The following is a 144,179-nucleotide window of genomic DNA, read 5'->3' as shown; positions in this document are numbered from 1 at the left end:
TTAAATATTTCCTTGTATACGAAACCATAAGTTTCACAAACAATATAGCTTTTAGAAAATCATGATATTATTTCCTGTAGATAGTGCATAGATTAACAGGACAACAGTTTAAATCTACGAAGGTTTAAAATCTTCCTTTCGTTTTAGATTGACATCAAGTTATAATAGGCTGGAAATTGCTTTGATGGTTCAGTAGCACAATAAATAACAATTTCAGATGAAACTGCATATACCAATCAAACTATCTATAATTAAAGTGAAAGGAGTTGAGTATGATGTTTTCTGAATATTCCAAAAGGATCCTGTATTATTAAAAAACTCATATTAATCAACCAAAATCACAACAGAAAGTAAACATTTATTTTAAAGAAAAACAAATTGTACTAAATACAATTTAACAAACAAGAGAATATAATTATATGACATGACCGACCATTGATTTATGTAAACGTCTCATTATTTACACAAACATTTTAGAAGAGGGACGAAAGATACCAAAGGCACAGTCAAACTGACTTTGACAGCATTAACAATTATGAGAGAATTTTTTTGTTTTTTTTTTTGTTTGTTTGTTTAAATATAATTAACAAATGAACTATATTTCATTTCTGATAGTTGAATCAAAGTGAGATTTTAGATTTTCATTATAACAAAAAGATGTGGAGCTCACTCCATGGATGCAGCAACAACACGACACAAATGCCTAGTAGATTTATAAAGGTCAAAATACAGTCCAACTAGTTATCAAAGGTACCTGGATTATAATTCAGTACGCCAGACGCGCGTTTCGTTTACATGAGACTCATCAGTGACGCTCAGATCAAAATAGTTAGAAAGCCAAACAAGTTCAAAGTTGAAGAGCATAGATGACCCCAAATTCAAAAAAGTTCTGCCAAATACGGCTAAGGTAATAAAATTAACGGTACCAATTTTCTTGCACCAGATAGCTATTCCTGGGATAAGAAAATCCTTAGTTTTTCGAATAAATCAAGTTTTTGTAACAGGAAATTTATAAAAATGACCATATAATTGATATTCGTGTCACCACCGAAGTGCTGACTACTGGGCTGATGATACTCTCGGGGACAAAACGTCCACCAGCAGTGGCATCGACCCAGTAGTGTAAATAAATATGCCATGCTACAATTCATTCTCGATTGTTATAGGGTTGAAAATAATACTGTTTGTATGACATATGGCATAGATATATAACATTAACATTCTAATTTGTTCTGTACCAGATAAACATTCCGACAATAAATGTCTATTCGGTGATACTCGAGGCAAAATATTTAAAATCAAAAACTTCTTGAATAAGGTGAAGAGTTTATAAACAAAAACAAATTGTATATCCAAGGTCGGACATGGAATAAGAACTTTGCATTCGGGAGTTATATCTCTTAATTAAACTTAATTTTCAAAGTTTTGTTACTGCATATCTCTTTAAAACAATGTTAAAATGATAATGCCAGTCCGGAATAAAAAAAAAGGGGGGGACCAAAAGTCCAGCAATAAAGGTTTCGACAATTGGTGGTTAAAACGTGGATGATGCCAATTTTTCTGCACAGGATGTGCATCATGAGAAGAAATATCTCATCAGTAATAATCGAGGCCGACATATTTGAAAATCCTTATCTTATGAACCATCATGAAGCTCTTAAACCAAAAAGACCAGATAAAGAATAACAAGGAATCACAGTTCTGCTTGGGGTGATTTATTACTGAATTAAAACTAATTTTCAAAGTTTTGTTACAACAAATTAGATAACACAGTACCCGTATGTGTATACTAGTGTCGATGTACTGGCAACTAGGCTGTTGTTACACCCTTGGGATTTACAGTCTACCAGCAGAGGTATCAATAATATACTAATAATCATGATATTACTAAATGACCAAACATCGAAAGGAAAGCAGAAAGCTCATATGACATATCTATATTCCAATTACTAATGTACTGTCCAATGAAAAAAATTGTAGGCTACAAGAACTTTGTATTTCTATTCAAACGTAAACTATTATTCATTATTGATGACCGATGTTGGACTTTCTGTTAAACTTTAGAATTATTACAATTTGATTAGACACCTATCTATTATAGAATACTGTATGTTTACCGCAAGGTGTATTTATGTCCTATGATTGTTGTTTCATTGCAACATACATGTGCCTGAATACATTTGTTTTACATAATTATATAGATAAAACAAATAAATAATTTCAATCTTACTACTTTGATTTCATTAAATATCATAGCATAAATTCAAAATATGAAACAATATAATATTAACAACTTTGTGTTGTTTTCTCCAAAATGTTCATTTTCGATTTCAGTTTCATTCAATCTTTAGTCTTCTCTGTAAAATATTCTGTAGACAATTTTTTCTTGCATAAGTATGTATTTTCCCCATCTGTTTTGGTCTTCCTGATTTTATTAATAATACTTTATTGCAATATAAACATAGGATTGTTGGTGACAAGCATTAAAAACTTAATATAATATGGAAATAACTTTTCAATTGATATTTACACATGACAAGTTGTCAGAATTCTCTTAAAACTTTGTAATTTTACTTTGCCTTTAAATTATTTAGATTCGAGAGCTACTAGTGAGTCCTGTGAATGGCGTCTAAAATACTCAGCCTTGAATTGCTTGTTGTTTTATTTTAATGTGTAGATTTGCTTTACTAGGTACAATGCATTTTTCAGAAAGAAAATCGTCACTAGATATATGTTTTCAAGGTGTTTCATCTGACTAGATGTACCAGATGGCTTTCTTCTTGACAACATACCATTTTTTATTTAGTCTTCTTTGATAACTATGATGTTCAACAGTATAACATGCGTTCCAGTTCTTGGTCTCTGATTTATAAGATTGAAAATGCTGTAGTCTCTTGTTTAAAATTATTTAGTATTGACTGCTGAATCAAGAAATCATTTCGAAATTAAATCAATAGACAAAATATTAAGAATTTTTTGTAATGACTTTTTCATAAGGAACATATTCGTTGCCGAGTATACTACAATTAATGTATAATTCAATTTGGGCTAACACTAAACAATTTACGAATGAAAGAGCCTATTTTACAAATTGCTGTTCCAGACTATGTGTTTTGTTGAGTATCTAATTTTCATGACACTTCGTTAATTTGTTTCAATCGTATTCATTATTATGGACACGAATCTTTAAAAGCTCTGTGTTGATCTTGTTAAGTGTAAATATTTTTATTATGCGGGTTAACAAACAAAAGCGTTTTGAAAGGAACAAATTCATAAAATATATTCTGTCAATTTTTTTTTAATTCATTATTCTTTCGTGAAATATTTAAATAACATGTTTTAGATTGTTATAAACCTTTGACAAAATGACAAAAAAAATGACGAAAAAAGATAAGGAACACAGCTCTGTATTATTCCAAATATTTTTTTTAAATTTATAACGGACAATTACTACATTGAAAATTACTCACACGTACGGCCGTCATTTATTTTTCGATTCATAACGTACACAAGATGTCAAACAAGTTAAACAAAAATCAAATATAGCCTGATACAGCAAATACTGATTTATAGATTCTTGACTTTTACCAGCATAGAATATGGTAGTGGTCAACATATTTGAAATCGTCCAGCCCTCCCTACAACTACGTAATAACGACAACGTAAGAGCCAATCATAATAAATACAACCTGATAAGATCAAAGCAACTATTTAGGCAACAATGTCTGGTCAAAAGTATTAGTGGATCATTTTCTGCAGCAGTCCTATGATGTTAAAATTTCTTCAATATCTATTAAATACCCTTTTGGAACTGGGATTGCACCAATTGTAAATGAATATTCAAACTTAAGGGAACGATAGACGTGAATATTTCAAGGCAATGTTATACGAATGTTAACAAATAAGCTTATGGGTTCGATATTTAAAATGACAATTCGGTGTTTAAGATGACGTTGCTATACTGAAAGTACCAAGCACTAAATGTATATTGCAGGATAGATAATAAGAGATAAGAAGATAAGTATCAAACCTGATGATATTGAACTGTGGCAAGGGGATTAGACACTTACCTTGATGTTGATTCGAGAATGAATAATATTAAGGGCATGTTAAAGATTTATCAAAACTCGGGACTTTATTAAAATTTAGCACTTTTGCAATAATGCTCAGTTTAGATGTCTTCGGTGAATACGACTAAGAGTAGACACGAAAGGACTGAATCTGAACTAAGAGACCTTAAGGCAACAAACATAACAAAATTTAATGTTGATAAAAATCTGGCATGTCAGTGTTACAAACTGATCATTAACCTATGGCTTTCATTATCATGATTATATAACGAAGTAACAAGACCTTTTGTTTATTCCTAATACGACTGGTTGATGTGTATGACCTTTGTAAAACGAAGTCAAGTATAAGATCAAACAATATTAATGTTAGATAGTAGCTAAAACAAACAATTGTATATTCGATAAAAGGAGAGGATTTAATATTTAGGGATTGATTTCTCAACATATCCTCCCTAGTTTGTAAATTATCACTGCTTCAGTGTGCTTATAAATAGCAAAAACACGTAGAAATTATTGCGAGGTTTTTATTATTGCGAAAAATGCGACAGAGTTGTACACGCAATAATTTAAACTCGCATTTTAAAATATTTTATATGAATCAACAGAATTTTTCTCAAAATTGCATTTAAGTCTAAAATGTATTCAGCATTATGTGATATAACATTATGACGTATTCAACATTGTTTAATATACCATTATGACGTATTCAGCATTATGTATTATAACATTGTGACGTATTCAGCATTATTTTATATAACATTAAGACGTATTTTACATTATGTATTATAACATTATTACGTATTCAGCATTATGTTATACAACATTCTACGTCACACATATTAAACAGATGAGAGTCTCAATTTGAATAAGGGAAATGATTAATAAAGTTAACAAGCTGTTTCCAGATAAAATTAGTTATTCAAATGTATTAATATGTTCGTGACAAATTGTATAATATATTATTTAACATGAAAATAATTTAGATATGTGTTTACACTAAATTCAAATCTGACTTTCTCTATCAACATGATCAAACTCTTTACTACAATTACCAAATGATACCGTTGCGTTTAGATGGCAATAGACTTCCAGTTACTTTTGGTAATTTTATTTAATTTCACGTATTGACAATATTTAGAAAAACAACAAAGAAACACAAAAATTCAAATTCAATCATAAATGATAATGTTTTTTCTTAGCTTGCATTTTTCTTATTGTATGCCTGTACTAGGTTTTTAGCGTATTTTATTGTAGCAAGTACTAGTTATTTTAGACAGTTCTATAGTAACATGTGCAAATTGTAATAACTGAATGTAGTCTGTCGACATTATCGTAAATGCATGTGCTTGAATCTCAACAAGAAATGTAACATTAAGCTGATAGAACTTTAACCTTGTTTACATTACGATACAAGAATAAAAGATTAAACAAGTCGTGTGAAATCTTATATTTACCTTTAATTTGTTGTTTTAAGACATGAATTTCAATGAAATACTTGATTAAATTAAAACTTTCGAAAAGATGAATGTTAGACATTTTGGGGAGCTCCGCTGCAGTCTGGAAATAATAATTCTTTACCACTACCACTTAATGTTTATTGTTTTACTGTATACATAAAGTCGTTAGCAATAATTGAAATGCACGACGACGACATGTATTTAATATTAAGTTTGAAGGTCAATGTCTTCGTTTCATTGTGAATAGATATCTTTAATATATACATGATATACAATGTTAACAAAACGCAAAATAGTTTATATTCTTTGAATTATGTTTGTTATTCCTTAGTCATTTGCTTTCAGTCTTTTACGATATACCGGAACCCTACTCTGAGAAAAACAAAGGCTGTAAAACTTATGACACGCCATCAACGTGTATATGATATTACAGATTATTAGCACTTTGTAATAAAGAACAGATTCGTCTCCCGATCAAAAGTACTTTAGTTATAAGTTATGTCCCCTGAAGATAAAATAAAGAGACTGTTCCGAGGATCAGAAAGAAAGGAAAGATTTATTAAATTTATTATCGAACACACACGAAATGGTTCCAGATCGAAATAGATTCCGTGTGGTTCATCTTCCTGATATTTGTGTTTGATTTGCTAACACATTATTGATGTAAGAAGTGTAAAAATAAGTCATATAAGTGCGAGGTTAAGCAATCTATCAAACATGTTCACTCTACCGTTTCCTGCATAATGAAATATTTGTATCAAGTCAGGAATATGATGATGTTTTGAAATTGCCATTGGATAAGAATCTTTCGTTTTGAGTTTTCTTTGGAGATTTGTAGGTTGTTGTTTTACTTTTTTTCGCCATTCAGAATCTATAACAACCTTTCTGTTCAATATCCTATATTAAGTTGCCAGTTTCAGCGCCAACTAAATGTATTTTCAACTCGGTCGTTTTTTTTTTTTTTTGTGTTCAACCTCAGGGCATTCAATTCAATTTTGTTATTACATAAACCCTGTATCGTGATAAGATTTAAATATTATTTTATCTAAGGCACAACTTTGAATCGTGTCCAGGAATTAGTTTTGTTTTCGGTGTATATCTTACCTCCTATACATTTCCAGGAATATGATTGGTTAAAAGCGTCCGCGTGCAAACCGTGTATATTTGATATTAGGTTAGTAGGGAGGCGGGGCTTATCTCATACACGGTTAGTAGTGGAGTTACGTCCCTTTATATTCCTTATTAGGTAAGAAGGGGGCGGGGCTTATTTCATACACGGTTAGTAATGGTGTTATGTCCCTTTGTAAAAACAAAACGGTACTGAGAAAAATTCTTAAAAGTTCCAACAGACGAAGAAATTGGTGATTAAGATTGAAACAAATTCATAAAACACATTTAAACCTTACAAGTCGTGTTTTTCACGGTAGTATCAATGGAAGTATTTTCTTAGCGCTAACAGTATTGAAGACATTGAAGACATGCTCATTTTGAGAATCACTAATCTTAATTTCACACGTTAAGATAGTCGGTAAGATAAATTCGTTACATAGTGTGCTAGTGACGTAAATAGTTATCAAAAGTACCAGGATTATAATTTTATACGCCAGACGCGCGTTTCGTCTACATAAGACTCATCAGTGACGCTCATATCAAAATAGTTAAAAAAGCCAAATAAATACAAAGTTGAAGAGCATTGAGGACCTAAAATTCCAAAAAGTTGTGCCAAATACGGCTAAGGTAATCTACTCCTGGGGTAAGAAAATCCTTAGTTTTTCGAAAAATTCAAAGTTTTTTAAACAGAAAATTTATAAAAATGACCATATAATTGATATTCATGTCAACACCGAAGTGCTGACTACTGGGCTGGTGATACCCTCGGGGACGAAACGTCCACCAGCAGTGGCATCGACCCAGTGGTGTAAATAGTTATCAAAAGTACCAGGATTATAATTTTATACGCCAGACGCGCGTTTCGTCTACATAAGACTCATCAGTGACGCTCATATCAAAATAGTTAAAAAAGCCAAATAAATACAAAGTTGAAGAGCATTGAGGACCTAAAATTCCAAAAAGTTGTGCCAAATACGGCTAAGGTAATCTACTCCTGGGGTAAGAAAATCCTTAGTTTTTCGAAAAATTCAAAGTTTTTTAAACAGAAAATTTATAAAAATGACCATATAATTGATATTCATGTCAACACCGAAGTGCTGACTACTGGGCTGGTGATACCCTCGGGGACGAAACGTCCACCAGCAGTGGCATCGACCCAGTGGTGTAAATAGTTATCAAAAGTACCAGGATTATAATTTTATACGCCAGACGCGCGTTTCGTCTACATAAGACTCATCAGTGACGCTCATATCAAAATAGTTAAAAAAGCCAAATAAATACAAAGTTGAAGAGCATTGAGGACCTAAAATTCCAAAAAGTTGTGCCAAATACGGCTAAGGTAATCTACTCCTGGGGTAAGAAAATCCTTAGTTTTTCGAAAAATTCAAAGTTTTTTAAACAGAAAATTTATAAAAATGACCATATAATTGATATTCATGTCAACACCGAAGTGCTGACTACTGGGCTGGTGATACCCTCGGGGACGAAACGTCCACCAGCAGTGGCATCGACCCAGTGGTGTAAATAGTTATCAAAAGTACCAGGATTATAATTTTATACGCCAGACGCGCGTTTCGTCTACATAAGACTCATCAGTGACGCTCATATCAAAATAGTTAAAAAAGCCAAATAAATACAAAGTTGAAGAGCATTGAGGACCTAAAATTCCAAAAAGTTGTGCCAAATACGGCTAAGGTAATCTACTCCTGGGGTAAGAAAATCCTTAGTTTTTCGAAAAATTCAAAGTTTTTTAAAACAGAAAATTTATAAAAATGACCATATAATTGATATTCATGTCAACACCGAAGTGCTGACTACTGGGCTGGTGATACCCTCGGGGACGAAACGTCCACCAGCAGTGGCATCGACCCAGTGGTGTAAATAGTTATCAAAAGTACCAGGATTATAATTTTATACGCCAGACGCGCGTTTCGTCTACATAAGACTCATCAGTGACGCTCATATCAAAATAGTTAAAAAAGCCAAATAAATACAAAGTTGAAGAGCATTGAGGACCTAAAATTCCAAAAAGTTGTGCCAAATACGGCTAAGGTAATCTACTCCTGGGGTAAGAAAATCCTTAGTTTTTCGAAAAATTCAAAGTTTTTTAAACAGAAAATTTATAAAAATGACCATATAATTGATATTCATGTCAACACCGAAGTGCTGACTACTGGGCTGGTGATACCCTCGGGGACGAAACGTCCACCAGCAGTGGCATCGACCCAGTGGTGTAAATAGTTATCAAAAGTACCAGGATTATAATTTTATACATTCGAGCTTCGCTCTCACCCCATATGGAATTTACTGACCCCATATATACCGTATTAGGTCACTAGCACACTATGTAACTAATAATATTTTACAGATGATTAATTACAATAATGCTAAGATATAGATTCACCATAGTTTAATCAATGTTAAATAAAGTTTTTTTAAAGTTCAGTTGTATGTATGATTTAATAAAAAGTAATTTGTTTTCTACATGCCAATGTGTATTATCCATCATGATTATTCTGTATCTCAATCGGTCTCAATCATGTCAAACGTCTTAATTGAAACTATAAACCTAAGTGCCAACGTATAAAACATATCTTAATTCTGTCTTCGTATGCGTATGCACGCCTTGTCAATACATAATAGTTATGTCACACTGATTAAAACAAAATTACTTTGTAGACGAAAAAAGTTAGACAATGAATGTACCAATTCAGGAATATGACAGTGTTTTTTAATTCTCTCCATTGGTGGATACAGTCATTCGTTGTATTTCCCCGTTTGATTATATGTATGAATTCGGCTTTTTGGCAAAGACTGGTTCTTATATGTATATATATGCTTACCCCTACCAGAAAAATAATTTGTCTGGTTCGTTTATTATCTTGTTTCGAATACAAGACTTTACTTTCAAAGAGCTGGATCGATATTGTCTATTAGTTATGATTAGCATATCAACTCAATAGATCTTGTATATCAGTTCTTACTCAACAAGATTATAAAAAACAACCGTTATTATCCATTGTTACTGTTGCCTATAATTGCTTGCATTCACTTCATTTTAAAAGATACCAGAAGGACGGTCAAACTTAAGTTTTGCAAATAAACTGACAACACCATGACTTAAAAAATACAAAGACAAACGAACAAATCATAGTACACAAGATACAACATAGAATACTTTAGTCTAAAAGAGGGACGAAAGATACCAAAGGGAGAGTCAAACTCATAAATCTAAAACAAACTGACAACGCCATGGCTAAAAATGAAAAAGACAAACAAACAACAGCACACTTGACACAACATGGAAAACTAAAGAATAAACAACACGAATCCCACCAAAAAACTAGGTGTGATCTCTGTTTCTCCGGAAGGGTAAGTCTAAGAAACACGAACTCCAAGAACCTTGGTGCATAGTGGTTTCATTGGCAATCAAATCTCATCTCCTTATTTTCATAATGAATATTAGGGCAATTATTCCGAACCTTTTAATTGAGCATATTCAACTCCTGGAGCAGACAAAGATCCATATTAACATAGAAGAACGAATCATTGATACACACTTATAATGTAGACAAAGCTACTGACAGTTTAATGTTAGAATACTTTATAATTATCAATAAATAGATATTAAATCGAGGGTATCACAAGCCCAGTAGTCAGCTTTTATTGTTTTTGTGCTGACATGAAATTGTCATTGAAATGGTTATAATTATAAATTTACTGTATACAAATTTTTGAAATTTTTGAAAAACTAAGGCTTTTCTACCTCAGGCATAGATTACCTAACTGTATTTGGCAAAACTTTTAGGAATTTTGGTCCTCAATGCTCTTCAACTTCGTACTTTATTTTGCCTTTTTAACTTTTTTGGATTCAAGTGTCACTGATGAGTCTTTTGCAGACGAAATGCGCGTCTGGCGTATATATTCAATTTAGTCCTGGTATCTATGATAAGTGTATTTACTGACCAGTGAATGTTTAAATGAATATTTGGGCTAAAAGTGACATTAGTTTTCGAATGTGAAGTAATAAATGTAACAAAACAAATTAAAATTTTATTCAATGAGATGTACATGTACATGTATCAAGCAAAAATTTTACGGTAAGGTCTTACCGTTGGTTTTCACATTTTGTTGTATTAGAAGTAGTGTGAATGCCGCTAAACATCTAAAGGACAGTGTGGAAACAACATGTCACAAACAGAACACTAGATTTAAAAAAAGTATCAATGCAAACAAGAAAACGAAAAGTCCTTATTTCAGTTAAAAACGTTAATCGAAACAAAACAAATTTGTTACACAGGAACCATCGTCAATCACTTGACTATAGACTCCTGGATTGGTACAAAAAGAAAGAACTTTAAACCACTTTTATATAGGACAAAGATCAAAGAACAAACTCTATAAACAAGTTTAAAATGGTTTCATTTTTTACTTTTTGGGATTCGAGCGACACTGATGAGTCTTTTGTAGACGAAACGCGCGTCTGGCGTATATACAAAATTTAGTCCTGGTATCTATGATGAGTTTATTTACTAATCGGAAATAAGAATACAAAACACCAAGTAAACATTAACTGAAGAGACAAAATCAGGTCAAATAAAATCACCTTCAAAAATTTAATAACAAAACGTATAGCGTAGATCTTTGGAAAGTCGCAACTTTAAATTGACTGAAAAATGCAAAAACTAAAACCAGAAAATTACTGAAATAAATATTTATAAGTTTTTATTTTCTGTTAAAGAAAGACAAAAGATTACAAAGGGACTTGCATAAGTGAAAATGAATTGACAACACGGTAATAGATGAAAAAGAATAAGACAAACAAACAAAAAAACTCAACACAGACCATAAACACCCCCTTCTAAAATTTGGTAAGATCTCAGCTGCTCTTCTAATTGTGATGTGGAATATTAAAAATCAAAAATCGGTGATTGTGGACATTTTATTCATTGTCATATGTGTCACCAAACCATAAAGAAGAATTGTAATTCGTTGAGTCACTCCTCGTGATACCCTTATCAAGAGTAATCCATGAAAAGAGAGGCGGCATATACCAATATGGATATCAAACTCTTTAGTCGATAACATGAAATAAACTAACGTGTAAAAGAACAAACGAAAAAATTTCAAAAGATACACATCAATATAACAAACACAGCATAACTGAAGACCACGTACCCAATCACAAAACCGGGGTTGTTCTTATGTGCAGAGATAAAATATAAGCAGGTCCTACTCCATATTTGGTACACGTAGTATTAGTTCCTTATCATATCAAACTCATGAATTTATTTTTTAGTCATTTATTCTTTTGATTTCCAAAGAAGACATTAGATAATGTTTACAAATACATAAGTTACGTGAACAAATACCCTCTAGGTGTACAAGTTAATAAAGAAATCAGGAAGGATACCGAAATATCCAGCGAAAACCAGGATGTTGTTGCCTTTTTATAGTTTAAAATTGAGAATGGAAATGGGGAATGTGTCAAAGAAACAACAACCTGACCATAGAGCAGACAACAGCAGAAGGTCACCAACAGGTGAACAGATTTGAATGTTTAAAAAAGTACAAAGGTGCAATTAAAGATCAGTGAATTCATTGAAAAAAAAAATGAATTAAGTTGAATTTAAGGAGAATAAATTGTATCATATGACTTACATTGTTACCTATATGATTTCTCTTTTTGGATGTTCAAAACGCTGTTTACTGATAATTTTAAAGAAGTTACACGATGTTGACTTTAATCAATCCTAATTCTATCTTACTTTTGAGATATAGTTTTTCATATGTGACGTAATTTTTCTGCTGTTTCAGAAATTTCATATATTCAAATGTGACGTAATTTTTAATGCCTTTTCACCATCGTATGTGACGTAATTTTTAATGCCTTTTCACCATCTTATGTGACGTAATTTTTAATGCCTTTTCACCATCGTATGTGACGTCATTTTTATAATTTACTGCGTTGAAGCCTGGACTGAGTCGGGTGTGTCTATTCTGTGTTGGTCATTCATTATGTATTCGTGTTTGTTTTATGTAATGAGTTAATACTTCAACTTCATCATGTATATCTGTTATATTCATTTGATAAAATTTACTGTTTGCAATAGCATTAATTGTTCTAGATAATAAGGATGTTCTTATCCCAAGCATAAAAACTTAGCCGTATTTGACACGACCTTTTTCGACTTTCGATCTTCAGTGCTGTACAACTTTGTACTTTTTTTCGCTTTCGATCTTTTATATCTGGGCGTCACTGGTGAGTCTTGTGTGGACGAGGCGCGTTTTTGGCGTATTAAATTTTAAATCTGATGCTTTTTGTTATTCATTAATCATGTTTCTTTGTCTAATACGTTTTCCTATTTATTTGTATTGTAGTCCTGTAATATTATGTTGTCATTTCTATGTTATATTTAACATTGCCATTAAAGTGCGAGGTTTGGCATGCCACAAAACCAGGTTCAACCCACCATTTTTTCCTTTAAAAATGTCCTGTACCAAGTCAGGAATATGGCCATTGTTATATTATAGTTCGTTTCTGTGTGTGTTACAATTTAACGTTGCGTCGTTTGTTTTCTCTTATTTTTTAGTGTAAATTGACATTGCGATAAGACGTGTCATGGTACTTGTCTATCCTAAATTCATGTATTTGGTTTTGATGTTATATTTGTTATTCTCGTGGGATTTTGTCTGATGCTTGGTCCGTTTCTGTGTGTGTTAGTTACATTGTAGTGTTGTGTCGTTGTTCTCCTCTTATATTTATGCCTTTCCCTCAGTTTTAGTTTGTTACCCCGATTTTGTTTTTTGTCCATGGATTTAAGAGTTTGAACAGCGGTATACTACTGTTGCCTTTATTTGTAACTTTTTTTTTTAACATTTTACCTATTTAGGTCTGTTTGTTTTGTTTACATATTGTTGACAATATAATGAAATTTTATTCAATTGTCATACAAGTGTGAGGTTTACCAATTTATTAAACCATTCTTAAGTTACCATTTTCTACATAAGGAAATGTCTGTACTGAGTAAAAAATATGACAGTTATTTCCTTTCGTATGATGTGTTTAAATTTGCCATTTTCTAAGTGACTTTCCGATTTGAATTTTCCTTAGAGTTCGTTATTTTTGGAGTTCGGTAATACTTAAATAATAATAAAATAGTAAAACCTCTTGGAATTGAGCTATCTTTTCCACATATTTAATCTTTAAATTTTACTTTGTACACGTCGTATTTATATAAACAGGACACAATTGCCATTCAAAATACGGTTTTTATACAACAAGTGAAAGAAACATCTCCTCACAGATATATGCACACATTTCTGCATAAAAATGGGAGGACAAAGTGTCTGAAACAGATTGTTAAGATATAAAAATGAAATTAAGAAACCAAAAATTGCTGTAACTGAAGTCAAAAAAGATAGTCAACTTTTTTAAAAATTGAATCCTTTTACTTGTTATGACACTTGCAAGACAATCCGATGCACTCGGTATCGTGTGTTTAGGATTTTATACAATATTATATGTTTTGTTTGCTACCTTAATTTGTCTCTTACTAATCAATGTACGAGATTTGAATTTTGTAAACTACTGTCGTGTTTTATTAAGACATTGTTATCAGTTAACAAAAAGAGGGTCTTTGGGTTTTGTTTTTTTTTTTTTTTGTTTTGTTTTGTTTTTTTACATGTGGGGCCTCTTCGGAAGGGTGTGTTTGCATTTATGAGTTAATTTTTAAAGACTTAAATATTTACAATATCACGGAGTTTTGGCATCTAAGATAAACACAATACGTATACGTCAAAGTGTTAAATTCATTTCATTACAGATTTTATATTTGAAATTCTATAAAAGAGATGCAGAATGAAAAAATGACATTATGCCGCATAAATTCAAAAAAAAAAAACTGCCCACACCATGGCAAAGTTACGAACGATGACCAAAAGACAAACAACAGTCAACAAAACACAATATCGTTAAGTTCAAAGACAACATTAAACATCAGGGTGATATCAGATGCTCATGTAGGGTTACCAGATCCTGCTTCAAATGCGGAACCAGTCGTTTAATTACTGTAAACGTTCATAATAGTTATCAAAGGTACCAGGATTATAATTTAGTACGCCAGACTCATCAGTTACGCTCATATCAAAATATTTATAAAGCCAAACAAGTACAAAGTTGAAGAACATTGATAAGTTACTACAAGTAATCAGATACAAACAATTGCGGATTGGTTAATGACTTTAACATCACGACATTCGTAAACCACTGTACATGTATATTTTTTAACCATGTAGACCAAACTTGAAATATTAAATTAATCACGCTCTTCCTGTTAAAAGTAAGGCTGTTACTGGTAAATTTAAAATGGGTAAAGAAAATGACTGTAATTTAATGCATGACCGACATGCAACCCATAAAACAAAACTTGTGATGATCTCGAGTAGTCCGAAAGGTTAACCGATTGCGATCCATATGCAAAATTGTCTTTTTAGCCAAACAAAGGGTCGTCTTTTGTCCAGGACAATTATGTACCAGTTAGTATATTGGAGCAGCAGATTATGCACTCTGAAGTACCTTTTCTGATTTATTATGGTATGCTTTGAATCAGCAGTTTCAGTATTTAAAATGGCTTCGAATATTATTCAGACATGATACTGTAAGTTTATGTTTTGTTAGTCGTGGTTTGTTTTCTTTGTAATATCTGCAATCAATATTGTAGACAGGAATTGAGTTTCCCGTTTGGCTATAATATAAAAACAATGTTTTAATGTCACTTGTAACACTCATCATGTTATTATAAAGGGGAAGGTTTTAGATTGGAAAATAATACAGTTTGGCCTAGTCACATATGTTATTGACTTCATCAAATGTATTTTGTTTGATCGTATTTATTAGATAACAAATGCTAAATTAAATTATGTTCTTTGTGATTATTTTCAATCACAAGTTTTTTAGACAGAGAGAGTTTTTTCCACAGTTTGGTATTATGAGACTGTGATGACGAGAAAAAGTGCAATCTCGTAGAAGCTTTAGAAAATAGCGATATACAGATTATGTCAATCTATTACCTTTAAAAATCGAGGACGTTTCTTATATATATTGATATAAGGGTCGTCAATGTTGAGTGATATTGTAACTCTTGTTTTCAGATTCCTGTATACTACTGAACAATTAAAGAATAGTCGTCTGATCAGTAAATTTACTGATTGATTTCTGTTCCGGTGACATGACAAGTAAGGGCTGATTCGCATTGCGTGTGATACAGGTATAGAAGGAGACGCTTATCCCAAACCTTTTTTTCTGATTTTAGGGCATGCCCATTCTAGCACTCAGTTAGCTTATTTGATCCCTTGCTTGCTATCTTCTTCTTCAATTATCTTAGTTTGAACATTGGTATGCTTCTGTTGCCTAAATGTATGCTTTTTTATTTAATATTTGGTAGAGTATGTAAAGTTTTAATTCAATTTATTCAGTTTACATAAAGGTACATACTATAAATACACACGTTTATACGCAATAGTGATCTGTGAATGCCCTTTAGTGTCCTTGTCTTGTTCGTGATTTTTCAATATTTTGAACTCAGTCATCACTGAAGATAATTATTGAAAAATATCCTGTCATTAGTGGAATTGGTATCTATTTTGCTATGATGTAAGCATTGGTTTATTACAATACGTTTAACATGACTTATTTTGAAGCAAGCTCAAGAGTTGAAGTCGCATCAAATAAATGATATCCAGCTTATCTTTATAGTAAAGCTTTAAAGAAAAAAGAATCATACAGGAAATTTGGTTCGATTTTTTTGTCAAGTAAACCCTACACTTACATGAACAAGTGTTTTATTTAGGTATTAATACACCACATCAGCACCTGAATCTGTCAATATGATTTTCAATTGGTAAGTGTTTTCTATGATTACTCCTATTCTCTATTGAACAAATCGTCTACTCGTCAAACACATGGTTAGGATCATTTCTATACAGCTGCTTTATAAAACAGCCAATTTGATAAAATACGTAAAGCAATTTCATAAATGAAATAGAAACTGTTCAAATAGTCAATGAGAAAAGCTACTTAACAAAACTTGTGAAATAGGAAACAACTATCATACTTCAAATGATTGAGAGAACAAGTTTTAAGTTTTCTTGATAATTTTACATATTAAGCAATTTAAATATGATCAAATAAAAGATAAAACGATAATGTTGTTTAATAACAAAACTATCTAACTTGACTTCATGCTACTGTAATTTATCAACGACAGCCGAAGCACTTAATATTGTGAAACTTCCTTATCTTGTTTGATCTAGATAAATGTACGATGATGTTAATTTGTAGTGAAAATAAAGTTATTTGAAAAGACATCATATATGTTTATCTCAAATGGTAAATAATGCGTGCTACATATATCCGAATAGATATTCCACCGGATTTGTTAATAGTAGAGAGTATATTTTAAAAAAAGTAAACTATGTTTAAGGGCAATTTATTAAACTATTATGATGATGGTGATTCTTTGACCTATGATTTAAAGGTTAAAACAATATAAGTAGTTGCATGTGTAAATTCTGTTTCAAATAAATGTGACTGTTAAAATACATGTGATTTTAAAACAACTCTGTATACTAATACGGACACAAGCAGAGCCTCTTCTGTCTCACACAAAAAAAATAGAAAAAAGAAATCTTGACATGAATGATTGGTTTTATATGTGTTGATGGTTTACGAAGGACGATTTGTTTTGTTAAAACCAAAGTCAACGAAAGGTTATCCGTTAATAAACAAATTGATGTAAATAACAATACATTTCATGCAGGTTCAAGGTTAATTCAAACCATTAGTCTTTATATTTGAATGAAAGGGTGGGTGCACGTCAACAATATGTTAACTTAAAGATTTGGCAATGCATTTAAATAATCTTCAAACTTTACGACAATGACGTCTACATAACGAAATTTATCTTTTATAATCGTTATTTGAGTATATTTATAAAGTGAATTATTTCTCGTGTAGAATGCAGACACACTTCATTGCGACATTATCATTCAAATAAACCAATGGTCAAAACGCGTTAATCAACTATAATGTAAAAAATATAATTAAATCATAAGAACACAAAAGAGACAGAGAATGAATTAATCGACAGAAAAAATATGTACTACATATAGTAATAGAGGCATATTTTAATTTTAGAGAGTATTATCAAAAACGAACGGAAACGTAGATATAAAATACATTTCGGTTTATTTCTTCTGTGCATTATTTTCAAGATTATGTTAATATCATAATTAGAATCGTTTCAAATGTAGTTCAATATATTTATAATGCATAATGCTATAACAATCAGTATTTTCTGTATATACTATTATTTGATATACATAGACAAGGTCATTAGTAATTTATTTATGATACAGACACAATTTACTAATAGGAGTTGTATTAGTTAACTAGCGATAACATGTATAAGAAGATATGAGTTCAGTAAATTATTATTTAGAAGATTATAATTGTATTAACATAATTTCACATTTATAAATTCAAGACGACGGTTTATAATTATTAATTTTGAAATTTACTTTATATGGCATAAATTGCTAAATTACTTTCCTTAAAACATTGCGTAATCAAATGTTAGAATTATCAAAATAAAGAGAAAACTCTTGTTATGATACATATATCCCAAATGGTACCTTCTATGTGAAGAATTGTGTAGAATACATATATCCCCAGTGGAACCTCATACACCGATAAGATCATTAAATATGTTTACTTAGCTTATTACACCCATGTACTATATCAAGAATGTTGTATTAAATGAGTCATCGTTCCACACATGTATGTAATTAAATACCAGACTTAATGTGTATTTTGCGTTTATAAAGAAAAGTTGCCGAAATCAAGAAGTCTTTGTTTACATTTATTTTATAGACGCATATCAAATGTTCTTAATATTTTTTTAAGTAAGGCATAACTTTACTTAGAATGTAGGGTAAACAATAAAACTGACATCTCAAGTTTTTATTTGGATATACTATGTATTTGTTAAAATCTAAAATAGTTAAACACGATTGCACACTTGTACGGGTAACAATGTGAATGTTCTTATCAAATCATCATTCTTTTTATACCAGAAACCAAATAAAATTATAAGTCATCTAGCCGTTTACACATTACAATAAATATAAGAATTAAAATTATATTTTTGTAGTCATCTAGCCATTTACACTTTACAATAAATATGTGAATTTAAATCATATTTAATTATTTAGTTGAAGGCTTTAATATATTGTAGCCAATTTATATTTCATAACGAAAATGATGTTTTTCAATAACTGTAATTACAACGGTATTGATTCACGATACACCAGATGTCCGTCCTGCCATAACAAACTAGTTTGTAACCATAGCAACTTATTGATTTATAGCATAGAGAAAGGAACGTCAATAATTCGACTGAAGTAGTTTCGTGTTTTTTTTTTTTTTATGTAAAGTGAAATACCAAATATGTTCGATATAATTTCGCTTGACAGCTTTTATTCATGTCGTAACAAAAGAGCATTATGTTTTATATGACTGATTTATTACAAAGACATCGACACAGCAATGTGGTCGTTAAATTATTAAATATGCGGTTGTATATTTTAACACTATAAGAGCCTTTCTAACGCATTCATATAAAACATATATAATGTTTAGCTATATTGTTAAAGATCCAAAAGAATATTAGACCTTATTCAATGCTTCCGTTATTGTTTGAAATCCGAATATGTTAAAGTACAATCTACAACATCATTAATCATGTTTTATTTTGTTCTTAACGTCTGTAAATCTTTTACTATCGTCATTTATCATAGATGTGTTCTTTTTGTTCATATTGTCAGAATTTTAGTCTGATTAATCGTTTGTCTTTGAAGACATTTTATATTTTTAGCAAAATTTGAATATTCTCCTTTGCGTTTATGTACTAAATAAAGAGACGAAGTAAGCCTAGGGGAGACTCCATGCCCATACGTCGAACAGAAATAGGAAAGAGAAAGAAGACCGATGAAAAACTCTCAAAAATAAAGACAAATCATCCCGAACCCCCATCATATAAAATTAAGAATGGAAATGGGGAATGTGTCAAACAGACAAAAACCTGAAAAACGAGCAGACAACAGTCGAAGGCCGCCAATGGGTCTTCAATGCAGCAAAGTCGTGAATCAGTTTGCTTCCATTTGTCTAGCTATGCCAGTTTCAAAATTTAAGGAAAATGTCAGTTATTTTTGGCAAACACTGGTGGTGATGTAAAGCAAATACTCAAATTATAATGCTATATATTAACTTGAAAATGGCGTCTTATGTATTTTCGTTTTTTTACATTTTGAAAATTATTATTCAATCACAACAATGCAATGTGATGTTTGTTTTTTGTATTTGTCTGTGTACCCGTTTGGATCATATGTTATCACAACTAGTTGTTGGTAGGGTTCAAAAAGGGACTTTGATAAGTTACTGTAAATGATTAAACATCACGCAATAGAGAATTGGTTATTGATTGTAACATCACGAAATTCGTAAACAATATGTTATGTATATATTCAATCATGAGGCATGGCCGAATTTGAAATATTATAATTGAATCACGTGACAAATGATAGACAATATCAGGAGCCTGTAATTCAGTGGTTGTCGTTTGATTATGTGTTACATATTTGTTTTTCGTTCATTATTTACATAAATAAGGCCGTTAGTTTTCTCGTTTGAACTGTTTTACATTGTCTTATCGGGGCCTTTTATAGCTCACTATGTGGTATGGGTTTTGCTCATTGTTGAAGGCCGTACGGTGACCTATAGTTGTTAATGTTTGTGTCATTTTGGGCTTTTGTGGATAGTGTCTCATTGGCAATCATACCACATCTTCTTTTTTATAATACTGTTATTGATATGAATAACAAATAAACTGCACAAAGACCAACACTTAAAACTAAAGCATGAGCAACAACCAGCCTATAAAACAAAAATAAGGCTGATCTCAAGTGCTCAGGAAGGTGAAGATCCCTATAAACAATTGGTTTGTAAAACAACCAAAAAGTTTTTTTTTATTGCCCCTACAAGTATTTAATGATTATGAAATTGAAGCAGTTTTAACGATTTAAAGTGATAGTTTGATTTGAATCAGAAGGTTACGTGTTTTGACATTGATTCGAGTATTCTATAGACACGATGTTGATTATAAATGTTTTCTATTTCATGGATTTTGGATTTATAACTATTGCAGACTAGAACGGTGTTGGCGTTTTGGTTATAATTTTTATTAAAAGGTTTCAAATACCTTGTATCTTTCATGCGCGTCTGGCGCAAATATAAAATTTCAATCCTAGTATTTATGATGAGATACTTCACATCAGCTGAATATAAGGGGGAAGGCTTGAGATTGAGAAAATAATAAAGTTTGATCGTGTCACATGTTTAAGTAATTATCCCATGTCTGAAACTACATTAACGCATTGTTGTTGTTCATATTGTCAGAACTTTGGGGTCTAATACATCGTAGAATTGATTTTGTCTTTGAAATCTTTTTATATATGTTGCAGACCTTATATATTCTCTGTTACGTGTATGTGATCAAGTTGTCAAAAGTACCAGGATTATAATTAAGTACGCCAGACGCGCGCCTCGTCTATATAAGACTCATCAGTGACGCTCATATCAAAATATTTATAAAACCAAACAAGCACAAAGTTGAAGAGCATTGACAAAACCATAGAAATATATGTATGGGACACTCAAAGCTCATTAGTCGAGGAGGACATGACAACGCTATAGCAAAAACCGATAGCCAAACCAATGAAACCAAGTCCATAATACAGTACCTGACTACAAAGTCTTATCAACAATTACCACCAACCACTGTGGCTGATAAAACCAAAAAGAATAAGATTCTAATTGGATATATTATCTCAACAATGGAGCGTGATATTTGTAGTCTTATATGTTTAGAGCCATACAGAAATCTAACCTTACGGTATAATTGTTTTTAAATGGCAAACGTCCTCGCTGACATGGAATGTCATTGATGTAATATGTAGATATTGCAAAATATATTTTCATTGAAAAAAACAAAACATTAATCAACCACATGATGTTTATAGAATACTCGTAGCAATTTCAACTGTTCACAAAACTTTGCGTTATGCGAAACACGAAGGTTTTTCTAGCACAGAAAATATATTACCTTTAAGTTATTACATTCAGAATTGCGGATCTCAATGCTTTTCAACTTCTTCTCTTTTACGGCTTTTAACTTTCCGATGATTGCAGACTGACATGGTAGAATTGTTTGTGTGTTTCGTTCTTCAAAAAACAAAACATATTTGGTGTTACTAGACAACGCGTTTTTTAACAAGCTTCGCCTTGCCTTATCTTTGTTTTTGGTGCGGTATATGAATTGTACAAATTACAAACGAAAGGTGGTTGTCCTTTGAAAAGCAGCAAAGGGCTGTGTAAACATAATCAAAATTGTAGGCTAGTTTTGCTTAGCCTTTGAAAGTCTGTGGTAGTCTTTTATAGCCTTAAACTATCACTGGGTCGATACCACTGTTGGTGGGTGTATTATTATCATCGTAGTATGTGCTTCGGTTCCATATGTTAATTCGAATGTAAATCTATATGATGTTGCTGATTTCAATTTTTGAAATCATGTTTGAGTCTGGAAGATAGATTCCTCGAGCATAGCTCAGACTCCTTGTTCAGCAGGTTAAGCTTTCATTTCAGTATTGATTCGGTTGTATTGGTTTCTCGAAGTTTATACTCTGTTTTGGACTTTCAAAATAATATGTTCTCAAGCAACATGAAAAAGCATTAATTGTCAACAAGCGTATTTGATCAATCAAATGTGTACCGCTCATATGATATATTTATTAACCTCCTTTTTGTCGAAAACATGCAGGAGACAATATGTTGAAGTGCTTATTTCAACATATAGGTCGAAGCAAATTATCCACTCAAGTCGACTCATTTTGTATATTACAAACGTAAACGTGAACAGATTATTGTAGTCACATGTTCAAACCTCACTTACAATGACCAACATAAAACATGCCAGAATTAGAGCAATATCTTCTTAAAAATCCAGAGTACCTGATGTTATATTCAGCTATCATCAGTCCTAGCTTTTTATGTTGTGTTGTGTGGACTTCTTTGTCTGGTCATGTTACTAAGTCATCAGTTGTTTTATGTTGTGTTATGTGCACTTGTTTGTCTGGTTGTGTTACTAAGTTATCAGCTGTTTTATGTTGTGTTGTGTGGACTTGTTTGTCTGGTCGTGTTACTTAATCTTTAGGTTTTCTGTGTTGTGTTGTGTAGACTTGTTTGTCTGTTCGTGTTTCTCAGTCTTTAGCTTTTTCATGTTGTTTGTGTGGACTTGTTTGTCTGTTCGTGTTTCTCAGACATTAGCTTCTGTGTGTTGTGTTGTGTAGACTTGTTTGTCTGTTCGTGTTTCTCAGTCTTTAGCTTTTTTATGTTGTGTAGACTTGTTTGTCTGTTCGTATTGCTCAATCTTGAGTTGTTTTTGGTGTGTTGTGTGGACTTGAAGTTGTTTGTCTGTTTATGTTGCTTAGTCTTTAGATTGTTTGTGTTATGTTTGTTTTGGATTTGTTTGTTTGGTCGTCGTTTTTTGATATATTGCAATACCGTTATTAAACCGTTATTGAAATTGGTTCGCTAGCTAAACATTTCACTTGTATGACAGTCGCATCAAATTCCATTATATTGGCAACGATGTGTGAAAAAAATGAACAAACATAATAGGTTAAAATGTTAAAAATAGGGGTACAGCAGTCAACATTGTGTCATTATCGTTAACACTTTAAAACAAACAAATATGTTAAAAAAAAGCAAAAAGGGCATATAGACAAAGCACAATTTACCAAAAATGAAAGTCAAGGATACAAAAAGAATACAACAGCGCAATAACACCATGACGGGATGTATAAGAACAGAGCCATGTCATTTGTATCAGAGGAACTAAAAAGGGCATATAGACAAAGCACACGAGCAAAAATGAAAGAAAAGAATTCAAAAAATATCATAGAACAATAGCGCAATGACGGGATGTATAAATACAGAGCCACGTCACATGTATCTCAAAAACACTGAAAGACATATAGACAAAGCACATAGGCAAATATGAAAGACAAGAATACAAAATTTACCATAGCACACAAACACATTGACGGGATGTTTCAGTACAGAATAACGTTAAATTGATATCACATAAAACAGACTTAACAGTAAAAGTAATAATCATAAGGACAACTAGAAGAAAACTATACCCCTTTATGAAGATGATAAACAATGTCGGTACCCTGAATTTATACTTCAAGACTATCGTGCATTATTTGTGAAGATGATATAGTATATTTATCCACAGGGTCTTGGTTCCTTCCTATGAGATATTTTAGAAAAGGAAGAGATGTTCTTTGAAATACCCCTGGTTCATCACATTTCTGCTCAGATTCTGTTGAAGTTTTACAAAGTCTAAGTAGGAGCTTGTCAATAGTAGTATGAAATGCCATACGATGGGATAAAGAGTGTATAAGCCTTATAGAAGAATGTTTATGTTGAATCTTGGGAACATGGTGAAGTTAAAATGATATTGATGCATATACTTTGCAAGATCGGGCACATGTGCAGTATTTGATTTTAGAGCTACAGGTGGGTCTAGTGTAGACAAAACGCGTACCTAGCTATTCAAATTATAGCCCATGAATACAGTTATTTCTGTTATAATATTCCTGAAACTGTCAAATACTGTATATTGGTATAAAAAGATGTTTGTATATTGACCACTAGCAGTTGTTTGTCTGGCAGCGTTGCTGTCTAATTGATGTATACTTATAATTATGTATCAATATCACTTTTCTTCTTGTGATGTTTTTTCTTTTATTACAAAAAACTGATTAAGCCAAAAAACTTACTTTTAATCTGATATTGCAAATTTGATTGAAGTAACAAAAACGATTCTTTACCAACATCCAAGGTAATGATATCAGTTGAGCATATAAAAAGAAATGTATTATTGAGTAAAACAATGATAGAAAGTGGAAACGCCAAGTAATTTAATTAATTTCACTCCCTTGTTTATGTCGGTTAATACACAACAACAAAAAACCTTTGTAAACAAATATAAAACCTTGAGAATTTTTAATGTTAAGCAATTCCCTTCTACCTTTTGGTTTTCTGTTTACGATATTAAACTAATAAGGGTAACGCATTTTTAACTGTTTTAAAAAACATTCTGTTTTTGGAAAAAAAATGCTTTAGCTAAAACTAAACTGCTTCGTATGAAGCAAATGTAAGTGAGAAGAAACAGTAATTCATTGGCATGTAGACAAACGGCTTTTGATAATCAATTTTGATTTAGTTTTCCAATTTGGAATTTTAAGTGTCTGTCTGCCAATCAAGAAATTCACAATGTTAAAAAGCATATTTTCAATCATCACAAAATACACGAGGGACACCCAACATTCAGATTTGACATGATATTTCCTATTAAAAATAAAAATTAAAATTTGGTTTGTACTTTAAAATTACCTTAAATTTAAGCTATGATTGATTTTATTTTCACAACAGAAAACAAAATAATGGCATTAAAAAAAAACCTATTATCGTTTTTTTTAATTTTAATTCAAAACTGTTGGTCGCATGAAAATGCTCCATCTGATGAATTTCCTTACAGTGCATTCAACATATTATTGTTATTTATGACAACAGGGTTACATTATTTGTATCTCTAAAGGGTAAAATATCGCATTTTTAAAAACAAATGGAATATTTATTGTTTTATACTAATATAATGATTAATTTATTTGTTCGTCTGAGATCACCTCTATTTGTTGATTATGTTCGTGTTACTGTGCCCTTTATTTATTTTACTTTGATGTTATCATTTTATGTATGACTTATGAGTTTGAATGTCACTTTGGTATCTTTTACCTCTTTTTCTAACAGGATTTTTTTTCGATTCGGATTTTCACATTTTTTAATATATATTTGTTTTAGGCTTATTTTTGCAAGAGGTACATTATTGGGGGTAAAAGTTAAGTTAAGTTACATATAATATAGGAAATTATTTTTCCAACTCCGGCAGTTAGATTCGAACTCTCAATCTTGGCGTCTTGAGATAGATCAGCGTACCCCTGCTCCACTGGCATTGTAGGGAATTTATTGAAATCTAAGTACTTGAGTCTACTACTACGAAAAAAATTAAAAACAAAAATAATATAAAGATTCTCACCAAGTTTGTTTTCTTTTTTTGAATTATATGTTCAGATGATAATTTTTTGTTGCCAAATGCATGATTTTTACGCAAATCTAGGAGGAATCCACTCTTTAAAATGTCATTTTTTCATTGAAATATGCATGTTCCTTTATTCAAACAAAAGTGTTTTCAACTTTATCATACCGCAACACTTACGAAACCATGTTTTGTTACATCTATTTCAACTTTGGAAAAAAAAAAAAAAAAATCAGAATATTTTTGCGGTTTTTGTCTCTTTTCTCATAACATCTTTAAGAAATGACGCTTTTCAAGTTTGTGATTGCGCTGCTACACTAACAATTACATTTGCAACTAGTGTACAAGTTAGAACTATTAGTTTAATACTATTCTTTATAAACTCACTGCACAATTATTGAAAAAAGTCATAAATCCTTTTAAAAGAGCAGTTTTCTTTGCACTTATTTTTGAGAATATTCCTCAACATTCAAATAAAAATAAATGTTTTTTTCAGAAAAATTACACATCAGTAAGGGGCGACTTGTTTATTAACTAATAATGATAGAGGTTCGATGCACATTAAATCGGATTGCTGGTTATCTGAGGATTAATTTGAGCCATTAACCACATCTGTACGTCAGCAAATGGCGATGGAACAAGTCTAAATTCCCCAAAAAAATCTTGAAATTGGTTTCGGTTTGAAAGCGAGAGGGTTAATATGGAAAGATTCTAGTTTTACATTTTCGCGACGATTTGTATTCGTGATGTTTTTCTACTCGCGAAAGTCGCAAAAAATAAATAGCTGGCGACAATAAGTTTGTTAATAAAAGATGTTTTTTAAAATGAATATGAAAATGGATAAGAATATTTTAAATAATAACCTTCACAGAATCTTGTGATAAAAGCTCTTTTCATTTCTTTTCTTTTTATGAACTGCTTTATAGTCGCATACACGTATACATTGCAGCTTCTTTATTCTTTGTCCAGATGACCAATGATATGTTTCAATTGTTATTAACGCTTCACCATTCTTTTTTACACGATTAGATCACCAAATGAAATTTATCATCGAAATTGTAGTAACATTGTGTTAATAATGGACCGAGGTCTGCTTACCCTTTCGGCATTCTTTTTGTCGAGGTTTGTCAGGTGTCAATTCGTCTCATTCTAAAACATAAGACAACAACCCGATTAAAGAGCATAAAACAGTCGAGGGTCACCAAATGATCTTCAATACAGCGAGAAAAATCGCCCAACCGGAGATGGACTGAAGCTGGCCGCTTTACTTGAAATCTGTTCTGGTGTTTTAATCGATACATAAACAGATTATTCCACTTTAAGGAATATAATCAAGAAATGAACGGTACATATACACTCTAATATGTCGGTTTAATTTGATAGCAAACAAAATGTTACAGTGTCCAGTAAATCATTATATAGAGTAACCTCTGAAACAGATAGTCCACGTCGATCAATGCTTAGTGATTTAGAATAAAGGATTTTACCTTTATCTTTGTTGGTAGTACATTTTAAAAAAGAAGTTCTTTTTATTGTCAATTTATCATAGCGAAATCAAACACAATAAAAATTCGGTATAAGCTTTACAAAGGATAACAGATGGTCTTGAAGTATAGATTCTGGGTACTGACGTTGTTTTCCATTTCAAAACGTTTTATCGTATTCTTTTATTTGTCTTTTTGAATGATACCTTAACTGTTCAGTCTGTTTTTTGTAGTATCCATTTGACGCGGCTCTGTACTTATCCCGTTATTGTGTTATTGTTCAGTGATATTTTTGTACTCATGTCTTTCATTTTACCTACTATGCTTTGTTTATATTCCTTTTACATGTTTTAGTGTTTCTTTCTCACATATGACATGAGTCTGTACTTAAACCTCCCGTCATTGTGTTATTGTTATATTACAATTTCTGTATTCATGTCTTTTATTTTTGTTAAATTGCTTTTTCTATATCCCTTTTTATGTTTCTGTCGTACATATGACGATTCTCTGTAATTACGCATCCCGTCATTGTGTAATTTTGCCATGGTTTTTGTTTGTTAATATATTTGTGTTTTTTAAAAGTGATTAAGATAATAACACAATGTTGATTGCTGTACCCCTATAATTGACCTTTTTATCAATTCTTCCTGTTTAATTGTATTGTTCACGCATCGTTGTCAATATAATGGAAAATTATGCAACTCTCATACAAGTGAGAGTTTAAATAAAGGCAACAGTAGTATACCGCTGGTCAAAACTCATAAATCTATGGACAAAAAAACAAAATCGGAGTAACATACTAAAACTGAGGGAAACGCATTAAATATTAGAGGAGAACAACGACACAACATTAAAATGTAACACACACAGCAACGGACTAAGCATTAGACAACATCCGATGAGAATAACCAATATAACATCAGCCAGCTGTAACACCAGGTTTAATCCACCATTTCCTACATTAAAAAAAACCTGTACCCAAGCAGGAATATGATAGTTGTGATTCTTTCGTTAGATATGTTAGAGCTTCTGATTTTGCCATTTGATAAGGGACTTTCCTTTTGCATTTTCTTACAGTTCGTTTGTATTTTTTTTATATTCTTCATAAAAAGGTATAACATAATTGAAATATTAGAAATAATTTAAGTTAATTCTGTAAAAGTTTCTATCAGTTTTGAATTGAAGCAATTATACTATAAGCGATTTTCATAAAGTTTGTTTTCCAATAAGTCATAATTAGATGTAAATATTAACTCATCATACATGTAGATACCAGAATTAAGATTTTGTATTTACACCAGACGCACGTGTCGTCTACTAAAGCCTCATCATTGATGTCAGAATCAAATAAAGTTTAAAAGGCCAAATACAGTACTAAGTTGGAGAGCATTTAGGACCACAAATTTTTTTTTCTTCCAAAAATACAGCTACGGTCATCTATTTCTGAGGTAAAAAATTGAATTCTGAGAACCGACTTTTTGATAATTGATTGATCGATTGTTGGTTCCTTAACGTTCAGTGTCATACATTTCATGCATTTTCAGGACGAGAACAAGCTAAAAATAAATACAATGTATGTCTTGTCATAGAAGCAATACGGGATGATAGTCGGGAAAATTTGGAAATGAAGATACATTCGACAGGGAAATTTTCCCATACAACAGAGCACCTACGGACCGCTCAATAAGTTGTTGCATGGGTACTGTACGTGCAAAGAGCATGACACTTAAACGTGGTATCGGATCCAATTCTTAGTTCTTGAATAAAGATAATAGGTACTTTGATAATAATAATAATAATAATAACAATAATAGTTATATAAATAATAATTATGATTATAATAAGAATATTAATGATGATGATGATAATAATAATAATAATAATAAGAAGAAGAAGAAGAAGAAGAAGAAAAGAAGAAGAAGAAGAAGAAGAAGAAGAAGAAGAAGAAGAAGAAGAATAACTATAACAATGATGAGGAAATAAAAGAATAATAATAATTATAATAATATTAATAATGATAATCATAGTATTAAAAATCATAATAATGATTATTTAAATAATAATAATAATAATAATAATAATAATAATAATAATAATAATAATAATAATCTTGATAATAATCATAATAATTGTAATGACAATAACTATAACAATGACAAAGAAAATATAAAAATAATAATAATAATATAGGGTTATTGCATGAATATTGGGGAATATTGTCCGGACTAGAATTTTATATTGCACGAGCTTGCGAGTGCATTATGTTCTACGAAGCACAATATTCCCCAATTTTCATGCAATAACCGTTGTATTGTATAGCAATATAATTTTTGAAAGTAGAAATTAGTTTAAACTAAGATTTTGTCGTTGATGACGTCATAAATTTTAAAGATTTATTGCAGTAGTGTAATATTGGAATTTATTGCACGCTAACTTTTTGTTACTTTCTGTTGGAAATATAATATTGCTATGCAATGATAATCATTATAATAATAATGATATAGTACAAAGATTTCTTGGTACATTTGAATGTAGGGCACATTTCACTTAATAACTGTTGTGTTTTTTAAAGTGTAAACCTAGCTGTTGATGTGTTAGGGTTGAACGTGTTTATTAAAATACCGATTGTCTTATTTCATATCGCTCTAAGTCATATATATTTTTAGATTTATATAAAAATGTTTTAACAACAAATATCATATTTGGTTTTGAGCGTTCTTGGTGAAGGTACATCCAGAAAAAAGACTTTTTATGCTTAAAAGTTATAACGTGTTATTTTCGTATTTTGAAATTGCGCTCAAAAACTGCACGCAAATTTTAAAACCGTATTATTCATTATTAAATATTGTATTCATGCTACTTTTATATAATTTTATCTTATATCCCTGTTATAAGGAAGGCCTCGGTGACCAGGTGGTCTAAGTAGTTCTATTTCTGTAATCACTAGCCAGCTAATACCGAACTTGTGAGTTCAAACCACGCTACAATTGTGGGTTCACTCGACTCCAATCTTAATTGACTTTAATTATCAGTTTTTCTATCGCAGGTCGGCGGTTTTCTACGGGCACGCTGGCTTCCTCCACCTATATATAACAACTGACCGCCACGAAAAAGCACAAGAGTGGCGCTTAAAAGTGGCGCTATAGTACCAACTTTGAATCATTAAATATTATAAATAAAGTGATAGACTACAGCGCGACGAATGGTTTAAACACAGGTATAATATTAAAATCATCAAAGGGCATATGTTGATTTTTACATGTTTGCATAATTTGTCAAGTTGGCTGCCTCCTCATGGATGTATTTCTAATATTTCATATACCGATCGATATAATTAAAAACATTGTCGAATTCATGAGTTTGTCAAATTGACAACTTTCATACTGAACAACGTTTTTGATTAATCTAGCAATTATTTACATTATTTAAAAAGTAAAATAGCAAAATCTCAGAACTCTTTCAAAAAATCAAAACGGAAAGTCCATTAACAAATGACAAAATCAAAACCTCAAACACATCAAACGAATGGAAAATAACTGTCATATTCCTGAGTTGGTACAGTCATTTCCATTTTTATACAATGGAAGATTAAACCAGGTCTATTAGCTAGCTTATCTTCTAACTTGTATGACAGTCGCGTAAAATTTCATTATATTAACGACATTGTGTGAGCAAAATATCTAAGTTTTAAATTTAGCAAGGACTTATCAAATAGTTAATGTTAGAATTTTATCGTTTCTTAGAATGATAGAATTTTTTTTTTTTTTTTTATCACATCTCTCATTAATATAAACCAAGTTTAGTATGATGTTATATTAGTAATCCTGTATTCCCCTTTTTGATTATTATTTGCTCTTTAATATATAAATGGTGAAAACGGAAGTTCTACCATTCAAAATATATATGAAGTCATTGAAATCCCATATAAGCCGATTTGACTTTCAATCAAGCTATGTATCGATATTGTTGTGAAAGCCTTATATTTGTAAATGCTGCTTTAAATTGCATAAGTCCCGAGTCAGACAAAACAAAATCTATTTTTTTTTTTTTGTTTTGTTTCATACATTCATAAAAGCGATATATTGAAACACAATCTAGCGAATAGCTGTCAAAGTTATAATAAAAAAATAATATAAAAAACACCTCTGAATTAGATGTTTAATTGCCTAGCAAGTTAATAAGTTGATGGAATTTGAATCTGTATTCATTCGACCTATAATTTAACTTGGGCATGAGCTTAGAAAGCATACTTATTAAATTGAATATCAGCTAAACAAAATTGACAAATGGAAAGCAGCAGTATGAAGACCAATTTCGTCAAAATATTCGACCCGCAAAACAAAAAACACAAAGAAACGCTTTCATACTGGTAATGAGAAAAGTATTAACATCTGATCTATTCATTTTAACTTATTAAATAAGATCAAACATTACAAGGGAACATAAACCTCATGATACATGTGCCTTAATGTTTATCTGTATACGCGTTCATATGTAGAATCAGCAGTTTTCAAACGTCATTTTATAGTAACTTATATTGCGTCTAGTCAGGGAAACTAAAGATTAAATACGTTGTGTATTGTTTTCTGTAATAAATGAAAACACTTTATAAATTATATCTGTCCTAGGTGCTTATCTGGATTTACCTGAAACGCCTAATTTTTGAAAGCCAAGGATGCATAAGAACCGAAACAGAAAGAGGGCTATATAAACAAAAATGATCTAATAAAATAGCAATATAAAGCCATAAAGCTCTTGTACTTTTAAATTTCATTTTAATTTGAGAGATTGAACAGTTTCAGTCGGCTTAGATTTGGCAGCAAACACCATTTTAAACAGCTATTTAGTGAATCATACCACAGTTATTAGCAACGGACTGGTTTTTTTTTATATTCAGATCACATTTATCATGCATAATTACTTTAACTGAGGAACAAAGGTGTCATGCGTAATGTGTAAAGGAAATGAATGTTGTATGTTTTTCATGTACCTTGTCTGTAAATTAAATTACTTATTGACTTTTTTACATGGTTGTTTAGGCAGTGCCACAATCAGGTATTTCCTTGATCACTTTTTATTCATTGAAAAAACTGCTAGCTCGAATATAATAAATTTGTTAAATAGAAGTTAGAAGACACATAAAATTAAGCAAACCTTTTTGTAATAATTTACTAAGAAAAAGTGAAAACTATCATTAAGATTTTTCCGTCAATTGTTTTTCATGGTAGTTAAGATGACAAGACTGCATGTTTAAAAAATTTACCATAACCATGACGACTTGCTAACATAATCATGTATGGTATGGACAGCAATACTTATAAAAGTATTGCAAATAATAACTTAATAGTTGAAACTTTTTATTTTTATATGAATTAATATTAATTGTATCGATATTTCATGTCAGTTAAGCTTGTGCCCAAATTTAGAAATTGACAAAACATTAGAGAGCGTGTTGTTCTGCTATCATCTATTAAACAAGAAAATAGGGGAATATCAAGAGCTAAAAAATAGGATTAGATTTACTCTGCACTCTGATTATTTGCTATTTGGCCGGTTTAAATCTGTTTAAAACATCGGATATGTTTGTTAACATGTGAAATAAATAATGTTTGGGAAACAAACAAACACAAGTTCACATAACATTTTTTCATCACCAATGACATAAACATACTTGTAACATTGATGTTTAATAATTTCTACCTCAAAACATATTTTATGTATGGTACAACTATACTATAACATATGTTATAAATTTCACATATTTTGTTAAAACTGAGAACGAAAAAAAAGAGGGAAAACAAATATGTATGTGTTTTTATAAGTTGATAATTATTTAAGTATTATAGAATTCAGAATCAATATCTATATTATATATTTCTACTGCGTAAAATAAGTAACGACCAAATACCTTTAAATGTTAATAATAACACGTTCAAAATTTGTTTTGTCAGTTTAGATTTGATTTCAAAAGCTTTTTGTGTAATCAGGCTTCCATTTAAAAATATTCAAAAGCTTGAACACAAGTAATTCAGCTATAATATACGACGGTCTAATGATCCGATATAATGTTACATTATATAAATTTGGCTTTTATCGGTTTGCCTTATCGATCACGTGTACACAAATGTGACTTTACTGGTATGCACTGTGCATGTTACGAAAAGGCAGATAAACTTGTAAAATCGATTAAACATCTCGTTGTTTTTATCTCTACAGATAATGGGATAATCGCATATCTCCATTCAGTTATATGTCGTCTTAGATCTAAAAACAGCTGTTAGTTTGTAAACATTTAAGTCTGTATTATAATTTCAAAACAAAGCAATACATTCAACTTTTCTTGTAACTAGATCTGTTTAAAAAAATGATTTAAGCATCGTCATTTTTATTTCTATGTTATAAATACACACGCACATTCAATGGCGTGACGCCAACAAATATGTGTATTATGTTTGATCGCATGATAAATCAATGTCATCCATACAAAATATCGTCTGCTTTTCTTTATGTAGATGCAAATGACTTACATTGATTGAAGTACACACACACACATATATATATAACTATGAAATATAGCATGAATAACTTTATTTATGCAGGAACATCGAAACATTATATAGTGTTTCATATGTTTATACCATCGTTCATTCATTCCTTTGTTTTTGTTTCAATTTCTATTGATAATAGAGTGACCTTCAAACGTCATTAGTCTTATCGACAGGGTAATAGTGTATGACTTCATAATAAAACATTAAGTTCTACACGATGTGCCGTTGATTGATCCACGTAAGGAGTGTCAAAGTTTAGGACACTTCAGAGGGAATATTAAGTAGATTTACATGCAAGACTAAAACACAACCTTGAATAAATTTACTTCTAAACTTATAATGGCGTATACTTCATTATAATGTATGGTCTGAAAGAGAATCATTAATTTTTTTATTCTTTAATCTTTTAAATGATTTTTCTCAATTCTTTATTTTCCCCAAATAAGCATTATTCTTTACAATTGATAAGTATCCCATTATTTTTTACTTCTTTGTGTTCTTTTTTTTTTACATATATATATATATATTGATCTTTCCCTTTTTCTCTTTTTTTCTGCATATTTTGTGTGCTTTTCTCTATTTTGGGTACCCATCTAGATCATCATAATTAATTGACTATTTCCTTTACATAATCAGTGATGTAAAAACGTATTTAATGACAAATAAAAATAATCCATTATTTTACATAACTATGTATACAACATTGAGCCAGATGTTTACTTATGCAATTGCTCTTTTACATTATACTAAAAAGTTTGTTGTTGGTACTTTTTAAAACGTAAATATCCCCTATACTAAAAAACAAAAAGCCAATCACAACTTTTACATTCGCCAATCGTTTACGCACTGAATTTGATATTTTACAGGCCTGTAAAAGGGGGGGGGGTCACTGGCTTTACTCATTTATAATTATAAGCATTATTATTATTGCTACCACTTGTTCGACTACGGTTACTAACAGGTCAGTAGCCAGTACTAGGGAAACGACATAAAACTATCTATAATGCGTAAATCGTACTCCCTTTTCTTGGGTGTTACGTTTGGTCCTTTGTTATTGGTTTTTATTAGCCTTGCAATGTGTTATTGGCTTTCAAATTTCAAATAGTTTGGTTTGTCGTCAAGGATCTCTGACGGGACTTTATTGTTGACATGCGCATCTTCTACTTAAAAATACGTACCATCAATGTTATTACTACCACTAGGTTAATACCTCTGCTTTTGCAATGTGAATCTCAACCTAGCAGCTTAAACTTTATAACAGGCATAAAATTAAGGAGCTCAGATTCTTTGTCCGAGTTCTTCTTCATCATGGGTTCAGTCATTCAAGTGTGACTTTCAACCGTCATTATCCTTATCGACAAGGTAGCAGTGTATGTCTTCATTATAGAATATAAAGATCTACGCGCATTGTCTCTCTATATTGCTCTATGTAATGAATGCTAAAATTCAGGACATCTCCTTGTAAATATTAAGTATATTTACATGCAAGATGAAAAGACGTACATGAAAAAAAATAAGTGCTTGAGGTATAATTGAGTGTACATTATTTTAAATAATTCACACTTCTCTAGTGATGTAATATGTACTTTATAGCAAATGAAATTAATACATTATTATACGTATGTATATAACATGGTAACAGATGTTTTCTTCACAAGTGTCGTTTAGCATTGTACTTTACAAATGCATGTGTATGTGGTTAATAAATTTAACAGAATAAGATATTTTCTACTAAAAAATCAAAAAATAATTCTAAATTTTTATTATTCGCAATATGTTCAAGCATAAGAATTTTTAATTTATATAAATTTCTAAAAATTATTAAATATATAAAAAATCAGAAACAACGGAGGCGAGAGATACTAAAGGGCAATTCAAAAGTATAAGTTGAAAATAAACTGTCTTCATTTTATAATGTTTAGATCTACGCCCTGTGCTGTTATAAAAAGCTCATAGTAAGGAGTTCTAAAGTTAAGGTAACTTCAGTGGGAACATTACAAAGATTTACACGCAAGACGAAAGCACATCCTTGAAAAAAATAAGTGCTTGACGTATAATTGAGTGTACATTATTATAATTAATTCACACTTCCTAAGTGAGGTTAAATTTACTTATTAATAAATATCAATAATCTATTATTCTTCGTATGTATATAACATGGAAACATATGTCTACTTTAGCAAGTGTTGATTTGCATTGTACCATACAAATGTGTGGTTAGTCCTTTAAGAAAATAATATTCTTCCTACTATAAACTCATTTAATATTCAAAATTTTTCTTATTTGCAAAATGTTCAGGCATTTGAATAGGTAATTTATATAAATTTCTAACAAACATCAAATGGATGTGGGCAACAACATAAAATCTGACACAACGGAGACCAAGGATACCGAAAGCATTTCAAAGCATTTGTCGAAAACAAACTGACAATGCCACCGCAAAAAAACATATCTCAAACAAATGTTTACAAAACAGAATAACAAAAACAAAAGACTGAGTAACAAGTAAACAGAAAAACCACAAAAATACCGAACTCCGTGAAAAAATCAAAACTGAAAGTCACAAATCAAATGACAAAATCAAAAGCTGAAACACATTAAACAAACTGATAACTAATATCATATTTCTGACTTGATACAGGCAATTTCTTAAATGTTTGTAGAAAATGGCTGATTTTACCTGATTTCATAGCTAGCAAACCTCACACTTGTATGGCAGTCGCATATAATTCCATTGTATAGACAATGATGTGTAAACAAAACAAACAGACATAAAGGAATTATTGTCAAACATAGGGATACAGCAGTCAATGCTGTGTTATAATCTTAATCACTATAAGCATGGTAATAACCCTACTCAAACTAGGAGAGATATTAAGTGCTTCGAAAAGTGGAAACACATCCTGCTCACTATGTGGTACCAGTCGTGTAAGTACAAACTGAGTGATAAATCTAACTCATTATGTCACATTTGAGGTAAAGAGGACAGTACAACAATATTACGGGTACAAATTATATTGCTCTCGGTGCGTATGGATGAAAACCAATAATTAACTTAAAGAAGGGAAATGAACTCATAAGCAAACGGATGTGAACGGTTCAATTTGGACATTTCTCTGACCGAAAGTGAAACAAATTAAGTTTGAATATGTCGTAATAAAATTAATTATGATTGAGGATAAATTATTCCACTGTCAATTGGAACATCTCGTCTGTCAAATTTTTTGTGAACTACTGATTGTCCTTCTGGTGTTTTCGTTGTCGTTTTAGTACTTTCAATTTTTTGTCAACACATTGTTTTGAATAGCGTTCTTTGTATCTATGCATTCTATATGTCAGTCCAAATTTTATTTGATATTGATTTGAAACTTTGGAAACGCTGGGGTCGTGAGTTTGAAACCCACAAGTTCGCACGTGTGCTCGACTCTAATCTTAATTGACTAGATGTGCCAGTTTTTTCTACAGAAACTCAGTTGGTCTCTCGGTGCACTCCGACTTCCTACACTAATAAAATTATATCAAAACAAAATATCCTAATAAGGCTAATAGTTAACTAAAGGTACCATGATTATAATTTAATAGCCAGACGGCAATCTTTTAGAGTAACAATTTATACTTTTGTAAAATTGGTCAAGTTGAAGACATACTTGTTTGCCAATTTGTAAACGTTTACTTAAAAAAGACACAAATCAGAATATAAATACAAAGACAACAGGGTTATACGTTATAAATTAAAATATACAAGACAAATCAGTTGACGAACGTGCAAACCCTTTGGATATATTTAGATCAAAGAAATGAAAACAAAATGTTAAGTAGATTGAATCACGAATTTCCTTTGCTATTACACGTAGGGTCAGTTTTGCCTTCACCTTTACTCGGGTCTGATAAATTAACTGGTGTGTACATGGGGATAACAAGCATTAATAATCATAATTGTCATGTTATTTAATTTCGTGTTGACATTTTGTAAAACTGTATAAAAATTTCATTAATTTAACTAAAAAAAAAGATGAAATATATGAGTCTATCTTGTGTCGTTATTACAAGGAATATAATTTTAGTGTGAAGTAACTTAGTCTAAGCACTGACTCATTTAGACTAAGTAAATTTTACTCATACTACCAAAAGTGATAACAACTTCATCAACTTCTATTCTTTATTTTCTCAGCATCCGTGTTCAACGTATTTTTTTAATTAACTAAAAACTGAAATTGTGGTATAGCTTGACAACAACAAACTATTAGAAAAACAATAAATTCAAAGAGGGGAGAAATATACCAGAGGGCATTTAAACTCATAGATCGAAAATAAACCGTCAACGTCATGGTTAAAAAAGACAAAGACGAACAGACAAATAATAGTACACAAGATACATCAAAGAAAACTAAAGACTAAGCAACACAAACCCCACCAAAAACTGGGGTTGATCTCGGACGGTCCGGAAGTGTAGGCAGATCCTGCTTCACATTTGGCTCCCATTTCTCAAGACTTTATGCAAGTATATATGAAATCAATAATTCACTAGTTTGCATGTCAGCCGATATTTTCGTTTAAAATTACTAATTAGAAAAAAGAAATGCTGCATATTCCTGGGATATAACACTATTTGACTCATTAATGATCCTACGATAATACACAAATAAAAAACATCATACTTGGGTCAGTCCCTCCTTTTTTCAATTACTGTTGATAGCCTTAGTCTTTCTTTATTTTTAACAATCAATGTCTGCCTGTTTGTTTCTTTCCATTTTTCAAAAGGACTCTTTGTGAGATGAACATCAAACATGTCTGTGATTAATTGGTTTCGCTATTGGCGCAATTGACACCAAAGAAAAAAACATAATCCTGTTAAAATCCTACAGAGGAATAAAGAAACGATAAAGATCATATAAGGTTTGATGAGTATATGGTCTAAAGTTTGTTGTCGATTTCATTTGGCATTGAACTTTGACGTAATCATTGTACAGTTGATAGTTGTTATCATTTGATGAGCTTGTCTTAAGATGAAGAATAGTATCTTTAGTATGATCTCCTTATTTCAATAGGAAATGATAACCAAATTTTAACCTCGAAAACCGGAAACCATTACAGTGGTTAACCAAACGTTGTAGCCAATAATTAACATTTAGGTGCGTTTATCTCGATAGAACATTGAGTCTTAAACCACGAGATTTAAGTTTTAGTATGTACGTGCATTTAGTCACAACTATTTGCTAATGGTTCACGCACAATTGTAGCTTCAGTAGTCATATTAATTACATAAAACATAAATACATCATGTTAATTATAAAAAAAATCAGGTAAAGTACATTTCATTTGTATCATCATTTTTGATAAGTGCATTTAGTTCAATTTCGATTTTTCGAACTATCCTTACATTAATATTCATCGAGGTTCGACCGACATTATTTATTGACATTTCAATCATTATTACTTGAAAGCAAACATCCATTTAATCATAACATGCATAAACAAGATTACATACCATAAAAATACAGTAGAACATAAATTAACCGAATATTCGAAATAATTACAACAGACAATTGCAAAAAACATGTTTTATCAATAGCTCCAACTCCTTTGTTTTTTCATGTCCAATAGTAATTGGCAATAATGACAAGTCTTTATTCTGAAGAAGGTTTTATGATGTGTGTATACTGTGGTATCCTTCAATAAATTGCATCGCCTGAAGGTGCTTGAATAAGTGCTGAACAGCAATAAAAAAACAATTAGTTCACTTTCATCAACATCATTGATCTGTTTTGTTCAAAAATTAGTCTAATAATCTCTTAGGGTTTAGTTTCGTTTTTTCATAAGTGAGTTCATTATTTTTTGTAGACTTTTTTCAAATGTGTAAATGAGAATGATTTGAATATTGTTTTCCATTGAAGTGTCTGTACATAATTTGAAGAGTGTATATAAATGAAGATAACGGACAGTTGTCTGTCTCATCAATGTCATGAAGATTTTTTATAACTTGAGATATAAAAAAAGAAAATAAGTAGCTCTTTTTCAATAGAATACACTTTAAACTGTATTTACTTTTTAGTCTGTTTTTTTTTTTTTGTTGTACTCATTTGAAGTGGGTCTTTAACTATACATCGCGTTACTGTGTTATTGTTGTATGATAAGTTTTGTATTCTTGTTTTTCATTTTTTCTAATACCCTTTATCTTTATTGATTTTCGTTGTGTTTTTTTAAACATATGACGTGGATCTGTACTTATGCATCTCTTCATTGTGTTAGTGTTTTATGATTATGTTTGCATTCCTGTCTTTAATTTTTGCTTATACGCTTCATTGTTTTGCACTTTCGTAGCTCTTTGATACATATAACGTGGCTCTGTACTTGATTGTGTTATTGTTCTTTGTTAATTTTTTGTTTTCTTGTGTTTCATTTTTGCAAATATGCTTTGTTTATATGCCTATTTGGTATGCTTGGTTACACATGACATGTTTGTTTGCATATTTGTTTGTTTTATAGTGATTAAGATAATAACACAATGTTGAATGCTGTACCCCCTATTTTTGCATTTTGACATATTATGTCTGTTTGTTTTGTTCACACATCGTTGTCAATATACCAGAATTATGCGACTGTCTACAAGTGAGAGTGTTAGCTAGCTTTAAAGTCTTGTTTAATTCCTCATTTTCTACATAAGAAAATACCTGTTCCAAGTTGGGCATATGACAGTTGTTATTCGTTCGTTTGATATTTTTGAGCTTTTGAATTTGCCTTTTGAATAGGATTTTCGTCTTGAATTTTCCTTGGAGTTTAGTTTTTTAATTTGTGTTTTTATTTTTTAGATGCAAATACTTCAATCACCTTTTTTGTCAAATCAAAAATCAATAGCTGAATTGTTTTCAATGTCAGAAGGATAATTTGTATGGTTTATTCTTCAACAGCAATATGTGCAATAAAGAATCAATTAGAAAAAGAACAAATGTCTGGAAAGATTTCGCATCAAAGCAGATAGCGTTAAAAATCTTTGTCTATTCTAGATCATAGAATTGAAACCCGCACGCATTATTTATATCCCATCTAGAACATTTGATTTCACATACAGGAATAATAGTATAAAACTAGACTAAGTATGAGTTAAGTATATAAAACAAATATCATGCAACAACTAGATAAACAAAAATGAGCCATATCTATAAACAAACATCGAACTGAACACGCGCATCAAAAGATTTGGGATCTAGGTCATCAAACTTTACCCGTTCGTTTGGGTTAATAATATTGTGCAAATCGTGCAATACAGTATTTTGATTGGTTAATTTCTGCCTCTGAGTACGATAATCGTATTCAAAAATTTATTAGCGTGATGCCGTATATCATCATAAAAATTCCGAACACAAAAACGCATAAAAAACCTAAGTCACCCACTAAAAGTTTCATTACTTCTGACAGGTCTGGTTTTTATAATAATTGACTTTGAAGAATTGCCAAAACTAAATACCAGCACAAAACAAATTATGTCGAACAAAAAAGTCTATTACGTTTTTTTTCACTATTTCTGAAGTTTGACATTACCGTTACACAGAAAATATGTACAGTTCAATTTAAGAACAAAGTTCAATACATAAATAAAGATTTTAAGAAAACGCACATATGTCTTTATAGGATCACTATCACTTCTGTGTTAAATTTCTTTATTACAAATTTTTTGAGACCTACTTTTTTTCTGAAACTCCAATTTTAACTTTTATCAATATGCATCATTTGATTCATGTGCATAATAAATTCATATCTTTGGAATTCTAAGATAATTTAGACATCAATACATTCAGCTATATTTTCATCAGAGAGAGTTATTTCAAATGTTTTAACAAAAGTCTTGTTCAAATTTCATACAGATTTTCTTGTATTTTGAATGTAAAGACCATCACATATAATTTATTCTGTCTACAAAGTCCTTGATCTTTAATATTAATGATAATGTAATTTGTATGTAATTGACTCTTTTTTTTTATTAAAAAAATATATTTATTATTAAACTGACAATTTAGTAATAAGTTTGATATTGATTTCAAATCATGCAAAAACTGATCTTTTTTTTTAAATGATCTAAACATTATCTATTGAGATGAAAAGAATTATGTTCTATGTACGTCCGTTTGATCCGTCATGCAGAACTTATAAACAATATTTTTTCTATTCAATAATGAAATTAAGGAAGCTTGACAAATATGGAACAGTGATGGGACTAGCGAATGACTTAATTTTTACTTTGTAAAAAAGTAAATCAAAAAAAGTAATTGTAAAGTTTAAAAAATAATGTATATTTCAAAATTGTAAATATCATCTTATTTCTAACATTATCCATGCATATTAAATTTGTTGATGTTTGCATATACCCATTCATAATTTAATTCGCCAGATGCGCGTTTCTCTACATAAGACTCATCAGTAACGCTCAGATAAAAAAATGTTATAAAGATAAACAAGTACAAAGTTGAAGAGTATGGAAATTCAAAATATCAAGTTGTCCCAAGGTAATATATGCCTTGCATAAGAACATCCTTAGTATTTGGAAAGCGTCTTATGTCGGTATTAAGTGGTCATGCGTGTGTAAAAAGTAAAATCACAAAAATACTGAACTCAGAGGAAAATCAATTCGGAAAGTCCATAATCACATGGCAAAATCAAATAACAAAACGCATCAAAAACGAATGGACAAGAACTGTCATATTCCTGACTTGGTACAGGCATTTTCAAATGTAGAAAATGGTGGATTGAACCTAGTTTAATAGCTAGCTAAACCTCTCACTTGTAAAACAGCTGTTTATTTGAATGTTTATGATTTTGCAGATTGTTTAAATTCAAATCAATCGAACCCACTTTGAATCCGTTTTTGACTCTAACAGACATTGCCCCCCTTAATCATTGATTCGAGGGGCAATGTTTGAGGAACCAACTGTTAAAAAACACCAGCCGTATACCATCATTGTCATAGAGTATAACAAGCTTAAATTTCTCAACTGATGTATGTCATTCTAGTCTCAGCTAAGATGAAGCAGTAGTTACTAGAAAGTAGGTCCACCTGTTGACAATCAGTTTTATCAAAATAGCGCCACTGACACAGTGGAAACCATAAAAATTTTCAACGATACCAGGTGTATGTTTCTTGGAAGTTATCGGTGGTGCTCGAATTAAAACAGTTGAAAACCAAACCAAACAAGAAATTAAAGAGTCGAAACCTGAATGTTGCACGATACATTTTTGTACTTCCAGAAAAAATCGTCATCATATAAACTTGAAACCAAAATTATACTTATTCGCCATACTCATTCTCTTTATGATTCTCATAGCAGTAAACTCATTAAAATTTTCCAGACACATCTCAATTTGCAGTTTGTCAAGTAGCTATTATTTACTTTCGGAAGACTGATGAGAAATCTTAAAAGCAACTGAACTTCCATTAGATTTACTGCAAGGGATATAATAATAATAATATACTGAATATAAAAATTTAAACCTGAAAAAGCGGACATGTTTATTTCCCCAAATTACTAAAGGTGTCATGGCCATAATCAGAAGAAGTCTTATGTAATTGATAAAGCACACAACTTTGCAAAAATGAAACAATAAGTCATCATTATAAGTAGCCATGTTTTGCAATATATTGAATTTCCTATACATTCAGTGAAATACGGAGACATGTAACAAACAACGTTGACTTTGGGAAGGTAGAAATTGAGTGTTTGAACAAATAGAACCCCTCTGATATCTTCTTTATACCTCTGTTGGAAGAGTTTGTGTAGTAAAATGGTAAAATAATTTATGGGATAAGGCTGTTGCTTATGTCTATTTTGTCTAAAAAAGATTCTCTAAAATGACTATGTTAGCTAAAATGTATCGAGCTGATAATGTAACAAACAATATAAATGCTATATAATGAGTTTAGACAGTATGTTACTGCTGACAAATTGACCAATACACCTCGTCACGACTGGTAGTTTCGGTTGTAATTCTTATATCGATTAACTAGGGTATACGATGCATGCTCTCGCTGAAATTTTAGGTAGACAGATTATTATCAATAAACTTGATAAAGATGGAAATAAATATCATACAAAATAAGTTATATGTTACGCAATGTAAATTCGTCGCAGATACTATGTTGAAATTGAGTTACCTAGACGCGCGTTCTGTCTTCAAAAGACTCACTGATGAGGCTCTAAACAAATATTTTAAAAAATGCAAATAAAGTACGAAGTTGACGAGCATTGGGGACCAATAAAACTTGTCAAAACATTGTTTAAGGCTATATACAGACTAATAGTTAGTTATGTCTACACCATGTGGTCCTCGTTAGAAAGTTTTCTAAATATCATTCATACCGCATCTTCTTATCATTGAATTAAATTTTAATAGAATGCATCCTTTACATTATTTCTAATAACTATAACTGTTGGATCTCAGAAACTTTGACTGCAATATAAACATTTAAAATGAAATCCTTAGAACAAATTACACTTTTTAAACCAAACGGCAATTCGAATTTAAAGATGATTTTTGAGATAGAACATTTTTTTAATTTTTTCAGTCCCCATTGAAGCGTGTGGTTTGGAATTTGAATATATCAAGTTTGATCAATCTTGCGATGTACAGGTGTAAAATCAATATTTCCTTTTGAAGCTGCTTTAGCTGATGAATAATACTTTATTGAGTGGAGGATTCATATCAGTACCAACAAACACGCAAACAAATAAGGGGGACCAGCACTCACTTACAGAATTTCAATTCCTGTTAAACACATTTAATGATATAAATCGATCGTGATTCACCTTTATTTTGTGAGGTAAAAACCAAAGCACTATCAATGGCCGTTCTTTTTTACTTGCAAATGTGCATGTTGTGGTTCATAGCACAATATACACAAAACATAAACTGATTATGTTAATCATTACTCTGTTGCTTTATCCTGTACAACAAACATATGTTGTTAATCCGATTGAGTATTAACAATGACATGCAATATGTATACGTTTTGTTTTCAAATGGCATGTATTAATCAGTGGGGGATTCATTAAAAGTACTAACATAAACACGATCAAATAAGGAGAAAGACTAGGCACAATTTACAGAATCTTATTTCTTGTTAATCACATTAGGAGAAAGACTAGGCACAACTTACAGAATCTTATCTCTTGTTAAGCACATTAGGAGAAAGACTAGACACAACTTACAGAATCTTATTTCTTGTTAAGCACATTAGGAGAAAGACTAGGCACAACTTACAGAATCTTATTTCTTGTTAAGCACATTAGGAGAAAGACTAGGCACAACTTACAGAATCTTATTTCTTGTTAAGCAAATTAGGAGAAAGACTAGGCACAACTTACAGAATCTTATTTCTTGTTAAGCACATTAGGAGAAAGACTAGACACAACTTACAGAATCTTATTTCTTGTTAAGCACATTCGGAGAAAGACTAGGCACAACTTACAGAATCTTATTTCTTGTTAAGCAAACTAGGAGAAAGACTAGGCACAACTTACAGAATCTTATTTCTTGTTAAGCACATTCAAAACTATAAATTGATTGTGATACCTCTTAACCTTGTGAAGTAAGACTACAGCAAAATCAATGATTAGGCTCCTGCAGTGTCAAAAACGACCTGCGACCTCTGGGCTTTTTAGAGGCGACTTCCGACCTGAGGGCCTTCTAAAAACACCTGCGACCTGTAAAATTAGGGAAAAACGACCTCCGACCATCTTCCGTCCTCTGTGTTAGGATAAACGACCTGCGACCTGTACATTCCCCTTAAAAACGACCTCTTCACGAACTTAAAAGCGACCTTGCGACCTGAGGGGGTACCCTGAGGGAGCCTCAATGATCATTATTTTTTAAATAGCAATTGTGGTTCGTAGCACATAGCACAATACACAAAACATCAACTGACTATGTTAATCATTATTTTGTTGCTTTATCCTGTAACAAACATTTGGTGTATACTCCGATTGAGTCTTAACAATAAATTATAACATATACTAGTATAAGTTCTGCTTTGCAAATGACATGTATATACTTATTCAAGTTATAAGTTATGATGCTGACGTAATAGTTCTACATCAATAGCAGTGGGAACAAGAATGTTTACTTTGGAAGCCTGAAGGCTTATGTCGTTGCTACGACGATATGTTTTCTGCAATGACATTTACACGAATCAGAACAAGTGAATGTGTCATTAATTAAATTGTTTAATGAACAAAGAAAAACTTCCGTTCATCAAATAGTTAGATCTTCTAATAATTATATACAACAGCTTACATGTTTATCTAATTAAAATTTACTTCGGAATGTTGATATTAATTTTCAAACATTACCATTTAAATTTTTTAATCGAAACTAAATAAACTATAAATTTGTATATGCACCAGACTCTCGTTTCGACTAAAAAAAGGACTCATCAGTGACGCTCGAATAAAAAAAAGTTAAACAGGTCAAATAAAGTACAAGGTTGAAAAGCATTGAGTCTTTCAATAAAAACCAATTAGCTCATTAACAGCCTCAAGCAAATTGCCCATTATACTGTGTTCGTAGGCAATTTAACAAAAAAAAATTATCTACGTATCAGCGAACTTTGATCATTTTGAAACATGTGGTAGCGTGCTACGTGATATGAACTGCATATAAACGTTCTACAAAACACTAATAGATATCCAAAACTGCAACTGCATAACCTATAAATAAAATTCATATTATTCCCACGAATGATCTAATCTGGGGAATATTTATCTTGTTGGTAACAGTAATATGAATAATATATAGAACTAATTTACATTTAAATGAAAACCTACACATTCTAGTATTGATCATTAATAAAACATGACGGCTGTTGTATATTAAATGTGTTTGTGTAAATATCAAATATTGAACTTATATCTTTGGGCTATAAATGGCTGCCATTTGCGTCATAGGTTTTACTTTCAATTGAATATTTTAAAGATTGATTTGAAGATTCTAAAGGCAGACAAGTTATTATGTGAAAAATATCCAACACCTTAGAAAACATGAAAAACGCAATGAAACTGAATGAAAAAAATATGCTTTATTTTTTCAATAAGAAACAATCGGTATGTGTATATCTAACAACACAAAAATAAATTTTCATCCACTAGTACATCAAATATACTTAGGATACCCTCTGAAATTTAAAAAAAAAATGTGTTACGTTTTGTTAAAAGTATATTGTTAGTAATCACATATTGAGTTTTTGATCGGTCACATTTTAGAAATTCCTAGTGTGTTCTTAAACTAACAGAGCTACTAAACATGCAGACACATGTTAAACTAAATGGCAGTCACAGTGTCAAAAGTTGGACATGATTTGATATTTACATGTTAATCATATAAGGTCAAAGAACAAGGATAAAAAAGCAACTTGTTTACTGCCTTGAATTCGAAAATAAAAAAAAGTATCATAAATCTACCAAATAATATATTTCATATTCTCAAAAGACGTAAGTCTTTCAGACGTCAGAATCTATATTGCACAACTGCATAAACTGCCAAAACACCTTCCATTGAAAACATCGTTATAAATAATTAGCTATAAACAGCACATTTACTGAAAAACATAGTTTGCTGCAAGATGTTCTTTAGTCCGCTTATAACGAGAGTAAAATATTTTATTTGATCTCTCGCTTTCAACATATTTTTTTTAAAATACAGTGCCACCAAGGAGGATATTTTCCAATACAATGTTATGTCTACGTTCACTTGTTAATTCAGTAATAAAATTGGGGTTTTTTTTTTGTTCCATTTATGGGCCATACATTACTCATACATTTGCCAAAAACTTGATAAAAATGATATATTTAGTTTTTATTTTTTCTAATTTTTACTCTAATTTTCGTGTTCAGACTTTCTATCGAAAGCGATAACAGGTGTATTGAAAAGTTGTTTTAGTATCTTTCTGAAATAGAAGTTGTATGAATAAATTATGCAAACAATCTAAATCGAAGGATTTTAAAAGCAAAGAGCAACAATTACTGAAGCAAACACATGCTATCTGACAAGAGAATAATACGATAAACACAAATAGAAAGTTTCAGATTGGGTAAACTGATACCCATCACATTTCGAATTTTTAAATAATGGTTGTTCTTCCGGTAGTGGTAAAATTGTTGATACAAACTGCGTGATATCAAACACAAAAAACAGTACAAGTGTATGGCTCCTAACAATGAAAAACATTTCTAGTTATATGACCTACTATAGTCTTAAATGTTTTACTAGTATTGGTAGCGTGAGTATATTATCGAAGAAGTCTTTAGGTTTTGCAACTAAGAAACGTTGCGTCGAGATCATATTATATATAGAATCAACTCTCGTCCAATGAAAGTAATGACATACAGTACTATATGCTAAATATGTACATCAAAGTAAGACACTGCTTGAATGCATTATTGAAATTAAATTTAAGTGTTCAATTACTTGCATCAGTCCCGATATTAAGTCAAAGTATTTATATGAATATTTTGTTTAAACCCTCAATAAGCTAGGTGTGATCCAAATATTTATAAAACATTGAATTATTTTCGTGAAAGAACCACAAATAAGGCAATATATATATATATATATTTGTTTGTTACGATAATAAATGAATGCTGCCAGATAGAAACAAAGGACCAATGCAGCAAAGAAGAGCCACAGCAAAAAAAGTCAGAACGACAATTTAGGTAAAAAAAAGTCAGGATAAACTAAAAAAAAAAGGCAGGACCGAACAGAGTGAAAAATAAAAATGCAGGACAGAGATTACAGCTAAAAAAAATGCAGGACAAAATTTTTCATCCTAGCCCCCCCCCCCCCCCCCCCCCCCCCCCATAATAATCAAATGGTAGCTCCCTTAAATGACACCGATTCCTATTCGCATATGACTTACATATGTAACATTTAAATTGGTAAGAAATTTTGATGCATTAAAAAGCAATGTCAGGATTGAAATTTTGAATTTGTATCAGACGTGTCTTTCGTCTACTGAAGACTTATCAGTGACGATTGAATATAAAACAAAAAGGTGATAAGGCCAAACAAAGTACGAAGTTGAAGAGCATAAAACCAAGAATATCAAACGTTTTGCCTAATACAGATAAGGTAATATGTTCCGGAGGTAAGATGCAGAGTCACAGCAATTCAATGGCTCTATGTTGTAATATTGTTGTACCTCTCTGGTTAGCAATAGCATATATTGTTTTAAATGATAATCCCTGTTCAATTGTACTGCCGACAAAAATAAAGAGATGTAGTGTGATTTCAGTTTAGACAAATAAAGTGTAAGAATTATTCTTGTCTCAACATACGCTATACTTTGTTAAAATATTATTATTATTACATGTTTTATTAAATTCCAAAAAATGCATGTTTAAACTTGTAGAAACAAATGCATAGGTCTTAAAATTTAAAATAAATGAGCACCTTCAAGCTGCTTTCGTGTAGAAATATATTAACATTTTATTAATCTTTTTGACTCGTTTAACTCATTTGAAATAAGGCTTTTTTAAAGTTATAAAAACGGCGTTGAAAACGGAAAGAATTATATGTCTCGAAAATTGCAGTCTTATTTTGTAAATTTAATACCTTCTATTTCCTTCAATAGGTTGTACCGATATTTTAATGTTTGCGAAACGATTTAGTTTAAAAGATAATAAATTTAATGAGCCAAATTATCTCTACACAATAAGATCAAATGTAAACGTTTTTATCGTAAATCAATACACAACTTTAAATATAAGGTATTATAGTTCAATACTTAAACGATTGCTCAATGACAAATGAAGGTTACTTGTTCAAATTTATTATTACTTATATACGTTTTTATACGGAAAGAGCAAATATAGAGCATTATTTTTAGCAAGTTATAAGGGAAAATAAAGATGTTATAGATTTTACGAACGCCTTCACGAGTTAGTAGACCGTTATGGAATATCTATATGACATATGATTACGGACATGTTCCGATTACAATCCCTTCCCCTTTTACACGAATGTGAACTTCTGTACTTATAAACGAGTTTGTACTACTATGGGCTAGACAACGGGTGTCCTATGTGGAACATGATTGGTTCACTCTTCCAGAACACATGAGCTAACCTGAAGTGTTTCTTGATATTAGTTTTCTGTGTAATATTTTGTGTACTGTTGTTTGTCTGTTTGTCTCCTTTTATTTCTTTAGTAATTTCCTGGTCATTTAATTTTTGGTATCTTTCGTCTCTCCTTTTTTTAATTTGAATATTTCAAAAGTGTATTCTTCTTTTCTTTTCATTTTTTATTAAATGATAATGGTTATCGTTTTACGAATTTTATGTTTCTTAGTTTTATTTATTATATCTTATTACGTTTATGTACGTATGGAGACATTAGTTTTTTTCTGCTGCGTTTTGTTGAACAATAAACAATATATAAAGGCAACAGTAGTATACCGCTTATAGATGACGTTACCATTAGAAGTAACATCATGGACCCCTATGAAATTTACCTACCACCTATGTATCCATTGGGAGTCACCACCTGACGGCGTTAAACCAAGCACAACGTGATAATTTACCCGTGGTGCGATAATTGTTTTTATGTTTCTTTTCTGATTATTTTTTAAATTACTGTTTGCCAACATGCATGATTTCACGTATTTACGTACAAAACAGTTTATCCATGAAAAAAAGACTTACCTCAGTTGACTGCAATTTATAACGAAAATAGAAAATAAATGGAAAGCAGAGAGAGACATAACAACATTGAAACGAATTGCTCGCTCTTTCGAGTTCATCTTGTTGGGTTTTTTTTTAGAACTGCTCAATATTTACAATATTTAGTAATTTGCTAATGTTTTGTAGAGATAACACTCATGTTTAGTCGCTTCCTCGTTTTGTCCATATACTGTCTGTGTAGTATGTGATTAGCATTTCTTTCGCGTTGTTACATTCTCCACTATTATACAACACATAATGTTCAATAGTTACGATAAATTCAAGCAAGGTATGTAGATAAAGGCAACAGTAGTATACCGCTGTTTAAAATTCATAAATCCATTGAGGAAAAAACAAATCCGGGTAACAAACTAAAACTGGAAATACATCAGATATAATAGGAGAACTTTAACACTACAGAAACACAACATTAAAATGTAACACCCAGAAACAAACTATATTATAACAATGGTCATTTTCCTGACTAGGTACAGGACATTTTAACAAAAAAATGGTGGGTTGGACCTGGTTTTGTGCCTAGCCAAAGCTTCCACTTTTATGGCAATGTTAAATATAGAAGTGCGAAGATTAACCATAGTAGCCAAGATCAAATAATGTACTGTCCTAAAACAAAGCTACTTTTAAAATATTTATGACAAATATTTTATTTCAAACCATTGCTGCAGTTTTTTCGGTCAAATTAGACTACATGAGCTATTCTAAAGTTAAAATAAAGTTATTGCTTATTCGAATTCATCACCATTCAAATAAACTTGATGAGTGTAAATTAGCTTATTATTACATAGAACAAGAAAATCATCGATGAAGGCTGAATGTAAAGCAAAACAAACGAACAGAGCAATCAAAATTACACAAATGAAACCGAAATAAGTACATAAAAAAGGAAAAGAAAAGAACGAAAAAAATCAGTAAAAATTTTGCAACTGATGACAATATTTAAGCATACCATGTATTCTCAAGAGGACACAACAGTAGAGAACCCATAACCAAAATACTTGAAAGAAAATGCAGAAAGATAGTCAAGTAATCTTTACATATAAAAGTAATAATGTTTAAATGACTTTCTTTCGTAAATATAAAAAAACGATTTATGGATCATGGCATTTGCCGTTTATAGAGCTCTTCAATTAAGATACGATCCATATAAATGTGTATTTTCTTTGAAAAAAAAGAAAAATATCAATAATACTGAACTCTGTAGAAAATTCCAAATTAAAGTTCGTAATCAAAAGGCAAAGTCAAAAGCTCAAACACATCAAACGAAGAATGGACAACAACTGTCATATTCCTGAATTGGCACAGGCACATTCCCTTTTAGAATTTGAATTTCGAATAGTTTGTGCATTTTTATTATTTGGTGTATATTATTTCAATAGTTCAATGTTAATAAACATTTACTGCCTAGACTTTTAGTATGTACTTGCTCCAGATCATGTTTTTCTAAAAATATTTATTAGTAACTTCTAATAGTTCTCTAATATTGATAAGTTGTATGTTTGTCTTTTTGTCATTTTGTTTTCGCTTGTATAACGATGGTTATTGTTTTATTGCCACAGTTTAAAAACAGTAATGAGTTAATTTAATAGAGTTCAATGTCTATCGTTATAGGAGCTACATCTGTTGGTATTTGTTATCCATTGCCACTTACACCGTTTACACCTACATTTATTCGTCATTGCGACCGCACATAGTTGGTTGAGATTCTGTACTGTTTTGCATAACAACTCCTTCATAATTTTGTATCTTTTGCCCTCAATTGTCTTTTGTTTTAACAGTTAGGGTTTCTTGCGATGTATTTCTGTCAACGCTGGAGGTTATAGTCATTTTGATTTCACATAAAGCTACTAGTATTTGATTGTCAATATTTATGGTTAAAACATCCATTCTTTGGAACTGAAAAATTAAGAACGAACTATCCTAATGAAAATGATATGGCTCGAAAAGGAGACAGTGTAATATTAGCCACAAATTGGTCTAAGAAAATAAAGTTGATAAAATCATTATTTCCATTCAAAATTGTTTACATTGTGATTGTCCATAAATGGGGAAAAATTATATGTCCACTTTCGTGCGTAAAAGGTGTATGTTATCAGGCCCCTTTGAGGTCATTTAAAACTTCAAATTTTGAGTGCACATACGATTGAATTGAGTAAACAAAACCAATAGCTGGATTTGAAATACAACAAATATGTGTATTGAAATACATATGTTAGTGTAAAGGTGAGTTTACAGGGTATGCTTTTCTATCAAATTTGAATTCTAATTGATACTGTCGTCAAGGTTAAATTTACAGCGTTCTGTTCACATACCAAATTTTCTATCTGATTAACAAAACAATAACCGACGTTGTGTTCACATGCTGAGAATTTTGTCCAAACGACATTTTAGATAAGAAAAACGAACACTTTAAATCAAATGAAAAATACTAACGTATTAAACCTCCTGGAGATATCAAAAAAGAAAAGTCACTTTTTGTGTTTGGTAAAATCCCTTGAAAAAATGTTTGGATAAAAAAATGTCTTTTGAAGAAGTCAAGATCTACGAATACGTTTAACGCAATAAAAAAAAGACAATATTAAAAACAAACGGAAAACTAAAAAATAATTTCTTTGATGCTATTATTCTTCTTACATGTTTTATGCCTGTTTTTTTTTTCTTTTTTTTTTTTTTTTTTTTTTTTATCATAGACCCCTATGTAAACATTATTGAATTACAAACGCACAACATTGATAAATTGTCATTTGTATTTACTAGCACTTGATTGATACGTCTTTTGCTGTCATATTAGTTCCTTAACTCAACAGTAAGTACTGTGATACTGTCAGGATAAACAACATATTTGTTTAATATTCCACGTTGATAAGTTGAGTAATTTTTAAGAAAATATGTTCCTTTACATTCCCTCAAAGAGTCACTAGCTGTCAAATTGATGGTCACCGATTTGACTCAAATTCTCATATTTGATTTATAACAATGTAAAACATTTATCCAAGCCATCAAAAGTCTAAAATAAACAGTTTACAGAGCATGGGGTCGATAATATGTAGGTCCGTTCGTGTGTATTTTTGTCCAAATGCCATCTAATTAACTATCGATTTGACCTTAGATGACCATATGAGCGATGTAAACATAAACAAAGATATGAATGGATTAAGCCAACACGTGCAATTGAATTTTATAGGTCTGTTTGATTTTATTTTATAGAGTAAAAATATATGTTTCTCATTCTTTTTACCCGTATAAGAATGAATTTATGTGGATAAAATCAGTTATCAAATAATTTACCTTTGTTTCACTTTCATTGTTGACATTCTTTTCCTTTAAATAAACAGTTCGCGTACAATGCATGCGTTGTCAATCTATAGCTAGGGGTTAAATTGAAGTTCACATGAATACGGATTTAATGAGGTCGAATTATTCACTTGCAAGTGAATAAGTAGTTATCAATGTTTCTTGGCTTAAATTGACAAAATTGAACCATTTTGGCTGATAAAAGCGAACTATTATTCCACTATTTCACTTTCATTATTGATTGAACCAAAAAAATCTTACTTTAGATTTTTTATATATCTCGTAGCTAGTGCCTCTTTAAACATTTGAAGTGATATAAATTTGTCTTTGTTATTAAGCCTTCTTTTGGTCAGAATTCTTTTAAATGGTCTATTACTTTTATTTATCCCTGGTTTTCAATACTTTTATAATAAGAATAATTTCAATAACAAGTGTAAGTCCATAAAAAGTAAAATCACAAAAATTACTGAACTTAGAGGAAAATCTAATCGGAAAGTCTATAATCACATGGCAAAATCTAAACCAACATTAGAATTGTTATAACGTTCCTTTGGAACAATTGTATATTTTTCGATAAAAATTAAAATTTGATATGGTTTGCCTCTGACAATACTTGATTTAAAGAAAATTTAGATCTACACAAAACTGCCGTTCGGGGGTAGAAAGTTTTTTTTAAAAACAAATGTGTTAGTGAGTCTGTCCCTGACTGTGAAAAGTAATTGATATTAGTGGATGAACCATTGATTTTCCAAATATTCTTACATTTGAGAACTTGTCCTGTTAAATATTATGCAGCTTTTTGAATGATGCCATTTAGCTTATGTGTTTAAATGTTTTCTTTATTGAACTAATTAAAGTTTAATGAAAACAATATTCAGACGTTTGTCTTTCAATGCATGGAGACAGTTGAGTTTCAAATAAGGCAAACGGAAAATACAATTTCAATGAACTGCTACTATAAACCGAATCTAGAAGGTTAAGTAAACACAAAATATTATACATATATTATTATATTATAAAACAATTCTTATGTTGGTTCATGGACTAACACTTGTTTTTCATTTACCTCAAGAATCAATTGTGTTATTCTAATTATTCTTATAACTCTTTAAAAAATTTAACCCCGGAGATAAATAAAAGTAAACTGAAGTTGTTATGACTATAAACTTGGATTTGTAGCTGGACGAACTACAAAATGTATTTTATATTTCCGATAGAATTTACTTATTTCATAAGTACCCATGTTCAATGACAAGTGCAAATTGCCTCTTCAGGGAAAATGATAACTAGGTTTAGACGTTTTCAATTTTGTTGATCATTTAACTTCATGGTTCACCTGCACCTAATACACTAAGATAAATTATAACCAATTTTATGATTATGTACCCACATTATAAAGTCATACAATGTTTTAAAACCAGTGATTGTTCTAAACATATTTTTGGTTCAAGTTGCTATTGAATTTGATAACGCTATCAGATAATGTAATGCAAAGCAAGAGAAGGGTGAACTATTTTCCTTAGTTAAATTTCATGATCATTTACCTCAATATATCATAATTTGGTTCTATGTAAATATAAAATGTTATCTTAAAGGTTTAGGTTTGCCTAGGGCAAATAACATTCCATTTACCAAGTCACAGGTAAAAAAAAAACATTAATCTTCCTCATGTTATTATCGTGTAGTTACGCGTGAATGAACTTCTTTGTGCTTAACATGATTGATTGTCAATATAAGTACTTGTTAATTTTGTGTATTCCAATCAAAATCGAAAAACTACGAGCGTAGTAACCTCTGTTCTAACTAATATTATTTTGAAAAAGTTACAATAAGTTATGATATATAAATCTTATTTAGGAGATGTATATATATATATTAGAGCCCAGGTGGTCGTGTGGTCTAGCGGGACGGCTGCAGTGCAGGCGATTTGGTGTCACGATATCACAGTGGCATGGGTTCGAATCCCGGCGAAAGCAAATTTACAGATCTAACATTGTTGGGTTGATGTTTAGACGAGTTGTATATATATATATATATATATATATATATATATATATATATATATATATATATATATATATATATATATAACATATATATAAACAGGTTTGATTATAGGTAACCATTACATTAATTTATACAAAATCGTTCAAGTCAGGGGCACCGAATAAAGAAGATCAATGGTAAAATTAAATTAACGATGTAACATTAATACTGTTCTAGATATAGCCTCACTAGAAACACTCAATACCGAATCTTAACATTAATACGTCCGAAGCGATTTTCTAGATTTAACCTCATTTAAACACTCGAAGCCGAATCGTTCAAAGCCAATAATGAACCATAACAGTTTGAAAAAGATATAAGGTTTAAAGATGTATGGTATGCGGACGGACATATATGTAATAAAATGGCGTAGTTTAAAATGATTTCCAAGAATTGTTATTTTTAAATGTATTTGTACGTCCTGTGTAGCGGTGGAAAAAAGTTCAGGAAGTTTATCTGTTTTAATCCTATTGATATAACTAGAAGGACACACATTTAAAATTTTGTATAATCAAGTTCATTTCCAAGAATTTCATTGTCAACTGAATATCATGTGTCAAGTACTAACTAATATTTCACACAATTCCGCCTTTCATATTATTTTACATATTGTACTCGTGATAGGTGCATTATTTTAAAAATCATCAATGAGAGTGTTATATATTCTTCATTATTAATATACCTTTAGATTCAATCATATTACAGAAGAGTCTATTATAGTTATAGTTATTTAATAAAAATAATATGATTCTTTTGAATATTTCCAAATTATCAACATTTAGTATGGTACATCTTAAAATAATGAAGTCTACGTATATTTGTAGAAACTGCAATGCAAATATGTCGATTAAAATGTTTGTGTTGTTACTTAATAGTATTCAATCCAACATTTTCTACATTTGAAAATGCCTGTACCAAGTCAGGTATAGGACAGTTGTTGTCCATTCGTTTGGTGTGTTTTGTCATTTCATTTTGCCATTTCACAAAAATACTGAACTTCGAGTAAAATTCAAAACGGAAAGTCCCAAATCAAATATCAAAACTAAAAGCTCAAACACCTCGAACGAATATTTTTTTTATAGGTATGCTAGTTGCAAAACATTTCATTATATTGACAACAATGTGTTACTAAAACAAATATATATAATAGGTGCTTAAGGTTAAGAATTAAGGTTAAGCAGTCAACACTTTTTTAAAATCTTAATTATTAATAAAACAAACAATTATGTAAACAACGAAAAACAAAATGGCACACTATGGTCAAAGCACAAAGCACAAAGAAGCACGAAAAGGATTTTTAAACGTGTGTGTGTGGAATGGTTCGCTACACAATTGCTTTGTAACAAGATTGAAACTTAGAGTTGTATTTTAATTACGATACATGACCTTTAAAATGATTACCATGTAGAACGAAACGCCACGAGTAATTAAAATACAGGGATTATTTACCTAAATAGATGTGTGCACTGATACGTCGTAAATTAAACTTATACACAATAGTCATAGTGTTAATAACTATAACTATTCTGTTTCAATCCAGAAGATATTCTGTGAGCTTTTAAACACGAAAGATTTTTAACTATGAATTCATCTCGCAAAATATTCAGACGAGTTAAAATGGGCATATTTTAAATGTTGGCTTTTCATCAGTGTTGAACCCTTCTACCATGATTGTAGATTCGGTTTTAAATATTAAATATCATTTTGACTATTAAATTATAAATGAATGTCGTATTACTATTTTACAATATACATATTTTATGCAAATATATGTAGATTTCATTCCGCAACCTGATTGATTTAATCAATTTCTTGTCCAGTAAATCAATCAATACCAGCTGAGATAGGCATAAATATTAAGCACAACTAGCCGCTAAAAACCGTATCTCAAAAAAATACCCAACGCTCGAAATGTCATATTTTCTCAAATTATTGTAATCAGTAATAAAATTTCCACTTTTTCTCAATGATAAATGCATAAATTCTTAGTTTATGATCATGCACCAGGGGTTCAAGTAATAGGTTTTCAAACTTGATTTGTATGCTTAAATGTTCTGTCAGTTGTCATGTATAAAATAAGTATTTTGGTGATGGTTCTTATATATATCGTTTAAATATTCATGATACTTTTTTGTCTTGTAGTTTCTCAGTATACACACTATTCGCTCTTTAGTTTTCTGATTCGTCTTATGTGCATTTTGTTTGATGTAGGAATTGAAACTTAAACTTATTGTAATAGCTTTTTTGTCGCTGTCTATTCATTAACAAAAATAGTCCACGGTGTTTGTTTATCGGTAAATATCATATTATCAAATTACAAGGCGTTATGGTCATTTTGGTTGCTGTCTTATTAAAGCCTATTTCTTTCGATCCACACAGTAATAAGATTTGTTCAGTTTTCCAATGTTCTATAGGAAGACTTTAAATCTTGTGACTAGCAGTCTCGAATGTTGAGAATTGTTTTTAAACACACATGGTGGCCTTGAAACATTACAGTGTTTTTACACAAACAACTACAACACAACTATGTGTTAAAGTTATCGACCTATATCTTTAACCATAATTGTATTTTGAAATATTCGGTTTCATAAAAATGTATTTAAAAAAGATTTATAGTCATGTTTACAATTTTCTTTTCTAAATCAGGCAAAGGTTGTAGAATATATGTCAAATAATTTGTCCTTATTTAGAAGTAAAAATGGTAGTGGAGTTTAATTTTAAGACTAAGTGTAGGAAACTGCAATCGATTGAGTTATCAATATAAAAATTCCGTATTATTTGTTATAGAGAATAACTTGAGCTAAGAAACATTGATAAATAAAAGAGGGGACCTTGAAAATCTGTATTTTTATAAATGTATTGCCGTCAAAGACGTTCATTCACTATAAAAATAGAAATTCGTTAACTAAAATCACAAAAATGTTACAATTTTAAAACACTAAGTTAATGCTACCATCGGACATAGATATATTAGCAACATTTAGCTTAACTTGACAGAAGTCTTTGTTTATAAATATTTTGCAATTTCAAACCTTATTTATTTTCAAAAACTGTGTCTCCATTGCCACAGATGAGTTTAATATAGAAGAAATAAGAATATGGCGTACCGAAGTATAGGCTAGTGTCTTTGATGATTATCTTATCAATAAGAATATGGCGTAACGAAGTATAGGCTAGTGTCTTTGATGATTATCTTATCAATAAGAATATGGCGTACCGAAGTATAGGCTAGTGTCTTTGATGATTATCTTATCAAGAACATAGGAATATACGATTGAATAAGTTCGCAACAATACAGGTGCTACATATGAAGCAGTATCTTCCGGAGCATCTGAGATCACCCCCAGTTTTTGGTGGGGTTCGTGTTGCTTATCATTTAGTTTTCTATGTTGTGTTTTGTGTATTATTGTTTGTCTGTTTGTCTTTTTCTTTATGGCCAAAGTGTTGTCAGTTTATTTTCGATTTATGAGTTGGAATTTTCGTCTGGTATCTTTCGCTCCTCTTTTGAAAAAAGGTGTGTGTCTTCTATAACGTTTATCAATTATTTCCAGTTTTGTATTCACTTATTCTTTATGTACTATTCGTCAGCTTCCTGCTCCAGGCTAGTTTTTTATTGTTTTCTTTTCCTATATAAGTGTATATGTGTTAGCTTGTGTGGTGTTAAATTGATACTAGTCATTTACAATTATTTGTTCATTGTCTTACTGTTTACAATCACACATTTATTTCAATCGAAAAAGCCTCATTATGTATGACATTTTCAGAACGTTATTTTTTATCTGAATTTTATATATGTTTTTGGTCATTAGCTATGTATTTATGGGGGACAATCATTTTTACATGTTTTTACTTTTCAAAAATCAAAGATCAAAGTTCGTTTGAATATTGTGAAAATATATCGTTGTTTGCTATAAACGTACACTTGTTAAAAGGTTGTAAAATGTATGCCATTTCTAATTTTAGGGTATGCTACCAATTTAGTTTTGAAGTTATAAATATTGTTTTGTGTAAAAATCTGTTATTCGGGTCTACGTTATTCAGTGCATATGTAGAATTTTACTATTAATTGTCAAACGGTATTGATGTATGAAATTGCTTAAATATTTTAATCGATAAGTTGTTAATATCATAAATCGAATGACAGTGTCCTAGGCTGTGTGTTGGCATGTAGTTGCTGAATTTAAATTTACTCATGAATAATCGTCTTGTTGACAATCATACCACATCTTCTATTTCTCTACATCAATCAAGGGGTTACCTTTATCAGATGCTTCGATTTGAACGGTTTAATATTATAAACAGTTGTTTTCCATTCATTTGATGTGTTTGAGCTTTTCTGTTTTAAATTTCCTTTGATTTTATTATTTAACTCATTGTACTTTTTCCACATGTATCAAAGCTACAGGTAGGGGAAAATTAAGCACTTGTCAAAATGACATGAAATATACATTTTTTGTAAACAAAAAACGAAGAAGATGGCTATCTTCTGAACCTTGCCTAGTCAGTTTGGACCTTGCGATTCAAAATAAAACTGAAAAGCAAATATATAATGTATAAATACAACATTTTGCCTAAGAGGAGATAGAGTTAGCGGCGACATGCTTGTAATTTTATCTATTTACTATGATTTACACACACAAAGTGCTTTGTTAGGAGATTAAACTTATCTAAGGGAAAGGTGAGTTTTGTAGTTAGAAACAAAAGCATTTAACATGTTTTGACAAGCTCCATGTTCAATTCTTATTTCAACATTATATCAGTCAGTTTTCTTGTGAGATGTCGGTGATACTTCATGTATCATCCTTACACATTATACGGTTGCACAATACTTAGCTTGAATAAAAGCACTGCAGCATATTTATTTTATTATGTACCATGAAATAGTTTTTGTGTATTTTGTATATACTTTTGTTCACCGTTAAGTGCAACGTCAACAATGTAAGTGTTGCCATCATGATAATAGGATGACACGACTGGTATTTCGGGATTTGAAGACAAAAAAACACAGTCGTATTCTTCTGTAAGATTTAATGGATTCTTAGTACCCATTTGCTACAGTATCTCCATATCTTATTTCTTTTAACAACAAGTCAATATTCATCATCCTAAAATATCTAATGTGATTATAGAATTGAAAAGGCGAGTGTAAAGATAAAACCTCTGAGACCTGTTGGAATGTACAAATTAAATATTGTTCGTTGTTAGTCCCTTTTGGTCACGCTATTCCTCAAATATAAGATGTCATGTAGTTCTTCCTTTCATTTTTTAGAAGATTTTAACGATCATGACGAATACAAAATGTGATATTTGATTTTACAGCGGATATTGCATATTCGCCATGTTCACTTGAACATATTAAGTTGAATTATATTTACATACTTCGAAAATGTGTACTTATCTATAGATTCGTTAACGTATTTTGGAATTATGTGTAAAAGTTTGTCCCATTTATGTTGTCAATTCAAGTTCTATCGGGTGTTTTTTTTTTAAATAAAACAAATAGATACATACCTATTTTTCATGATAATTCAACACGTGATTTAAGTTTTTAACACCTGCATGTGTCTACCTTTTTTATATCATCGTTGACCTATGGTTTCTTATTTCACTTTCATACAATCTTTCACTTTATAGTAAGAGCCGACTAAAGTTCGATAAACATGATATAAGCAAATCCTTGAATATCTTTGTAAAGGAATTAACCAAACCATAAAATAGATAGCTGTATTTGGCAGTTTAGCTTTGTTTTTGTTTTAGTTAGTAATATAGGGTTACTTCTCTGTGACCCTTTTGGTTAAATAAAGGCAACAGTATTATACCGCTGTTCAAAACTCATAAATCTATGGACAAAAAACAAAATCGGGAAAACAAACTAAAACTGAGGGAAACGCATTAAATATTAGAGGGGAACAACGACACAACATTAAAATGTATAACACACACAGCATTAAAATGTATAACACACACAGAAACGGAATATTGTTTAAAATGTCCATATCTCAGACTTTCTAGGTAGTGGTATATCATGAAACACTTGTAAGATATGTCCAATGAATGAACAATATGCATATGAATTACACAGTACACTAAATATATAATAATTGTAAAGAATGCCTATCAAAACCAGCAATTGTCTATATATAAATAAACTCATCATATATACTAGAAACCAAAAAAAAAATTAAAAAAGCCACATAAAGTACGAGGTTGAAGAGCATTAAGGTCCGAAATTCTTAAACGTTTAAAATTCGTGAACTTAAAAAACATATTTATATTACATTTGATTCATATACCAACAATCTCCAAAGCAAACAGTCAAAATAAAGGTCAATCCCCTTGATCTTTCAATGATTGTAAATTATAAAGCATTATACAATTCGTGTTGAATTGTCTAATTAAGAAAATGTTCAGAATTCATAAAAAAAACTACCATACTCAGTCTGAACTGTTTCTTAATTAAGTCTTTACAATCGTTGTACGATTTGTACTTTTACGTTTGTCGAGTAGCTCAAATTTGGAGCATAACTTCTTACTAACTTATTATTCATATAACATATATAAGACACATTACGTGGATTATGTTCATTGCAATTTTTGTTGTTATATTTAATATTTAGGCACATGGAAATTTTCCATATGATTGTAAAAATTGAGGAAAACCAGCTCAGTCAGTCTGAGTCAACAGTACAATAAAAGTTCTCGTACACAAGTAAATACAAAAAAGAAGATGTGGTATGAATTCCAATTGGACAACTCTCCACAAGAGACCATCTTGACATAAAAAAAAGTACATTAAAGCAATAGACCTGTGTAAGGTCGAAGAAAGAACGTCACATAGATAGATAGAACCAGTGAGAAACATCGTATTAACATATAATGCTTTCTGGCGTGAATCAACATTTATAATTCCACCATTAAATACCTGTATTTCATTGACATGTTTGACGAATACAAATACATGTGTGTGTGAGGTAGATATTGATTTATTGTATAGCAATACATTGTATCCTGAATATTTACGATATCAAAGTGTGTTTTATTACCTTATAGAAAGAATTAAACAAGTGCTTTTAACATGGTAACTACAGTGTAAGGAAATAAAGATGGCGTTATCCTTCTAAATAATGTTTAATACACACTATCATATTATACAAATATTTGTGTACACTAAAATAAAAATACATATTTCTTAACATGGGAATAACTCAAACATATTTCTAGACGTTTGACACGCTTTATAAAAGACAATACGATCATATATAGCGTTAATATGCAAATATTAAAACGTGCGATCTTACACATTTAGTAAAAACATAATAAATGTGGAGAGTTGTCTCATTGGCAATCATACCACATCTTCGTTTTTATATAAATGTATGAGATAGAGACATATTATAAGCTGTTTAATACATCATACATTAATACTATTAAAAAATATGGATTGCGTAGTGTACTTTTCAGAATAGTTAATGGTTTGGTTGCTTAAAACAAATTTGTAAATGAATTTTCGCCCGCAAATTAAATTGACTACTTTATTCCAATAAATATTGGGCGTTTTTAAATTAAAGGAGGAAATCACTATTTGAATTTCAATTAAATAATCATTACTCAAAGCAAAGTGATTGAACGCAATTTCATACAGATAAAGAATATTTGATTGGTATAGTTTTAGTTGAAATAGCATTTAATATCTACCCCTCTCCATTTTTGAATTGTACAGTATATTGAGAGAGAAAAAACGAAGAAAAGATAAACAACAGTATATCAAATCACAGCATAAACAACATAAACTGCACTGAACCAGAAGTATAACTAATGGTTTGATAAGAATCAGTAGATCCTGTTCCACGATAATACCCGTCGTCCGTCTGGTGGCAAGAGTCAGTGATTTATTGTATTTATTGACTTCAAATTTCATGTAAAAGAGAATAAGATTGTGACTACGACAAACAGACTATTTCAATATTAAGCCAGTTCTAATAACATGAACATTTTTTATAGTGTTCATGTAATATATCATAAAAAAAATTTTTACAACCTTAATATAATTATCATTTCTTATTTTCCTGTGTACATCAAACTTTTACTATAAAACCACAATTAATTGTCCAAATTATTAAGTGTTTTACGTCTGCTTACATTTACAAGCAACCTGTTGCATAACAAAAGCGGTATAAAGTAATCGATTTTGTTGGGGCAACAGCTGCGTAGACGAATAGATATTTAGAATATGTAAAAAATATTCTCTGTTATTGACAGATTTCTTTGATGTAAGTAAACGATAGTTTTATTACCTTTTAACGGTTTCGTGAATAGATTGATAGCTGTGACATGTGTCAATGAGACAGCAACCCTATGTGACAAAAATTCAAAAATGTATAGACATCATGTATAGCTTATTATTTGGTATGAGGGTTTTTCATTGTTGTTGAGAGTGTTTCATTTACCATCATACCACATCTACATATTTTGATATCAATATTCGATCTGCTATCATAAACAATTGTCTCCCTATTATAACAAGCTAAAAATTGTCCAATATTAACAAACTTCTTGCTAAATTATCAAATTTAGGTACCAGTAACAGAAACACTTATCAATTGTTTTATGGGGTAGTACTTTCATTGATTCTATTCTTTTAATTTACTACTGATGAACTTTTTGTTTCTACTGCTCTAAGACATCCTGATTGGTTCAGTCTTTCAACTGTTTTGCTTAAAGCGCAACTAATGAGTCATATGTATATGAAATGCACGTACATTGTACAAAATTAAAAGTCTTGTGTAATTGTCGGTTGGTTACAGCTACTGTCAGTGGACGTTTCTTATCCGAGGTATCAACATTCTTGAACCTTTATACTAAGTGTTTAGATATGCTATATAATTAATTTCCTGATAAGGCTATCATTGTTTATAGGTTGATATAGTATTTTATTCCTAACATAGTAGTTTTAAATGTTCCAGATAAATTCTGTTTCGTACTTCTAAAATAGACATAGCAACTAAACGATACATACAAACAGAAATACATTTAATGGTCAACCCATACACTTAAGGAAAAGGTATGTCCAGTACGCTCCTTGATTCATATATAGAATATGAAAAAAGAAAATGCCTGGAACTAATAGAAATACTCTAGGCCAAATTCTCCAAATGACATCAAAATAAGATATGAACTACACAGCCAATTACAACGTAGCAGTGCGACGAATCTATTCTTTGTTTTTTTAAACCCAGTATTTTTTTTCATTTCTATTTGTGTACAAAAAAAGGTACACAAAAAGAAGCAAGCATAATAATTTCAACTACTCATAAATTTGAATGACCCTCTGTAATAGTTCGCCCCGTATAACAAATTATCTTACCTCTTATACATTTCTAGGAATATGATTGGTTGAAAGCGTCAGCGTGGATACCGTGTATATTAGGTTAAAAGAGAGGCGGGGCTTATTTCATACGCGCTTCACTCTCAACCCATATGGAATTTACTGACCCCATATATACCGTATTATGTCACTAGCACACTATGTAACTAATAAGTTTAAATTAAAAAATATCAATAAATATGACATCCAGTAATCCTTCTTAATCCTGAACGCAATCTTAAAGTATATATTGTCTGAAAACAATGTTGACAGTCGGATTTTCTCGTAAAGTAGAAGCATTCATATTTGACTAGAGATATTCTATTTTAATTCTGCTTAAGCTCATTGGTTTGTTTAAATATTGACATTTGTACACATTGAGACTGTACATAGACATTTGTACACATTGAGACTGTACATAGACATTTGTACACATTGAGGCTGTACATAGACATTTGTACACATTGAGACTGTACATAGACATTTGTACACATTGAGACCTTATATAGACATTTGTACACATTGAGACTGTACATAGACATTAAATGATACGTGTTTTTCTTGAATAACTCTTTGATTAGAAATTGATAAAAACAATGACATAATTGCCAATTCAAACTGTTAATGTCTAGTTTTTTCCAGCAATTCATGGTGTATGAAAAATGTGCAAAGGAACTTATAAATCTGATGTAGACATAACACTGGTGTTATAAATTACTGTAGATCAACTAATTTTCGCGTGCGATTTATTTTCGCCAGTTTCGCGAGTGGAAAACTATCGCGAATATAAATCGTCGCGAATATATAAAACTTTGATTTATTCCTTACTTAACAATATCAAGTAAATTTGAGAATCACGAAATTAAATCGGCGCGAAATAGGATAGAAAGGGCTAAACGCGAAATAAGGTTTCCGCGAAAATAAGTTGGTTTACAGTATATCTATGAAGATTACTAACTAAATTTTGTTCATTTCGATTGCAACTCATGCATATAATGAACACAATCGTATTTAACTTTTTCGTATACAAATACTGACATTTTAGTTTGGTAGATTATAAAATTGAGAATGGAAATGGGGAATGTGCCAAAGACACAACAACCCGACCATAGAAAAAAAACAACAGCAGAAGGTCACCAACAGGTCTTCAATATAGCGAGAAATTCCCGCACCCGGAGGCGTCCTTCAGCTGGCCCCTAAACAAATATATACTAGTTCAGTGATAATGAACGCCATACTAATTTCCAAATTGTACACAAGAAACTAAAATTAAAATAATACAAGACTAACAAAGGCCAGAGGCTCCTGACTTGGGACAGGCGCAAATGAATATTTAATTGGTTAACATTGGACTGTTGACTGTTGACCTGTTTGGGGTAACAGTGGGAACCCTTAAGTTGGTTCGTCACTTAATTTGTGCTTAGTCCCGTTCTGACGTGTCAAACTTTTTCTTGCAAATCTACACAATGTGTTAAGTTGTGTTGTTACACAACGGTCCCATGTAGGGGAATGATTCACATAAATTTGAAGTCTTGTCACATCAAAATAAAAGATCCTGTTATCCACAAATTATAATGTGTTGCTGTCTTTGATGTTTGTTTTTCGTTCTTTGTTGTAGTATAATTCAGGCTATTGGTTTGCTCTTTTACATTGTTATACATTGTTACTTACATTATAGAAAATAAAGGGTATAGGGTACCAATCCATGATACAAAATCACAGCACAACACAAACCATAAAAAAAGCAAAAGAAATAAACTGGTTTTTTAAAGCGTTATATCTCTTCAACGGTTTCGGTACTTATACATCTTCGGATTTCAAATTTTTGGCTTTGAGTGTTCCTGATTAAGGTAAATCCGGAAAAGCGCTTCGGACGCAAGAAATAATTTGTTGATTTCAATCTATGGTATGAGCTTATTTGACGTACGAAGAATGTATGATGACATATGTTTTTTGCATCTGGATTCTTTTGTGGTCTTATTGTATATATTTGTTTCATTTGCAGTTTAAACAAATCTCCACATTTAATTGCCTTTGATATTTTAAAATCTCGTTTCGATGAACGTTTGCAGTTGACATCTAGAAAATTTTCAATCTTTTTAACTATGGGTTTGCTTTTTAAGACGAATTGTCTAAACTGCTTTCCAGTCGATTCAGTTTCAAAACAACATTTGAACATGCATGTTTTACTCATAGTGTATCGTGATCTTGTTGACTGCTTGTGAGATTAAAACATTGGTAAACTACAACGTCAATTTGATATATACATATATATATGTTCCGTTTTATGCAATGTATATCAAAGTGTTTCGCTAGGAACTTTTTTTTTGACATTCTCCTTTCTATTTACACTAAAAACAAATCAACGGAATATACTTATTTTTATGTTTCGAACTATCATTATGTTTTATTATCGTTCAAAAATTGATGAGGTAGTAAATACAAAGAATGATATGAAAGAGTGGGACGAACAATACCAGAGGAACATTCAGTTTCATAAATCGAAAATAAACTGACAAAGCCATGGCTATAACTTGAAAACAATAGATAAACAATAGTACAAAAAAAACCAAAAAATAGACAAATAAACTAAGCAACACGATCCCCACCAAAAACTGTGGGATATCTCCGGTGCTTAGGAATGGAAAGAAGATCCTGATCCACATGTGGCACCCGTCGCACAGCAACAAACCTTATACGTAGGAAGTTGGTTGTGCCTTTTTTGATAATCATTATATTTATATGTTTCATTTGGGAGCTTAAACATCATGAAGGTCAACAAACCATACAACACACATATTTCATGTCAAATGGCAATCTTGTTTTATTCATGTCGATGTACTTGTTGAATCAAAAACTGTAGGACGAAATTGTACATTTGGATTCAACCCCGTTTAAGCTCGATAACCATTTTTGATTCGTATTATTCTTAAAATATGGTAGCATTAGCGATTCTAATTTTATAAATCGCTAAGGATATAATGCAGTTTAATACATATTACTATTTCTGGTCTTTTTATGGCCTTTCCTGGCTTACATTAGAGGTACCTGACTATCATTAAAGATCAGTAAGTAACTAAAGGAATTGATAAAAACAAAATCCTATTATAAAAAGTATAATTTATAGATGTGTATTTTTTTTGTGCACTTTCCATTTTTGTATTTAGTGTAGGCAAGTTTAAATTTATAGAATACAAGTCATTTCAGGAAGTTATCTTAAACAAAATGATTCGTTATATTTGTGCATTACAGTTTAATAGTAGTGACATAATAAAAGATCAAAGATCAAAATAGAAAATAGAAAATAAAATATTAAAACTGATAATGATAACATGACTATTATTATTATCATCATTGTTATTATTACAACAGGTTATGATCAAATAACACCCCCCCCCCCCTCCTTTTTTTTCCCTTGCAATTTTTTTTCAAATTGTATAACATTGTTTGGTGCAAATCTGTGTAATTGTAAAATTAGATATTTTGAAGTACTGTCTGAATAAGCTTTAATTTGATAGACAATTGTCTGAATTTGCCGAGTGTTGTTGGTAAGTATATCACTATAGAAAATCAAATGTGTCTACTTTAGTCCTAGTAGTTTAGAGTACTACTTGTCTTTTTCTCGTTCGTATCGTATATATCTCATCAACTTGTTATTTCAAACTGCCAATGGTGTTTTCTGACATATTAATGTATTTTCTTGCATGAAGTTGAAAATAAGTTGGTAAAAGGAAGATCAAATGTAAATATTCAATGAACATTTTAACTCTTGAATATCATATGTTGGTTTTTTTTATTGTTGTAACGGACGATTTGAGATCCCACAAAACGTCCGAAGTTAAACTGGGGAAAATCATAAAAAAGTACTGGTTTCATATGTATTGTTTCGTTCACGGAAATATCAAAACAGACATCAATAATATGCAAAGACTACAGGAAATTGTATTAGTGGTGTTGGGTCCATCAACAACAGAAATTTTAATCTTAATTGCCAGAAATAATTTCACCATATTTGAAATACGGTTGTACTTACAATACAACGAACATACTACTTTACTAGTGTTCATCAACCTAGTTAATAAAAGATCGGAACTACAAAAAACACATTAAACAATAATAAAAAAAAACACAGAAGAAAATTGAGTTTGTATTATCTTTCAAATACCTTTGCATGTTCTGTTGAATTGGAAAGATATTCATCGAAGCAACCTTCACGAAATTGTCGTTAATTTGCCTCAAGTAAAATCTACATAGCAACCATCCTAGTTATGAAAGAAAATCTGATTGACGGAATTTATAGTACTTATTGAGGTTACAAACATAACGTATTTTGGTAAGTTTGTAGGAACGGACAAAAATGGCTGATTTAAAATTTCTATTCTTATCATATTACTTTTAAATGTCATGATTATATCAGTGTTCGTGGTGGTTGGTGATAATTTAAATACTTAGTATAACGTCATTGATAATAGCTAATCTATTTATATCGTGTTTCATATCAGCATGACTCACACATAGTTTAACATACGATAGTAGAAACTATACCGTTGTCCTATTTAATAGAATAGTTATACTATTAACTGCGAACATACATTACAATCATGATGGTAAAAATTACAAATATGTTAATTGCGTATAAAAAATATATATAACGATATTTTTCTACTAATGCTTTGTTTACATTTAGTTGTAACTATTCAAAACCAGCTATCAACATTTCCTGCAGAAAATAAACACAACTAAAAGATAACATGCCTTCAGATATCATTCTGTAATCATTGAAAGTTTATTACTTGTATAAAATATATGATCGATTTGTTTATAAATACGTGGAACAATATTAATAAGGCGTCATGCTACACCAAAATACGTTATGTTTAACTGCAATAAATACTTCAAATCCCTTCAATCTGATTGCTTTCTTACATAGGATGGTTGCTATGGAGATATAACTTGAGGCAAATTATCGTCAATTTCGTGAAGGTTATTTCGATGAATATCTTTCCAATTCAACAAAAGTATTTGAAAGTTAATACTTAGTTTACAGTAAGAGCATTGATTTTAGTTAATTACAATTTGTTCTCAAGAAAGCCATACATGTACATAACGTTGCCTGATTGAAGTTATCTACAAACAAATTATAGTTACATCTCTGATCTATATCACATGCACTATTATATGGATTGAATCTTCATCAGTAATGAAAAATATTTGTTTGTTTAAATTCCAATGCAAACGTATTGAGTTAAAAGCACAAACTTAAAAAGGGGGAGGGGTACAGTTATATAAGGGGTTATTATTTTAATCAAGTTAAAAATACAACTATGGTTTGCATGCATGATAATCAATTGAAGATTACGCTAATTCATTTCTTACGCATCAAGAAATTCATTCAGCTCGCTTCATAAAGTAAAACAAAACGAAATAAGATACGGAGTTGAAGAGCATAAAGGATACCAAACTTCGAAACAGTTTTCTCAAATACAGCTTAGGTCTTCTATAACTTGGATTTATAGTCCTCTGTATTTCGAAAAATTCAATGCTATATATTCAGTTAATTTATAGTCATGACCATAACACTGTATACATTGCGTGCTGATCAAGTTCAGGTATTTGTTTGTATTTCGTTGACTATTATTAAGCAGTATTAAGATTACATTCTGTATATAATATGTCGAAAAGGAACACGAGCGTTGTATTGAAATTATTTCGTTTTATTTATTCATTCTCTACACTGACAAACAAAATGAAAATCTCTCACTTTATAGATATGGCTCGTAAGGTAATTGCTACTTTTTTTTATTTTTTTTTTGTTATGATATATATCTTTTCTTGACCACTTTCAATTTTTTAAATGACTATGGTACCATTAATAGTTATTGATGTCTTTTGTACAATGTTCCGTGACATTTATTTTAAATTCTCTAGCCAACAAACCATTGGATTTCTACTGGCCAAAAATAACGTAATTATGTCCACAAATCGGGCTGGAACTGTCGTGTTTTCCCAGGCACCTGCGTTTTTAACTGGCTTAGTTGTTTTTTATAAGCTTTACTTTTCTGTTTAGTGTTATACATACTGCTGTTCCTTTTTATGTTTTCTACCTTTTTTCTAACTCTGTTTTGATTATTAAGTTCGTGTCTTTACGAATTAATAATATCAAATAAATAGTCTTTATTTGATTTTCAAAGCTTTCGGTTTTCAGTTTCAGTTTAACCGTATTAATCTAGATGCACGTATAATGAATATGTAAGATCAAATACATGTAACACATGTTTATTATCAAACGTTAAAACAAATTGAACTTAATTAAACTTCCAACATATATATTTGGTCAGTTAGGGTGAAAAACGGAATATCTGACAAAATCATCAAATATTCAATTAGCATTATTGGTATTATATTACACTGTTTTGATGTGAACAGATTGCATACCGTTTCAACAGTCTGTATTCTAAAAGGCATATTGACATAAATGTGTACTGAACAACAAATCGTAATGTCAAATGAGAAAAAGACCCTACTGTCCTATCAAGTGTATAAGGAAAAAAGGGGGACAAAAATTACCAACTTTTTGTCCTTTTAACTTCCTACTAATTCATTGCGTTTAATTTACGTGAAAGTATATTTATTTTCTAGACATGTTGTTTAATTAATTCTGGAACTGGTTTTTTTTCTTTGCATATCTGTTGATTGCTTAGCGAATTGTGTTATTAGCAACCTTTCAAAGTATAACAAATTGTAAGAAACATGACAAAAAGTTCTAGCTGTATAAATTTTAGATATCGGGGTGAAAACCTATCAATTTATCATAAGGTATTCTATTAGTTCAGCTATACTTTATGTAGTATGTCACGTTGCAAGCTCACGTTGCTAGGTGATCCAATTCGGTAATTGACATTTTCTCTTAGGGCGATTTTTTTTAACCTTTCCGCAATCATGTATTGCTTCTCCTTGATTATAAACAAACTCACAATTTGCAACATTGCCTTAAAGTCATGTACTTTTCCATGATATCTTCTAAAATGTCCTTTGGGATCAGTTAGACTTGTAGCGTTATACTACTCGAACTGTTCCGGTATGAGATAAACAGAAATAATATACAAAAAGGTTTGTCCATTTCTTTTATTTTTTTCTAGTTGCAATGTATCATTTGAAATAACTTATTTATCTAGTGTTTGAGGAATTTCACTCACCGCCTTCCGAAGTTATCTTTATATTTTGAAATAGCCCTTTCTATTGCTATCGTCAGTCCCATATATGTTGATTAACAGTATGTTATCAGTTTTTTGATGGAATTCGTGTTGTTTATTCTTTAGTTTTCTATGTTGTGTCGTGTGTGCTGTTGTTTGTTTGTCTTTTTCATTTTTAGGCATGGCGTTGTCAGTTTGTTTTAGATTTATGAGTTTGACTGTCCCTTTGATATCTTTCGTCCCTCTTAGATAGACTTTTGACATTGGCATTATTCTTGATAAATTCTTTTATACTTAAATTACTCATTTCTTGATAATCAAGGGATACACATAGGCTTAGGTTTTTCCATAGTTTTAGTGTATGAACTGAAATCCTTGGCTTTCCATAGTTTTGGTGTATGAACTGAAATCCTTGGCTTTCCATAGTTTTGGTGTATGAACTGAAATCCTTGGCTTTCCATAGTTTTGGTGTATGAACTGAAATCCTTGGCTTTCCATAGTTTTGGTGTATGAACTGAAATCCTTGGCTTTCCATAGTTTTGGTGTATGAACTGAAATCCTTGGCTTTCAAATCTTTATATAATGTGTTGTTTTCATTTTTTGTAAATATATATTGTCTAACCATATCATACATATTAAACTAATAATAAAGTGAAAATCACCCAATGCGGCTATGTAACAACATGTATACTAACAATGGGCAAGCTCATATGTGCTTCATGTGGATTTATGAACTATTTGCCCTTCTGGAGGACCGGATATCATCAACGGGTTTTGGCTGGAGTTCTGTGTTCGGTTTTTAGTTTCTGTATGCAGTATTTTAACAATGTTGTCTATCCGTGTATAGTGTCCTTTGTACTCTCATTTGTCTGTTTGTCTTTTTCTTTGTTAGCCATGGCGTTGTCAGTTTATTTTCAATTCACGAGTTTGACTGTCCCTCTGGTATCTATTGACCCTCTTTTCCAATCATTTTCGGATTTAGCAATATAATAGTTGTCATTTTTCTTTATTTATGATGTCTGAACGTTTTTATGTTATTTTGTGTTCCTTTTTTATAAGGAAATTGTTTTGAACTTCTTCTATGATCTTCTATTGTTTTTATTTTATTGTCATACACATATACAGCTTTTAAACTGTCGTTGTCATTAGGAAAAAGCTTCCCCAGGGTATTTTCTACTCTTTGTTAGAGGGTGCATTTTTTGACGTCATGTAGTAGTTTATTTTTGTCTTCTCATTTTTGCCGTGACTCTGATAAAGTGAACGCAGTGTCCTTACTCTTGTAACTTAACCACATATATAATTTGTAACCTTTAAAAACTTTAACATTTTTGAACACTTCTAAACCTTTTAATTGCATAACAACTGAAAACAATTCTTTCAATAAATAGTACGAATCTGATGTGTTGTTGTAGCAAAGGGTACGAAATGTTTTGATCTAGAAACGTCCAGTCTGCGTTGTTTTTATGATATCATTGTTGTAGTATATGCTTCTTTATTTAGATATGTCGATTGCAGTCGATTGTCGAGACTCATTTTTAAATCCTTAAATTAAACGCCTTGTATACAATATTTCATAAAACAAAAGTAATAAATAACGCTGTTAGTTTTCTCGTTTGAATTGTTTACCATTGTCATTTCGGGCCTTTTGTAGCTAACTATGCGGTATGGGCTTTGCTCATTGTTGAAGGCCGTACGGTTCCCTATAGTTGTTAATTTCTGTGTCATTTTTGGTCTCTTGTGGAGAGTTTTCTTATTGGTAATCATACCACATCTTCATTTTTTATATTGAACAAAACTGTTGGGAAGTCTTCATATCGGTCACGGTGTCGGTGGCTTTACTCATGCACATTTTAAATGCGAATAACCCAAATTGATTAACCCATATAAGTTGTGTTATTTTGAATTGTTAACATATTTTGCCTTTTTGTGACATAGTCCCTACAGGCATTCAATCAATACTAAAAAAGATGGAATACACAAAGTTAATAAAAAAGGTTGGTTGCATAAAGTGATTTATTTTCACTTAGATTTCATATGAGTTTTGTTCTATAAACTAAAATATCATTAATAACATCAGGGTGTCAAACTAATACTTTTTGATAGATTTTGCCAATCGTCAAACATGTTAATTATACACTGAAATGGTTTTGTAACAAAACAAGTTTTAATTCACCAGCTTATTGTTACTTGTACTTTGTTTTAGTGTTTGTTTTAAGAATAATGGTGTAATGTTCAAATTATTAACCTCCAAATTTACGCGTAATATGCATGTCACGACAGGAATTAAATAATGGGCGTTGTATGACTAATCGGATGTTATGTTTATATAGAACATGATTGTGCTACAAAGTACATGTTAGTATCGCTATCGTTTACATATAACCGTTAATTTTAACAACAAATGGAAGTTTTTAACGACCTTGACTGGCTATACAGCCCTTGCATGTCGGTTTTAATTTTAAACACAAAAAAAACGGTTTTATATACACAATGATGGGTTAATGCAGAGACTAAAAGGCAACGAACGACATTTAAACGTTTTGATGACGAGATTGGTCTAACATATTTATCAATTGTTTAACCTTATTAACCTTTCATTTAAATGTTATGTGATTACACTAATCAAAACGGCGTAGTTGTATAAACATAACATTTAAAAGTTGTCCTGAACTCGTGTTCAGCAAAGAGCCTTGATGAATTTCATAAGTAATGCACGTAGTCGGTATTTTTCTATTTTATCATTTGCGTCGTAAAAATGAATAATTTAAATCTTAAAATTATTTAAAAAGTCAAATCACAAAAATACCGAACGCCGAGGCAAATCCAAAACGGAATATCCCTATTCAAATGTCAAAATCAAAATAATGGATAGCAATTGTCATATTTCTGACTTGGTACTTTTCTTGTGTAGGATTAAACATGGTTTCATATCTAACTAAACCTTTGACTTGCTTGACAGCCGCATTAAATTCAATCATATTGACAACGTTGTGTCGACAAAAAACACATACATAATACATGTAATAGATTAAAATGTCACACATTGGGGTAAAACAGTCAACACAAAAAGGCTTACCTTACAAAATTATGTTTAGTTTATTAATAAAAGAAAATATTATTATAATATGGGTACGTCAGTGAAAAGTCACATGTGATGATGTCACTATGACGTCATAAGCATGTCTAATGAGGATATTTCTCTTAACGTTTTTGTATACAATATATAATAATTTAGAGATAAAGGTGTATCGAATTATGTAGATATAGAACTAACAAGTCCTACATAACGTTATCGTTTAAAACTGGCTATTATTACAAAGGTATGAAAATAAAGGCCATTCAACAGATGTGTTCAAAGATATATATAAATATATATATGACATTGTGAATATGCTTCCCCCTTTTTTCCTAACTTGTAAAGTATTTTGTTTAACAAAATACAAAACATGTGATAGCAGGTATAGGTACAAATTCTGGAAAGTATACTTTATAACATGATATAATATCAACACTACCAATATTCGGTGAAGCAAATAAACAAACACATATAAGCAACAATGGACAAAACATTTGTTCGTCACAGAAAAATAAATATTAGTACTTTGCAGAAGACGTGATAATATTAGTAAAGTAAGTCGGCCTCATATCTTGACTTACATCTAGAAATTGACAATGAGGGTCCGTTGAAAATAAAATTTTACGATAAAAAAGAGATGATTTCAGCTTTCCAATTGTGAACTTTCCATTTCTAAGTAGCAATATTCCAGCAGCACCTGCATACGGGGTATATATCTCCCAATGATACAATATTCCCGTGCTTGCATTTCCTATCATGATTTTCTTGATAGAGGGTTGCTGCTCACAAGGAAGCTATTAAACCAAGAGTTCCAAATGGTGAAGTTGAAATCATCCCTTCGTAAATTTTACGGACGCCATCACGAGTTGGTTGACCGTTATGGAATAACCGTTTCACAAATGATATCGGATATGTTTCTTACGTCGTAACTACAATCCACTTCCCTTTCATGACTGCGACCTACCGAATTAGACTATTTACTGGATTTGTTATCACATAAGCGACACGACGGGTGCCACATGTGGAGCAGGATCTGCTTACCCTTCAGGAGAACCTGAGATCACCCCTAGTTTTTTTTGGTGGGGTTCGTGTTGTTTATTCTTTAGTTTTTTATGTTGTGTCATGTATGCTGTTGTTTGTTTGTCTTTTTCATTTTTAGCCATAGCGTTGTCAGTTTGTTTTAGATTTATGAGTTTGACTGTCCCTTTCATATCTTTCGTTCCTCTTTTATATGATCAGAAAAGCCAACAATTAAAAGAAAATACCCCGCATAAATTTTCAACAAATGTTCTTAATTTATCAGAATATATATACGTTATATTTGAAATATAATTGTCCCCAAGCAAGGTTTTTCGTATGTATTAACAACATTTTGAACTATTCCAAGTTGTACCTTTAGATAGGATGTACACTACGTTACCTGTCGAATCATGATTCTCATAAATCACATTTAATAAAAGTGATAACCCTTTTAACTTCAGTCGCGACATACAAAACATGTGACCATCTTAAAAATATTAAATCTTTAAATACTGATGTCAAAATCACAGAATGTAATCGTTAAATTCTAAACTATACTGTGCAATTTCTATGTGAAATTAGAATAGGTAAATAAAGTTTGTCTTTCTGTAGTAACGTTAAATTGTTACCAAATCTCGACAGTTCTTTTGGTTCTGTTTGATATTTGGAAACATAACTTCATATAATTTTATCTTTTTACATGGCTGAATGCCAGTTACATTCTAAACGTATTTATCACTCGTGAGAAACTTTTCTACATTGAAGATAACAGATTGAACTTTGCAGCAGACGACCACAATAAATGGCGGTTTACCGATGATCGTTGCATTAAACCTTGCATTCATCGCATATGTAAAACCTATTCATTTCAATTTGGCCGTGCAAACTATTTAATCACATACAATAAATAAACAATAACCTTAAAGATATCCAAACATCAATATGGGTTTAAACTATACGACAGAAATGTTTTAAATCAACATGTCTGGTCGCTTTTATTCAACGCATGACATATTATCCTATAATATATATTTATTATACTTGTTGTATGTAATATATTTTAAACGTTAATATACAAAAGCTGTTCGTAGAACACAAGTATATAAATGCAGCTGATTGCTTCTATATTAAACTATAACCGCGTTTGTAAATGACCTATTTCATATCAGTCTTTTTCCGTTAGATACCGGTGTAAGGCTCATTAATGGTGTATTTATATAAAGTACTAGAGTCCTGAAGATAAACAATAGCTGTACGTCACAGTTCAGACAAAGTTTTAAGTGGTAAGTTTTTATGTATTATATTTTCTCTGGTGATTATTGAACTGTAAACTATTGTAAGTCGCGTATTTGTTATTATGAGGTATAGCAGAAGAAATTAAATCTTAAAATAGAAACATTTTTATCAATCACGTTACCTATAGAGTTGTCTGCGTTGACAAGCAGATTATTCTGTTAATATATATAACACCACGTGCAACCGGCCAGTAAGTTTCTTATTCATGTTATTTAATTGCATGCACTGTTTATGTACTTGTTTTGTTCTTGTAGGTTTGAATTCGTTTATTTATAGTAGTATTATCTCTATTGGAGGTTATCTGTAATTTATATACAAGCATGTATTTATGGTATTTTCACACATGTAAAACATTTTCAAATGATATCATTATTAATAGCTTTGGGTATATATATACGGTAAATTGTGATGTTTAGCTGTGTAGTTTGCATTGTACATTTAGATACAACACATCATTATGTGATGAATAATGTCGTTCTCTGAACAATATTTTACAGCAGAAGGTACGTTAATTGCCACTATTTTGCGTCTGAAATTTGCAATTTTACAAACGTTCTCTTAATAGGTTGACAGAAACGTCAGTTTTGATGTCACATGCGATTATAAGACGTAGATTAGCCAAGGTACTCATATTGTCCTGTAATCATCAATCACACTTTTCAACAGCTTCTCTCAAGGTTGTGATTATTACAAACGCGTCACTAGTAATAAGAAAAATTAGAAATACAAACTCACAAAGAGCAACATAGAATGTATAAATGAATTACATCTTTATGTTGATACATTGATATAAACGCTAAGGAAGTCCTACTATAACACGTGTTATTTTCTTTGTCGACAGCTGTACCATCCACAGTTAATATCTTGTTCTTTTGTTTTCAGATACGTTAAATGTATGACTTAAAACGGACAGTTCGACAACTTTAAAGGTAATAAATGATTTTGTAAAACAAAGAACTTTTTTTTTCATTCAAAAAGATAACAATTATCACAATTTTTTTTTTTTCAAAGAACTTTCTTGCACGTTTGTTGAAATCGATATTTTGAAATCAAAGATGGTAAAATCAATATAAGAAAACTTTTTTTTCAAATTCGAATTGTAGATATATACAAACCTCTCTTTTTAACTTTTTTCCTGGGTATGATTTTTTGTAGTTCTTGTGAAACGTCTATAAAACGAATAACATTTATTTGAAACATAAAGAATAAAACCACCGTAATATGATTTCACATGTATAGCTGAGACTTGAACAACAAAACACTGTATCATCAACTTTACACACTTATATAGAAAACTTTGCATTTGTGTAATATAGTCGTTGCTAGGGATTTTAAATGAACAGACGAAATGAAAATAAACTCATAAGCAATGATCATTTGAGGAAAGATCATAGATATCAAATCTACACAATGTCTTCTAAAGTCGAAGAGTAAAACAATATTAAAGCGAGAAAAAAAAACAGAAGAATAGAAAACGAGGAACAAATGGACTTACATTCATTTGAAGAAATACAAACATAAGAAAAATGACCAGATACTTCAAAACACAGGTAATTTTGTGCGCTTTTTTTTTTAATCTAGCCTCAACTTCAACGTGTTTATGAAAATGTAAAAAAAAGTCCCGAATAGTTGAAATGTAAGAGAAATATATTTTATAGCAGCATATAAAAAAAGTTATCGCTTTTATACTAGGTTTTCTTTTTAGAGAGACGAAATACAGACAGATTGGTGCTCCAGGTAATAAATATATATGTATATATATATATATATATATATATATATATATATGTGAAAGCAAATTTACAGATCTAACATTGTTGGGTTGATGTTTAGACGAGTTTTATATATATACAACTCGTCTAAACATCAACCCAACAATGTTAGATCTGTAAATTTGCTTTCACATATATAGGGTTGTCACATATATATATATATCAAATAAAGACCATATTTTCAACTTTGTCACTTTACAATGATAATTTCATCAAATGTCAATAATTAGGACATCATGAGACATTACTTCAAAAGAATCTGATTTAAAAAAAAAAAGCTCCAGTAATGTATTCCAAACAGGTTAATGCCTAAAACTACTGTTCAGACAGACAACCAATGAGTCATACGGTTAATGGAAAAAAATGCGTTTCCTTCAGAGCTAGAAAAATACAAATTTAGCGTATTTTCGTATGAGACAGAACAATCCGTTGGTCAGTCTTCTTAACAGGCGATACTAAAATGTAAAAATAAAAACAAAACAAAACTTAAAATATATAAAAAAAAAAGTATCAAGTGCTTAAACAATATCTTCTCAGTCAATGCAACTTTGTGTAATGCAAACTGATAGTAATCAAACCGCCTGTTTGAACCGTTGGTATCATACCACTTGCTAATGAACAACATTATTGCCTTATAAAAAACCTATGAAAAACAATATGTCACATGATATCATATGTCAAGTAAAATGACAAATGCATAAGTGAAAGAAAGATAGTCACCACTATAGTCTGTAAAATGAAAAAGACAGATTATTTGTTAATCGGTTAAAACATGTGTGTGAAAATCTAAGGATTTAGCAATTTGAAACAGGTGGAAGAACCTTCGTGAAACCAAATGCTGTGAAACCTTCGAATGAGAAACATAATGTTTTGAATGGTAAATTTCTAGCGAATTCATTATTCAAAGTTGTTTAATTCTTATCGCTTATTATCACTACTAATATTTTACTATTACTGTCTTTCATAACAGTATAATGTTCAAATTTGAATAATACTTACACGATTGTAACATCGGTGAAATACATTATTGACAAACGTATCAGTCAGATTAGTACATACATATTTTTTCTACTATACATCTGGTGAGTAAGAGTAATCGATATGTCTGAAACCCGTTTGGTACAAGAATAAAACCTTGCTTGTTCCGAGTGGTGTTCAAATGTTCTCTGACTGAGATTCAATTATTCATCACAAATTTGTTAAAAGGGTAAACATAGAAACCACAAATAACTCGGGAAATTCTGATCAAACGACGTAAGCCCAGGTTGACAATCTACTTGATCACTCTTTCTGTTATTCAATTTATTACAATGGCTATTATTTATTTGTATGTTTTAACAGATGTATTACTGACATTAAGAAAGGTAACATTATTGAACTGTTGCCTGCTTAGTAATGTGTTTGAGAAGAATTTATCCTGTGAATAAATAAATAAAAACAACTATTGATATTTTGACGAAACAATACATATTTTAGATTTTATATTATAGTTTACTTATGTTTCAAATCGCCAGGGAGAAGACAAGAGAATGGTCATACATTGAAAAAACAGGTATCTATATGTTACAAAAATAAAATGTGCAACGTTTAAGTGATGGGCGGTACTGTATAATGATAATAGGCTTATTTTTTTTGTGATCAATTGCTTGTCATCCGGTCATTAATAAGACTTTAAGAAGTGTCGGGTGTAGATATAGATATACAATTTAAAATGCCAATTGTTGGTGACATAGGAAATACATTTCATATAAAAAATTCGCAATCTTCATTTTTATTTAGATAATACTGATACAAATATCCAAAAGAATATTCTGCTTATTGTCAATTTTAAAATGTCATTAGAATATAAAAATACTCCAGATAGAAAACAAATCCTTGAACAAACTTTTCAATTTGGTAAATACAACAATATTTTTTCATATAAGGATCTTTGAAAAAGACATTTAACAAATAAACTTGCCATCAGATGAAATAGCAATGCTTTCTAAAAACTAGACAACACATATAACCATATATGTGTTCCAATGTCATTTTGCTCAAAGTCGTAATCTTCACATTGATGTCCTTCTTTTGGCTTTTTTAACGGTGAACTTGTTTACAGTCTTACTGAAATTTACTCCTATTCTATTTAATACATACTAAGACATTGCAAATTAGGTGGATATAGTCTTTAATCAAGGTAAAATAAAAGATATTGATTATATTGTATTCTGTTGCAGGAGCAATCGATTTGGTTATTTCAATTATAATGTAACAAAATGAAACAAAATGTTAACAACGAACGAATGAACTATTACTAATGAAAATTGATAACTATACAAAACAAAATCACTAATTTGTCAAATTGGAAGGGAGAATGCATTATAAACTGAAGTTGAAATGACATAATTATGGACTTGTCGTAGTTTTTATTTTGGTTTCTCCTAACTGTTACTGTCAACGTCTTATGTGATGCGCAAAACATATAATATTTCAAATAAACAGACAACCAATATCAACGATACAAAAAGGACATTCAAAACAAATTAAAGAATAACAAGGACAAACATTGGCCATAAATTAAAAAAATGTATATAACAGATAATAAAACACTTCAAAGAAAATTAAAGACGGAGCAACAGTAGCCACACACAACAACCTCGAAGGGTAGTCTGAAAAGATACATTTGGTGAAAGTGTATAACACATATATTTTCTTAAAAGATTAATCTGTCAAGCTTTAAATTTAAAATTATTTATAATCATTAACACATCGATGTATCATATTTGGAATTGAAGTCAAATAATGATACGTCATTCAAATTCAAAGAGAAATATAAACAGAAAATCTGAAATCATCAACTGTATATTTCGTCAGAAATTAAAATATGAACCTAAATGCAGAAATGAATGATACCACAAATACTGTCATGTCTGCTTCATATCTAGAATTAACAATAAAGGTAGGTGGAGAAGTGAACTTTCAGACACTAGAAAGATGAGTTATCAACTTTTCCCTAATAAACTTTCCATCTCTCCGTCTTAATTTGCTTTCCTATAGCGACTGCATATAGAGTAAAGCTGAACCGGATGATATGATATTCCGGTGCTCGAATATATTTTCACCATATTGGTTTGAGGCTTACAAGAAATGTTTTCAGCCAAGGGTTTCAAATGGTAAAATGGAAGTAGATTAGTGACTACATTATTTTAACGAACCATTTCACTTTGCCGCTATCAAAAACTTTGTCGCTTTCAAGATGAAATAACTTTAGTTTTAACTTCTATTAGTGGATCAGAATCATTCATTTCATTGGCTTTTTTCATTATTCTTAAATGGAAATGTTGTTGGCGTAATTCTCTTTTAAGACCACATATGGAAATTAGTTTCATATCAAATCAAATAGTGTGTGTATGTGTAATACAACCCAAGACAATCATTGTATACTGTCATAAAGAGATATAAACATCCAGCCAGATTGCAAAGGCTGTGTTACATTCCAACAGAAATAATATGTTTTATTAATTCATATAATAAAAGCGTGTATCATATGGCTTTTTCAATATCGCACACCGTATCAAATCTGAACAAATATAACTCCTCGAGCTCAGTTGTAGAAATTATACCGGTGTTTGGTGCTTTACGATTATGATATTGAAAATCCATATAATATTCTCTGTCTATTTTGTTTTTATTATATTATTTTTAGAAATATACTCGAAGATAACAGATAACATGGGTAAGTGTTTGGTGATAACAGTTACTGTGGATTCATAATTATTCGTGGTGTACCAATTTTCGTGGATTTAATTGGTACATGTGAACCACGAAATTAAATGTTCAACGAAAGATAAATTTGTTTAGACGTATTTACAGACTTTGTCAAAACCACGAAATTAAATAACCACGAACATGCAAGTTTTCATTTATCTAGGAAAATTGGTACCCATGAAAAAAAATGAATCAACAGTATTTTATAAAAACAAAAGTTAAAAATTGAAATACAGAATAAGTCACTTCTTTTCGATATTCCTCAAAACTTGAGTATTAAGATCGATCAGATGATTTTAACATTCGATCGAAATATCAATGAATTTACTTTAAATTATTTTACATCAAAGAAAAAAAAAAGACAGCATTGTTCATACTTTGTCAATATGTCATGCCATTATGAACATTCTATAAAAGATAAGGGTGTCGAAGCTTTGTGTTCGTACTACAGGTTTTGCTAAGGAGTCAGATTCTCTATAAGGACTGCTTCTGGAAAAAAACCTAATCGAATGAATTTTAAAACGAGACTTGAGATGTAAGTTCGTATACAATATAATTACTGTTCTTTCTAAGATTTAAACAAAAATAGAAGGACCATTTTCTTGCTACGTAATAAAATCGTTAAATGCGCTGTACATTCCCTTATGAAAATACATTTACGAGTTATCTTCCTTGAATTAACAAACTTAGAATTTGGAATTGATGAAAACATTTCTTTCAATGTGAATAAGATTAAGATATTTTTTTCATTGAACTATATTCTATTTCTGAATTTAATTTGGTAAATTAATTTCATTTTTTTTTTAAATATCGAGCTTAGTACTACCTTTTATTAAAATTAATTAAAACCCCGATCCACTTTCAAAGCGAATAAAATATTAGAGCACACATTTTTCAAAACTGTAGATTTGATTTGTGAAACTAACATGACTAAATGAATAAGATGTACAAAAGATGTTTACCAATTTAGAATTAGAAACAACTTTGTTTATTTTATTGGATGTTGCTATGTTAAACACAATTACAGTACATCTATAAATGTTTGAGTATATTACATTGTGTAAAGCTGTTTTTGTAACATATGAATATTTAAAATCATTTCATTAATAATAAAATACAAGTAAAACCCAATAAACAAGAGTCAATATATAATACTGTCAAAAAAAGGAAGAAAAACGACTGTAAACAAACAATAAAAACTACATGTTTCAAAATTAGGTATATGCTTAATCAGAACAATGTATGGGGATGTGTATTGGTTATCGAGTTTTCCTTCTGACCGCCTTCTCATGTCAGCTAAATATATGTTTAATATCGATGTTCACATCCAAAAACAATATTCCTTTTATATTATTGGAAATATGTAACAGATATAAATGACTTAAACAATTGTTATTTGCGACGTCATTTACAAGCCGGAAATTCGTCAATATATTGCATCAGGTTTCAATAGTACAAGGATGTATATATTTCCTGTTTGTTTTTTATACAAACGATACAAAGCAATAGTATGTGTATGTGTTTTAGAATAAAGAAAACTTCTTACTTTGTCTATTTTATATTTGTTGACTATTGTTCTTCTTGATATATGTGAAAAGCAAGTTTTGTTAATCTTCAAACTATCGAGTCATATAACAAAAAAAAAACATATAGAAAACATTTATGTGTAATTTTAATGTAACACATGGTCCACTTTAATGGGCCTTATCCTACCCAATATTTTCCGTTGTTCGGGATTTTTTTGTAATTCCGTTTGACTAGTTTGTTCATGGTGTTTTCCTTTCTTTCTACAATGATGCTTGCTTTTATGTAACCGTTGTGGTTCTTGTCTTATATTTACGTATGGTTTCTTTTGCACCGTTTCTATCTTTTATCGTTCTCGTAGCAAAAAGGGTCCTATGACCTGGGGGTCGCTCGTATAAACAATCGATTGAACAAGTAGCTATTGAACTTAAATGTGAATACTTGTACAGGGAAAGTATTTGCATTATTGTTCTTTCTTTTCCCATAATTTACGAAACATTACTGTACATAAAAATGAAAATGAACATTTTGTATTTGTAATAAAATTATGGGATCACAACAATCAAACATGTCATAAATTGGGAATAGAAACGGTGAATGAGTCAATGAGACAAAAATCTTATCAAAAGGCAGAAAAAAACAATCAATGGGTTTGTGTTCGATCGAAATTGTACGAATTGTAGTGCCGTTATTTGGCCTAAAATAGGTTTTTTTTTTTTATTATGTCGTCATTTAATTGATTCAGTTATAAGAATCGTAAATCAATGTGTTAGTCTTGTTGACCTGTTGGTTACTGTTACAAGCTTTTAAAAGTTACAATTACAATGAGCAGTGTTTGATATCTAATGGAAATACAAAAGTTGTACATAGTTTTCATTGATCTTCGTTTCAGTTATCAAACGTCCCCAAATTTAATTTAGTATTGCTTTGTATTCAACTTATATATTTTGGATGAGTCTGAGTTTATACTTAGTTTGTACAATTAAAACAAAGAAAATGTTTGCCTTTTATGACAAATGATTATTCTTTTTTTCAATATTGTGTGCTGCTGGGAGATTTTTATTTGGGCTTTTTTTTAACCCAAAATCACCACGTTACGACATAAATGGGATGTCTTGCTAACAAAATGATAACAAAAATAAACATTTACTCTGAATATACCTAAATGTGTCAATTGAAAAGTATTATTTAACCAAAAAGTGAATCCATAAATTTCGGAGCTTTCTTGACTCGTGACTCTGGTTTATAATTTAGGATATGTTTGGGAATATGTATTGGAACCTTTTTAGTTTATTGATATCTTAAATTTTAGTAAATTGTTTTGAAATCTAAACATCTCATCAACCTCCTGTCACAATTAGTGTGAGACCAAAGCTTCTGTTTAACATAATCGGAACCTTTTTTCAAACCGTGCTCTACTGGCCATATGTAAGAGGGAAATTGTTGTATACTACTGTATTATGTGTATATCTAAGTGTTGTTATATAAAAGTAAGCCATGTAACTTCCGTGGTAAATCTTAAATTGAAACTTCCGTATTCGCTGTAATTTTACAATTTTCCTTGATGAGGTTTTCAGTTTCACGAGTATGAAAAGAAATCATACTTCCTGTTTCCATAATCAAACGGAAATGGATACTATTATAAAATACATATATATCAAGATCTCCATTTGTATGTTACCTGAACAGATTTTTAAAATGGAGGATTCGTTAAAGGTTTGTGTCGAGTGGTCATGTATGTTTATGTATCGTGATGAATTTCTATTCGAGTTTATGTCATTTAAGACCTAATTGTTTTATTTGAAAATATTGTTGAATTTCAAGGAATTGTTTGAATCGTCATTCATTATATATGTTACAGTTTATACACATGTTAATAGAATGCAGATATGAATATTAAGAAATAAAACAAATTATGACAAAAGGCATAACATTATTGTATATGTTGTAACCTTTCAATTCTTATATTAAAAATAAGACTCTGTTTGTACTAGATCCTGAAACAATGTAAATATTCGTATTGTTTTTAGTAGAAGACTGACTGTTGTCTTCTATATTGGTATTTAACACATAAACACACTGATGTAAACATGTTTTGTCCCTCATTCAATTCACCTATATCCTTTTTTTTTACATTTCCACAATGATTGACAATGACAGTGACAATTAAAGAAAGATTGTTTTTAATATACAATGTACAAAGATACATAAGGATTATTAAACATGTCATATCATCATTATCATTGAATGGACCGAAACAACAAAGCAGGATAAAACCAGAGCAACAAGATATACCAGATTGATAGTCGGATGTAAATAGATTTAGGGTCTTTTCCATAAACTCATGTTAATCTGTTCCTGTGAACATCAAGATATCAAGCACGCATCTTCCATGGCAGAAGAAAAATAAAAGGTGTAAGGACCAATATTTCCAACTCAACAAACAACAAGGAAATAAATGCAAAGCCGACCTTGTGAAAAACAGTTGATCATAAAAAGGAACGATCATAAAATATTATCTTTAGTTCTCTATGTTGTGTCATGTGTACTATTGTTTGTCTGTTTGTCTTTTTCATTTTTAGCCAAGGCGTTGTCAGTTTATTTTCGATTTATGATTTTGACTGTCCCTTTGGTATCTTTCGTCCCTCTTTTAGAATAAAATAAAATATGTTAACTTTGTCCATCATGATTCATGTCCTTCTTTTTCGTTGTGGTTTTACATTAGAAAACATTGTCAGTATAGTAATAAAAAGACTTATTGTTCGGTATGATATTGGTCTTTTCTTTATTGTAGCTCTTCAATTAAATATCTTTGAGTTGCTATTTGTAAACAAAGATATCCTTCCACACTTTATCGAATTGATAACGTCAGCATTGGTGTTGGTACTCGTTGTGGTACTTCGACTATCATTGGCAAACGGTTTGTTGTAAATAAGGCAACAGTAGTATACCGTTGTTCGACGTACACTGTAGCAAACATGACGTCTAGTATGTCAGAGAAGTGTTCAATAGTTAATCCACTCGATCAGTGAAAAAAATGTGTATATATGTTTTACAAAAATCGTTTAACTTCAGTACATTTCAATAAGCTTAGCTCCAGTTATTTAGAATCGATGCCGTAACTAAGGTATTCGTGTATTGTATTCTATTCACAAATATATTTGACAAAGCAATCTGATATTCTGAATCTACCTGGCCAATTTGGAACATATCAAACGATGACATTTCGAGGTATGTTCCAAAGAGCGGTTTTTGACATTGTGGTCAATAGTAGATATATTTTCTTCGATTCTTTAGATGACTTATTTCATTTTCAATTTTCAAAATTAATATTTTCCAAAACGGATCATCTATTGTTCAGATTGAATAAAATTAGAACTGTATCGTTGATGATTTATTACATGAATATAATTGAAAAATTTAATGTTCATGTCGTGTTACGGTAGCTGAAACATCTAATTAATTTAGCCTGGCTTAATGTGCTACGTTTTAAGCTTACAAATAAGTTGGAAGTTCTGTATCATTTTTTTCTGTCATTTAAGTTAACCTTTCGGTAGCAACATGTTAAATGCAGCGTGAAGACCTTAAAATGTGGACAAACTGGGGTTGTTTTTTTTTATCAGAAAACAAACATAAAGAAAGGTTTCTGGCAATGATTCAAAAGTTCTTGACCACAATCTGTTATTAATCTGTTCATAACCATGTTAAGTCTTTAGTTTTCTATGTTGTGGTATGTGTACTGTTTGTCGTGTGGTTGTCAGATTGTTAGATTTCTCCAACGAAAAAAAAACAGTTTTGTGACGTCTGCAAGTCTTAAACTATTATCATTGAAAATACAAGTTGCTTGCGCCACATGCTTTAAGTTGATCACCGGGCGGTGCTTTACTTTTTTTATAAAAGGTAAAATTTAGTACGAAAAACAACATAAAGAACTTGAACTCAACGAATTACCTTCACTGGTGAACTCACATAATACGGAGAGTTATAAGTCGAGTCGAAAGTAATTATATACAAGTGCATTCTCTTTCCTTGTCTATATCGAGCTCTACATAATTCATCATATACCCTTTTTAACAACATGATGTCCCTTAAGTTCTTTTGTTTATGTATGGACATAATCATACACCATATACTATGAAGTACTTTGATGTTTGGATTATTAATACTGTAAACACCATAATTATATTGTATTATAAATTGATTGTTATATCGTTATTAATACTAGTATTATTATCTTTGATATTATTATCATTATAATTTTTGATATTTTTAGTATTATTGTTATTATTGTTATTATTTTCATAATTATTATAATTATTATTATAATTATTATTATTATTATTATTATTATAATTATTATTATTATTATTATCATTACTATTTTACATTTGCGTTACTTTTAAAATGTATACGTATTTAATAAAACTATTTTTTTATCATTATAATCACTATTATTGCATAGCAATATAATATTTCTCACAGAAAGTAACCAAAAGTTAGCGTGCAATAAATTCCAATATTGCACTAGTGCAATAAATCTTCAAAATTCATGACATCATCAACGATAAAATCTTAGTTTAAACTAATTTTTACTTTTAAATATTATATTGCTATTCAATAAAAGGGTTATTGCACGAATATTGGAGAATATTGTTACTCATAGAACATATATTGCACTCCCAAGCTCCTGCAATATGAAATTCTACTGGGGACAATATTCCCCAATATTCATGCAATAGCCCTATATTAATTTTATTATTATTATTATTATTATTATTATTATTATTATTATTATTATTATTGATAATTATTATTATTATTATTATTATTATTATTATTATTATTATTATTATTATTATTTTACATTTGCGTTACTTCTAAAATGTATACGTATTTAATAAAACTATTTTTTTATCATTATAATCACTATTATTACATAGCAATATAATATTTCCCACAGAAAGTAACCAAAAGTTAGCATGCAATAAATTCCAATATTGCACTAGTGCAATGAATTTTCAAAATTCATTACATCATCAACGATAAAATCTTAGTTTAAACTAATTTTTACTTTTAAATATTATATTGCTATTCAATGAAAGGGTTATTGCATGAATATTGGGGAATATTGTCACTCGTAGAACATATATTGCACTCCCAAGCTCGTGCAATATGAAATTCTACTCGGGACAATATTCCCCAATATTCATGCAATAAAAAGCCCTATATTAATTTTATTATTATTATTATTATTATTATTATTATTATTATTATTATTTTATTATTATCATTACTTTAATCATCGTTGTTGTTGTTGTTGGTGTTGTTGTTGGTGTTGGTGTTAGTGGTGTTGTTGGTGTCATTATTATCATTATTGTTAATATTGTTGTTTTTGTGGGATTTTGTTCTGGGGTTTTTCGTTGTTATTATAAAAAAAATTTGTAAATATCATTCATACTAAGCATATTATCATTTCTACTACAACTTTAGTACAACTACAACTACTACGTGTACTTCATCTAAAAAACTTACTAACACCTTAAGGGTAATTTTTTTTAATGTAAAAGTAACATGATGTAACTTGTGGTTTCTTGTCGGAACATAAAATATCCCATGATATATCAAGTACAGAAATAAGGTGCGTATGTGTATTTTGCATGAGCATTATTTAAACATTTTAATACTCAGTGTTATCATTATGATTTTACGAGAGGAAAAAGATCGTAGATTTGAAAGAGTTATGTTTGTTCACCTTTCACTCGAACCTTTCTCCATTTTTTTTACTTATATGCATGATATCGATTACTTGTGTACTGGCAACACCCTTATTATGCACTACATCTATTACAAATGTCCTAAATCACTACTTCAACTGCTGCTTTTACTAGTATATAACGACTACGACTACGGAAGCTACAATAAGTACAATCATTGATGTCAATAAAATTCTACAAAAAGCTACAACTACTACTACAACAATATTTCTATCATTGAATCAATCATTATATTGTTTTTATTTAAGTCATAATTACTACTACTACTTCTACAAATACTGTTATACTACTATAGTACAGTAACTACTACTACTACTTCTACTGTAACTACTATAGTTACCAATAATAACTACTGTGAAAGCTACATGTACAACTACTAATACTACCATACTGCTACTACGAAAGCTACGTTTATTACTTACTTACCTCCCAAGCTAGCATTGCAACAACTATACTACTTCTCCTAAAACAAACATAATTACTGTAGATAATACTACTTCTACTACTATAACTCCTTCTAAAGCACAATTTCTACTACTACAACTACTATTATTACAACTACTACAGGATTTCTAAGTTGTGTTTTGTGTACTATTGTTTGTTTGTTGGTCTTTTCTTTTTAACCATGGCTTTGTCAGTCTGATTTCGACTTACAAGTTTGAATGTTCCTATGGTTTCTTTTGCCTCTTATCGTCTACTACTACTACTTCTTCTACTTCTCCTTTTACACTACAATTACTACGTCCTCTTAAGATACAATTAGTTCTCATTATAAAGCAAAAACAATACTACAACAACTACTACTACTATGCCTGTTCTATCAAAGCTGCTACAACAATTTCCACTTCTACTTTTACTTCTATACAGTTTTTACTTAATCTACAATAACTACTATTCAAACTTTAACCACTAAAACTACTACTCCTTCTATTTCTATCCCTTCGTCTATAAAAACTACAACAATAACTTGTACACTACTTAGGCTTCAATTACTACTACTACTCGAGTTATAATTACTACTACTTCTAGTAAATCTGCAATAACTCCTACCAGCAAAACCACAATCACGTATACTTATATTACTATTAAGAAACAATAACTAATAATATTACTACTTCTGCTATTATGCCACTTCTATTTTATTACGTTTTTCATTATAACAGCGTCCACTTCTACTGCTACTTTAACTGTGCTACGACAACGGTTACATTGATACGTGTGAAAATATAACTATAACATTTACAGCTTCTATTTCTAATATTGCTTTCACTATTAATATTACGTCTACAAAAGCTACTAATACTTTTACTACATCTTCTACTAATTCTACTTCAACTAAAGCTTCTATTACTATTAATATTACTACTACCACTTATAATACTACTTCTACTGAAGCTACAATAACTCCTACTATTACTACTACTAATACTACTACTATTACTACTACTACTTTTTCTAATAAAGCTGTAATTATTTTACTACTTCTACTACCTTTTCTTCTTAAGCTATTATTGCTATTACTGCAACTACTTATAATACTTCCTACATCACAGCTACAATAACTATTTATTATTACTATTACTACTAATACTACTAATTCCACTGAAGCTACTATTTCTGAATTCAAAACAAATAATACTGTAGCTACATGAGCTTCAATTACTATTACTATCACTAAAACTATTACTACTACTAAAACTTCCTCTATATAGCTTCAACTACTATAACTACTTATACGTATACTTCCTCTACTAAATACTAATACTATTTGTACTAAAGCTACTATCAAAATTACTTCTACCACTACTAGTACTTTAATAATTATTACTATAACTATTACTATTACTACTTCTACAACTATTACTACTACTATTACTACTTCTACTAAAGCTATTATTACTAGTACTCCTAACACTACAAATACTTCCTCTTTTACAGCTACAATTACTTTTACTACTAATAATTCTACTTCTATTTCTAATAAAGCTACAATTACTTTAACCATACATCTATGTATTCTGTATCTTCTAAAGCTACTAATAAAAATAGTACAAGTATTTGTCTACTACTACTTATACTACTTCTACTAAAGCTACTATTACTTTTTCTACTACGACTATAAAAACTGCATTAACTTAATCTATTATTAATATTAATATTACTATTGCTGTACCTACTATAAATACTATTTTAACTAAAGCTACTATTATCATTACTACTACAACTACTAATATTAACTATGCTTAAGCTTAAGCTTCTGTTACTATTACTACTACTACTACTACTACTATTCATACTACTTCTACTAAAGTTACTATTACTATTAATTATATATCAATAGTTATATTACTACTTCTAATAATGATAATACTTTTACTAAAACTACTATTGCTTTTACTACTTCCACTATTAATACTATCTCTACTAAAGCTACGAGTACTATAAATATCAATTTTACTACTTCAGTTTCTTCTTCTTCTACTACTTGTACTACTAATAATACTTCTACTAATGCTACTAACTAATACTACTACTGTTATTTTTACAATTATTGATATACTTATCAATATTAGTATTATCAATAGTATTATTATGATTAAAATTAATTCTACTAATATTGCAAATGCTACTACATCATCTACTTCTACCACAACAGCAACGTTTACTTCTTCGACAACTACTACCAGGGGCGGATCCAGCCATTTTAAAAGGGGGTCCTAACCCAGGACAAAGGGGGGTTCCAACTATATGTCCCCATTCAAATGCATTGATCAGCCAAAAAATGGGGGTTCCAACCCCCGGACCCCCCCCCCCCCTTTTGGATCCGCCAATAACAACTAAAACTCAAATCCCTGTTAGCTATTGCTATAGGCACTGACACTATTTTATCTACTACTAGCATTAGTTCTAATTTTACTTTTTAGTGTTGAAATTGTAATGATGATAGTGATGTTGATATAAATCGTTTAAGTATTTGCAGATAGTTTTAAAAGTTGCAGTATGAAAAGTACAACCATACGTTGTCTAAGTACATAAGTGATATTTGTACAACCATACGTTGTCTAAGTACATAAGTGATATTTGTACAACCATACGTTGTCTAAGTACATAAGTGATATTTGAAAGATCACCTAGAAACAGTACAGAAATGCTCGACAAAACCTATCATGTTGGATATGTTTTTGAGACAAAGAAAGTTTTGTCATTCTACATGTATACATCTAAACTATGTTCTTTATTCCAAGATGTTCGTTTTGTTTTTGGGTGGGTTTTTTTTCTAATCTCATTCTGTATTATACACATATGTAATTTTAAAAGTTGAAAGTACTGCTTCTTTTTTTCCCATCTTGTTTGTCCAGAACTGCATGGGAAACGATATTAATATAGATGGAACTGCAAAAGTATTCATATCCAGATTTGCGGAATTATTCATTTTTCCTAGACTCTGGACTCAATTCGTGAGAAAGAACACTAGAAAAAGAACACAAGGAAGAAGAAAAAATAGACCTTTATCAAATTAAAGTGCTGCTCAAAAGGACTTTGAACTTTTTTTTTAACCCAGACAACACGCTGTACAAAATCCTATGAATCTGTTACCTGAAGCGTTTTCTCGAATATTATATATCTAAATTGTTTATCACTGAACAAATAAATTGGCTATAAACATGATAAATGTTACTGTACATTGCTTTACTTATCTAATACGTTATATTTTTGTCGCTACTTCCTTGTTCACTTCTTCCTCGTTTTTTTTCAATAAAAATCTTTAAAACCAGGAAGACAGGATTTTATTTCATGTTCGGGCTATAAAACACTTATATTAGTTCTTTTGACAAGTTTCCGTTTATTAAGCTTTCATGTACGTATATATGTTATAATCCTGGTACCTTTGATCGTGCACTATTTCATGTACACTTACACTATGTTGTTGGAGCAATGAAATGAAGCTGATGTTTCGAACTGAAAAGCTTGAAAATTTTCATCAACATGATCAAAAGAACTCATGTATCTATTCAAGAAGAAACATAATCGTTGACAGAAAACAATACAAAATTTATGGAGTAATGAGAACACCACTCGAAAAGAATGATGATGTCTTAGGATATTGAAATTGCGGAATCGTCTGACTTCCAAATTAAGATGTTGGTCTAAAACACTCATGCTAATTCATAGTTGACACTGTACTTGTTACGTGAAAGTTCAAGTTCATGTTATTCTCTTTCATCATGTTCATGTCTATTCTTTATATGTTGGCCCCCTTTTTTCTCTAGGATTTGTGATCCGTGTTCTTTTTTTTTTTTTTTTTTTACAATTAATTTCTATTCTGGAATCCCCATCCAGAACCTTATTGTGATGATTTATAATCTGGAAGAGGTAAATTTGGGCTCAAATATCTAATTGGGCTCCACTTTTTTCTTCAATTTATCATCTAAACACCGGCGAATACCAATGACTTAAAGTCTTTTACTACATTCCATTTGAGTATTTATAGGCCAGATTGTCAATGGGACTAACTCCCACTTTACCAATGCAGTACAGTAGACAAACAGACATCACAAATGTCAATCGACAAGAGACCGGGCCCAGCCTTATTAACAAAATCCTTATTCGTGGGCTAACATTTCTTGCGGCCATTTTCCATCAATATTTATTATCTAATTAATAAAAATTATTAAACAATGAAATTTGTGAATCAAATATTCTGCGCCCAACTTTGTTTATTATCCAAACGAGAACCCTGAACTGTCATTTGGTTCAATCCATATAAAAATAAATAAGCAAGTTTTGATCTACTTTAATTGTTTAACACATAAATTAGTTCTTAAATAAATGTTTTGCATTGTCTTATGTTTATTTAAACTCATGGTTGAGTAGTTATTCTACAAGTTTCTAATGTACTATCTGTGATCAATGTACTTTGCTTCTTGCTCATGAAGTCCTTTGTACAGCTGACTGACGTCACATCCGCTCCACTAGATTGGCAGCACAACCGCCATTATCATATCCCTGGAAAGATCATACACTTGATTTCTGTCAAAATTAGGACAAAATATAACTTTAAATGAAGATTTATTAGTGCAAAACACGATGGACGAAAAGGTAAACATACGCCGGTATCAATCGTGAACTTTTATTGATGAAACACTATTTTAATAACTATTTTTATTGCGAAGCGGGTGTGATTATATTGCACCCTCGTTTATCGATTTGTGTGTTGCCACGATAACGTGACAAGCTAAAAAAAGATACACGCTTATAATAAACAAGGCGTGTAAACATGTTAAATGTGCGATTACATTGTGTGTAATTACGAAGAATGAATGAAAGTAAATGTAATATATATATAATAATAAACACGATAAATAAATGGTGATCTGTTGACATTTATAAAATAAGTTGACGTGATGGGAAATTAATTTAAAAAAAAATAATACAATCAAATATTTTTCTTTTGTTAAATTTTTGTTTGAGTTTAAAAATTTACAAGAAATATTGCTATTACAATGTCATCAATGACAAACAAGTATTTATAAATTAAAATTACAGATTATTGTGTATTTATGGGAAGGTAAAAAGGAGGGGGGCACTTGACACTCATGATCAGCTGATGATGTTTATAATCATAACATTGATAAAAGTTTCATCAAACGATAAATAATCAATTATAATGTGAATGTTTCTGCTTATTTGACTGAACCGATTTAAATATGGTAAAGAAAAACTTCATATAATGTATGTCATGTATGTAGTCCTTATTTCTGCGTGCTTTTTTTTAATTTATATATGACCTTATAATACCCCATTTTCTATATATTCTAGTATCTTTTCATCCCCTTTATTTCTTATCTATATGCCTTTATTTGTCCTTAATTCTCTAATTCTGCTTAGTTATGTGCTATTTGTTTACCTAAATTGCCGTGACAGTTTTGACAATACATGACCAAATTTCCAAATAAAATCATGAAAATAACTAAAAATTAAAAAAATTGTATTTGAATGGTGCTTTTTCCCCTCAAAGACACAGCATCCTGGTATCGAATAAAGCATGTTTGACACGGACGCGGAATTGTCCTGTCTTAATGCTCACTGCTACCTTGTGAACTTGCTTTTTAAAAATCAGGCTCTGCATGACCGTCAAGTGCAAAACACGATTCATATTCATAATTTCAGATCTTATCACATTATAATGATTATTACAAAATATGATTTAACATAATCTTGCCCTGAACCGTAACTCTGAGGTTTGTGGGATATTTTTTTACTATTTGTACTATCAGGTACGTCGGATATTTTTTTACTATTTGTGGACAACCATCTGCGGGTCTGCAGCTAGCCCAGATTATGATGTCGTGTAATATCATGAATATTATATTGTACAATTTTATAATTATTTTTCCATTTTGGGCATTGTGATAAGCAAATAAAATGTTTGTGTGTTTGTTTGTAATCATTGCCACTGGACATTTGCAACAATCCATCATCTTTCTTATATATTTATACTGACTTATATCATGTCATGCATGTACAATGTATATGCAATAAAAAATATATGTAGTAAAACAGTTTCTATCAAATGCTAAATCATGAAGTAAACATGTAAAGGGGGATTGTCAAACGACCTTATTATGCTTATTGTTATTAGAATTATTGTGGTTGTCTCACTCACCCTGCTTCTAATTATCATGATTATACAATATTACATTATTACTGTTATTGTTGATTAAGTTTTCATTTAATAAAAATGAATGTAAACACCAATATAAATTTTGAATAGTAACTGCAAAAGTGGTCAGTGACCTAAATCTGTGTGTTAAGCAATTGAATACTTGTTTATGTAATATATTTAACCAGTTTTATTTAGATTTTTTTTAACCCTTTCCTCCATAATGATGCTTTTTGACGCCACCCCCTTTACCCCATAATGACGCCTGTGTAGTACCTCAGTTGAAACGCTTTAACTACAAAATGTCTGCATCAGACTTAAAAAACTTAGCATCCAATATCAGAATATGAAAAGGACATTTGTAAGAATATCTGATTTGAATTTCATTGATGAAATATTCATTTTCACAATGCATTAATCATGTTAATACTTTAAACCCAGATGATTTTTTTTTAATAAAAATCCTATGCAAATCAAGTATGTAAGAAAAAAAATTCCACGGAGGAAAGGGTTAAGATATTTTCCAAGGTCATGAAAGACAACATTTTGGGAGAAACGTCCCCCATAGGTCTTCTTATTCATATATCGTATATCATTATAAATTTACTGTTGCAAATAATTGTTGTTTGTGGGGCATTATGTTTTTCGGTATGTGCATTCTTTTGTTTGATCTCCCATAGTCTGTTCTGCATCAGGTTAATTTTGGTCCATATAGTTTTTATACGCCCATTACCAGTGTTTACGGAACATTATAATTATGGTATCACCTTTGTCCGTTTGCCTGTCGTCAACATGTCAGACATTAACTCAAAAACGCTTAACCAATTTGTATAAAACTTTGGTAAAATTGTTTATATCTAATGACCTGAGCTCCATTTCGTTTTTTATGATATTTAGATTTTATGTTTCTGAGTTACAGAGTTTTATTCATTAAACATGTTAAACATGTTAAACTAGAGGGATTTTCAAGATTTCTGACAATAACAGAAACTGTCAGAAAAATGTTTTCAGCAGGTCTCTCTTATGAAACATTGATGAACAGTTTATATATATATCTATTGAAGTAAGCTCCCTTTTTATTTTTATAAATTTTAGATGTTACAATTCTGAGCTATGGGGTTTCATTGATTAAAAAAAGGGGGATTTTCCAGTATTTCGACAATAACTCAAAAATGCTTTCAACAGTTCTCAAGAAACTTAGGTAAATTGTTTATATCTATTGACCATGTTGACGTTAGCTCCCTAATTTTGTAATTTTCAACTATGACATTGACGCCTGACGGGCGTATCATGCACTCATGGCACAGCTGTTTATCATGTTTATTGATGATGTTGAAGTCCAATCAACTTTAAATTTAATACACATGTTCATATCATGATATGGTCTTTGTAATATTAATGCCAAATTATAGTTTTGAACCCAATTTCATGATTCAATGAACATAAAAAATGATTGTGCAGGTGAGGCATTCATGTACATGTACTACATGTACATTGTACTATGGACATGATGGACACGTTCTTGTTTAACATATAAAATGTGTATCATCCGACTATACAGTACGTACAAAGTATTTTTCTCCTTTATAAAAATCTCCTAAGACATATAGTTGCTAATTGCCTTAAACATGCTGTCCAGTGTCCTGCTGATAAACAAATGAATGCATACAGTTATACATGTGATGTTTTCCATTTGACCGTGGACATTGAACACAAATTCAATTTCATCTTGAACGTTATACATGTACAAGTAGTTATGATTGAAAACATGTAACAGTTAACAAAGTTGATGTCAATATTACATGTACATGCAAACTTTCAAATCATGTACCTGATTTATATGCCTCTTAAAGGGGTACCATAGTTTTTGCCTTTTGCAGTTACTTCCAATAGTGAGCAATATACATTTTTATTCTTGAGCTAAATAGTTGAACATGATAAATGAAAAAAAGTTAAAAAAAAAAAAACAGCAAAACATGTTTGAGGTATGTTTGCCATCTATAACCTTGCACTGTCCTTGGAAATTAAGGAGTACAATGTAGGGGTTGTTGTGGTTGTCTTGGAGAAGCATAAGGCATGTACAGGGAGATTATTAGAAAATTTAAATCTGACAATACTACCTAGAACTTTATACTTGTATTGTAAATCGGATAAATAATAAGAAATATTAATTTAATTTTAACCCTGCCACATTTTGTATGTGCATGTCATGAGCCTTTAATTCAGTCAGTGGTTTAGTATCTTGTTTAAATTTGATTTGTTTTACATCTAATCTCATGAATCTTGGGGCCTTTTATAGCTGACTATTAGTATGTGGTATGGGCTTTGCTCATTGTTGAAGGCTGTACAGTGACCTATACATGTACAGTGATGTAGTTGTAAATTTCTGTGTCAATTGATCTCTTGTCTTGTGGAGAATTGTTTATTGGCAATCATACCACATCTTCTTAATTTTATATTAGCTGCATGCAATGATCATAGTGGTTAAATAAAGTATTGTCTTGTTTCTTGAAAACCATTGAAACATGTTGAATAAAGAAAAGGAAGCAAGGTTAAAAATTTTCTGAATGTTTTAGATCTATTATGTCTATAGCTATTTCCTCAATTCTGTCTATTGCAACCACAAAATCAGAAGACTAATATTAAGTATAAATTATAAATGCCTTAAGCTTATTACCCTTATAAATACTATAAAAGAATTACGTTTGTAAGCCTAAGCTATCATCTTAAAAGCTATATATTATCATAGACATGATAGCTATATACATGATATACATCATTATATAGGGATACCAAATCTTCTTTTTTTATTCATTGTAATAACCAAAAGGATTGATAGCAACATGTGAAATAAATCTTAATGGGGGATATATATTGTTAGGTGAATTCTGATAGGAGTCATACTATACATCTTTTTTAAACCCATTAAACATGTGTTAAAAGATATATGTGAGAAAAAAAATGTAATTAAAATGATGATTAATGAAAATGATATCATCATTTTCTTAAGTGTTTAAATTCTTACTTATTAAATTACTGATATAAGTGATTTTAAAAATTCAGTGTCCAATTTTGTTAACATTTTAATTTTTCAAAGCCTTAATATCTAAAATAGCTTGATTACCGGTAGGTGATCATGAAATCACTTGTGTTAAGTATTTATTAATTTTTTATTGTCTTTTCAGTTGATAGACATGTTCACAACGTGTTGGCTTGATTTTAGATCTTATCTTGATCTTGTAATATACATGTAATATTGCAGTTATCAAGGTAAACATGACAAAAATTAAAAAATAAAAAAAAAACAACACAAAAATGGGTTTAAATTTTCTCTATATAGGTGATAAACTATGACTCCTATCAGAATTAACCCCCATAAAGATTTATTTCAGATGTTGCTATCCTATGTTTATATCGGCAATGTTCTTGGACAATCCGAAAAAATCAGTCTTTAAATTATTTTTATTCCTTTCGTAGCAGAGGGGCATTAAGTTTTAACCTTGTCCTGTCCTGTCTGTACATCTATACGTCCCAAAGTTGTTTTACGTTCTGTAACTTTAGTTTGCCACAACCAAATGGTATGAAACTAAAACTGTTCACAATCCCTATTACTTGTACAACAAAACGTAGATCATGTTTGAATTTTGGTGGCATTGTTTTGACTATTCTAGAGTTATGCCCCTTTACAAATGGATAAATTGCTAAATTTCTGTTTCTGTTCTATTAAACTTAAGTTTGCGTCAACCAAATGTTATGAAACTAACATGTATATATACAATGCTCATTCAATACCACAAAACACACATCAAATATGTATTTTGTGGCGTCACTTTTACCAATCTAGAGTTGTACGCCACTTTACAAAAATAAATCAGTTTTCCACATTTTTATACGACTGCAAAAATTGAAAATTTTTGTGGTCGTATATTGGTATCACGTTGGCGTCGTCGTCTGCGTCGTTGTCGTCCGAATACTTTTAGTTTTCGCACTCTAACTTTAGTAAAAGTGAATAGAAATCTATGAAATTTTAACACAAGGTTTAAGACCACTAAAGGAAGGTTGGGATTGATTTTGGGAGTTTTGGTCCCAACATTTTAGGAATTAGGGGCCAAAAAGGGCCCAAATTAGCATTTTCTTGGTTTTCGCACTATAACTTTAGTTTAAGTAAATAGAAATCTATGAAATTTTGACACAAGGTTTATGACCACAAAAGGAAGGTTGGGATTGATTTTGGGAGTTTTGGTTCCAACAGTTTAGGAATTAGGGGCCAAAAAAGGGTCCAAATAAGCATTATTCTTGGTTTTCACACAATAACTTTAGTATAAGTAAATAGAAATCAATGAAATTTTAACACAAGGTTTATGACCACAAAAGGAAGGTTGGGATTGATTTTGGGAGTTGAGGTCCTAACAGTTTAGGAATTAGGGGCCAAAAAGGGGTCCAAATAAGCATTATTCTTGGTTTTCGCACCATAACTTAAGTAAAAGTAAATAGAAATCTATGAAATTTAAACACAAGGTTTATGACCATAAAAGGAAGGTTGGGATTGAATTCGGGAGTTTTGGTCCCAACAGTTTAGGAATAAGGGGCCCAAAGGGTCCAAAATTAAACTTTGTTTGAATTCATCAAAAATTGAATAATTTGGGTTCTTTGATATGCCGAATCTAACTGTGTATGTAGATTTTTGATTTTTGGTCCCATTTTCAAATTGATCAACATTAAGGTCCAAAGGGTCCAAAATTTAAACCACGGTAAGTTTGATTTTAACAAAAATTAAATTCTTGGGATTCTTTGATATGCTGAATCTAAACATGAACTTAGATTTTTGTCGAGCCTGCAACTTTTGTTGCTGAAAGCTCGACATAGGGATAGTGATCCGGCGGCGGTGTTAGCTAACTTCTTAAAAGCTTTATATTTTAGAAGGTGGAAGACTTGGATGCTTCATACTTCGTATATATAGATGCCTCATGTTACGAAGTTTCCGTCAGTCAAATGTCCAATGTCCTTGACCTCATTTTCATGGTTCAGTGACCACTTGAAAAAAAAGTTCAGATTTTTTGTAATGTTGAATTCTCTCTTATTATAAGTAATAGGATAACTATATTTGATATGTGCGTACCTTGCAAGGTCCTCATGTCTGTCAGACAGTTTTCACTTGACCTCGACCTCATTTCATGGATCAGTGAACAAGGTTAAGTTCTGGTGGTCAAGTCCATATCTCAGATACTATAAGCAATAGGGCTAGTATATTCGGTGTATGGAAGGACTGTAAGGTGTACATGTCCAACTGGCAGGTGTCATCTGACCTTGACCTCATTTTCATGGTTCAGTGGTTATAGTTAAATTTTTGTGTTTTGGTCTGTTTTTCTCATACTATATGCAATAGGTCTACTATATTTGTTGTATGGAATGATTGTCAGGTGTACATGTCTAGCGGGCAGATGTCATGTGACCTTGACCTCATTTTCATGGTTCAGTGGTCAAAGTTAAGTTTTTGAGTTTTGGTCTTTTTTTCTAATACTATATGCCATAGGTCAACTATATTTGGTGTATGGAAATATTTTATGATCTTTATGTCAGTCGTGCAGGTTTTATTTGACCGTGACCTCATTTTCACGGTTCATTGCACAGTGTTAAGTTTTTGTGGTTTGGTCTATTTTTCTTAAACTATAAGTAATAGGTCAACTATATATATGTTGTATAGAAGCATTGTTAGCTGTACATGTCTGCCTGGCATGGTTCATCTGACCTGGACCTCATTTTCAAGGTTCATTGGTCTTTGTTTAGTTAACTTGGTTAATGTTAAGTTTATGTGACAGTTGTAATAAAGCTTAGCTTTATACTTAGGACTATCAACATAATATTAATAATTAGTATAGAAGGCGAGACATTTTAGCGTGTGCACTCTTGTTGATTATTGGCCCAGTTTTCGAGTTGGTCCAAATTTGGGTCCAAAATTAAACTTTGTTTGATTTCAACAAAAATTGAATTCTTGGTTTTTTTTTATATATATGCTGAATCTAAACATGTACTTAGATTTTTTATTATGGGCTCTGTTTTGAAGTTTGTCCAAATCATGGTCCAAAATTTAACTTTGTTTGATTTCAACAAAAATTGAATCCTTTGGGTTCTAAATTGATATGCTGAATCTAAACATGTACTTATAATTTTTATTATGGACCCAGTTTTCAAGTTGGTCCAAATCGTGGTCGAAAATTAAAGTTTGTTCGATATCAACAAAAATTGAATCCATGGGGTTCTTTGATATGCTAAATCTAAATCTGTATTTAGATTTTTGATTATAGGTCCAGTTTTCAAGTTGGTCCAAATTGCGGTCCAAAATTAAACTTTGTTTGATTTCAACAAAAATTGTATATATTTGGGGTTCTTTGACATGTTTGATATATTCTTAATCTAACCATGTATTTAGATTTTTGGGATACGATTGCTTTCAAGCAATCTGTAGACTTAAAATGTATACCAGTGGCTCTAGATGAAGGACAATGCCCTCATGTCAACCGTTTTATTCTAAACATTAAGGAACATCTCAGATTCTTATCATTGTCTTGCTTTAAAAGGTAAAAACAAACAAAGGGATTGAACTTAAACAACTTTCCTATAATATTCTTCATTTGTTCTTTTCATAATCTTCATGTTTGATATTTCCCTTTACTTATATGCATGTTTTTAACAACACTGAAAATCAGAATTAAGCAGTATTTATATTTAGTGTTTTTATAAATTTAGAAACATGTCAGAGGGAAGTCCCCAGTTCTGATAAAAATGCGAGAGTTCTCTGGATTCCGATAAATCTATGTCATGTAAGAACTGAAGCATTGTGAAGTGGAGTTTTTCTTATATGTCACCGTTATGAAACTGATATTTGATATTGTACTTCCATAAAGAAATAGAGAACCATCTAGTTCGTTCGATTAAAATTTAATATACGTTCTTGCTCTAGGGTTTGTTTAGGTAATTATGTGCATGTGTATAGTTTTCTGGACTTCAAGGGGTATTAGCTATATATAGATAGAATGGTTGCTCTGGATTCCCCACTCAATTGAATAATTTAAAACTCATGGGATCCTTTCTTTGTATGTCTGCTATTGAGGGTTATTCTTGTTGCATAATTTTAAATTATATGCATCATTTAAATTAAAATAAAAGTATTCCACATCGTAAGGTATGACTACAACACCCCTTCAGGCGAAATGGAGTCTTCTTTATTATTGTTTCGAGTTGTCTCCCTTCCGGAAGTAACTTCCGTCAATTCTGAATGTAAATACATTTCGAGAAAAATTAACTCGTTCTGTCGATAAACATCATATTATATTAAAAACGATCGCAATTTTAACCGAGGAATATGTACAGAAAAGGAGTCATGACAACTGGCCTAAAGGAAATTAAACAGTTAAAGAGTTAGGAATGGGCCCGGGTTCCTCCTAGAATTAACGTAGGAAAATAGGTGATAATTAAGATACGAAGTGAAATACCTTCTCTCACTCTGAGTCTCAATGACTGCTGTGGAAAGTAAACTTGGATTTTATAGAACAAAAATAAAACACAATAGGCCTAAGTACATTGTTCATACACTTTTATACCCGGGATTGGCTATTTTGTAACTATTCATATTACATAAATTACATTTTACATGTGCAGTTGAATTAGTTTTGAAAATAATATTATCTAGCTACATGTATACATGTGTCAATAAAAACAATGGCAATCGTATCCCTCAGAGCATTCTGCTCTTTGATTTATGGTTGGGCCTGGTTATCAGATTGGTCCACATTGAGGTCTAAAGAGTCCAAAATTGAACTTTATTTGATTTCATCAAAAATTGAATTCTTGGGGTTCTTTGATATGCTGAATCTAACAATGCATTTAGATTTTGGATATTGGACCATAATGGGTAATGTCCAATTTAAAATTTAAAGTTTTTAAGTTTAACTTCTTAACCACATTCATTATGTGTCAGAAATCTGTGTTGTGTCAACTATTTAATCACAATCCAAATTCAGAGCTGTATCAAGCTTGAATGTTGTGTCCATACTTGCCCCAATGTTCAGGGTTCGAACTCTGCGTTTGTATAAAGCTGTGCCCTGTGGAGCATCTGGTTATGTCATTATCCTAGATTCAGGACAAGGTCATTACCTGAATTGACCTGGTCATCCTATCAACACAGATGTTGGTCTGATAATTTTTAGAAACATAATTAGCCCCTGGATCATTAGTATTCTATATTTAAAGTAAAATAAAATTAAATCACTTCTTCTTGAGATTAATTTGTAAGTGAGGGAGTCAGGGAATGCAAGGCAGGGAACACTTGAACTCTCTTCTTTTATTTGCTATTTCAAGTTTGAGCTTATAAGTTTTCAGAATTTTCCATTGTATGATTTGCTGAGTGAACCAAGCCTCTAATTATTTTAAGATTTATTTTATGAAAAGTTTTAAAATCAGAAAAAAAAGGGTTTTTTTATGGCTATTGCTTGGTTATTGCCCTTAGATAGATAAAGTATGTGCAAGGCAGGGGACTTTATAGAACTCTGTTCTCTTAATTGAATTTATATTTCTGGCTATTTTTATTTTGACCTCAGTTTTTCCCTTAGTCATGTTAGTCCTGAATAAGAGAATTGAGAATTGTGCATTTATTTTTGGTTTTTCATGTAACATCTTGTCAATACAATCTGACAATCATAAAATGTGTAGATCATATCTTGTAGACATGCAGTGTTAATCACAGCAGCTGGCTGAATAACTATTGTTTTGTAATCATACATGCATCCTCCATTGTTATTTGATTGTAAAAACTTGCAAGAACTTACAAATGAAAATAACTAGTTTTTCGTTCATTTTTTGTACATAAATTAGGCTGTTGTTTTTCTTGTTTGAATTGTTTTAAATTGTCATTTCGGGGCCTTTCATAGCTGACTATGTGGTATGGGCTTTGCTTATTGTTGAAGGCTGTACAGTGACCTATAGTTGTAAACTTCTGTGTCATTTTGGTCTCTTTCAGAGAGTTGTCTAATTGGCAATCATACCACATCTTCTTTTTTTATAATGATAAACATTACAAGTGTCTCAGAAGCATTTTTATTTCTTCTAGAACACCACAGGCACTTGTCTCAGAAAAAAAACCCCATATATACCTTAATATAACACAAGGTACTTAACTTTCATTTTCTAAAAATATCAGGCGGTGATGAAAATCTGTTGTATGCTGCTTTCTAAGATGTCAACCCCGCTAAAATTTGTTATAGTGTAAATCTAAATTGATTTGTCTTTACAATGGTGTATAACATGCCTACATTTGTTGTCAGAATCATCCGTAGCAATCCTACCTAAGTATGTCAATCATAATAATTTTGCCAACCGCTGATGATTTGGCAATAATCGTGTCACGTCTACTTATATCTCGGTTGCCGATTGGTCAATTTGATGGGAAAGTCTAAATGATTCTCTGAGTTATCTGATCTTGTTTCATTGTCATACGTAAAGTCAAGAGAGAGTCTGAATGACATTGACGTCATGGGAAAATTTGAATCTAAAAAAGGAAACTGGTAACTTATTAGACATACCACAAATAAGACATGTTAGGTTTTTTTTCACAGTATCTTATACAATTTTACTAACTGGGTGATAAGTTCTATTCAGACAAAGAATAACAGTTTTTCTGAACAGTTTTTATAATTAATCATTTACTGCGAGCTGTTTATTGCCAAAGTTTCAGCGGTTGGAAAAATTATTACGATTGACATACTTGGCATCTTTGGTAGGATTGCTACGGAAGATTTCGATAACAATTGTAGGTGTGTTTTACACCATTGTAAAGATAAATCAATTTAGATTTACGATATTACAAGTTTTAGAGGGGTTGACAGCCTAGAAAGCGGCATATAACGGAATTTCCTCACTGCCTGACATTTTTCGAAAATGCAAGTTAAGTACCTTGTGTTATATTAAGGTCTATAGGAAAAAAAATTCTGAGACAAGTGCCTGTGTAGAACACTCAAAGCTTAAACCTTTTGAAACTCGTAATTGATAAATCATGTTAACACATTTAGAGCCACAGTCATGATGGTGTATACATGTATAATCATGACAATCATGACAATAAAATTGAGAATGGAAATGGGGAATGTGTCAAAGAGACAACAACCTGACCATAGAAAAAACAACAGTAGAAGGTCACCAATAGGTCTTCAATGTAGCAAGAAATTCCCGCACCCGGAGGCGTCCTTCAGCTGGCCCCTAAACAAATAAATACTAGTTCAGTGATAATGAGCGCCATACTAAACTACAAATAGTACACAAGAAACTAAAATTAAAACAATACAAGACTAACAAAAGCTAGAGGCTCCTGACTTGGGACAGGCGCAAAAATGTGGCGGGGGTTAACCATGTTTATGAGATCTCAACCCTTCCCCTCTAAATTCTTACAAGTCATGGCTCATGCAAATAATTCAAATTCTAAATTACAAACAAATTACAAAGTTTATATAGATCATGTAAATGATCAATTGATTGGTGTTTAATGTCTTAAATCTTTGAAACATTTATATAATTACATTGAGAAAATTGTATGCAAAGTTTCTTATTTCCATTAGTATTTATAATCTATTCTGTTAATAATTTAAAATGATTTTTTAAAAACCACTGTTCAATAAAAAAAATAATTATAGTTGTTCAATTTTTTTAATTCCCATCAGCAAAAATTACAGGCAATACCAGATTAACTTGATAACCAAATTTTAATAGTATATGACGGTATAGATAAAAGCAACTGATATTTTCACAATGTTAAGGAGTCATTTAAAACATGTAAAAGCCATATTAACATTTCTGAAATAGATTAATGATTACTGCAATATTATATTAACATTCATGAGTGGTTATAATAAACTATATATCACTTTTACAAAGGATAATTGCAAAAAAATATTGTTTAAAAGGTAAACAATTTTCATGGCCGTTAGGCTAATAAATACTCAAGCATATCTGCATATTGAATTTCCATACAATATCACCGCTGGCAGAGAAAAAAAAATCTCAATATATATATATATATATATATACAAAATTGGTGAAAAATACCATTCTCCGTTCTATCAAAATACAGCATAACAAAAGTTGGATTTATATTACATACATGTGATAAATATGATTAAAACAATAAGTATAGATTATTACATGGCATTTTTCATATCAGACCCTTTATCGGCCCAAGGTTATGATATCAGCCCAAGAGCCGCAGGCTCGAGGGCTAATATCATGAACGAGGGCCGATAAAGGGTCTGATATGAAAAATGACATGTAATTATCTTTTTATCATATACTTCAGCAGAAGAAATACAGACAAGATCTATTAAAATTTAATTTTGTTTGTCTTTGCACTTTCAGATAATATTTACAGCCAACAACAAAAACAAAATCTTAACTTTAATTGTTTTTATTGATATTACAAGCATTTTATTTATCTTGTCACAACAATTATCATGTTCTTCAATAATATTGTTACCTCATTTATGTCTTTCAAAACATATTTAACTTAAATCTTTTTTGCTCCTCAAACATTTGTGAAAAGTCTTATCACTTGCCGTTTTCCGCGTTCTTTTGTCGTTTCAAACAAATTTCCGGAAATGCACGAAGTTGCATGTGATAAACGTCACGGAAATTAACGGAAAGGCATGTAATAACATTCCGGAAGCAGTCAATAAAGGTACCTTTATCAGCCCGCTATGTAGTTTCTTAGGAATCTGGTCAATAAACCTAGTAATCCTTTCATAGCCTTTTGATATTTTCAAATGTTATTGAACTGTAAAATTTTAGTAATATTTTATACAAGTATATGATAAACATATATATATATATACATGATATATTTTATCTTTGTAATTTAGTATTAAGTGTAGAATTATTTCTCATTCCAGATCAAATCGAAGATAGCAAGCAAGTTGATAACACGGAGCAAAACAAAAACATCCAAAAGCCACAAGAAGATCGTTGCTATGCTAAACAACCTCAGTAAAGACAAATCGGGTGCACCAGTATCGTGGAAATTCAATAAATCAGGTATCAAACAAGCCAATAAGGTTGCTAAGAGACTACAAACAGCTCAAGATAAGGAGCTCCAAAAGGACCCATCAACATCATCAGAGAGTAGGAAAACTGACATTGATACAAACAAACTTAAATCTGAGAAAAATAATATAAACAGTGATCAAGTTATTCAAAAGAGGAAGCCAGGAAGACCAAAAATAATCAGAAACGAAAATCAACAGTCTGAGTCTAACCAAGATATATCTGATACAGTAACTCAAGAAGAGGCAATTAGTTTCCACACAGAGGGGCAAGTAGAAAATACACAGAAATCTGGTCGTGGGAGAAAAAAGAAAATTTTATCGAAAGATATTCGAATTAAGAGACTTGAAATTTTAAAGCGTCATATTGAGAGAGGAAGGGGTCGAGGACGTGGAAGAATAAAACGTATTCGTGAACTACATTCAATTCCTGTACTTGAAAAAGACGATTCAGATACAGACAACATGGATGGTCAAAATAGAAATAACATTAACCAAGATAAACTTAAATTACTAAAAGAACAAATCGACAGTGAGAGGAAACGGGGCAGAGGACGTGGTCGTGGTCTCCGTGGAAGACCACGCATAAACCTACCTGGTATTCATTCAAGCATCATCAATGCACATCATTTAACTACTCAAGCTGATCATCCAGGTGTTGATTCAGAATTGAAACCATTAAGAAGTCGTGGTCGTGGTCGAGGCCGTGGAAGAGTTAAAAAAGGTCGACGTCCCTGGAAACATTTGAATACAGAAGTCAGAACAGATACCAACATGCCACAAATTTCATCAACATCTGAGCAATCTTCAAAACCAATAGGTAGGCCTTTTGGTCGAAGGGGAAGGGGTCCCCGATGGACGTCTTTAAATAGACAGACGTTAAATAAATCTGTGTTGAATGAACATACAAGAGCAGCTATTTCCAGTGGGAACTTAAATTTTGGTGAACGGCTCAATGAGACTCCTGTGGATTCTGAAAATGAAAGTATAGACTCTAATCTAAGTAGCGCCTCCTCGAAGGCTCGTAAAAGAAAATTGCATCATCATATGGGAATAAAATTAGGACCATCAAAAATGTTACGAAGTCAGGACAGTATGAAAACAAGAATTGTAAAGAATTTGAGTGGCCTACCAGTGCTTAAAAAGAGGAAAAGAACATTAAGTGGTGAATTTGATCTATTAGACGAAAAAACATTGAGGAAACAAATGCGTGGGAAGGATGACGATGATAATTCTGTAGCACAATCATTTGATGGTAGCTGGGCAGACGTAACCGATTCAGAATTTAATGAATCACAGATTGATAATATTTATGGCGAGAGTGACAATGATATTCAGGATTCACAAGTAAAATCAGATAAAGGGCTTATCTTCAATGAAACAAATTTGTCAGAAACGAGTAAAAAGTATTCACATCTGCAAGGAATTAAGCTTGGTCGAAGGAAGGGTAGACCACCAAAAATACTTTCAAATGACTATGAAATACCAATGAAAATGAATAAGAAGACAAAAGACTTAACTAGTGTTAAAAGTTCATACATTCGTCAAAATAAAACGGGGAGATTGACCATTATTGGTCCTGGTGGTATTCAGTTTGTAAAAGTTAGAGGTCAACATGGGGAGGATGAAGTTGTTTATAAGATGGCAGTTGATAGAGAAGCTGAAAATTGCGATTTGATAGAAAAATATAATGACACATATGAGTCAAATGCGAAGGAAGAAATCATTACTGTCCAAATTGTCCATGATGAAAGCTTAAAAGAAAATATTGCCTTTCAAGAGAAAAAGATCAAAGAAAAATTGTCTGGCTATCATGATGATATGTTACAGAAAGAAGTTGATGTTAAATCCATGGAAAGTGTGAAACAAACTAAAGATAATGGTGATTTTCAACCGAAAGAAATACTTACCACCGAAGCTGAAATATCTCCAGAAACCATACTTTTGTCCTTAAAACAAGTGAAGCATGACAAAACGGAGTCATCAAAAATAAAAGAAGAAACAACAATAGGGTCAGATGCATTAGACAAACTTGGAGGTCAAAAATATGAGACTGAAATGCCAAGTTTGGTAGAATTGGTCCCACAGCTACATGAGCTAGGGGCTGCAGGCTCATCAATACAGCATTCACAAACTCAGGAAGTAGAATCAATGAAAAGTGAAAATAATTACAATGCCTCAAAAACAATAGAAGTGGCTGAAAAAACAGAAACAGTATCGCAGAATATTTCTGAACTTGACAAAAGCATTCCTAAACAAGAGGATGGCGTCATAAGTATTGAAGCAGCGTGTGTCGCAACAACGGCTTATGACAATTTCAATAAATTGGAATCAGCAACTATCACAAGTTCTACTATCGATAGTACTCAAAATACAGAAGTCTCAAGTTTCCTAGGAAAAATGACTGATAATGAGGATAAGAACAAAATATGTCAACAAAATGAAATTGTAGATAAAGTAGAGGATTTAACTGATGAAGAACATTTACATCTAGAACTATTGTCAGATGATCCAGAAATTGGTGAGGTTGAAGAAATGTCATCAAATGACCAAGCACAACATGTAGTTTCTGATGTTCTAGAAAAAATGGTGGAAGAGATTTGCGGGAAAACCAAATCTGAATATGAAAACATGGAAAAGGATGAAAATGTTATAGAAAAGAAGGATATGAATAAGATTGAAGACGAGAATGCAAAAGATAATGTTGACTCTGTAAATAGTGATGTGACAATGTCTATTGAAACTGAAAGTGCCATGCTTCCAATAATTGCAAACAATGAGGAAAAAACAAATATTAAACAATTAACAGAAACAATACCTGTTGATAGTGTTTTGAATGAGACAAACAATACACCAATCGCTATAATGGAAGACAAAACCAAAGTATCGGAGGAAGAAGCAAAGAGCATAAATGAAAGCAAAAAAACTGATGAATTAACTGGGTCAATTGAAAAAAATAGCAAGTTTGATAAAACTAGTGATGGCTTTTTGGAAACTAGCACTGGAGACGATAATCAGACTGATATTAAGGAATCTAATGCCAATGAAAATATTGATGACAAAGAAGGAAAGTCTGTTTCAATTCCTACGGAAGTATTGGATGAAAGCGAAGAATCAGCATCTGTCAGTGAATCAGCTGAATTACAAAATAAAAGGAAAAGAAAGATAGAAAATGAGACAGATTCCAAGTCAGAAAGTGAATCAACACAGGAATCAGTAACAACACCTGAAACTTCAGGAAAAACAGAAGTCAAACGTGTTTTCCAGTTAAGAAAGAAGGCATCTCGTTCTCCGTTAGAAATAATTGCAATGAAACATAGTCTGGAAGAGAGAAAATACATGTTGGAAGAAACTCAACGTGCAATCAGAAGGGAGGAGAAACAAAAGAAAATGTTCCAAAACAAATTATTGAGAGAAAAAATAGAGCAGCTTTCTCCGCCAAAACATTCTATAGACCAGTTGTCTCCCCCAAAACAAACAGAACAGTTACAACATGTACAAGATTACTCGCCAGAAAAAGTAGATGAACTTGCAGAAGCACCAACACATTTATGTAAACCTTGCTCCATCGTTTTAATTGACTTTGTGAAGTATTTGAAAATGAGTGATCATTCTGAAAAGCCTACGCCTGATCTTGATCATGACGATATGTCTACAACTGAAGATGAAGCTGCAACTGATAATGAAGGGACTGTTAATGGCAAACCAAAGCACGCCCATGCTGAAGTTGAGAACAATGTCCAGAATAATTCTACCCAATTAGGGAATGAATCTAAAGATGCAACACAAAAGTCAGCAGTAGAAGGGTCAAATCCTCCTGTTAAAAGACCAGCAAAAGCTAGGAAGCAAGCTAAATCATATAATTATTCATCAAAGTTGTCAAAGTTGACAGCTGAAATAGTATCAAGTCCTGAGCCAACTGATATCGAAACGAAAACTTTTACAGTTCCACCATTAATATTGAAAATTAAGCAGAAAGAAAAGGTTAAAAAGAAGTTTAAAGGTCACAAATGGACAGCGCCTCGAAACAGAGCTAGAAAGCAGATGACGCCATTTAGACGAATCTTACCAAAACAAACATTCGAATTTGAAACTCTCGGGTCAAAAGACACAGCATTCAATTTTGATGATTCTTTAGGGAAAGTGATGCCAACGGCTAGCACATTGTCACAAGTACCAAATCCTGCAACTACTGTAGTTGCTAATCAAGGATTAGCTTCAGAATATACAGAAAATAATTCAGCAAATATTTCTCTTCAGGCCATGAATAAGAATTCTTCGGAGAATATGTTTAGGTTTAAATGCAATTACAAAAACTGTGAGTTTAAGTCACAAAAGAGAAATCTTATGGAATCACACATTTATATTCATTTGAACTCTCCATTTAAATGTTCGCATTGTGATGAAATATTCCCTTCCAGAAATGCAGCATTCAATCACTCCAAAAAAGCACATTGTGAAAAAGAACTAAAAATTATAACAGTTGACACTGTTGACGAAAGTAATTATTACGAAGAAATTAATGCTCCACAAACATCTGAAAATTCCAACGTCATTCAAGCGGATATACAAGACGTTCAGCATTCGTCGGAATCTTTAATAATTAGTGTCCGACTCCCTCGGAATGTTAATGACAGTGCTACTGGATGTTATTGTTGTTGCCATTGTGACTTCTCCGCTAGTAAAGTGAAAGACATCAACACTCATGTAGAACAAGAACATCGTGAGAACATTCAATATCTTTGCTCAGTATGCAACAAATCTGTTAGTCGATATGGCGAAGGAATCGCTAGACACTTTTCTAATGAACACCCCGATCAACCAGTCGCATACAAAAGTTTACCAGATTATTATGATGTCAGAAAAACAATAGAAAAGCCTTCAAGGGGTGATAAAGGAAATATTTTCGATAGAATGAGTGATTTATTCTCTGGGAAAAAAGGTTCAAAAACTTTTACTGAGAAAACAAGTGCCGAGGCTGATAGTACGACAGCTGAAAACGATGAAGACATTACTTCAACTGATTCCCAACCATCAGCGGATGAACCAACTACTACCGATCACCCAGATACTAGTAAGAAAACAGTGGAACCAGTCCATCATGAACCAGATGGAATTGAACAGTTGGCTCAAATGTATGGTAACCCCACTTCTACTGAAGGGGATAAAACTGTATCAGAGGATACCAGGTAGGTTTCCCCTTGTTACATCAGGGATTTTAACAAATAAACACAAACAAATATGCACCTTCTTATAATTATAGAGAAAAAAAATCTAAAGATTTAAAGTTTTGGCAACAATGAACATACACCATGAACACGTATTGATATGCGACAATCGCTACTATAGGGAATATTGGTTTACCTAATACCATAAATATATAAATATGTGGTATGAGTACCAATGAGACAACTCTCCATCCTAGTAAAAATTTGTAAAAGTAAACCATTTTTGGTCAAAGTATAGTCTTCAACACAAAGCCTTAGCTCACACAGCTATATAGCACCCCAAAAATGACGTGTAAAATCTACATAACAAACAAGAAACACCTATATATATTTATCATGTTTATGAACGACATCAACAAACAACAACTGAACATCAGGCTCTTTGCATATATCCAATGTCACAAATTAACTCTTGTGGGATTGGACATGTTGAGTACTTATCCAAGTTATGTCTATTTTCTTGAAGATGAAAGAAACATTTACTTGTACAATGTTGTAGATTATTAATTTTCATTTTTTAATTCAAGATTTGAATTATCTCGCCTTAATCATGTTGATTTTCTGTAACATCCAATTTTTTTCACAAGACCTTAAAATCTGACATGAGTCATGTTAGTAGGTCAAAACATGCCAATACAATTTATTTTATGGTTTAATTTGCTAATACATTTTTAATTATTATACTCTCAAGAAATATAAACAAAGAAATCTACTGGGCACCTTCACTTATCATGCATATATCATGTTTATATATATTTTAATTCAGTAACTAAGTGATGCCTTCAAAAAAAAAAATTGTTTTGAAGAAAACAGACAAATTTGATGTGAATTGTCAATGATCATGATGATATTCTGATATTATATAAACATTTATTAATACATGTAATAGTAAATATGAGAATAAGAAGATGACGTATGGTTGCCAATGAGACAACTTCGTGTTAAGCCCTGTCTACATGTATCTCTTTTTCGCAGCGATATAATTTTGTGATTTTCAAATTTACTTGAACATGTTGAAGTAGTTCAGTAAGCATGGTTAGGGACAATATAATTTTTACATAAATTTACAGGACAATTAATTTTTGCATTATTGTTTTACAAGTGATAGTCGCAATTATAAATTCATTGTGAAAATAAGTCCGTTTACAGTATAAGCATGTTATTAGTGAAACTGATTACTCTTACACATGTAACAGTCATATGACAATTAAAAAATTGCCAAAAAAAAAAGAGTGAAAAGTTTAGATTGAATTTCGTAGGCTTTGGACCTGAAAAACAGTGTTTAAGTTGATATCTGCAGTATAATTTAAATGTTTGTTTTGTTTCAGAAATGCCAGTGTAGCTGAGAATCCTAATCAGCTATTGGACGATAATTCTGGAAATGACATGGGACTGAAAATCGTAGATGTTGTCAGCTTACAGGGAGGAAGTGACTTTGCCAAAGATGTTTGGGGTGAAACAGCTGAATCAAGTAAACCCCCTCCTATTCCTATTCAAATGCCAGTAAATCGACCTCCGGTACTGGTACCCACTAGTAGTTTAAGGCATCAATTACAGGCTAATAACAGGCCACTTCTTTCCATGCCACAAAGGATGCCGTACAGTCATCCTAGCATTATGGATTCTGCTAAATTAAAAGAGACTACAACAACGTACAAATGTGAAAAATGTAATGTGCATGCACCCGTTTTATCTTCAATGGTTGAACATTTACGTACAGGCCATAAAGAGATTCCACGATTATTTTTATGCCCGTTTTGTAGACAGTACGAAGGTGCTACAGAACCTGACATTCATAAACATATTAAGCAGTTTCATCCATCTCCTAACACAAAAAGCCCACCTGTGGCCTTGTCAAGCGATGCCAAACAACATTTACGAACAATTGAAGTGCCTGTGGGAGACACACAAAAAGTTGATGGGAAATATTTAATTGAGAAGGACATTTACAAATGTTTAAAATGCAAGCGCCACATGCCATCTCTAGACTATATTTATGAACATTTGGAAAAAGAACATAACGAAGTATTTGTCTATGTTTGTCCTGATTGTAAAAGATTCCGTGCTAAAGAAGAGGAGGTTGTATTTAATCATATTAAAACAGCTCACAACAAAAATACAGACGATATAATTCTATCTCTTGCAATCGAAGAGAATCTCTTTACAAGGGTTCAGTGCCTTATAAAAGATAAAACCTCACAAAATAAAAGTACATCACAAAAACAGATACCACCACCTCTAACCTCACAGAGTAATCAACTAAGACAAGGATATGAGAATATGGCAGTTCCTAGCAACAGGCAACCGTCTATGCCAGTGCCCAGCTTCAGGCAACAATCAATGCCAGTTCCCAGCATCAGGCAACAATCTATGCCAGTTCCTAGCATCAGGCAACAATCTATGCCAGTTCCCAGCATCAGGCAACAATCTATGGTAGTACCTAACAGCAGGCAACAACCTATGCCAATTCCCAGTAGTAGGCATCAGCCTTTGCCAGTCTATCATCAAAGACCACCTCAACCATCAAGGCCACCAATGCAGCCTGTCTTCCCAGGCATGATACAAAGTCAGCCTGTTAGAATGCCAGGTCCAGTTCCTGGTTCTATAGCGGTTCATTCTCAATCGAGCAATCAGCCTATAAATCCAACACCACCTATAAATAAAGCTGCTAGTCGAAAGTCATACCGACCTGTTCATATTCCTCAACAGCAAAATACAGAGCCCACTCAGGCTCAAACTTTGCCATGTAGTGATGGTAGGAAGATTACAAGTCCACCACCCTTAATGAGAGGACCCCCTCCTCTGATTCGCTTTCCAGGAAATAATTCACAGCCTCAGTCACAAGTAGTGCCATCGTCTACTTCTATTAGACATACAAACTTTACAATGACAGATAAGGTGCAGAGACTGCATACTCAGTCTCAAGGACAATCAATGTCAAGTAATGTCTCTCCGCCACCACAAAGTAGGCCAGTACTTAAGGTGCCATCGGTACCCATTCGACGGTCTGTGACATCCCCAAATCAGCAAAGTGATGGGAAAACATCAGAAGGTGGAGGAGCACCGTTAGACTTGTCTAGGAATTCAACTCCCAATAGTCAACACGATAACTCTGAAGATATGGACGATATGTCGCCTGACGCATTCCAAATATTTAATTTACAACCAGCAAGACAGCCAACACCTAACATTAGGCCAGTGCCATATTCACAAATGCATGGAATGCAGCAACAAAGACCTCAACAGATAGGACAGTACAATCCATCGGCCTACAATAGACCGGGAATGTATAATCAGATGTACAGGGCTCCCCCTCCGTACCCTCAATCGTATCAAAGACCTCATCATCCGAGTCCAAATCAATTGTCTGGTCAGAAGCCTGCCCAACCTCTAAAGTGTCCGTATTGTCCAAGTCTAGTGCCATTATCAATGGGAGAAGTTGCTCCTCACATTCAAAAATACCACCCTAATCAGAAAATTCAGTACGTGAAAAAGGACTAAATTTTTTCTAAACTGTTATAATATGCAAATTTGTAAAAATGATAGCTTTTTTATGTATGTTAGTGTACACATGTGGAACATAATATTTTTTTTTTGTGTATTTTCTAATCCTGTTTGTAATATGTGTAATAATGTAATACAGTGTTGGATAATATGAATAATGTTTGATGTGTGAAATACAAACATGTGTTGTTTTTCTAATGAATAGGTGTATATGTTTCATATTAGTCATGTTAGTTTAAGCACTAAACAAATGTATTTATTTACAAACATGACAACAAATAGGATTTTTAGATTTATACATGCACATTAATGTTTTGATATGTCATTTAGGTTCTTGTTCTAAAATTTTATAAACCTTGCTATAAATATCATGTTTTAACATAAAATCATGGGGAAAAAGGGAAGAAGGGAAGTTTTGGAAAAAAATTATTGTTAAGTACAATGACAATGTACATTTTTTGGATATTATAGGTCAATTTTATTTTTTGTATGAAATACATTCAAGTTACAAATAATTCAGACACATTCCTAAAGTTAGAAAACTTTCCAAAGAATTTTTCAAAGTTTTATAAAAGATTATTCCATATAACATGTATAAGCATGCAACACATCCCATGATAGTCTCTATGCATTACTTCCTGCAAAATTTCAAATTTATACATGTTTTTATTAAAATCTAGACAAAACAGATAGATGTATTTTTTTTTATTTGTAAACCCACTTCCTTTGTCAAAATAGATTTTTTCTAGTTATTTAACTCCTTTCAGTTATTTGATATTTATTCTTAAACTCATTTTCAAAAATGCCAGACTTTGTATTAAAGAGCAATAGAAAATTACACTTTTGAAAGAAGTGCTAGTGTTTCAGATAAATTTTAGAAAATGACACTTTTGAAAGAAGTGCTAGTGTTTCAGATAAATTTTAAAGAAAATTTCAAAGAAAATCATCCCTGCAAGTTTGGTAGACTTGCAAATGACTTGATAAGTTCTATTTGAATAGAATAGGCTGAAGTCAGAATAGATGCATAATTTAGCTTCTCAAGTCTTGATTCATTTGTTCAATCCCATCTTTTAGATATTTAAAAAAATCATCTTTATATCTATCTGTTATACAGATATAGTTTTTGATTGAAGACGATTATCTTGCTTCTTTATTTAACATTATCATGCTCTTAGAAGCTTAAACATCTAACATTATCATGATTATGCTCTTAAAAGCTTTCATCTAACATTATCATGATAATGCTGTTAGAAGCTTAAACATCTAACATTATCATGATTATGCTGTTAGAAGCTTTCATCTAACATTATCATGATAATGCTCTTAGAAGCTTAAATTTTGAATGGTTTGAATATATTCCAATTTTCTAACATTTTTCCATTTATATTCAATGTTGTTTGTCAGTGATTTTTTGTAAGATGTCACATTATAAGTTGAATTTCAAATTTATTAATTTTCATATGATCGTAATAATTGTTTATTTAATGTGCTTTTGTTACATAGAAATATGGGCATTATTTATTTAAATGTGCAAACAGTGTATTGCTATAGACAACATTATAACTTTTTTTTATAATTCCTTCATTTCACAATTTTTTTGAATGGTCAAAATTTTTTTCATGTACTTAGCTTGTCATCTTTATTTATTACATAACAGCGATTGTTTATTTACTGGTTCATAACTTAAAATTTGAAATTGTTGAAAATTATTCTTGCTTGGGTTACCTCCCTTCTTGAGAAAAAAAAAAGTCTCTTATTCTTTTTCATATCAATGATTCACAGCCTTTTTGCAATGATCGTAAGGAATGCTATTGTCAACTTATTTTTCTTCTACATTTTTAAAATTAATAATAATGAAAATATTGTTTATATTTGATTGGACGGATTAAATTCAGACTGGCAACCGTCGTAGGTGTTAATGTTATAATCAAAATATAAATTCTATGCAAAGCAATTTTTTTAGAATGAATCTTCGAAAAATTATGACTTGCATGATTTCTAACTGAAATACCTTTTGGAGTATTGTATGTAATTTGAATATGTTCAACCATTGTTTCTCTTTTTTCTTGGATAGTAATTTTCCAGCACCAATCGGTAAAATGTATCACATTTTATAAAGTGTATATATAAGTGAAGAAATTGGTATTACATTTTATAACTTGTATACTTAAATGACAGAATTAATGTGTAAAATGAGATATATATGCATTTTTCTCTGTATTTTTACATTTGTACATTTTATGCACTTTAATGTTTATGTAATTAGATAAAAAAAATCTTTGTATAGATTATTTTTTTGTGTGATTTTATACCACAAAAATTGGTAGCTGGTTTTGTATTTTGGTTCAAATTTTTGTGTCATTGTATATACAAATTGTAGTGTACATTTGTAGCAAAATAGCTAAATTGATCCCATTAATTTAAAATTAGATAATTAAAAGTTATAAATATAATTTTGATTCATACTGGATATATTTTTGTACAACAATTACCCATTCATGCAAATTTTGGAACTTTTTCACTTGAGATTTTTAGTTGTGCATAAATGCTGTCCTGACTTTTTATTTATGTGAACTTTGAAAGTTATTCTTTTGAAATTTGAACAGTGTTCCTTTGCCCAAATATAAATTTGGTATGAATTATTTCAGCGATACTTCACATCCTGTTTTTAGTTCAGGCCTAAATAGGATATAGTTATTATCTCCCCTTCTAACTGATTGATATGTATTTTCTCCCCTGTTTACTGATTGATATGTCTGCTTTTCAAACCATCTACACTTTATAGATTTAGGATACCAGTTTTACAATGATCTTTTTATGCTTTTTAATTGAAAGGTATCATGTTTTGGTGGATTGGTTGCACAAATGTTCAATGTGATAAATTTCTATGTGAATTTGATCAAATAGCTAGGTATCAGTAGGAAATGACTTTGAGACTTGAATCGGATGTGAAACCATAATTGGGTATACTTAATTTATAAATCTTAATAAGTTTTTGTTGAGTCTTGTTGATTAATTATGGTTTTATATTTGGTCTTAAATTCCTAGAGTTTAAATATACACAGTGTTTTGAAAATTAGATACATTTTACATTAAAAACTGAAGAAAACTAAGACCAAACATTGCAAATAAATATGTGTGTATAACAAATTACGGCTGTTTGAAATGTTTGACAAAAATTCTTAATATTCAGTGATAGAATCATTTCCATGTATTTAAAACTTAAAAATGTAAAAGACATTACCAATAAAAAGGATGAATATTTGTAACAGTTATATTCTTTTTTAGTTTATAATTGTGTTTTTGCATCAATGTTTCACAGAAAAAATGTATCAATGTAGGCTTTGTATATAATTTTGATGTGTTAAGAACATTCTGTAAATTTCATATCAGATGATACAAATATGTCCTTATTTGGGCCTTAATTGTTCCTTATATAAGTCTATAATGTATTGCTGTTTTTTATGTGCACATTTTTTTTTTCATTTAACGAGTATGAATGGTTTGTTGGAAACAAAATGTTTCGTAAAACGCAAAAGTTATCATCATAATCTTGTCAAATTACACATTTTCCTACATGTATCAGATACAAATGCGGAAAGAATGTTTTACAGAAAGTATGATCCTCATTTTCATAATTGCATGTAATTTATAGACCATTATTTACTGTAAAGGAGTACTTAAAAACAGGTGATATCTTTGTAGGCTGTTCTTCATGCATTTTATTTATAACAAATGATCTCTTTTGACCATTAAGTGTTCAGATACTGTGGGTTCTGTTTTATTGTCGGGTTTCTATTTATGGCGTGATTTTTAGAACATTCAGTTTTCAATGAAATACACTTTATTTTTCTTTAGAACTGAATGGAGAAATTTTTCAAAATTGTGAAATCATGAAAGTGTGAAGTATTCCTAGAGACAAGAATTTTTTTTTTTCAATCGACAAAAAATTGGTAGCCATGATAATAAACAAATCCACAGTAGATATGAATTTTGCTTATTATTGAAGTAAATTAAAATTGTACAAGACTTTTACTTATTATGTAAGTAATTATGAATATATAGAACAGTACTTATTACTTAAGTAAATCTAAATTATATGGAATTTGACTCAATATTTTAGTTATCTAAAATTGTATTTAAAAAATGTGTATACATGAGGATGTGTTTGAAAATCATTGAAATGCATCATGGCATTCTTAAAAAAATATTTATTCAGAACTTTACTTATTCTTTAAATTAATTTGAATGATATGAGACTTTTTATGATATACAAGTGAAATTATTGCCTTTCCTGTTAGGATAATCTATTTGATGAATGGTTCTTTAAAGAATTTATTTTTTACTATAGGAAAAAGGTTGAGTTATTTGTAGCTTGACCCTCACCAAATTCCTGTCAACCTTGTTAAACAAATTTTGGGATCCCCTGAGGGTTTTTTGATAATGATTATTCTGACGTGGTAATGACTGGAAGAAAAAAAAATGTACAATACTAGGTGAAAATGAATATTCTGTTCTATAAAATACAGGACATGGCAAGAAGAACTTTTGTTAAAAAATGTGAATTTTCACCCAGATGTATATAATGCCCCTGTAACACATCCTTCCCTCAGAAAATCAAATTGCAGCTCCTTGAAGGCTAAAGATGATAAAAACTTATATTTTATTGTTTAAATGAATAACAGAAATGTCAGTGTATTCCCATTCTGTCAGAATATAGTGCTGATTTCCATGTGTAGTGAATTTTTTTTATTTAAAAGGCAGTTGTTTGGTATCATGTATTTAAATTTGATTTATACAATATATGATTTCAAATTAAAACATGCAAAGAGTTATTGAAAAATGATTATTTTTTGGTTCATGAATTAATTAAACTTTTGTGAAAAAAAACTTTTGTACACAATTTTTTTTTTTGTAATCATTTACCCATGAATGTGTGAGTGAAATCATGAGTTTTTCCCCCTTTTTTATCTTGACTTTTGCATTTTCATATCGTCTCAGTGCATATTATAACATTCATGTACATAGATTGAATGCTCAACTTTTATTATATGTTAAAGTCAGACTAGTGGGGGGAGCTTAACAGGAGATGCTATTTTTCTTAAGCTTCGCCCAATCATATGAAAGCTGTTTGACAGGTTTACCAACCAAACTATGTATTTTGTCCTTATTGAAATTCTCATTACATTACAAAAGTGGACCATATTGAAATGTAAAGATATTGAATGCATGTTGATCGAATAAATAGTAAATAGAATATTTGTTAGTTTATTTTATTTCTTTTGAACAAATTAGGAGCTTACGTTATTTAATCCAAACTTTTGTTTTCACTTTACTTTCGAAAATTGAAATCAGGAGATATGATATGATTGCCAATGAGACATCTATCCACCAGAGTTCAAATGATATAGATGTATGCCATAAAGTATTATACTTGTGACTGAATGTTTCACACTGATTGTTATGATATACATGTAATACTTGTCACTATACGATTAACACTGATTCATCGTGATATACATGTTATTTTGGTCTCTTATTGAGAGTTTTCTCATTGACAATCATACAACATCTTCTTTTTTTATATGTAAAACTTGCCACGGGATGCTAACCACTGATCATGATCATGATAAACATGTAACACTTTTCACTGGACGATTTACACTGATCTATCATGATATACATGTAAAACATGTGACTGGACACTTTACACTAATTTGCCGTGATATACATGTAATACTTGCCACTGGATGCTTACCACTGATCCATTGTGATAAACATGTAATACTTGTTACTGGATAATTAACCCTTATTGGCCGTGATATACATGTTATACTTGCCACTGGACAATTAACACTGATTAACATGATATACATGACATGTAATATTTGTCATTGGACAATTAAAACTCATCCATCATGTTATACATGTAATACTTGTCACTGGATGATTAACACTAATTCACTGTGATATACATGTCAAACTTGCCACTGGAGGCTTAACACTAATTCATGGTCAGCATTAAAAGATATGCAACAATCCAAATAGCTTTATTTATTACATTGGAATTTATGAAAAACAAATATGACCGACATGAACAAACGACTGAATAGCACGCTCCTTACTTGGGACAGGCACAGAAAGAATGTAGCTGGGCATGGGTTAAAAATGTATGTGAATGTTCAACATATTTGTGGCTGGTGAAATTATATCCTTTCAAAATTACAAAATATTCTATTTTAGTCTATATTTCAGTGTGAAAATCTTACAAAATGAAAAATTCTTTGTCAGTGACTTGTTCTTGTCTTTTTGATGTTTTTTAGGCTTATGCGATAAAATTTCTGAAACATGAAGATTTTCTGGTGAATAATTTACAATACTGTTTTGTTAATGATTTAAAAAATCATATTTCAAAATATTCTTGAATCTAAAACAGACATTAGCCTTCATTGCAAACAGGTAAACAGAGCATGGATTTTTCTCAAAATATAGGATGTTTATCATTAGCCATTGCTACAAACAAGCTGCACTAGAACCCATGTATTGTAGTTTTATTGCCTTTCACTTGTAATGGTTATTATATTGTTTTCTCTAATTCTTACACGATTGATCCTTTTCCTGACATGTTGATTATTTTTATTTTAATCAACGTGTGGTTCGTTTGATCTCAGTTCTTCATTGGTCGAAATGTAACAACATGAAAAACGGCGTCCATGTCTGATGACGTTCGATAGAAAAAACACATTTTTTTGCAAATCATTTCAAAAGAAGGAATAAGTTAGCCTGCATACAAATCATTAGAGAAACAGATTCTATGCAACAAATGCCTATTTTAATTTTTTTGTTTGTAGTACCATCCAGGGATTGAACCCATAACAAGGATGCCAACAAGATACCAAAATCCTTCCCGACAGTTTGGATGAATAAACATTTACATATAGATTCTACCACCAAATCTAGTGTAATACGATATTTATCCACTCTCGACAGTTAAATTTTAAATACAATTTAAAACGCTCTGCGAACCTCGCGTTTTTAAAAATTTGAAAATTTAACTGCAGTGGTAGAATCTATATGTAAATGTTTATTCATCCAAACTGTCTGGAAGGATTTTGGTATCTTGTTGGCATCCTTGTTATGGGTTCAATCCCTGGATGGTACTACAAACAAAAAAATTAAAATAGGCATTTGTTGCAAACTTCTGAGCTCTTTACTGGTCAGCTTGTATCCAAAATATGATTCTGAGTAGGATTAAATATAATCCTACAGACTTAACTTGTGTAATAGCATATTGAAAATCCGGATCAGTGTATGGTCTAGTACGAGCCAGGTTAATCAGTATTCATAACACATGTTCTGATGTGTATGTAGTATTTGTTACAGTACATTTAACAGTAATCCATCTGTCTGATGTACATAAACTTACCAGACACGCGTTTCATCAACAAAGGACTCGTAAAGTTATACTTGCCACTGGACGTTTCACACTAATTTATTATCATGATATTTATAATATACTTGCCACTGGACGCTTAACTCTGGTCCGTCATCATGATATTCATGTGACACATGCCTCTGAACGTTTTACACTATTTCATCGTCATGATATGAATGTATACTTGCCACTAGACGTTTAACACTAAGTCTGTATCATGATATATATGTAATAAAAGCCACTGAACGTTTAACAATAATTATAAATGTTTCATGATATACATGTAACACTTGCCTCTGACTGTGTTACGCTATTTCATCGTCATGATATAAATTGTACTTGGAGGAGAAGAAATCTCCAGTTTTGAACACTTTATCCATTTTTTTTATCACAAATCTACCGCATGGTTTTTTCATTCCATCTGTTGAAATGATCATTAAATATGATTTATACATCCCTTTTACCAAACATGTTAACACTAGTCTCCCTTTTACCAAACATGTTAACACTAGTCTTTAAGATAAACTGAAATTAAAGTTTGATTACGGTATTAAAAAGGGAGAAGCTACTTTTGTAATGTCACTCGAAGGTGTGAATATGTTCTAAATTGTTCAAACAATACTTGATCATATTTTATGAACATTAAAAACCTTCGGCTTCGACTCGGGCTTTAAATATTTATGAAATATGATCAAGTATTATCTAACCTATACATATAACAATGATACAAGAAAAGAAATCTACTTTAACATAACAATATAGAAGACTACAAAAGCACAATTACTAAAACAATAACAAACAATTTTATAGTACCAATAAAGGTATCTGGCAATAAAAGCCAGTCCAAAGTACTAATTATACTAAGTTTTTGATGTGAAACTGTCCCATTCTACACTCTAATATTGGTTGATATACTTCATTAAAGATTTCATAGAACTACAACACGTCACACAATACAGACGTCGCCATCTCGTGAAATGCCCAGAACAAACTAAAATCAGTGCAGTAAAAACAACAAAAAACTTTTTTTGGGATTGATTCAAAGTATGACAAATTGGCAAATCCCCAAATATATTTACCGGACGCATTGATTGGACAACAATCTTATTGAACGTGCAGTAATTAGTATCAAAGTTTGGTATAAAGATCTCCGAGTAAATTCATATATTTAGATCTCAAAAGGATATCAGTCACTATTAATGTTTTATTTATTAATTTTTGGTTGAACATGTTAAAAGCTCAATTGAATTGAGATGATTTTCGTTTGTGTATATGGAAACAAAAATGAATTTTTATAGAATACATCAGTAGCTATAGAGAGGGATGATACGGGGTTGCGCATATTAAAAATCGATCCTGCTTTCTTTGGTAATTGTTTTACAACTTCGAACTGTTTCCCTCTCTTTTTGCATCCTACTCTTATTTTACCCCCTATATTCCACATTCCAAAGACGTGTCATCTCCATCCAGGGTAGTGGTAGAGTTTAAACTTAATTCGCTAGAAGCACGTAAACGAGATGAAACCAATAGTATGTCAAAAATATTCTTTTTTATACCGAGTGTTTTTATGGAAAAAAGTAAAGAGATGTGGTATGATTGCAAATTAGACGACAACCGTACGGTAAATGTTGACAATTGTTTATATATGTACAAAATAGAGATTGATGGCAAAACAAATCAATAACTAGACAAAGTGCCCCCCCCCCCCCCCCCCCCCCCCCCCCTTTTCCACTCTGAAGTAACTGTATTATAACAAAGTCAATGTGATACTTTCTTTGAGATATTATTATGTCTGGGAAACACAAATGATGCCCCCGCAGATGCATTTTATCTTAAAATACACAAAGTCATTGGAGCACGTAGGTTTATGTTTCACTGTAGGACTACCTCTTATACAAATAAATACTCCAAAAATGTTCAACTTTCTGCCAAAAGAGCAATTATTGATAAAAATCAAAACCCTGGCCACATGCACACCTTCAATATATGCAAAGTGAAAACTTCCTAGTATTCAAACTGTAGGAGAAGTTATGCCGAATAACTATATACCCATAATGGGACGGACGGACGGAAGGACGGACGGAAGGACGGACGGACATGGCTAAAACAATATGCCCCGCAACATTCACCCGCAACTGAAAGTTGCAGGGCATTAAAAAAAAGACAAATGAGCCAAAAATATATAGAATATAGAGTATAATGCATATATAAAGTATTATAACGAATTATATATAGATAATTAAAGAATTGGGTAACATAATAATGTTTACAGAAATGAACGATCATGTACATAATATATATAAATAAACTATCTAGCTACAGAAAATCTTAATGCTAACATTCATTTACATGAAAAAATTTCAGATGAATACCCATATTGAAGATTTCAGAATTGTGGTATTTTATTTGAATGATCGTTAAAAATTCTAAAATATAGGAGCATCTACATAATACATATATACATCTGTATCATTTTGAAAAAGTTCAGAGAAATATCAAATTTGTTTTACGGGATCATTGTTCAACTAGTACATGCCGTGTACATTTTGCGCACTTATTAATTTTGAGTAAGCTAGTAACGTTATTTTCCAAAGTGCGCCAAATTGGTTTTATCCGACAAAATGGAGAATGCAGTACACAGAAAGTCCAATTTCCGTCCACCTTAACCCATGAATTTAGTAATTCTCTAACCACATGTATAGTATTAAAGGGCTAGATAAATAATGGACATATGTGCAGTTTTCTCGTTTTAATTGTTTTACATTGTCTTATCGGGGCCTTTTATAGCTGACTATGCGGTATGTTGAAGGCCGTACGGTGACCTATAGTTGTTAATGTCTGTGTCATTTTGGTCTTTTGTGGATAGTTTTCTCATTGGCAATCATACCACATCTTTTTTTTTATATTGCATATCAGTTTAATTGTTACAAAATGAAGATGTTAAGTGGTTATTGTATGTAGATGAATATATGATATTTGTTGTTCGTTCATTTTTTTTACAGGAATCAGGCCGTTAGTTTTCTCTACATTTGTCATTTCGGGGCCTTTTATAGCTGACTACGCGGTATGGGTTTTGTTCATTGTTGAAGGCCAAACGGTGACCTATAGTTGTAAACTTCTATGTCATTTGGTCTCTGATGGAGAGTTGTCTCATTTGCATGGCAATCATACCTCCTCTTATTTTGGTATTGTCCCGAATTTTTGCATTTAGTTGTATGTGATACAAGTAACGGATAGATATATAGCTTATCTACTTCTGGCAAAGACTGGTCGTTCCACAGTCATAATAATGTGTCCAGTTAGTGTGTCATGTCTTCCGACACAACAAGACAGATATTTTTTGTACAAATACTTTGAAAATTCTAATTAGTGTGTCATGCTAATTCTACCTCTCACCATTTGTTTGTTTCCTCAATTTATCTTATAATCGATTAATGAGATTCGAGCATTGGTGAACTCTTAAAGTCTAAATATAGTACTAAAAAGGTTGTATTTAAAACTATATTAACGTCTTTCGTTTTAATATAATGAACTGTTTGCCACTGGACGTTTAACAACAATTCATCTAGCCTTTGGATGTTTTACCCTAGCTGTTCTGAACAAAACCCTTTAATCCTTAAGTTTGTTTAGTGAGAAAAGGGTAACTGGATCATTTGGTTTCCTAATTGTGGCCTTTAAACTAAGATGTCTACCTTGTCTTCTCAGCATATCGTTTCACTTATATATATATCACATGTTCAATGATTTTTATTCAGAATTTCATCCCTTTTGTATGTGTTCGATGTTCCTTGTTGGTCATGACACATACACATTTTGTAGTGCAGATCTTGATGTCTTCAGGTATGCGTTTTGATGTGATGTTCCATTACAATGATTTTCAACATGGGTATATACATGTACTTCGGTAGTAGATTCCTTTAGCTAACTCCTTAACAGAGAAATTCATTACTTAAATTGGTACGCATTGCTTTATCCTAGGACTAGAATGGCAATGCTTTCAGCTTGCACCTATGGATACCCAATGTAAAACAGATTGACTGTCCTGAACTTGCATGAAACATTTGCCACTTGACGTTAAGCAAACAAAAATCAATATAATAATAAATCACACTTGATCGATAATTGGACATAATGGATATTTTATAAATTGAAAGCCATCTCATTGCCTGTTATCTAATGACTATACGGTATTAGTTTTGTTCACTGATGAAGGCCGTACGGTGACCTTTAAAAGTTGCTTACCATGTGCACTATGGTGGAATATTGTCAACCATACAATTTCTCAGTGCTTTGATATTTATTTATCATTTCAACTATACATGTAAATCTCTGTCAATCTGTCAACAAGTTCATATTGTCAACTGAAAGACCCTATCAAGTCTCTTAATCATGTAAACATGTTAACATAATCATCCTGTCGGCCATGTCAACTTGACGACCCTATCAAATCTGTCAATCTTGTCAACATGTTAACTTATCAACATGTCGCCCTTGTCAACGTGACGACCCTATCAAGTCTGCCAATCATATGAGCATGTTAACCTAATCAACCTGTCGCTCTTGTCAACTTGATGACCCCATCAAGTCTGCCAATCATGTGAGCATGTTAACTTAATCATCCTGTCGCCCATTTGAAATTGACGACCCTATCAAGCATGTCAATCATGTGAGCATGTTAACCTAATCATCCTGTCGGCCATGTCAACTTGACGACCCTATCAAGTCTGCCAATCGTGTGAACATGTTAACCTAATCAACATGTCGACCCTGTCAAGTATGTCAATCATGTAATAATGTTAAACTAATCTACCTGTCGCCCTTGTCAACTTGACGACCCTATCAAGTCTGTCAATCATGTGAGCATGTTAACCTAATCATCCTGTCGCACATGTGAACTTGACGACCCTATCAAGCATGTCAATCATTTGAGCATGTTAACCTAATCATCCTGTCGCACATGTCAACTTGACGATCCTATCAAATCTGTCGATCACGTGAGCATGTTAACCTAATCATCCTGTCGCACATGTGAACTTGACGATCCTATCAAATCTGTCGATCACGTGAGCATGTTAACCTAATCATCCTGTCGCACATGTCAACTTGACGACCCGATCAAGTTTGTCAATCATGTAACAATGTAAACCTAATCAACTTGTCGCCCTTGTCAATCGACGACCCTATCAAGTCTGTCAATCTGGTCAACATGTTAACCTAATCAACTTGTCGCCCTTGTCAACTTGACGAACCTATCAAACATGTCGAACAAATCTATCATTTATACCTTGTGTCAAACTGTCGAATCTGTAAAAGAAAAATATCAAACTGTATACCTTGGTAACCTTTTTTGCTTGTCTTTTTTTTCCGAGCCTGTAAGCTTGTCTAAGATATTTTATCAGTCTTACACATAAAATGATTATTGTTACTATATTTGAAAAAAAAAACATGTACAAAACTAGTTTTACCGGAAATATTTGATCATATATTCTGTCCAAGTCCTAAATTTCGAGTTGATCTGACAAACTCTTATGGTAAAACAACATAAAGGTATCCCATAATTATTTATATATATAATCTGACCAATCAGCAATGTGTGAAATTCAAAACAAAACCTTGATTTAGCACACAATTAAAATAATTTTAAAAAATAAACATCTACTAGAACACATCCGCGAAATCGCGGGCATTTAGAGCTTGGTTGAAAGTATAAAAACTGTTGTAGGGTGAATTTTTGTAAAAGATTGGAGAATTTCAGGAAAGGTATCAAAAGTCAAAGGTACTTGGTGGCAGAGCAATTTATTTTAGCCCTCCCCCTTTTTTTCCAAATCCGTGATTTTTTTTTTATTTTCTATTAATTTTCTACTCCAGGAATACATTACCTAAGTTGTATTTGCCAAAACCTTTCGTAAAATTTTAATCCTGGTATTTGTGGTAAGTTGAATTATGCTTAATTTAAACATTACTTTGTAGTGAACTAACTTAAACCAGAACTTTATCCTGATACGGGACTGACAGGTGGAACTGACCTTCAGATCATGTGCGAACGGAACTGACGGATGTTTCGGACGGGACCAACGGACGGGAGTGACGGACGGGAGAATAGAATGGAATACTAACGGACGTACGCACACAGTAAACCCCTTCCATCGTTATAAGTTATTAAAAACATTTAAAAAAAAAAAAAAAAAAAAAAAAAAAAAAATAATACTCATTATTTTCTATTCACAAACTAGATAACTGGGAAATTAATATTTTCTTTTTCATTTTGATTTAATGTTTAATTTACTTTTTTTATGAAATATTTTCAATTCCTAAACAAAATTACTTGATATAAAAAGATGTGGTAAGAGTGTCAATGAGACAACTCTCGATCCAAGTCACAATTTGTAAAGTAAACCATTATAATCATGATTATTGTCAAAGAACGGTCTCCAACACGGAGCTTTGGCTCACACCGAACAGTAAGATATAAAGGGCCCAAAAAAGACTAGTGTAAAACCGTTCAAACGGGAAAAAAGAACAACGGTCTAATCAATATGAAAAAAAACGAGAAACGAGAAACACTTATGAACCATATCAACAAACGACAACTACTGAACATCAGGTTTCTGACTTAGGACAGGTGCAAACAAATATATCGGGTCACAGTTTGAAACGTTTTACTAGGTACCAACCTTCACCTTAATCTGAAACAATAGAGTAACATCACAAACTTGTCTGAAAACCAAACTGTGACATGTTTTCAAATTTTAAAGGCGCGTAGCAGTGTTAGGGGACAACCAATTGACTATATAACGAAACTTTTATTAAGTTTCGTTTTGATTTAAATTTTGAAAATATTCTATTTCGTGTCTCACTACTGAAAGGGCATGCTTTTTTGCATTCAGGTAAGAAGTTAACATTTATAAATTATGATAGTCTGTTGTTATTGTTTTTTTTAAACATAGCAACTTTACGAATCTTTGGCAGAAGTTTTTGTATGATTAAATATAGTGTCTGAACATTTCGAAAATTGCTGGTTTGTATCCTTTTTCCCGTATTCATCTGATGAATATAATTATTGTGTTTGCAGTTTAATACTTCATACTGTCTGGGTTTTTTAAGACATCAATAACAGATTACTTTGTTAAACTTTCATTGAATTTTGTGAAACAGGAACCGAAGCTTACAAAAATTACGAAATTGCACGGTCCTGAAGAATAAAGATTGTTTTTTTCTTTTTTCTTCACTTTTTTCGTATTTTATTGAAAAAATATACTTAGTTTATCGCAGTCAACACCACCAAACTACACTGATAGTAGCAATAACAGACAGGAAACATGGTTCAATGGACCTCCTATACAATATATATTCTGCTGAACTTACTTTAAATAAAGCTAGTACTAACAATGAACACAATCCTTTCCTGGAAATTAATATCTATACAAAATTTGTGATAAAATAGATGATTTTTCATTTCCTATTGTTAATTATCCATTTCTATAGATGGTGATCTGCCCTTGCACCATTGTTTGGTGTTTAAATATCTTTATTTGTTCGATTCGCTCGTGTGTATAATACAGTATTTGATTTTAACGAAAGAAATCTCTGTATTACTGGAAAATATTACACCAGGGTTTTCGATATCACAAACTAGTCAAAACTTTTACTAAATGTTATCATCGGTACAAGGACATCATTCATAAATATGAATCAACATGCAGACACCTTGTACGTTGAGATATTTCACATTCAATTTTTAATGGTAATATTCTATACAAAGCACAACAATGTCGACATTCGACATTCACCTCAAAAGCTTACAAACCTTTAAACAAACTTATTCTGAAGGGATTTTGTTATGCTACTGTTGTCAGCTCATTAAGGATGGCATATTTGGTATTAACATTGATTTTGGACTTTGCAGCGGAAATAAACACATTTATTTTAAAACCAGTTGTTGGCATGATACGGGTTATGTTCATCTCATATATTTTATGATGGTATGATTCTAAACCTCTAACGGGAGGGATTGTGCGTGATTTTCATATGATGAAGACATAATCTTTCAATTAGTTTAATCGAGGTCTGGAGCTGGCATGTCAGTTACTGCTAGTAGTCCCTTGTTAATTTATGTATCATTGTAATTTTGCTTAGTTTCTTAAGTTACAATGTACCTTTTCTGACATCGGACTCGGACTTTTTATAAACCGACTTTGTCTGTGCGTATTACTGTGTGTTTGTTTATTCTACATTGGCTAGAGGTATAGGTGGAGGGTTGAGATCTCACAAAACCTGTTTAACCCCGCCGCATTTGTTCGCCTGTCCCAAGTCATGAGCCTCTGGCCTTTGTTAGTCTTGTATGTTGTTGGATTTTTTTTAGGTTTTTTTTCGTTTATACGTTTTGAAGTTTAGTCTGACGCCCATTTTCATTGAACTAGCACACATTTTGTTAAGGGACCAGCTAAATCCCGCTTCAAAATGCGGGATTTTCTCGCTGTGTTGAAGACCCATTGGTAGCCGTCGGCTGTTTTCTGCTGTTTGGTTGGGTTGTTGTCTCTTTGACACATTCCCAATTTCCATTCTTGATTTTACATAATTATCACGTGTAAACAATAACAGTTGGACACGAGTACATTTTAAGATATGTAGCAATATTAATCAAAGAATCGTTTAGGGGACGACTGTAGTAGTTTGAAAATAATAAATAACCTGTCTTACAATGTAGGAAATAAATAACTCAGCAGGTCTAATCGAAAGTATGAGATGACATCAGATTCTTCATAAAATTCATCTTTTTTCCCAAAAAAAATCGGGAAACACTTCCCAAATCTTTTAACAATAAAAGTATAAATATTATCAAATATACTTGAAATGTCTGAAAATTGGTTTAATTTGACTTTAACAAGGTATTTGTCTCAGGAACACTTACAATGTACCTCACTTTTATTACAGGGAAGTTACTTCATTGAGGCAAATATAGGTTCATGTAGGAAATTTCAAAACCAAAAGCTTGTCTTCATATCAAATTGTTTTCACTGAGAGCTTCTTGCATTTGTCTTGCAAGAAGCAAGTTCTATTCTCCTTGGACATGGCCCCTGTTTTTTCAGGATCAATGTTTCTTATTTATTTGTCTTTTGTTCATTCTGTATTCTGTTAGTGTTGCATTCCTTTTGTAATTTAGTTATTAACTTAGTCATGAGTTTAAAAAAAACAGCAGTCACAGACTTAACTATGAGAATTACATTTTTGCTTTATCCTACATTTTGGTCTTTTAATGTTGTCTCTAAAAACTTAATTTTTACACTGAATCTACACATTTTGCTTTGAGACCAAAATATTGTCAAAATGTGATTAAAGCAGAACTTACGTTTTCAGATTAAGACAAGGTCTGGGATTAGCACCCAGAAAGCATGATTTAGCATCATTTGTTCTATTGCTTCTTAAGGCCTTCAGCAGCATCAAAACCCTTCCAAAAAAATTTGACTCGCTCCATTCGGTGAAATATGTTTGGCAATAATTAATAAAAAGGCAAGTTGCAGCAAAACTTTAATACTGTGTATGTATGAAATACATGTATACGCAGTTGGCAAGATTCATTCCTGCAGAGGATAATGGTTAATTCTAATTAAATGGTAATGACAATGATAATACATAATAGTTACATGTATTATTTATAACATGTATAATAAAATTCATTTAAAAATTGTATGTTTTTAAATATTATAAATATAGTAGTGAAAATGAATAATCAGTCCCTTGTTTTAATGAAAATGAAAAATCTTATTTCAACAGTGCAGAAAATAAATAACCTGTCCTCTTAGTTAACAAAAATAAATAACCGATGATCCAAAACAAATCCTCCTGCCCCCCCCCCCCCCCCCCCCCCCCCGGCAGAATATCAAATGGTCGTCCCCTTAGTATGGCGTATATAACTATGTATATTTCTAAAAAGAATTGTTTTCTGTTCCAACACTATCGTCTGTTCTAAATACCACTTTTTGTATACCTAAGATCTTTTAACCCCACATCATAAGCTCAAAATTAGGTTTTCTGCTGATGAATTTCAATCTACTAGTGTTCGAATGTTTAGAGTATGCTACGTTCGCGTTTGATCTTATAACAGTAACCAATGATGCATCTCTTTTATCTAAGGATTCATAAATATCTTTTGCCGATCGGCGGAAAACATTTGTCTGACAAAACCCCCAATAAACACATTTCCTTTCAGGATACATCGCTACTGTTTTCATTTCCTGCTCAGCTCTTCTTAAATTCATGGCTTTTTTCCCGCTGGCCACACTTGCCACTACTATGTTTCTTCCGTCTTGTCTGAATTTGATATGTCCTCCATAGACCCCTACCCAATGATTGTCAGCAGTACTTATTGGGTTATAGGCGACAACAACCCAGTCCCTCCAGAAGTATTTTTTACCAAGGTAAGTAACTAGTCCATCGGCAAATTGCTTATTCGTCTGCCCTATGTTTTTAAGAGAATATTCGTCAATATCCTTTCCAGATTGGTTGTAATAATTATCAACGCACTGCTGATCCAAATCCTCGAACTTCCTTCTTACCTTCTGTATTCTGTTTGTCCATACAAACTTCGTATAATTAGCGACGTGAGTAAAATTTTTCAACCGTAAATAGACTAATTCTACTTTTACAGCTTTCAAGAGAAGTTGGATAACACGGCGAAGAAATAATTGCGTCTTTCTGCGGTCATTTTTGGTATAAAATAAGATGGAAGTACCAAGATTTTCTTGAAACATACTGCTTTCTTTTACAATGGCATCATACAATTTTTTGCCACTATGATGATAATCATTATCATAACTATCTATATAAAGCTGTGTCATGTTTCTCACAGCAGCCGGGGGAACAGTATAAATATGCTGAAACTCATCCGACGCTATATTTATTTTTTGTTGTATTTGCCCAAACTGGACTCTTACAACATTCCAATCCATCAATCGTTCGATATCGTTAAATCGATTATCAACATGATCCAAACGTGAGTCGATAGCCTTCATCATATTTTTCATGAAAGCTAATTCAGCAGATTGGGATGGAATGAAAGCCATAATTAACCCTACAAATGGACCCAATGCACCAAGGTAAGGACCTATACTTTTTCCGATCTTCGTTAAAGACTCTCTAAAATTTTCCTTTTCAAGCAATTCAGCCATTGCTTTTCCAATTTCAAGGCCAGATTTGGCTTTGTTTATTTCATTCGGAGAAAGGCTTTGTGTAGGTGAGAAATAAACTATCAAAAACGTGACCATGATGAACCATCTTGATGTTAACACTGAAAAGATAATTAAAATAAATAGATATAATATTCTTTACAAATAACGATTGAAAATAATATTGTTTTAGAAAATGTGAAATGTGAGATTTAATTAGAATGTTTGGGGTTGTTTTTTTGTTCCTGTATATCATGTTTGTTTGATTTATATTTATCAACTTGTTACCTTTAATTTGATGGCTATTATTCGTTTGTTTCTCTGTCCTATATTTTCTCCCATTTATTTATTGTAGCCCTGTCGTGTAATGTTGTCATTTTAATGTTATAATAAACACTGCCATTAAAGCGGGAGGTTTGGCATGCCACAAAACCAGGTTCTACCCACCATTTTTTCATAAAATGCCCTGTACCAAGTCAGAAAAATAGCCATTGTTACACTATAGTTTCTGTGTGTTTTACATTTCGGTGTTGTGTCGTAGTTCTCTTATATTTGATAAGTTTCCCTCAGTTTTAGTTCGTAACACGCATTTGTTTTTTTCTCTATCGATTTATGAATTTTTAACAGCGGTATACTACTGTTGCCTTTATTTATACGATTGGTTATTCTTGTTTAAATGATTTTTTAAATGATTTACGTTTTGCTATGTCAAATCTTCAAATTTCTAAAGCTTACTATTCGATATAGGGGTTTGCTTATTGTTGAGAGCCGTATGCATGGTGTCTGACATTTGCTAATCTCTCAGACATTTCGTCTTTGGTGGATAATTAGCATTGGGAATCATACGACATCTTGTCTTTATATATTAGGTAGGTATGATCTTGAGAGGGAAAGACGCGGAGTGTTTCCCAAAATACTTTAGGAAACGTGGTGAGTATCAGAGCTTCTTGTGTCAAGTCTTGGCATATTGGCTGGTATTTTTCGTTTATAAACTAAATATTTTATCAAAATTCATATAACAGTAACGCGTAATTATAACAATGATCCCAACATGTCGCATATCAACAAACATTTGTCATAACAATATAAACTAACTAAACTTCTCGAATCTCGAGAGAGGACGATGGAGTCTTTATCGTCATATACTAGTATCAGAAAACTTTGTCATATATCATATAACTTAGGTCAGCATTAGATCTTCCTGGGGCAAGTATTGGCTTCTTGAGTGAAACTTTATGAAGCAGTAAAGGTATTTTTCGTTATGTTTCAAACAAGTAGACTTACTCTTGAATAATTTTAAAATATGTTCAGTGACAAAAAATTAAGTCTTTGAAATTTCTCTCAGCATACATATAAATCTTCCATGAGGTACGAAAAAGCACATCAATGAAACACATGTGAATCTTCCGTGAGGTACGAAATGACATGTACGTAAATCTTCCGTGAGGTACGAAATGGCATACATGTAAATCTTCCATTAGGTACGAAAAGGTATATATACAGACTTTTTATTAGGTACGAAAAGGTATACATACAGACTTTTTATTAGGTACGAAATGATATACATGTTAATATTTCATGAGGTACGAAATGGTCAAGGTACGAAAGGGTCAGGGTACGAAATGACTATCATTTGTTTCAGAGGAGAAGATTTTTGTAAGATTACAATTTTTTTTAAAACTTCTTTAAAGGGCAATAACCCATTAAGGGGTCAATTGACTACTTTTGTCATTTGACTTATATGCAGATCTTACTTTGCTGAACAATTTTGCTGTTTCAGTTTATCTCTATCTATGATAATATTCAAGATAATAACCAAAAACTGCAAAATTTACTTAAAATTACCAATTCAGGGGCATCATTCTAACAACGGGTTGTCCACTTTGTCTGAAAACTTCAGAGCAGATAGATGTTGACCTGATGAACAATTTCGCCCCATGTCAGATTTGCTCTAAATGCTTTGGTTTCAGAGATATGAGCAGAAATCTACATTTTACCCCTATGTTCTATTTTTATCCATGGCGGCCATCTGTATCTGTATCTGTATTAGGAAATCCCTCCTTCAAAGGAGCACTTCACAATGAATATATATGTCTATACACACTTAGTTTGAAAATATAAGAAATAAAAATATAAATGTACGCCCCGTGGGGTGTACGTTGGCTACAGTCTTTGACTCTTGCTCTTGCTAGACGGTAAGGTCTTTAAGAGTTCGTTTCTCTTGACATGTAAAGCATAGCATAATTTTCTGGATATGTATTCTACCATAAAACAATTGTCAGTGCATTTGCATCTGCAACCACAAGCACATAATAAGTGACTCGGATCTAAAATGAGCTGTGCGTCTATTACAACGTTGGTAAGATTAAAGCATTTGGTACAGTTTCTAAAGCTACAAAGAAAGCTTTCAAGTTCATGCAGGTATGGTATGCGGATATCATGCAAAGTCTTACATTCCAGAAGGAAGTGATCTACCGTTACTGCGGATTCTTTGCATAGTAAGCAGGTTGGATCTACGCTATTTTGATTAAATGAAGCTTTGTTGCTTTGAAGATAGTAGGTGCCTGTAAGAAGCTTTAGTTTTGTTTGAAGACGACTTATATCCTGAGATGATGTGCCTACACTTGCAAGACAAGGATGAGTGTTTCGCCAGAGTATATTGTTAGTGGATAGATAATTGAGAGAACTATATAGGGATACTTTTGTTCTCAATTGATCATGCCAGACACTGTCAACTGCTTTTTTTACTTGTGTTTTCCATCGATTTGTGTTGATCGGATTGAGCATTAGATCATGAGCTGAAGGTAGATTATATTGGGCTAGAATGCATCTTGCTTTTGAGAACCAGCTTTGAGAGTTGAAACCAGACATAAGTAGTTGTCGTTCAGCTAGTTCCTTTTCTATTGAGGATTCCATTCCACATATTTTGTTATAGATATTTATGACAGCTTTATGTATTGTTCCTTGTATTGGAATTACTCCTGTCATAGTATAGACAGCTGCATCTGCAGTATTATTTGGCAGTGATAGGATTTGTTTCATAGGAAAGCAATGAAACAAATCCTATCACTGCCAAATAATACTGCAGATGCAGCTGTCTATACTATGACAGGAGTAATTCCAATACAAGGAACAATACATAAAGCTGTCATAAATATCTATAACAAAATATGTGGAATGGAATCCTCAATAGAAAAGGAACTAGCTGAACGACAACTACTTATGTCTGGTTTCAACTCTTGTTTGGTTTGCGGATTATCGGACACATTTATTAATCTAGATACCCCAATGATAATTGTGGCCAGTTTGTTTAAATTTGGCTCAGTAGTTTCAGAAGAGAAGATTTTTGTAAAAGTTAACGGACGACGGACGCAGGACGACGACGAAGGCGGACGGCGGACGCCAAGTGATGAGAAAAGCTCACTTGGCCCATTGCCCCAGGTGAGCTGAAAATATTTGTATGTTTTTCACGTAGGGTCCTGTTAAACTAAGTCCCCGCTGGCGGCCATCTTGGATGATCAATAGCCTACAAAGTTACAACACTTGGTAAGAATATCATAAGGAACACTTATGACATATTTTATTTCATTCTATTTAGTGGTTCTCTAAAAGAAAACGTGTGTATGTATTTCTCGTAGGGTCCTATGTTAAACTAAGTCCATCTCTGGAGGTCATTTTGGATGATGGATCGGCTTCAAAATAACAACTTAATGAATACTTGGTCAGAACGCCTTCATAAGGAATATCCATGCCATTTTTGGTTATATTTCATTCAGTGGTTCTCTTAAAGAAGACAATGATTCACTCATAGGGTCTTAACATCGAAAACACATTTATTCTAAAACCAGTTGTTGGCATGAAACGGGTTGTTTATCCTCGTATACTCTATCATCTATGACGATATGATACTTAACTATTGTACTTGATTTTCTTATGATGAAGACATAATCTTTCATGCAATCAGTTTAATTGAGATCTGGAGCTGCCATGTCAGTAACTACTAGTAGTCCTTTGTTAATTTATGTATCAGTAATTTTGCTTACTTAATAGTTTTACTGTGCGAAATGCTAATATGTTTTTCTTTATTCTACGTTGACTAGAGGTATAGGGGAGGGTTGAGATCTCACAAAACATGTTTAACCTCACCGCATTTTACGACTGTCCCAAGTCAGGAGCTTCTGGCCTTTGCTAATCTTGTATTTTTTTTTAAATTTTAATTCATTTATATGTTTTGAAGTTTCACTGAATTACTAGTAGTACACACTTTTACTTAGGGGTCTGATGAGGACCATCACGGGTGTGGGATTTTCTCGCTGCGTTGAAGACGCATTGTTTGCCTTCGGCTGTTATGTGCTCTTTTGTTGGGTTGTTGTCTGGTTGACATATTCCCCATTTAGGTTTTCATTCTCATTTTATTTGTATATATTGTCCAAAGGGTCCTAAGTTAAACGTAGTCCCCCTGCTGACGGCAATCTTGGATGATGGAAAAGCTTCAAAGAAACAACACTTGGTCAGAACCTTATAATAAATAGTCATTCTATTCTGTGGTTTTCTAGAAGAAATTCAAAATGTAAAAATTTAGCGACGACGGACGACGGACGTCAAGTCTTGGAAAGAGCTCACTTGTCCTTTTAGGCCAGGTGAGCTGAAAATGTGGGAGTAATTCCAAATACTTGTATACAAGAAGTACAAATGCAGTGTCTAGTGATCTCAAAATAGAAATCTTTAACAATTTTTGTAACCAACCATATTTGTCAATTTCTTCTGATGAACCTCAATTAAGATTTTGCACATGCATGTAGTTAATAGTATAAAGGATTTTTGTGAACCTATTTTGTTCTGACCATTGTGCTATGTTAAGTTTATTGTAGTACTTACCCTTTTGAATAATTAACATTCTGTTTTCTGTTTGCTTACGTAACTGTAAATGACAAAACGTTTATTGATTCTTTTGTAAATATTATAACATCTTCTTTGTTTCATTTGGGCAAATTTTATTTGAAAATTCTATTTTTAGTAGCACCATCACATAAATGATAAAAAAAAAGGCACCATCTTATAATACAAACGTAACATCACATAATATAAAAGCACCATCATATAAAAAAAAGCACCATCACAAAATAAAAAAGTACCATCACATAATAAAACAAGAATGTGTCCATAAATGCTAGTACCTGATAAAAAAAGTATTCTATCTTCAATACACTTGATAAGTCGTTTAAAGTTTACTTTTGAATTTGATGTTTGTGGACTGAAAAGGGATTTTACTGTTCCTGATCCGTTCATATGTTCAATAAACTCATGACAATTGCATGGTCGTCATAATCTAATATGATTAACATTCTTACTATGCAAGGGGTGTTCAAAGATTTGGAAAGTGACAAAATATACGATTTTAATAAAGTTATTCCCCAGCGTTTGACCCTGTTTTATCCTACTACCTGCATCTTTTAATGTCTCCTTCTCGTATAGCCAAACGCAGAACCTGGTATTAAGGAGCAACCATTTACAGTTAAAATTCACCATTTCGTATATTTTATAGTATAGCAAAAAATTTTAGTGTTCTGATCTTCTATTAAACACCAAGAGTAATAAACTACGAAATTACAGATACTTAAGAATATTAATTTTACTGAAAAAAAAACCTTAAATAGAGTTCAACATTTTCTTAATTTCTTTTTCTGTTATTAATGAGTATAAATCAGGAAATTTTATAGAATGAAAAACAAATTGAAAAGGAAACACACTCTAATTGGTGAATCAATTCAATATAAAAAAAGGGGTTGATGCGGTCATTGAAATGTGTTATGTGTGTAACGATTGTACCTTTTTTCAAAATGGTGTATCTTCCTTTCTAAAATGATCGTTTTAAATCATGAATTTATATATTGTCATACTGAAAGTTTGCTAATGATAAGAAAAAACTTACCAGACAAAACGTTGAACGATCAACAATCACTTTAATACGCTAATTTTACAAGTAGACGTATATAAGTTAGTACCTATATACAAGAACGTCTTCCGTCCAAGGATAAAATTGAGTGGTTAAGCTACAACAAAATAGATATGTATAGGGGTCATCATCATTATGTCATGCGCACTTCTATTTCTAATTTGATTGCGTAAAAAGATTGAAGATAAAGTTAGGGATTGCTATCCTGAATGTGATTGATTCACATGCCATAAAAACATATAATTGAGTTTAAACTTCCTAAAATCAACACGAAACAAGACTCTATTTACTGGTCTATTTTGATTATCATCCTTAATTTTCCACCGAGGGAAAAGAGGCGACAGTTACAAGTCTGAAAGGACCGTCATCTTCTTGAAAAGTTCAAACTTGAACTAAACTTTTATCTATAACTGTATATTTAACCCAAGCTTGAAATCGAACGTTTAATCTAACGGAATTGTAAATTGCCTTACCTTGTAGGCTAGCACATATGTTTCCAATATCAGCATGACAGTTTAGTGCGAAACAGGATATATCTAAAACTCATTATTTTCAGTACGAAGGGCATTGAAAGTCACCTTTCTGCAGATTTTCAGTCTGCATATGAATATAATTAGTGTTAGCAAATTCCGCTTAGAACATGAATAAGTATAAAGTCAGATAAAAAAAAACTCCTCGGAAAATTTAAATCGGAAAGTCCCTTATCAAATGGCAAAAGCAAAAGCTCAAACTCATATTTTTCATTATAGAAATATCCACCAAAGGTCAATTCATTACCATGGTATCGAGTTCTATTTTTTTTAAATTTGAACAAATGTACTTACATTGATATTCGTAGTTAATTCAAATGAATATATCCAATTGTCTGACCTCATTCTCTGTTACAAAAACATGCAACCGAACAGATGATTGAATAGATGGCTGTTCGACTTCTAAATAAATTCTCTGAAACTGACATAAACAGCTGCTAGATTTCCTGATTTACAACATATTTATTACGTTTGGGAGACGTGTTTGTCAACAGAAAATCGGCATTCCTATAGGAATCATTTGTGGTCCTCTCCTTTTTTTATTGTTCCTTATTCATATACAAGCTCGTAAGGACGATTGAAAGCAAGCTAAAATTTATTATCCTTTAATTTAAGGTTTCGCTACAAGTATACTAGTATATATGATGCCCTCTCACTAAATAATCCAAAGGATGATGACTATTGTGAACACGTTTGTCCCATAAAACCGAGGTAAAAATTACAAAAGGTACAGTTAAATCTTGACTCACATCTAGAAATTGACAATGAGGGTCCAATGAGAATTAAAGTTTACAAGAAAAGAGATAATTTAAGCTTCCAAATTGTGAACTTTCCATTT

General features: G+C 31.2%; 1 protein-coding gene and 1 long non-coding RNA gene across 3 annotated transcripts; one reads left to right on the top strand and one right to left on the bottom strand.

Moving 5' to 3' along the window:
• The first annotated feature begins 79,672 nt into the window (after nt 1-79,672).
• LOC143076709 (uncharacterized) lies at nt 79,673-123,512 on the top strand. 2 transcript variants are annotated; one of them, XM_076252550.1, is made up of 5 exons: nt 79,673-79,696; nt 81,246-81,283; nt 83,420-83,449; nt 109,374-114,712; nt 116,080-123,512. In XM_076252550.1, the coding sequence occupies exons 4-5, from the start codon at nt 109,452-109,454 to the stop codon at nt 118,250-118,252; spliced, it is 7,434 nt and encodes a 2,477-aa protein (XP_076108665.1). In that variant the 5' UTR covers nt 79,673-79,696; nt 81,246-81,283; nt 83,420-83,449; nt 109,374-109,451; the 3' UTR covers nt 118,253-123,512. The 2 variants fall into 2 exon arrangements, with proteins under 2 accessions (XP_076108665.1, XP_076108664.1); XM_076252549.1 differs by lacking the exons at nt 79,673-79,696; nt 81,246-81,283; nt 83,420-83,449 and adding an exon at nt 95,747-95,879.
• Nucleotides 123,513-135,205: 11,693 nt separating this feature from the next.
• On the bottom strand, nt 135,206-142,920 carry LOC143076708 (uncharacterized). The gene is made up of 3 exons (XR_012978762.1): nt 142,788-142,920; nt 141,734-141,776; nt 135,206-136,977 (listed from the first exon to the last, which is right to left on the bottom strand). It is a non-coding gene; the product is annotated as an uncharacterized LOC143076708 (long non-coding RNA).
• Between the last annotated feature and the right edge of the window lie 1,259 nt (nt 142,921-144,179).

Source organism: Mytilus galloprovincialis, chromosome 5 (genome assembly GCF_965363235.1).
Source record: "Mytilus galloprovincialis chromosome 5, xbMytGall1.hap1.1, whole genome shotgun sequence".
In the NCBI taxonomy this organism is placed as follows: Eukaryota; Metazoa; Mollusca; class Bivalvia; order Mytilida; family Mytilidae; genus Mytilus; species Mytilus galloprovincialis.
The sequence above is the reverse complement of the archived record's forward strand: the minus strand, read 5'-3'. Positions and strand labels throughout refer to the sequence as shown.

Bases quoted from the DNA above. Each gene is read 5' to 3' on its own strand.
- LOC143076709 (XM_076252549.1), top strand. The intron at 114,713-116,079 runs GTAGGTTTCCCC...GTTTTGTTTCAG, and splicing joins ACTGTATCAGAGGATACCAG to AAATGCCAGTGTAGCTGAGA.